The sequence below is a fragment of the Ceratotherium simum genome, chromosome 3 (assembly GCF_057802395.1).
Source record: "Ceratotherium simum simum isolate JZ-2026a chromosome 3, ASM5780239v1, whole genome shotgun sequence".
NCBI lineage: Eukaryota > Metazoa > Chordata > Mammalia > Perissodactyla > Rhinocerotidae > Ceratotherium > Ceratotherium simum.
Window position 1 is genome coordinate 76,746,443 of NC_141902.1, and position 130,591 is coordinate 76,877,033.

The 130,591-nt window shown below is 39.2% G+C and overlaps 1 pseudogene; it reads left to right on the top strand.

The window, feature by feature from the left end:
• The first annotated feature begins 4,679 nt into the window (after positions 1-4,679).
• LOC101397511 (NEDD4-binding protein 2-like) lies at positions 4,680-121,547 on the top strand (annotated as a pseudogene).
• Positions 121,548-130,591: the final 9,044 nt, after the last annotated feature.

Here is a 130,591-nt window from a genome sequence, read left to right on the forward strand (position 1 = left end):
TTACTACTATATGCCTTGGATAGGGTCTTTTCATGCTGATATATTTCGGAGATCTATTTATTTCATTCACTGGTATTTCCAGCTCCTTCCCCAGGTTTGGGAAGTTCTCAGATATTATTTCTTTGAATAAGTTCTCTGCTCCTTTTTCACTCTCTTCTCCCTCTGGGATACCTAAATCCTTATGTTGGATTTCCTAATTGAGTCAGATACTTCTCGGAGAGTTTCTTCATTTCTTTTCAGTCTTAATTCTCTTTCCTCCTCCATCTGGAGCATTTCTGCGTTGCAGTCCTCAATATCGCTAATTCTTTCCTCCATATTGTTGGCTCTGATGCTTAAGGCTTCCAGATTTGTCTTTATCTCTGCTATTATGTTTTTCATCTCTAATATTTCTGATTGTTTTTTTTTTTTTACAGTTTCAATCTCGTTTGTGAAGAAACTCCTGATTTCATTGAGTTGTCTGTCTGTGTTTTCTTGTATTTCATTAAGCTTTTTTATGATGGCTCTTTTGAATTCTCTGTCGTTAAGTTTATACATTTCCGTGCTTTCCAGGTTGACTTCTGGGTGCTTGTCATTTTCCTTTTGGTCTGGAGATTTAATATATTTTTGCATGGTGCCTGTTGGTGTTGGCTTACCTTTCCTCATAGTGAAAATATATGGTTGCAGTTTCCTCTTGCTGCTGCTGGGTTAGGGTCAAGGGCTGTGTATTCTGGCCTGCCTCAATCTGCGGGAACTCTTGTCAGCCCCTGGCTGATCTGTGGCATGGCTGAGTGGATACTGCTGGGGGGAAGCATGGGAACAGCTGGAGCTGGAGCATGGGAACAGCTGAGGCTGGAGCGCAGCTAGGCCGATGCAGCTGGGGCTTGGGTGCACATGGGTTGAAGCAGCTGCAGCTGAAGTGCCACTGGGCAAAAGAAGCAGGGGCTGGAGTGCTGCTGGGCTGAAGAAGCTGGGACTGGTGTGCTCTGGGCCAAAGGAGCTAGAAGTGGAGTGTGCTGGGCCAAAGAAGCTGGAACTGGAGTGGGGTGGGCCGAAGTCACTGGCATCAAGTCAGCTAGAGCCTGAGCACAGGCCAAGCCGAAGCTGCTGGAGCCAGGGATGGGGGGGGGTCGGTCAAGCTGAGAGAGCTGGGGCTGTGGCATGGGGAAGCCAGGGAAGCTGGGACCGTGGCGTGGTCCAGCCAGAGCAGCTGGAGCTGTGGTGTGGTGAGGCCAGGGCTTCCACTGCCTCTGGTGTGGGAGTGCAAGCTTGCCCCATTGCTGGTTGGTCCTGGGCACCTGAGGGCCACTGCCTGTGGGGGTGGGGCACAGTCACACTGCCCTTGCTGGTGGGCCCTGGGTGCCCGGGGGCCGCTGCCTCTGGGGAGGGGGCTGAGCTGAAGCACCTCTGTGCTGAAGTGCCAGTGCGGTGGGCCGGGTCGGGGCAGAGTGCTTACTTTCGCCTCCCCCATCTCAGAGGTTTCTTGCCTCGCTGTTGCTCTCTGCTCTCCTGAGGGACTAGCTTGTTGAAACTACCCTCGCAACAGTTCTGCTCCCTCCATGGGGGGATCCCCTTGGGCTGTGAGGAGTCTTGGAGAGTGCCGATTTTCATGCAGCGAGCCACCCCTTCCCTTTCTCTGAGAGCCGCCTGGTCTCAGTCTCTGGGTCGCAGTCCTTGGGGAAGGAAAGGAGCTCCTCTTACCTCCTTCCACTTCCTCTGGGGATTCCAGTACCTCTGTCCTCAGGTATATGGCTGCCTGGGTGCCTCAGATGTCCCCTGTGTTGCGTGAATAGCTTCTGTTGGAATATTAATGTCCTTTATGTTGTGTCTTAGATGGAGAGAGTTCAATGGGGGAAGCTCACTCCGCCATGATGCTGACATCACTCCCTTAGTTTTATTTTATCCTGAGGAAGGAGGCCTAAAAAAATCCCTGCCCTGAATTTCAGCTTCCAACTTGGCCAAATTTCTGATCTTACATTGCTAAATTCTTTGAAATAGCTTGTCAGTTTTCATCCAAGACAGTCACTCTACCTGGTAGTACTGAGTAACTCCATTATATTTAAGGTAATGGTTTCCCAGAAAATCTCTGAGTCTCATTAACTCTGGGAGAATCTCATATTGGGCCATCCTTTGAAGGTAGATTATGGAGTGTCTGTAAAGCCATGACTTAATAGACTTTTCTTTTAGGTACATTTTATTACTTTACTTTCTGTTATGTTTTTGCTATGAAACTTCCAGTAAAGTTATTTAAAAATTTCGGAGTCTTTGCTTTTAAGTGCACTTTTAAATGATCTTATCTAATCTGCACGTTCCTTCTAATGGTCATTGTAACTTTTCTGAGTCTGGTGGCAGTTTGGTAGGACACCTAGCCACAAATGGAGTGAAACTCACGTTTCTCTCTCACCATCTCTGATCGCAAAATGGAATGCACTCACATTTTTGTCCAACCATATTTCAAGACTCCCAACCTGACAATTATCAAGCCAAGCCCTCAGGACATGAAACCAGCTTAGTGAGATTTTGCTGTCCTTTTTAAATATTTACACCTTCCAGAACCTTTAGGTTTTGAGCAATTGTGCCAGAAGATGGTGCACTTGACTCTTTAAAGATTAAAGATTTCTTTGTTTCTTGGTTTGGAATCTCAAAAAGAGCCCAGAGTGGCCAAATTTTAAATTATCCCAGGTTATCTTGCCAGCCATTTACAGTTATCTCCATGCTATGAGGTTTTTCCAAGGTGGCTGCAACAAACAATGTCTTTCTAGGGGAGAGTGTTTGGGGTCTGATAGTGAGTGCTTGCAGGAACAACTCCCCCAGAATAACCAGAGGGTCAGCTTTCTCCCTTACATGTTTTGACGCCTACAAATTTCAGACGAGTACGCCCCAGATAAGCTGCTGCCACACACTGCTTCACCATAAACAATGAAGTCCCAATAAGATATGTTCTTCAAAAGGGGGTCACTATGAGGACATTGTATGTCATGGACAGACCCTCTGACAGCTCTGTAAAATCCCCAGTCACCTGGGAATGTCACATAGGACCTGAGGAAACATTGCTTCTTTTCTTCGGAGTCAGAAGCCCCTCATAAATTTAATTCCTACAGGAAATTTGTTACTGTCACTGATAAACTCAGTCCCTTAACAGCAAATTCAATTTAGACAAACATCAACACATAGTACAATCGTATATATAAGAAAGATCAGAATGCTAGCCAGATTTCCAGAAGTAACCTAGAACCAGATTTCCAGGAGTAACCCAGAAGCAGATTGCCAGGATTTACTCAAAACCAGGAGTAACTTCATGAGCGAACCTTTTATTCTGTTTCTAATTATCTTGGGTTGTTCAGGCCCAAGTTTCAGGGCTCAGCCAGCCAGGAATCCTCAGAATACAAGTCAAACTTATATTTCCAGAGGCTCAAACCAGAGAGACAAGTTAAGGTACAGTCACTTTCTTAAAGTTACTCACCCAGTGCCAAGAAACGTCTTGATCCAGAAGCTATTTATTCTCTTAAAAGTAAAAGAAAAAAAAAATGCCGAGGGCCCTAGAGCATGGCAGAGGGAAAGAGGAATCTGACCAGCTGATTTATCCTCAAGATAAAATTGTCTAGGCAGCCACTTAGGGTCAATGAAGACACCCTGAATCCCACTGGGGGCTCCAGAGCCTCAGGAAGGTGGTCACAGGACCTAGTCCCTTCATGGCCAATAGGTATTGTTACTGAGCAAGGGCCAGCCACCTGATGTGCACAAAATCTGACAGCGTGGCATCAGCCTTTGAGAAAAGAAAAGACTTTATTGCAAGGTCGACCAGCAAGGAGACAGGAAGCAAGGCTCTCAAATCTATTTCCATGATCCAGGGCTTGGGGCAAAATTTAAGAGGTTAGGGGGAACAGACTGGTATGCAGAAGTACTGGTGGGACAGGTTTTGATTGGAGGGCTTTAAACTTTTATGGTGAGATGTGGAAGGGGTTTTAACACCAGATATTCCTAGACTACAGACCCCTTGCTTTTGAGGAGAGTCCAGCTCTCAAGTTCCTATTGTGCCCTGAGACTTTGGTTCTGTTGGGAGGCAGAATCTTTGGTCCCGGGTGCTATTTTATGTCAAGATTTCTCCTCTGCACGCGCTCTGGATACATGACTTGCATTTTTTTGGCTTGCCTCTGAAATACAACTTTAACCCTCTTTTTTGATAAGATGGGGTCAATTTGAACTGGTCCTAGAGGTCCTGTGGTTACATTTCTTCAGAATAATTTTCCAAGCCTCCAAAAATAGAATTGCTAGATCAAAGAATATCCTCATTAATTTCCAAAAGGATTGTAAAAAGTTTTGGTAACATTTAATACCGTGCAGGCACTTTTAGTGTCTGGCTCTCCTCTCCTTCCTAGGCACATGGAAGATCACAGTTCCCAGCTGCTTTGCACTTAGGGTGGCACACAGAACTAATTCTCATCAGTGGACAGTGATCTGAAGGATCACTTTGTTTTTTAGCCATAGAGTAAAAATAAATAAAGAAATAATTGGATTTGAATATATAGACTACACTTAAATACAACAACAAAAGCCTCATAGAAAAAAATGAGAAAATAACATGAAAATGTATTTAAATAACAGTATGAACATAAATGCATACTCAATTTGTTTAAACAACAACAAACACCCTTTTTTCTCCTCAGAAAATTAGCAATGGTTAAAATAAGAAGCTTTCAGAGATGAAGGCGGCAGTGCCAGGCCCCACCTCATGTGGCTGCACCCGCCCCTGCACACCTCTGAGCCAGAGCCCAGACACCCAGCTGAGGAGGCAGAGAAAGCTGAAGGACATGCAGGGCACTGTGGTGACTGTAGTCCACGAAGGTGTCACGCAGGCTCGGAGCTGGCCTAGGTCGGAGGAGTTGGAGGTGCTGTGGGCCAGAAGAGGAAGGAAAGAGTTGGCAGGGCAGGGTTGAGGCTAGGAAACGTGAGTCTTACGTGCGTATGCACAAACAGCGCACTGCACATGCTCTCGGGCCCCTTGAAAGTCATGTGACTATCTGTGCTTTGCGCTCTTTCCCCTCGAGGCTCGCCCTGGGTGCTGAGGACATGGCATATTGCTGTTGTTCAGCAGATTTTCAAAGTCTGGCATGAAGACAGAGTAAAAGGTGAAATTCAAAACAACTTTATAAGAGCTTTCCTCAGCGCAGAAGGTGAATTTCGCCGTGACACGACACGTTAGTCTTGACCTCCTAGAGGCCAGGCTGTGTCCTACTGACCTGTGTCCCTACCACAGCCTTTTCTACCCACTTCCTCTCCCTGACTCTCCTTGCACTTCTGGAGCCCCCAGCCCTCTGTAGAGCCTCAGGGGTTCTGGCAGCGGCAGAGGCTGCTAGGACCCTCCTACAAGGCTATTTGCCGGAGCCTCAGTGGACAAGGCCAGACCATTCATATCCAAGTCTGAGATCCGCCAGAGCTGTACTCTTTATTTTGTAGAGTAAGTGCTCATCATTTGGCAAGTGAAGAGAGAGTGAATTTCAGTCCTCAAAGCAAGTGTCGCCCTAAAGTAGTGTAGTCTCTGCACACACATCCCCTGTGAAAAGGGAAAATTCAGATTCTATAGAGTGGAAGAGGAGGAAGCACCCTAAGTGGCAAGAACAGATTCTGAGAGGAAACACCTCTGACGTGAGACTTCTTTTTACAAATTCAAGGGAGAACCTAGAGAGTTTGAAAAGAAAGAAGACTTTGGAACTCCTGGGTCTGCATCTTCCTGGACTTTCTGGCCCAGAAAGAGGGTGGCTTGGGAGGAGTTACCACAACCACAAAGAGGAGGACAGAGGAAGACAGCGGAGAGTGCTTAACCCAAAACGTTGAGTTAGGAGGTGACAGTTACAGAAGAGTCTGGGGTGGGGAAGGGGCCAAAGACCTTTTCAGGTGGATAAGTCAGAAAACAATGGCTCAGGTAAGGGGGCTAATGGTCTTAATGGAGTAAAATGTTCTCCTCCTTCCTGAAGCCCAGGCTGACTGACACGGGCTAGTCTGCTCACTGTGGCTTCTTTCTTCCCCACCAGCTCTGCCTTCTCTACACTTTCTCCAGAGAAGGAGACCCTGACACAGCTCCAGGTGAGTTGAATTTTTTTCTCCTGAAATTCTGTCTCATTAGTCAGAGTTAGCTGATCTTTGCTCCTTTTTAGAAAAAAGACATGAACATTTATTGAGCAAGTAATGTCTCTTAGGTACTTTTAGACGTTCTGACAATTCCTCTATTTATGTCTCAGAGGAACTGCAAAAATAGATGATTATTTCCATTTTGAGGGTGAGGAAAATCTCTCAGAGATAATAAGAGAAGTATTCATGGTCACAAGGTGTTAATTTATAATGAGTAATCATTTTATGGGAAAATATTTTGTGTAAATCTCTTGTATATCAAAATTTCATCTAATACATATAGCATTCATTGATGATTCCTGGATGAACCACTTATTACTATGATGGCTGCAAAATGGTGACATTATAACTATTATTTTTTTTCCTTTATCATTGTTTTTTCTATAAGGAAGAGTTTCCGTTTCTACTTCATTTATTCATTTATTTGTATCAGACGGAACTCATGGATCTTTATTTTATTCAATGGGTTATAATCTGTTACTGTCATTATTGATTTTGATGCTGAAATTATCCAGATTTATGCTGTGGGAGTCCATTCAAACCAGCTTCTGTATGCTTTTGACACATATCTATCATTATTTTTTTAGTATTTCCTTATTTTTTAGCAAATAAGATGTTTTAGGCTTCTTTTATTCTTTCCTTGTCCCAGCCCTGGAATCAGCCATTTCTCCAAAAAGTCTTGGTTCCTTTAAGTGGAGAATGGTATAGTAGCAAGAAAATCTGGGTGCCATGTGTACTCATTGCTGCTAAAGCATCACTGCTCACAGGCCCTCCCACTGGACACATCTATATATAAACATGCATACACACATGTACGTATATTTACCTCCACATACATGTACACACACAGATCTATATTTGTGCATTAAAAACCGTGAATTCATACTGATACCAGTCCAGCACCATAGATCTAATTCATTCATATCTTCTTCCTTACCCTATTGTAGCTCCCTTCTCCACAACGAGAAACCTGGCTCTCATTATCCTAAATATATTTACTCATTTGTTCAATCTTAGAATAACCAGAAAGTAGTTTTCATAGCCCATGCTGCTATGAAAAGCAAACATACTAACTGTAGTTCAATATTTGTTTAAAGCTCTTATTACCTTAAGACTGAGGATATATAGTCAAAATACTGGTTCAAAAATTACTGTGGTAAGTTCTTTTTCTTCCCCTTCAGTGTGGACAGGTTATTCATTTGAAATAGAGTCATGTTCCTTTGGTTTTGTTTGTATCCCTGTTATGGGCTGAATTGTGCCCCCTCCAATTCATGTGTTGAAACAATAACCCCCAGGACCTCAGAATGTGACTTTTGGAGACAGGTTCTTTACAGAGGAGATGAAGTTAAAATGATGCTGTTAGGGTGAGCCTGAATCCAATATGACTGGTGTCCTTACAAGAAGAGGAAATTTGGACACAGAAAGAGACGCCAGGGGTGGGCATGCACAGAGGAAACACCATGTGAGGAAACAGAGAGAAAGGAGCCATCTGCAAGCTAAAGAGGGAGCCCTCAGAAGAAACACAAACCTGCCCACACCTTGATCTTGGACTTCTAGCCTCCAGAACTGTGAGAAAATAGATTTCTTCCTTTTTTATTCTGTTTTAAGATTTTTAAATTTTTTTTGGTGAGGAAGATTAGCCCTGAGCTAACATCTGTTGCCAATCCTCCTCTTTTTGATGAGGAAGATTGGCCCTGGGATAACTTCTGTGCCCACCTTCCTCTACTTTATATGTGGGATACCTGCCACATCATGGCTTGATACATGGTGCATAGGTCTGCGCCCAGGATCCGAACCTGCGAACCCCAGGCAGCCAAAGCAGAGCACATGAACTTAACCACTACGCCACTATGCTGGCCCCTAGATTCCTCTTTTTAAGCTAGCCAATATGTGGTATTTTATCATGGTGTCCCTAACAAACTAATACAATTCCATTTTAGAAATTGCCCCCATCTTTGTTATTTTTCTGTATGTAACATTAAGATGATTTCACAATTGAGAACTATACAAAAAATAATTCTCAAAGAATTGTAGTTTCCCTTTTGCATTTCTATTTCTCCCTCATCTAACCCACCCCTGGAGGTAATCATTCTCATTAGATTTGGCTTTATCCTTCTTGAATTTGTTTACTTGCAAAAATAAGCGAATACATGTCTGTTTAGTTATTCCACTTTGTTTTACATGAAAGGTGGCATACTATACATTCTTTGCATTTTGTTTGTTTCACAAACATATCATGGAAATCACCGCATATCCACGCAATGGATATCCATTGCATATCCATCCTTTCACTGCGTATCCATCCTTATTATTATTATTTGTTATAGCTGCATAGTACGCATCAAGAATTGTATTAGTTTCCTAGGGCTGCCATAATTAACTACCACACACTGGGTGGCTTATTCAACAGAAATTGATTGTCTCTTAATTCTGGAGGCTAGAAGTCATATATCAAGGTGTCAGCAAGGTTGGTTCCTTCTGAGGGTTGTGAGGGAGAATCTATTCCAGGCCTCTCTCCTGGCTTCTGGTGGTTTGCTGGCATTTTCTTAAGTTCCTTGGCTTATAGATGCATCACCCTGATCTCTGCCTTTATCTTCACGTAGCATTCTCCCTGTGTGCTTGTCTGCCTCTGTGTCCAATTTTCCCCTTTTTATAAGGACATATGGGATTAGGGCCCATCCTAATTACTTCATCTTAATGGATCATCTGCAAGGACCCTAGTTCCAAACAAGGTACTGGGATTTAGGACTTCAGCATCCTTTTGGGAGACACAGTGAACCCATAATTGTTACGTACCATACCTTACTCAAGCATTCTCTTATATAAGAGCGCTTAGGTTGTTTACAATCTCTGTGTTGTTTAGGTGTTGCAATGAGCAACTTTGTGCATGTATGTTTTCATATTATTGGATGTGTATCTTTCCACTTCTTTGAAGTGTATTCAAGTTGTTAACATATACTTTTTGTATATTTCCAATTAAGCTAATTCTTCATTTATCATTTCTGCTACTGTAATGGGATTTTCTCTACCATATTTTCTTCTAACTGATTATTAATTATGCGTATGAAGGCTATTGATTTTGTAGGTTAAATTTATATTGTGTTACCTCATTGAATTCTTTTATTATTTGACCTGTTAAAAATTTTTTATTTTTAGAATTTCCAGATACACTATCATATCACTTGCAGATAGATAGAGCGCTGCATCATCTTTGCCAATCTGCGTGCCTCTCATTGATTTATTTTACTTGATTTCTTTGGCCAATATTCATAGTAAAATAAAATAGTGTGGAGATAGTGGGCATCCTTGCTTTCTTGGTGGAACCGCCTCCCATGTTTCTTTTTTTTAATGTCCTGGCTTTGGGACTGAAGATTTTTCAGCATCTTTGAAGATATATGTATGATTTTCTATTAGAAATACTAGTCTAGTTCAGTCGATTCTCATTATTCATGGTACTTACATTCTATAAATTGTCCGTGAACACTGAGTAAATGAACACTGAACCATTTTTCCTAGGGGAAATACAAGTTTAGGTTCTGTGACCCTCTGGTCATAACATTTGCATCAACCAACCAGTGTAAGCATGTTTTATGTGTGTTCGTGTTCAAGACACCTTATTTAATAGGTATTGTTGATTCATTAACATTGAACTCATGGCTATAGCACTATTGTTCATACCTGAGCAACGCTTGTCTGACACATATTTTCTCTGTGAGGTACATCATAACCTCTTGCTTTTAGGATCACTAGGTGGCCCTTCAGCCCTACAATTGTGAGGCATCTTAAACAGCCAACTCACCAACAAAAAGCACAAAAATGTGAAAAGCATGGCACTAAACAGATCATGAAAAGGACACTTGTTTACAGTATTAGAGCTGAAAGAAGACGACCGAGTTGGGATACTCAAATTGTGTGCAGCTCTGTGCACGTCTGCAAATGAGTGTAAAAGCCCTGTGAGAATTGATTTTGGCATTACAAATAAACTTTTTTAATAATTTTATTTATTTATTTATTCTTCCCCCAAAGCCCCAGTAGATAGTTGTATGTCATAGCTGCACATCCTTCTAGTTGCTGTATGTGAGACACAGCCTCAGCATGGCCGGAGAACCGGTGCGTTGGTGCGTGCCTGGGATCCGAACCCGGGGCGCCAGCAGCGGAGCATGCCCACTTAACCGCTAAGCCACGGGGCCGGCCCATCACAAATAAATTTTAGCAAGAAGGCAGATTTGCAATATGGCTTCTGCAAATAATAAGGATCGACTATATCAAATGGACTTTCTAAAACAAATCTTGAATTTTTAGAATATATCTTGCATTTTTACCACTTTCCCTCTGACTCTCTATTTTTTCAAATTTTTACATTTTTATCATATTTTCATTTCACTATTTGTTTTCTTGCCTTTCTTATATTTCCTTTTACTCTTTTCTTTCTTGGGCCTCTTATAATTTAGTGTTCATTTCTGATATAAATTTTTCTTTCCATTTCTTACATGTTCTCTTAATTCTGGTTTAAGTTTATATAATTATCCATTTCTATTATGAATTGCTGAATTTCTGATTCAAGGTGTTTTTATATATATACAGGCATACCTTGGAGGTACTGTCAGTCTGGCTCTAGACCACTGCAATGAAGCGAATATAGTCATTCAATTTTTTTAGTTTCCCAGTGAATATAGAAGTTATATTTACACGATAATGTAGTCTACTAAGTGCGCAAAGAATTACATCTAAAAAATAGTGTACATACCTTGATTAAAAAGTACTTAATGCTAAAAAAAATGTTCACCATCATCTGAGCCTTCAACAACTCATCATCTTTTTGCTGATGGGGGTGTCTTGTGAAAAATGCAGTATCTGTGAAGTGCAATAAAGTGAAGGGCAATAAATGAGGTATGCCTGCATACTGTTTTCATTAAACCAGACACGCAGAGCTGTGATGTAGACATGTTTTCCCAATACGGTCCCAACCCACCGCCTGTGCGTCCTGGGAGGAAGCAACCTTGTTTCTATTTTCTGTCCTGGAACCCAGTGCCTGACTCAGTGGTCAACTTCAGGTGCCCTGAAATAATGCATTTGGGAAGAGGCCTATTTTTTTATAGTCTGAAATGACAAGACAATGACTTCCACTAGAAGGCACCCCGAAAACATCGAATTTTACAGAATTTATTTTAATCTTCTTGTATCCTGTGAAGATGTCTAAGTTTGAATGTGGGGTCTTGTGCTGACGGAACCAAGGAGCCCGGCAGCACTCCTGCAATTTCTCAGATGGCCACCAGAGGGCAGTGCGTGGCTGCTCATGACAATGACACTTCACGAGTTAGGAGTGAAGACAAAGACATCTAACATGGACACTTAGGGTCCTGGTGAGAGATCCAGGGGTCCAATATAAATTTTATCTGATCCAAGTCTAACTGTTGAAGATAAAAGGTATTCAATGACTCTGCCTGAAGATGGTGAGATGGACTTTATTCAGAACCATCACAACAGGTACAGGGACAATTGCAATGGGATTTTATAGTGGAGGAAATAGATTGGGCTCAGCTCTGAGTACAGCATGGACAAGTGGGAATCTACGGCCAAGGAGCAGGGTGGGGATCAGTGAATTTAAATTACTAGGAGGAAATATCAGGGGTTAGGGGGACTCTGGCTGAACTGAACTAACAGGATTCTTTGCTGAAGACAGGCCAGGGTGATCAGACATCATCTGGAGGATGGGGGAGGGTCAAGAACCCCATCAGATATTGAGGGTGCAGGTTCTGGTTAAAGTGAATTAACAGGGTTCTTGCTAAAACTGGATTTTACAAGGAAGTGCACAGATGGACCTGAGAGAAGGCTCAGGAACCTGACTCAAGTTTGAATCTTTGTTGGGCACAGCCTGTGGAAATCTCTTTCAAAATTTAATGGGTTCATTAAAGTTGGACACGTCATTGCCCATCAGAAGAAACTTTTTTCTGAGTTGGAAGGTTATTAGAACTAGCAAGCGGATATGCCAGTGTGCCTCCCTCATGTGGCCATCTGGGTCCATGAGGTGAGAGGACATGGGGGAACTACAGCAATGTAGAGATGGGGTGATCATCAACATACTCCTCTTGCACTCTATGGGGCCTCAGATGTTCACAGTTACCATTCTGTGTGCCAGCCAAAGAGACAGAATCTGCTTCCCCTGGGGAAGGCCCCTCACACAGTCGGCAAGCTGACTGCACTGGACTGCATGTCGCCCCAGGAGATTACAAATGCACCCTCATGGGAATAGACTGTTACTCTAGACTATGCTCTGCCTACCTGGCGGTAGATACAAATACTCAAAATACTATAAAACGACTAGAACAGCAGATAATGTATCAGTTTGGACTGCCGAGTTACATTTTTTCAAATGAAGGAAAAATCTTTAGAGCTCGTAATATCTAACAATGAGCAAAAACATATCACATCAAATGGACATATCATGTCTCATGTCATCCTCAAAGTAGTGGCTTGATAGAGAATTGCAATGAGCAACTGAAACGTACATTGTCTAAGGTGGGGAAAGATAAGGGCATGAAGGGCTGGCTTCTCTGCCTTCATGAATGTGTGCTCACGATCAATATGAGGAGGGGCAAGGGAGGGTTCTCACTAGACAGTTTCCTCCACTGTTCTGGGGGATGTAGGGAAGAGGGTAGCAATGCTGGTAAAACTACACAATTCTTCCCCACATCAAATCAATTTTTTTGTTTCCAATTTGGTGCAGTGGTCCTGGGATCAGGGCTCTAACTGTGGGTGCTTGAAGCAGGGCTGATCCCTAAGGAAGGTACTGTAACTATACCTTTACATCTTTATGCTTGAATTTCTAGGGGCTTGCTGGAGTGGCTTGTCCCTTCATCTCTTCTGGCAAAGTTGGGGTTGGCAGTGAATGAAACTGCATTGCCTGATGGCCAAGGAAGCCCACTAGTTCTATACGTCTGTCACCCTCCCCTCCATGAATGGGAATGGACTGAGAGGGAGGCATTTGCTAAACTAGTATTGCACCCAGCAGTCTGGACCAGCACAGAGCTGAACTTGACATCTCTTCTAAGGATGGAAAAGTTTGGGTTACAATAAATGACAAATGGAGAGAAGGAGATAGAATTACCTGTGGGCAAACGAATGAATACATGGTTTATGAAATGAGAGAATCCCAATACTACAATGGTGCCTCAAGAGAGGCTCATAGCCAATAATGATGTTGTATCATATCTCAATTATATTCGATGCCCCAAAGGACAAAGTCATATGTTTTCCAAGAACACCTCTAGTTTTGGAACCTGACAAGATCAAATGGAATCCTGCATGCCCAAGTGGCATTGCTCTGGGAGGAACTTTGTTCATACATATGATGATGAACTGGACCCATTGCTCATGACTGAGTGAAACTCTAGTTAGGTGCCAGTATCTTTTGACTCTGATTTTTCAGGTTACATTTACTACCAAACTGATATGGTGTAACACTGGCATTGTTGGTAAAATTCAACTACCTTATGCAAACAAATCATATAATAGTACTGATGATAATTAATGGTCACATGTTTTGGGAGATTGAGTTAAAATCTCATCAGGATGCAATGCCAATGGAAAGTGACTGGGCTAAACAAGAGCTCTAATTATCTAACCATTATCCAATCTGTGCTAAATAGTTCAGCACAAGTTTATCATAAGATATAATTAGCAGTAGATTGATGAGGGAATGGGTAACAAATTAGCACAGAAATATGAAAAGTGTGTGTCATCGGTTTGTAGGATGGTGAGATGGTTAACATATGTCATCTTTTTTTTGTATGTGTGTGAGGAAGATCAGCCCTGTGCTAACATCTGCCAATCCTCCTCTTTTTTTGCTCAAGAAGACTGGCGCTGGGTTAACATCTGTGCCCATCTTCCTCCACTTTATATGGGACACCGCCACAGCATGGTTTGCCAAGCGGTGCGTCAGTGCGCACCCGGGATCCCGGGCCGCCGCAGTGGAGCATGCACACTTAACCACTTGCGCCACCGGGCTGGCCCCGATTTATGTCATCTTGATTGGGCCATGGGGTGCCCATTATGTTTGGTCAGACATTATTCTAGGCATTGCTGGGAGGGTGATTTTGGATGAGATTAACATTTAAATCAGTAGACTGAGTAAAGCAGATTGCCCTCCATAATGTTGGCCTGCTCAATTCAATCAGTTGTAAAAAGCAAAACGCTGACCATCCCCTTAGTAGGAGAGACTTTTTCTTGCCACTTGTCCTTTGAACTGAGACATCAGCTGTTTTCCTGCTTTCAGACTTGAAATGTCAGCTCTTCCCAGGTTTCAAGCCTGCTGGCCTTCAGACTTCAGCTGCACCATCATCTCTCGCGAGTCTCCAGATTACATCTCACCCTGAAGAACTTGAGACTGGCCACTCTCCTTAATAGTGTGAACCAATTCCTTATAATAAATCTGTGTGTGTGTGTGTGTGTGTGTGTGTGTCTATATAGAAATCTTATTTATTCTGTTTCCCTAGAGAGCGCTGACAAATGCAGATGGATTAGTTGTTTCTTCATATCTATTGCTAAACCACTCTGGCTCCTCCAAATGTTAAGCATATTCATATTGCTACTATTGGAGTATATGTTATGTAAATGCTGTCCTATACGTAGCTGCTCAGACAAATACAATGGTTTTGCTGTAAGAGAGCCAAGAGTCTAGTTCAACTGCAAGGAGGTGACCTGCACAGAAAAAGTTAACTAGGCAGGTTGGGGGTGTTCAATCCCTGCACATTATGAACACACTGATCCTTGACCTACTCTTGGGAGGTAACCTCTAAGCCCTTGGAATATCCTGCCTGATAAGACTGTCTTATCAGTACCTGTTTACCAAGGTACTTGGACCACACTCCTGAAATTTCTCACTTGGCCACAAGAGGGCAGTGCGTGATTGCTCATGACAATGACTCTGCCCCACATCAACAGTTTATAAGGTAATTGTTTTCAGAACGTTTTATAACGTTAGAGAATTTCTTTAAGAATTATTTATTTGCTTTACTGCTTCAATTTCATTGGAATCTAATTAAAATTTCCTAGAAGTAACAACTACAGGTAATGCACTGACTGGAAGTCATCCCTCATTTCACATAAAGGCAAGTCAAAATTGAATGAATGAAGGTGGACTCTTACTTAAAATAACGTGTAAATTAACCCCAAATAGATTAAAGACATAAATTTAAGAAGTACAAATATAAAATTCATAGAAGAAAACTTAGGAGCAAATCTGGATGACCTTGTCTTTGGCATCTGTTTTTTTAAGGATGACACAAAAATCAGCACAAGAAAAAGCAGATGCACTGGATAAACGGCCACCAACAGGACTTCTTTTCCATTTGGCTCTTACTGCACTGCAGGAACCAGGCAAGAATTGCACAAGGCATTTCCCAAGTTATTCTCCCAACAACGCATTAAACAGCTCCATTTTCTTTCTCCATTTAGAGATGGGGTCACAGAGGCTCAGAGCCTTGCCTGGCGTCACCCAGGTAGAACGAGACTGAGCAGGGACTAGAACCTCAGTCTCTGTCTTTGGACTCTGTGCTCCATCCACACTGCTTCTCCCTGGAACTCAGGGGTCCAGAATCCTAGAGATCCAATCTCCCAGGCCTTGAGACCTCACTGAACTCAGGGGGCAGTCTCACCCCATATGGCTGAGGCTTGGCATGTCTAGAAAGACCTGGGAAGGCTGGGGAGACTGGACCCTGAGCACTGTGGGCTCTCCCCAGTACCAGGAACAGCCAATCTCTGGGCAGGAGGAGGTTTCCCTCTGGGCACCAGGAACAAAGGTTCATGTGAGGTGAGAGGTGAGAGGTCCCTGCTGCAGCATCTGGATGCAGCCTCTTCATCAGGCGGAGCCCACAGGGGTTTACACGTACTGGGTTGCAATCCTGTCTCTGCCTCACTGTAGGGCATAGAAGGAGCAGTTTCTTTAAGCCTCCGGTTCCTCATAAGTCCCACAGGGACAGCATTTCTACTTCCCTCATGGAATTGTTATGGGGATTCAGTGAGATGATTCATGTCCAGAAGAGAGAGACTGGTAAGGACACAGTAATCCTTAGCTGTACCTGCTGATGTTACCCCCCTGCAAGCCCACTGCTGCCATGGGCTCCCTGGCTCTGCCCCCTCAGTTCCCTCTGCCTCGGAGGCCTGACTCTCTCTGACTCAGTTGTTCCTCCAGAAGCCTTTTTTCACGATCTAGTTTGGGCAGATGTCCCTCATTTGGGCTCCCACAGGCAGCAGTGGGGCTCACTGTGTCAGACCCAAGCTAGCCCTGGGACTGGACATGACCCACAGCTCATGTCGTGGTGCCTGAGGACACCGACTGTCCTGAGTGTTGACACATGTACCCTGGAGATTTCTGAATTGCATCGTCTGCTCCTTCAGCTTAATGATGGGGTGTCCAGTGAAGGGGCTCCCTCCTCCCAAGGCAGCCAAATTGAGCTGCCCTGAGCTTCCTGGAACCTGCCCTCCCCACCCCACTTGTGCAATCATCAGTACAGGACATCTTACGCTTCCATGGCCACGAGGTGTCCAAGTGTCCTATTAGTGATTGGTATTGAAAGCATTTCCTGGAAGAGAATTTTATTTTTTCAACATCAGTGGGTTGAATCCCGGCTACTTGCTACAAACCAACACAGAACTTGTGCTCCTAACCAGTAGGACACTGCCCCAGCCCATGGTAGTCCTTGCGCTTAGTCCTCACTGCTCACCGCTCTCACCTGCTCCGTGTTCAGTGGAAGTTCTCTCTCTTCTTCTGGGGAGAGCCCGGAGTTTCCTCCCTCTGATGATATTTGTTCTTTGTTTGGGGAGCTCCACCTCTTGGCAAAAACAAGAGAGGCTGCTGACCGTGGCCTCCCTCACAGACTCATATAAAGTGGACTACTCAGATCTTACTTTGATGGAGATGGGAGCAACCTCCTTCTCATTTGGGGTCATTATCAAGATGCAAAGCTCCCTCCTTTGCAAAAACTGAATGTGAGGGACACCAGCGTCGGGGACTGGCAGGTATGGGGGTCGGCGTCACTACTGGAGGAGCTTGAGGGATGTTTAGGGTCTATGCCCAGTGCCAAAGCTCCTGGCTGAGGCTCTGCGCATCTCTCAGCCTCCACGAGCACCTGACGTGCTTTGTAGAGGTCTTCTTTGCTCACAAAGTTCATGTGGTTCTTGCTGGTGTTACTAAAACCTTCCATCTGGATGAACATGTGCAAGGTCAAGTCTATATGAAACTGATCTGTCCTTAGGGGTTCCTTCCTGAGAGAAATGCGCCCAGCCAAGGACTGAGGGGCAGCAGAAAGGCCTTGTCCTGTCTGCCCCTTCACTGGCCTGGAAGCAGGGCCTGGCTGCTCTATTTAGAAGCTAAGTTATGAGAAGGTGGGGCTGGGGTGGCCTGGGCCTGGGCCTGGGGTGTGTCATGGGAAGAAGCCTGGGTGAGGTGAGTTCCAGGACACAGAGCAGGAGATACTGTGGGGGAGGAACATGGACAAGAGGGGCTTGAGCAGTCCCTTCCCTGCTCCTTGGGTCACTCTCAGGTACCCTTATGGCCTCACTCCTGGCTTGTCTACCTCCCTCCTTCAGGTGTCACCTTGTGTCTCTGGAGTCCCTGCTCTTCCAAAGAAGGCTCAAACTTCATAAAGAGACCGTACATATTGAAAACTGCAGCCAACACCTTAAAAATGTGTATAAATTGTGTTCCAGAAGTTCCAATTTTAGAGATGAGTTCTAAACAAATAGAGATTTATGGACACAAGTGTACTCACAGTATAATTATGAGAGTGAAAAATTGGCAGTGGTCCAGTTGTTGAACAGCTGGGGCTTCTGTGTAAATTGTGGTGTGTGACCACTGAGAATGCACAAGGGGACAGGACTGACTGTGCGTGTCCACCTGCGGGACATCAGGTAATAGGAGAGAACAGCCGTGGGCTCCACCCCTACACACCCTCACACACACACACACGCACATACACCAATGCACTTGAAGAGAAAGGACTTCAAAAATGGTATCCACTTGTCATGGGCAATTATTTCTTGGTACAAGGAATGCATCTGTCTTTAAATTCATATTTCAATCATTATTTCACTAAATATACATTAATTATCAGTCTAGAACCTTAAACTATGTAATATATTTTATTACATAATATATTAGTAATAAATTGAATATTTAATATGTGATTTTAATAATTTAGTAATATGCACATTACAAAATTTAAACATCAACTATCCAAGAAAATGAAAGCTTTGAAAGGTATCTCAGTGCACCAGACATTTCCCTTATGGTTTCCAGCTCTCATGTCACACTTATGAGTTTGGTCCCTGCCCCAAGATGAAAATATTTAATATTGGGGATTCATCTTTTATACATAATCTTTGATCTACTGGAGACATTCCTTCTTAATAAAAACTGATAATTTTATTAAAAAAATTATTACTCACTCTCTTCCTACCTTATGTAGACAGACACAAAGGCCATATATTATAGGATTCCACTTATAGGAAAAATCCAGAAGAGGTAAATCCATGGAGTGAGAAAGAAGATCAGTGTTTGCCAGGGACTGGGGTGAGAGGAAGGAGGACTGACGGATTCATAGGTACATTCAGAGATACATCATTCTCTGTGATGAAAATGTTCTTGAAGTAGATCGTGGGGATGGTTGTGCATCATCGTGAGTGTACTTCATGCCAGTGAAGTGTACAATTGAAATGGATCAAAGACTTAAATTTTATTTTAAGTGACTATTAGGAGATAAAATATAAGAAAACATTAAGTATATGTAAGATAACAAAAAGTTAAAAACATGCAATTATAGGGGATGGGAAGGAATTCTATGGGGATACAGCTGACACTCCCTGCAGCTTGGGAGCTGACGCTAGTTGCTGACAAGATGTAGGTGGTTGTTCTAGGTCTTAAAGTTCAGTGAGAGCTGTGTCTTGAGCCTGCTCGGGATCCGAATCTGAATCTCTGGCTCTGAGTTGTAGCAGCCACTAGAGTTGGAGCTGGCGCTAGTTCTTGAGGTAGTTCAGGATCTTGCTCTGGAGGCCCTGCTGCAGCTCCAAGAAAAGAAAACATCAACATGACTGCCTTTGCATGTCCCTCTCAAACAAAGGAAAGCTCTCAAACCAATTAATGATGTCTCAGTCCAAGAACCAACCCCCAGGAAGTCTTCCCAGACTGTAGTCCATGGGGAGAGTGATCTGAGCCACCTCATTGCTCCTGGTCCAAGCCCGGGCTCTGGAGGCTCTGCTCTGTGTGGCCCAGCCCCATCCCCTCCACACACATCCACATCACCCACCCCAAGTCCTCCTCCCCCTCAGACTCCGCCTCAGTGGCCTCAAGGTGCTCCAGCTGTGAGAGGAGAAGGAGGGCATGGCGCTCCAGGTCTGAGCCTGGTATATTGAGACCTCTGTAAGACAATAGCACCTTCAGGCAAGGAAATTCTGGGGGCTGGAAAAAGCACTCAGAGTACTGGCCCAGCCAGGTACCTAGAATGGAGGAGATGGCCCTGGGGATAGACAAGTGGACAGCATGTCAGAAGACTGGCCTTTCCTTCCACACTGCACTCCCAGGGCTCCCCTGTGGGGCCTGGGCTCCTGTGCCTCCTGCTCCTGGCTGTCAAGAGGCTAGTCCTACTCTTTGTCCGCCTCCAGCCTGGCTGTCCTGGCAGAAACGGTCCTGATCGCCAAGGAGGGGCTGGCAAAAAAGCCTTTGTAGTGAGAGGCCTTGGTCAATGGTGAGATTTCCTCTCCTCCTCCTGAGGGAAGCCTGACACACTCCTCTGTCTGTGTCTCTGCCCCCCACCCACTGGAATGTCAACTCCATGAGAGCAGGGAGTGCTGGAGTGGGCCCTGTTCATTGCCCTCACTGGCACCTGTAGGTGCTCCATGAATATCTGACCAATAAGGGAAAAAAGGGAGTGTCTTGCCCAGGCTTCCCAGGGCCCTCCTAAAACCTCAACCTTTAGCTCCTGTGCCTGCATGCTGCCTGATTCATAGGTGTCCCATGTGGGTCTCCCCTCCCACTGACACTAGTCTCTCACAAAGCAGGGTTTATCAGGCCCCGGAGCACTCAGTCAGTCCCTTGAGCACCAGCTGTGCACCCAATGTTGAGGTTCTACCAGAGTAGTCAGCAGGATTCTCCCCACACCTCCTGTTCTGGGTCCCAGGATGGGGGTCGAGGCAGGGCTGAAATGGGGAGGGGACGGGTATGTCTTCTTGTAGGGGCTGACTCTGTCCTCCAGCCCCCACCCTGTTCTCCTACAGCACCCATAGCCCCATCCACAGCTCTCTCTGACAGCTTTCTTCTTTTCTCCCAGAATCCCTCAGACCTCTGCCCTCCCACAGGAGTCACAGGATGTGTGGGATGCCAGGTTCTGCCAGCACCTCTGGTTCACAGGCCCCAACTCCCCTCACAGTTCTGTGCGGAGGGGAGGCCCTCCTCGGTCAAAGCCCACTCACTTTTTCAGTTGGTGCACGGGTCTGCCAACCTCATCAGATGAAGAGAGGATGAATCCATATCTAGAGGAGACCAGCAAGGTGTCATGCTGACTGTACTGTGGACAGTACCTGCTTGTGAAGTCTAGTGTGACTGTCTGACTCCTGAATAGAGTGGAGACCTGCAGGGCAGGGCTGTTGTCTGCTCTGTGCGTTGGATTATCGTCAGTGCCTAGAAAAGTGCCTGAATCTGGTGGGGCTTCCTATGGATTCAATGAATGAATGAGCTCCAACCAGCCCCATCACATATATTTGAGGGGGCCTGGGGCCCCCTCACTCACCAGAGGAATCCCAGATCTGGCTTCACCTAAGACATGGACCCTTGGATGGAATCTCCAGTTTCATTTTCAAGTGGAAAAACAGCTGAGCCCAAGGCAGTGCCCTGAAAGCACTTGAGTCCTTACAACAACTCTATGTGGTTGATCCTCAATTCACCTCACTGTTCCAAGGAGGAAACTGAGACTCAGGTCGGTGTAGTGATATTCCCAAGACGCACATCTTGTAGGCGGCCGAATCACCACTGTGCTGTGGTGGGATAAGGTGCTCAATTTTTAAACAGCAGGTCTAGCGCCTGTTGTGTGGTAGCAAATGCTCTGTAGGTGCACAGGAATGTGGGGACATAGGTAGGGTCGCTGCCCAGGAAGGCAGGCACCAGATGTTCCACTAGCTTCTCTAGCTTGCTGGCCTAGACAGTCCACAGCCTGTGGGTCTCTTTCTTGTTCACTGTTGATGAATTTTCACCCTGGGGTGGGACAGAGGAGGGTCATACAGTCAGCGGCAGCACCATGGACCACCAGGAGGGTTGGGGCTGGAGCTCACACTGAACCCCGAAGCCCACAGTGACTTGTGGCAAGAGGCGGGACATGAGTGCCCATGACAGGAAAAAGGTTCTTGACATTACAAGTAGAATTCGGGGTGAGGAATGACAAATCCCATGAGTCTCTTAGGTCAGTTTGTTAGCTAAGTGTTGACAGCACCTCTCTGCACTAATAGTATCATCCTTGTGATTTCTGACATAACAGCCCATTGTAGAGTTGAGAACACAGAGTATTTTCCTGGTATGGGAGTGATGAGGGTAATAGGAGATGTAGGAGGTTCATAGCAGCACTGTTGAAATCACCACAGAACATTCCACAAAGTGAAGGACTGAATCGCTGTGCTAACCGGTCTTTCTTCTGGAATGTTGTGCAGATCAGTGAGGCCCCCGCTGATGACCTGGATGAGCCAGAGGGATATGTTCTTCGGGACAGCAAATTACAGACCAACAGACATAATAGCATGAGCCCCATGTCCTTTTGGGTAAAGGCATCTCTGCTATTCATGATGATGTGTAAGATTTGGGGAAGGTGTGGAAGGACTGTCAGGCCAACATGGACATTAGGGGATGGGAGTTGAAACAGAAAAATCTGCAGAAAATGCAAAAAATCTCTTGCCTGAACATGAGGTGAAATGATATAAAAGTCTCTTTTCTGCTATTTCTAAAATATGTGGACAGTGACTTCGCATTTGGCCAAGGCAGGGGCTAGGCAGTGAGGGTTGGTTGCGTGAGGAGAGGGGGATCCAGATTCCTTTGGGAGCAGGGCTCTAGGAGGGAGCCCAGGGGACGATCAGGGCTTTCTGGGAGGTGGGCCCTCTTTGGCTGTCCTAGGGCCCTGTGAGTTGTGTCTCCTCAGCTGCTGCACTCACCCTAGTGAGCACTGGACTCTGTTGGTGCTGTGGGGCATGTTTATCTCCTGCAGGGACATGGAGTAGAGGACCCTGTTGATCAGCTCCTCTCCCATCTCCTGTGGGGACCTCTGTAAAGACAGTGCCTGGCAGTGAGGGGGAAACATTCAGAGCCTTGTCTGGATGTCTTTTCTGGCTCTCACACCCATGTGACTCTCTCCACTCCAGACACACACACACTACAGTCTGCATGGTCCTCCACCAAGGAGTGAAAACAGATGACAGCCTGGATTAATGTTGGTACAGGTAAGAGGCACCTCAGGAATCCCTTTTCCACTATTCCAGCCCTATCCTGGGGTGTGAACATGACATGTCCACCAGGTTGTCAACTGCCCAACAACCTGTTTATCCCAAGGCCAGATCCTCTCTACATGTCCCTCTTCCACCCACACTGATGAGTGAGGGTGGGGTCTGACCAGGGAGGGTCTAGGGCAGTGACCTGGCCTAGATTGGTCTGACCTAGGCCACCTTGAATTACCTTAGGGGACCTCTTGGCAAATGGCCAGAGGAGTCAGGGATGAGGGTTGAGCCGTTGACTGCAGCATCTGAAAAAGCTCTGACTCCTTGGTGCCCAAAAGCCAGAACTCTAGTTAATGGGATAAAAGCAGGAGAACATCTTTCATTATTGAGTGTCTCCAGCCAAGTGAGCTGTGCATGAGGCTGTCCCTAGAATGTGGGTGCCCGGTTATGAGGGTTCCAGGTTCTGTTGGGGTCTATTGTCAAGGGATTGACTTCACTTCCTGGAGTCCTCTTCCTGAGTCCCCTTCTCAGATAACGCATATCCAAGTAGTCCTCTGGGATGCTGACTGCTCAGATCTCTTCTCCATGCAATACCATATCTGTACACAGTTACTCCAACACACCATCTTCACAGACCCCTGGGAAGGTCTGGGTGCAGCCAGGGTACCAGATTTGAGACAGACCTGGCTTCAGACACAACTCCTCATTCCTACCTGTTCTTGATCTTCAATAATCCTTTGTGCCTCTCAGGGCCTTCTGTCTCCTATCTGCAATACTGGGATTATTCTAGCATGTACTTCCTAGGGATGTCCTCAGGCGTATGTGGGATAACACCTGTAGAATCGGAGGAGTGTTGTCACCTGTAGGTAATGCCTCCAACCTCTCTTTTCTTTCTCCTGTCACCTCCTCTGTGTCTCTTTCTCATATGATCACACTCTACAGTCCTTATATTTAATGTCACTGTGTGTATGACATTAAATATGTGTGTGTGTGTGTGTGTGTGTGTGGTGTGAGTCTGGCAGTGCTCATGTTCTTAATGCCCAGACAAAAATGACCCCCACATACAGAAGGATGGGCAAAAGTTTCCCAAAATCTTAGGGTTTCTAATTTCCAAAGCAAACCCTATTGAAGGGGTTGGAGCCATGTCCTAGAAGCTTGGAATATACCCTCACCTCTGGACTCTGCCTGCAGTGTGCTGTGGGTCAGTCCCTGCCTCTCTGTGGGCCCCAGGTTCCCAATTATATGATGAAGGATTAAATTCAGGACTGCATATGCATGAGATCAGCAAAAAGGGAGGACCCAGCTCCCTTCACCATAGGTGTAATGTAGACAGGGGTTCCCCTGACCTGTGCTCCGTCTCAGAGAAAAACTTGCCAAATATCCATCTAGGCTTCTGAATGTTCACCATCACCCATATGCCAGCTCCTGTCCCATAACTGTATGCAGACCTTTCCAGAGCTCCCTGAGAAAGCCTGGGAGCATCCAAGGCTCCGACTTTGAGGACACACAGCTGGGTTCATACTTGGCTCCACCTTGTTACCAACTGTGATTCTGGTCAAGACACTGAAGCTGTTGGGGTCTTCACCTTCACCTCACAATCACTCCCTATGATCATGACCTCCTGATCTACACATCCTTATAGAGTGTGAACTGCACTTTGAGTGTGGACTGGACTTAGTGATTCACTTCTATTCCATCGAAGATGGCAAAGTGATGCAATGTCTCTTCCAAGATTTTGGTATAAAACCTCAGTGCTTAACTTTTTGTTCACTCTGACCTGTGTTCTCTCTCTTTTTCTCTCTCTCAAATCCCTCAGCTTGGGGAACAAGCCTCTGTGTTATGAGATGCAATCTAGAGAGCCCCATGTGGCCTAGCCCTGAGGGAGACCAAGAGACAGAGATGCACAGAGGCCTTCAGTCTGAACAAGATCCTGCCAGTACCCCTGAGTAAGCTCAGACCCTGAATGAAGCAGATTCTGCCTCAGTTGAGACCACAGCCCAGACCTCCTGAGAGACTCTGGCAGAAGCACCCAGCTGAGCGCTGCTGGATTCCTGTTCCACTGACACTGTAAGAGTATAAATGTTTGTTGGTTAAGCCACTCAGGTTGGGAAAATGTTGTCAGAGTGCAATAGCAATAGATCACTACTACTGTCCTCCTGCCCCAGGCCTTAGCCTTCTCCCTCCTTCCCCTACTATCCTCCCAAGCTCCCTCCAGCCACACCAACCTCCAGTCTAACCTCCTCCCTGTCCAAAATCACTTCTGCCTCCAAGAGTCACACTGTTGTGCCTTCTGCCAGGCTAACGATACCTGGATTTATGCAGGGTTGGCTCCTTCCTGTCATGCTACTAGAAATATAAATGTCACCTCTGTGCAGCCTTTTCAGAGCTCTCACGTAGTGGAACCAGGCACCCTATTGTAGCACCTATTTTTTTTTCTATATAACATTTGCTCTTTTCATTCACTGGCTTTTGTTTTTGCACTTTTTACATCTTCCCCTCCAGACCGTGAGCTCCTAGAGGGCAAGGACCTTGTTGGGTCTTTCCGGCACTGGCACTATTTGAGTGCTCAGAGCACAGTTGCTGAACGAATAGAAGAGAAAATCTGTCCCACCACTGACATGCTCAATTATTAGAGCTAGATTCACTTCCGTCCTTTCAAATGGACTAGGGTGATAGCTAAGTTAATCCTGTGATTTAAACTTTTTATAGGTATATTATTTTATGATGATTTACCAGATAACTCCCCCCAAATTGGTAGCACATGACTATATATTTTCCCACCCAACAGTGCTGGGTGTGTTCAGGTTGGAGAGACCACACTCTTTCATGTGGTCCTTCAGGAACCCACTGTTCTTCTGTCATGTGCCTTCTCCATCCCTAGGACATCATCCACATCTGCATCCATGAGCATCAGGGGAAATAACATAAAGAAATGCAGCAGAAGATTTTTATCAGCCAGGTCTCGAATGGCACACATCAGTTCCTCTGCTCTTCCATTGGCAAAGACATGGTCACATGGCCGTGTGGGAGGCTGGAATATGGAGTCCAGCTGTGTGCCCCAAGAAGGGGAGAATGGATTTGATGGACAATGAAATTTCTCTGCAATAATGACTAATTCATTTAGATTTGTTATGTGTTTCAAATCTTTATTGATTTTTACCATATGCTAAGCACTGTGCTAAGAGCTTGATGGAGAATTCATTGAGCAGTATCTTGCCCTGGGAGAAGTTCCCAATCTACAAAGGGAGACTGGACATAGTGTGAAGTGCCTGCCATCCTCAGAGAAAAGGATAAAGTGAAGGTGGTCTGGAAGTTCAGTGAGTAATTCTAGACTTGGAAGTTACCACGAGCTCATATCAATTGAGCTCCCCTTTCAGACATAATCAAGATATGGTTGGTGAAGGAGGATGACAGCAGGAACTATAGACACAATTAATTATGTCCGAGATATAATTAGGAATACCAGGCAGCCATTAAAATCATATATTCAAAAATTTGAAAGGGCAGGGATAACTATTCATATTAAATAAAAAATGACAGGATATTAGGTGATCCCATTTTTGGGAAAACTATGTAACGAAATTTAGATGAAAGTATAAAAGTATGTAGAGTGATAGTTTTCCAATTTTCTAAAATGTTTTTTGTTAATTTAATGAAAGGATTCCATAAATATGTGCTTTATTGTGATATGTATAAAAAACATTGATAAACACATAGATACATACACACATGCGTGCATATATAGACAGGTAGATAAAGGGATATATAGATGCATAGAGTCTATAGAGCTCTTGTCCTGATTGTCAGTTGAACATATCTCACTGGATGTCCTTTGTCATTCCAAATTCAAAACGTACAAAACTAATTTTTAAAAGATTGTCTCGCCCCAAACCATTTTCTTTTGTTTTTTTTCCTTTGAGGTAACAATGGTTTATAACATTATGTAAATATCAGATATACATTATTATATTTCGACTTACGTATATGCTACATCGTGCTCACCACCAAAAGTCTAGTTGCTATCTGTCATCATAGAAACATCCCCTTTTACCCTTTTTGCCCTCCTTCTCCTCACCCTCCCCCACTCCATTTCTGTATCTATGCGTCTGCTGTTGTTTGTTGTTGTCTTTGTTTCCCTATATGAGTGAAATCATATGGTATTTGTCTTTCTTCATCTGACTAATTTGGCTCAGGATAATAGTTTCAAGTTCCATCCATGTGTTCACAAATGGCAAGATTTCATCTTCTTTATGGTTGAGAGTATATGTATATGTATATGTATATGTATATATACAACATCTTCTTTATCCATTCATCTGTTGATGGGCACTTAGGTTGTTTCTAAGTCTTGACTATTGTAAATAATAGTGCAATGAACATAGGGGTGCATGTGTCTTTTCAAATTACTGTTTTCATGTTCTCTGGATAAATACTCAGAAGTAGAAAAGAAGGATCATATGGTAGTTCTATTTTTAATTTTGGGGGGAATCTCCATACTGTTTTCCATAGTGGCTGCACCAATTTACATTCCCACCACTAGTGTATGAGAGTTCCCTTTTCTCCACGTCCTATCCAGCACTTATTTCCTGTCTTTTTAATAATAGCCACTCTGATGGGTGTGAGGTGATATCTCATTGTAGTTTTGATTTGCACTTCCCTAATAATTAGTGATATTAACTATCTTTTTGTGTACCTGTTGGCCTTCTGTATATCTTCTTTGAAAAATTTTGTGTTCAAACTGTCTGCCCATCTTTTAATCGAATTGTTTGTTTTTTGTTGTTGAGTTGTATGAGTTATTTATATATTTCGGATATTAAACCCTTATCAAATATATGATTTGCAAATATATTCTCCCAATTGGTAGCTTATCTTTTTGTTTTACTGATGGTTTATTTTCTGTGGAGAAGCTTTTTTATTGTTTTTTTGTGAGGAAGGTTAGTCCTGAGCTAACATCCTTTGCCAATCTTCCTCTTTTTGCTTAGGAAGATTGGCCATTGGCTAACATCTGTGCCCACCTTTATCTACTTTATATGGGAATGTGGGACACTGCCACAGCATGACTTCACAAGTGGTGTGTCAGTCCGCACCTGGGATCCGAACCTGCGAACTCTGGCCTCCAAAGTAGAGCGTGCCAACTTAACCGCTATGCCACTGGGCCAGGCCCCTGGAGAAGCTTTTTCTTTTGATGTAGTCCCATTTGTTTTTTTTTCTGTTTGTTTCCTTAGATAATTGTCTGGAAATGTCCTTATCCCTTTCTTTTTGAATCTCCGGTAATTGATCCCCTATTAATTCTATTTTGAATGTATTTACTGACACATTATATTTTGATATGCTCAAAATATCCCATCTTACTATTCTCAAGAGTAACAGATGAGAGAGAGAGAGAGAGAGCAATCCTCATGATTCGTAACTAACACTCTCTCAAACCATCATGTTTTTCAACGCACCTTTTATGCAAATAAATATTGTTTCTTTTTTTATTGACTTAATGAATAACTTTAATAAAATATTAACTGCCGAAAAGGTATCATAATTTTATTTTTATTGCGGTAATATTGGTTTATAACATTACATAAATTTCAGGTATACATCATTATATTTTGATTTCTGTATAGATTACATCATGGTCACCACCCAAAGATTAATTATAGTCCATCACCACACACATATGCCTAATCACCTTTTTCGCCCTCCTCCCTCTCTCCTTCCCCTCTAGTAACTACCGATCCGATCTCTGACTCTATGTCCTTGCTTGTTGTTGTTTTTGTCTTCTACTTATGAATGAGATGATACAGTATTTGACTTTCTCCCCCTGACTTATTTTGCTTAGCATAATATCCTCAAGGTCCATCCATGTTGTCACAAATGGCTGGTTTTCATCATTTCATATGGCTGAGTAGTATTCCATTGTGTATATACACCACATCTTCTTTATCCATTCGTCCATTGATGGGCACTTAGGTTGCTTCCAAGTCTTGGCTATTGTGAATAGTGCTGCAGTGAACAAAGGGGTACATGTATCTTTATACATTTGTATTTTCATGTTCTTTGGATAAATACCCAGCAGTGGAATATCTGGATCATATGGTAGTTCTACTCTTAACTTATTGAGGTATCTCCATACTGTTTTCCACAGGGCTGTATCAGTTTACACTCCCACCAGCAGTGTATGTGAGTTCCCTTCTCTCCACATCATCTCTAACACTTGCTGTTTCCTGTCTTGTTAATTATAGCCATTCTGATGCGAGTGAGGTGATATCTCATTGTAGTTTTGATTTGCATTTCCCTGATAGTTAATGCTGTTGAACATGTTGCATGTACCTGTTGGACATCTGTATATCTTCTTTGGAGAAATATCTGTTCAGATCTTTTGCCCATTTTTAATTGAGTTGTTAGTTTTTTTGTTGTTGAGTGTTTGACTTCTTTATATATTTTGGAGATTAACCTCTTATCAGCTATATGTTTTGCAAATACATTCTCCAAATGGTTAGTTTGTCTTTTAGTTTTTTTGATGGTTTCCTTTGCTGTGAAGATGCTTTTTAATTTGATGTAGTCCCATTTGTTTATTTTTTCTAGTGTTTCTCTTGCCCAGTCAGACATGGTACTTGGAAATATGTTGCTAAGACCAATGTCGAACAGCATACTGCCTATGTTTTCTTCTAGAAGTTTCATGGTTTCAGGTTTTACATTTAAGTCTTTAATCCGTTTTGAGTTAACTTTTGTGTGTGGTCTAAGATAATGGTCTATTTTCATTCTTTTGCACGTGGCTGTCCAGTTTTCCCAACACCATTTATTGAAGAGACTTTCCTTTCTGCATTGCGTGTTCTTGGCTCCCTTCAAAAATGAGCTGTCCAGAGATGTGTGGGTTTATTTCTGGGCTCTTCATTCTGTTCCACTGATCTGTGTGTCTCTTTTTGTGCCAGTACCATGCTGTTTTGGTTACTATAGCTGTGTAGTATATTTTGAAATCAGGAAGTGTGATATCTCCAGCTTTGTTCTTTTTTCTCAGGATTCCTTTGGCTATTTGGGGTCTTTTGTTGTTCCGTATAAATTTTAGGATTTTTTGTTCTATTTCTGTGAAAAATGTTGTTGGAACTTTGGTAGAGATTGCATTGAATCTGTAGATTGCTTTAGGAAGTATGGACAGTTTATCTATCTAATTCTTCCAATCCAAGAGCACGGAATATCTTTCCATTTCTTTGTGTCTTCTTCAATTTCTTTCAACAGTGTTTTATTGTTTTCAGTGTACAGATCTTTCACCTCTTTGGTTAAGTTTATTCCTAGGTATTTTATTCTTTTTGTTGCAGTTGTAAATGGGATTGTATTCTTAATTACTATTTCTGCTACTTCATTGTTAGTGTATAGAAATGCAACTGATTTTTGTATATTGATTTTGCATCCTGAAGCTTTACTGTATTCATTTATTATTTCTAAAAGTTTTTTGGTGGATTCTTTAGGGTTTTCTACGTATAAAATTATGTCATTTGCAAATAGTGACTATTTCACTTCTTCCTTTCCAATTTGGATCCATTTTGTTTCTTTTTCTTGCCTGATTGCTCTGGCTGGGACTTCCAATACTATGTTAAATAGGAGTGGTGACAGTGGGCATCCTTGTCTGGTTCCTGTTCTTAGAGGGATAGCTTTCATTTTCTCACCATTGAGGATGATATTAGCTGTGGGTTTGTCATGTATGGCCTTTGTTATATTGAGGTACTTTCCTTCTATACCCATTTTATTCAGTTTTTATCATAAAAGGGTGATACATCTTATAAATTTTCTCCATAATTGATTGAGATGATCACGTGGTTATTTTTAATTTTGTTATGTTTAATGTAGTATATAACATTGATTGATTTGTGGATGTTGAACCATCCTGTATCCCTGGAATAAATCCCACTTGATCATGGTGTATGATCTTTTTAATGTATTGTTGTATTCAATTTGCTAGTATTTTGTTGAGATGATGTTCATCGATGTTCATCAGTGATACTGGCCTGTAGTTTTCTTTTTTTGTGTTGTCCTTGTCTGGTTTTGGTATGAGGGCAATGTTGGCTTCATAGAATGAGTTAGGAAGTCACGCTCCTCTTCTTCAATTTTTTGGAACAGTGTGGGAAGGATAGGTATTAAGTCTTCTTTGAACATTTGGTAGAATTCACCAGGGAAGCCATCTGGTCCTAGAGTTTTATTTTCTGGGAGTTTTTTGATTACTGTTTCAATCTCCTGACGTGATTGGTCTATTCAAATTCTCTATTTCTTCTTGATTGGGTTTTGGAAGGTTGTATGATTCTAAGAATTTATCCATTTCTTTTAGATTATCCAATTTGTTGGCATATAGCTTTTTGTAGTAATCTCTTATAATCTTTTGTATTTGTGAGGTGTCCGTTTTGTAATTTCTCCTCTTTAATTTCTGATTTTATTTATTTGAGCTCTCTCTCTTTTTTTCTTGGTGATTCTAGGTAAAGGTTTATCAATTTTGTTTATCTTTTCAAAGAACCCACTCTTGGTTTCATTGATTTTTTCCAAATCTCTATTTCATTTACTTCTGCTCTGATTTTTATTATTTCCTTCCCTCTACTGATTTTGGGCTTTGTTAGTTCTTCTTTTTCCAGTTGTTTTAGGTGTACAGTTAGTTAGTTTGTTTATTTGAGACTTTGCTTAAGGTAGGCCTGTATTGCTACAAACTTTCCTCTTAGAACCACTTTTGCTGTATCCCATAAATTTTGGCATGTCTTGTTTTCATTTTTATTTATCTGCACGTATTTTTTGATCTCTCCTTTGATTTCTTCATTGACACAATCATTGTTCAGTAGCATTTTGTTTAATTGCCACATGTTTGTGGCTTTTCTGATTTTCTTCCTGTAGTTGATTTCTAGTTTCACACTATTGTGGTCAGAAAAGATGCCTGTTATTATTTTAATCTTCTTAAATTTATTGAAACTTGTTTTGTGGCCTAATATGTGATCAATCCTGGAGAATTTTTCATGTGCATTTGAAAAGAATGTGTATTCTGTGGTTTTTGGATGGAATGTTCTGTATATATCTGCGAAGTCCATCTGTTCTAATGTGTCATTTAAGGCCAGTGTTTCCTTATTGATCTGTTTGGATGATCTATCCATTGGTGTAAGTAGAGTGTTAAGTCCCCTACTATTGCTGTGTTGCTATTTCTCCTTTTATGTCTGTTAATAATTGCTTTATATACTTAGGTGCTCCTATTTTGGGTGCATAAAATATTACAAGATATTACAATCCAACACTTGTCAGATTATTCCTTTCTCATTATGTAGTCTCCTTCTTTGTCTCTTATTACAGTTTTTGTTTTAAAGTCTATTTTGACTGATATAAGTATTGCTCTCCCTGCTTTCTTTTCATTGCCGTTTTCATGGAGTATATTTTTCCATCCTGTCACTTTCAATTTGTGGGTGTCTTTAGGTCTGAAGAATGTCTCTTGTATCCAGAATATATACGGGTCTTGTTTTTTTATCCAATCAGCCACCCTATTCCTTTTGATTGTAACATTTAGTCCATTGACATTTAAAGTAGCTATTGATAACTATGTACTCATTGCCATTTTGTTACTTTTTTTCTGGATGTTTTAGTAGTTCTTCTCTGTTCCCTCCTTTTCACCTGCTCTCCCCCTTGCAGTTTGATGGCTTTCTTTAGTATTACGTTTGGTTTCCTTTCTCATAATTTTTTGTGTATTTATTATAGGTTTCTGGTTTGTGATTACCGTGAGTTTCATATATAATAAGCTGTGTATATAGCAATCTATATTAAGTTGATGGTCTCTTTAGTTTAAGCTCTTTCTAAAAGCTCTACTCTTTTACTCCCCTTCTCCCATATTTTACGTTTTTGGTATCATATCTAACCTCTTTGTGTGTGTGTGTGTGTGTGTGTATCCATTACACTATTATCATGGAAATAGGTGGCTTTAGTACTTCTGTCTTTTGACTTTCATATTATCTTCATAGATGGTTGATCTGCTACTTTTACTGTATTTTTGCCTTCACCAGCGATTTTATTGCTTTTTTTTTTTATAGTTTTCTTATTCCTATTTGTGGTCTTCTGTTTCCCACTTAAAGAAGTCCCTTTAGCATTTCTTGTAAGACTGGTTTCTTGGTGATAAACTCCTTTAGTTTTTGCTTGTCTGGGAAAATCTTTTATCTCTCCTTCCATTCTGAATGATAACCTTGCTGAGTAGAGTGTTCTACGCTGTAGGTTTTTTCCTTTCAGCACTTTATATATATCATACTACTCCCTTCTATCCTGTAAAATTTATGCTGAGAAGTCGGTTGATAGGCTTATGAGGTTTCCTTTGTATATAACTTGTTGTCTTTCTCTTGTGGCTTTTAGGATTCTCTCTTTATCTTTAGTTCTTGACATTTAAGTATGATGTGTCTTGGTGTGGGCCTCTTTGGGTTTGTCTTGTTTGGTGCGCTCTGTGCTTCCTGTACCTGGATGTCTGTTTCCTTCCTTAGGTTAGGAAAGTTTTCAGCTATTACTTCTTCAAATAGATTCTCTGCCCCTTTGTCTCTCTCTTCTTTGGGGACACCGATAATACAAATGTTTGTGTGCTTGATGTTGCCCCAGAAGTCCCTTAGACTGTTCTCATTCTTTGTAATTCTTTTTTTCTTTTATCTCTTCAGCTTGGGTGATTTCCTCTAGTCTTTCGTTCAGCTTAGTGGTCTGTTCTTCTGTATCATCTACTCTGCTATTGAGTCCCTTTAGTGAATTTTTCATTTCTAGTATCATGTTCTTCATATCTGATTGGTTCTTTTTATATTTTCCAATTCTTTATTGACGCTCTCACTGAGTTCATCCATTATTCTCCCAAGATAAGTGAGTATCCTTATGACCTTTTGTTTGAACTCTTTGTCAGTGAGGTTGTTTATTTCTGTTTCATTTAGGTCTTTTTATGGGGTTTTGTCCTGTTCCCTCACTTGGAAAGTATTCCTTTGCCTCCTCATTTTGCCTCTTTCTCTGTACTTATATTAATGTATTAGGTAGGTCCGCTACATCTCCTGATCTTGGAGTGGTGGTGTTATGTAAGAGATGCCTTATGATGCCCATCAGTGTGCTTCCCTCTTGTCACTAGTTCCAAATGTTTCAGGAGTGACCCCTCTGTAGGCTACATGTGTCCTTCTGTTGTAGCAGGGTTGCTCTTGCTACAGCTGCCCAGGTAGGCTAGGCTTTCCCCTTGGTTGGCTAGTTATAATGCTCTGCTTTGTGTGGCTGCTATGGACCCTTCAGTCACTTTATCGGGTGTGGGGGAACCGCAGCACAGTTGCCTGCAAGGTTTAATGGCACATTCTTGTTGCACTGTTTCTGTTAAGTGAGTAGACCCCATGTGTGGCTGGTTGCTGGGCTCACAGGCTTACAATTGCTGTAGGCCTTGGACCTACAAGGCTCTTTTCAGCTCTCTCTCTGAAGATTGCTGGTAAGTGGGACTGGCCCCAGGTATGGTAGCACGCAATTGTTTCAGGCTTCCGAAGGTGGAGCCGATCCCCTATGTGGCTGTTTGAGAAACACAAGTCTTCTGCAGCTGAGAAGCCCCACCGCCCACAGGGCCACACACACTGTCAACACAGCCCTGCCCCGTGCTCATGCCCCCACCCCCTGAAGCAGACCCAGTTTCCCCACTGTGGAGACCCCACACACTCCACCCACTCCTCACACACAGCCTGCTATGCAGAGGCAGACCCACTTGCTGGGCTGCAGAGGATCCAGGCACCCAGCCCATCAGGCCTACAAGTTGCCCAAGGGCTTGCTGTTGTGAGGGGCCACTTCCTAGGCAGGCTGCCTGCCCTGACTCAGCTGGATTAAATCAGGGCTCTAGTGGGTGGGGCAGACCCTGGGCTGAGGCAGGGGAAGAACTCCAATGGCATCTGCCAGCATCTGTGTCAGCATGCCTGTACTAGGTCACAGTAATGGCTGCCACCAATATCTGAGTCCCTGGAGAGGTCGCATCTCTCACAGAGATACACCCAGAGCCTGTCAGGTGAGTCTCTTTTCACCAAAGGACTGCACACCTTTCTTTCTGGTGATTTTAGGTTGCTTTCTGAAATGGGTGGATTTGTGGGCCTTTTAAGAGCCAGTTTTTTCCCCTTATGTCCTATAGCTTTTCTGGAGGTATTCCCCATTGTTAGTAGCCAGAAAAGCCAGATATTATGACACTTGTCTCAGTTGTGCTGAGTCCAAAGGATGCTTATAGCTGTAACTCTCTCCTACTCAGATCCCCCACTCCTCCAGGGAATGCTTTGAACCTTAGGATTACTCCTGGCTGGCCATGAAGTGCTGAGGCTTGAAAAGGTGACTTTTGTTTTCTCCAGAAAGGAATCTTTGCCTCTTCCACCTCACTCAGGAGTGTCCCTTATTGCAGGGGTTGTTTTTATCCAATTTTCAGTTCTCTGTCAGGGCTAATTGTTCCAAGAGTAGTTGTAAATTTGTTGTGTCCATGGGAGGAGGTGAGTTAAGAGTCTGCCTATGCTGCCGTCTTGAGGCCAACATCCTTATGTTTCTAAAACATAGATTTAATTGTCATTTCCCTGCCCCAAATATTTACATGGCTCCATTCAACCTACATGATAAGATTCAAGTTATTAGCATGAAATTAAATATCCTTCATGGTCTGATTTTCTCAAACATTATTTCCAGCCTTAATTGCCTAACTCTGCCTTACATTCTTTCCTTAACTCCATGTAGGATCTGCAGTACTTGCTCTCTATAAACACCCTGGACATCCATCTCTGTGAATTGCTCATGTTGTGCTCTCTGCTCAGAATGGTCCTTTCTGTACTTCTTTCCATTTTTGTGCTTCAGTCCTCCAAGGTCACTTTCAGGGTCAATTCCTGGATGATACTCTTCCTTAATTACCCAGATTGATCTCATTTCTTTCCTTGAAATCCTGAGAGTTTTATCTTTGTTTTTGTTTTAATGAAATGGGACATTTTCTTTTTGTGATATAGTTATATGAATGTTTGATTTCCTCTAAAAGACTTTAAATAACAAGAGGACATGATGCATACTTGACAAATTGTGTTGTTGTTGTTTTGCTATTTTCTATTCTGTCCCATTTCCTTTCAATGGAATTGCTTGCCCTTGCGTGTCCTGGGAATATATAACTCCATTATTGTGTTCAGTACCTCCTATTTTCGTTTACTGAGATATTCTATTTAGTCAGTTCAACTTTTTATACTGCCCTTTTTCTTCTCTAATTCTCTGATATGTAGCTGGCTCTTTAGATGGACTTTTGATACATCACTTATATGTCTGGGCTTTGAGGACCTGTGTTAAACATGCTACCTCAACATGTCCTTTATACTTCCATCTGACACTGTACTAGTCACTACAAACGCTGACACTGTACTAGTCAAGCCTCTGAAGACAAACAAAAAATCCAAATTTACCCACACTAGGGAATTTCTATTAAGAATTTAGGTAGCTTACAGAATTGATGTTAAGTTTTCAGTAAAAGTCAGAAAATGGGCAGAAACCAAAAGAAGCATAGCAGTCAGAATAATAGACAAAATTATGCCACAGAAAAAGCCAGCTGCTATAGGACATTGCTCTCTCTCTTATATAGTGGACCCCACGGCTGCTATCCATTTCTCAGTGTCCCTGTTGCTTGTCATGACTTATTTGAGACTGAAAATATTGTACAGAGACCTCTGATTGGTTGGCTTATGATTCAGGCATAAGTAGCAGCTGCCATGGTTGCAGAGAGATTGTATCTGGACATTTTTCTGCTTGTAATGATATCCATAGAGATTGCACAGTGAGTATTTGGGCACCTTGAAGAATTTCCAGATGTTCTCGGGTTTGAAAAATTACAAATGTCCAAAACTCCATCCCTTTGGTTGTGCAACATCCTTACACACCCTTCCTATCCTAAAAATATACCTAAACAGAAATTTACTTCATAAAATGGAAAATGTGCCCTTACTCTCTCCCCCAAAAGAAACATCAGGAAATCTCATCAGTGCTACATGCAGCAACCAATTTACATATCTAGTAGCTATTCCTTTCCTAGTTTCATCAAAATATTCTTGGAATATCTCTCACACAACAATATGCAGAAATAACAGCAACAAACACACTTTTAATTCTGGCAATGATTAGCTTTTTTTAGAATAAGCATTCCGCCAAGAGAGCTACTTTTTATTTAAAAAGAAACAAACGATAACAATCCACAACTGTTTGAAGGCCCTGGAGAGGTTCAAGGTGCCTGGGACTTGAGCAGCCAGGATACTGGCGAAAAGGAAAACATATGGAGGTGAGTTAGACATTACCCTCCATGTTTTCCCCTTGGTACATTTGTTTATTTTCAGCACTAGGCATTGAGGCTGTCTCAGGGCCACCTAGGCAGTCAGATCTTGATGAACCAAGATCCCAGAGAAAAAGGACCACAGACAACTGAGCCCTGTATTCTGTGTAACTTTTACTGACATGTCAAATTCTAAGCTATGGAAGGGTGAGAAGCTGAGAAATTCAACAAGCAGATACTAAGAAGATAAATACCTAAGCAGAACCTTCATTACTCTCATGGTGCTGGGGAGAAGAAATTTGAGTTCAAGCTTCACCAATGAGGGGGAATGTTTGGTAAATATGTTACAACTTGGGCTGAAAACCCTGAAAGTTTATTTCATAGGAACAAAGTCACTCCAGAAATGGACCAGTCTTTAAACAGCCTGAAACTGAGACTCCCAACTACTTACTCTTGATTGAATCACGTTGCCTTTCTCCTGACATATATGTCTGAAAGAAAAGCATAAAACCCTATATGAAGGAAAATGATATTCCCTAGAGCCTCCACAAAGTTTTATACACAATGACAAGCACTTAATACAAAATTGTAAGGTACAAAGACATAAGAATATATGACTAAATCTAAGAAAAGGGACAATAGGAATAGATTAACTGGTTATCTAGAAATTAGTATTATCAGAAATGGTCTTTAATGTAATTTTAATTAATGTATTCAAAACAGAGGACACAATGAAGAGTTTTAACAGAGAACTGTACAAAAAATAAATCAAATGGAAACTTTTGCAAAGGAAAATACTACTAAAATTAATAACTTAGATAAGTATAACAGTATATTGGACAGGGAAGAAAAAAGTATTAATGAACCGGTAAACATGTCGGAAAAACATATCCAGATGGAACATCAAAGAGAATAAAAGCTGACAAATACAGAAATAAATGCCAGAGGTGAATGGAGTATGGTGAAAAACTCTAATATATATATAACTGTAATCCTAGGCAGAGAGAAAAGAGATAGCAAAATAGACATAACAAATGAAGTAATACTGGCCACAATTTCCTAAAATAGATGAAATTATTGAGTCACATAATCAATAAATTCTCTGAAACCCATGCAGGTTGAAAAACAAAAAATAATAAAACAAAAACCCAAAAAAACCTAAATCACATCATAGTAAAACTGCTGAAAATCAACAAAAGAATGGATGGAATTCAGTGGAAAAATGATGATGGTCATTTCAGTAAATAATGCTGTGTCAGTTGAATAACCATATATAATAATAATAAATCTTTATGCCTACCTAATACCAAAGGCAAAATTTCATTTGGAATCGATTGTCGACCTAAAAGTAAAAGGTAAAAACAATGAGATTTCTAGAAGAAACCACTGGAAACTATGTTTATAACTTTAGAGCAAGAAGATTTCTTAAGCAGGACAGAAAACCACCAACTATGAAAAAAATATATAAACTTGACTTTATCAAATCAAAAATTTGTATTTAGTAAGGTACAATATTATGAGAATGAAAAAGGCAAGATGCATACAGGGAGAAGATATTTACCATAAAATTAATTCAACAAATCACTCATATCTAAATCATATCAAGAACTTTTACAAATATTTACGAAAAATATTAATAATCCAATATAAAATAAGCCAAAGGTAAAATGAGTAAAATAATTGAACAGATATTTCACTATCCATTCACCGTAATGGCTAAAATTCATATATTGCTGGTGGGAGGGTAAATGCAGACACCAATTCTGTAATAGGTACACAGTACTGACTACATATACCAACTACATATGAACAATATAGTAGGCAGTACATGATAGATGATAGATAGACAGACAGGTAGATAGATAGATGATAGGTAACATGGCCCAGCAATTTTTGGGTGTATACCTAAGAGTAGAAAGTGCTTATTTTTACCAAAAGACATGTACGTTAATTTTTATAGCATAATTATTTATAATAATTCCAAACTGGAAACAATACAAATGTCCATTATAGAATGGATAAATAGGTATATTAACAACATGAAATGTAACACAATAATAATAAGTATTAAAATTTGCAACACACAACAATTTGAGTGAATAGTACAGATATAAAGTTGATTGAAAAAGGCCATACTCAAAAGGGTGTATTCTATGTGCTTCCATTTGTATGAAATTCAAAAACAATGCTATCTCTGGTGAAAGAGGTCAGAACAGTAGTTACATTTTGGAGGATATCTACCAGGAGAGAGCACAAAGGTGTCTGCTGTGGTGCTGAAAATATACTATAGGTTGCTCTAAATGATGGTTAAACATGTACAAGCATATCTAAACACTAATCAGGTTGTACACTTCAGATTTGTGAACTCTACTCTATGTTAGTTATACTTTAATAAAACTGAAAAAAGAAAGAGAAGAAAGGTATGTAAGAAAACTATACAGAGAGCTCAAAAATATTACTGAAAAATATTAAAGAAAGCCTAAATCATTACAGGAATATACCATGATCTGGAATTGGATGACACAATGTTGTAAAGATGTCAGTTCTCTCTAAATTGATCTATAGATTCAATTAAATCATGAAAATCCTAGGTGACCTTTTGTGGAAATTTATAAGCTGAATCTTGTAAAAGCATAAGAAAAAACAAGAACATCTTCAACAGACTTGGAGGATTTACTCCATTGGATATTGTCATTTTTTTATTATTTTTTTCATTTTTTTAAAATTTTTTTGTGAGGAAGATCAGCCCTGAGCTAACATCCATGCCAATCCTCCTGTTTTTGCTGAGGAAGACCGGCTCTGAGCTAATCTATTGCCAATCCTCCTCCTTTTTGTCCCCAAAGCCCCAGTAGATAGTTGCATGTCATAGTTGCACATCCTTCTAGTTGCTGTATGTGGGACGCCGCCTCAGCATGACAGGACAAGCGGTGCATCGGTGCACGCCCGGATCCAAACCCAGGCCGCCAGTAGTGGAGCACGCACACTTAACCACTAAGCCGCGGGGCCGGCCCCTCAAGTCTTATTTTAAAGCTACTATAGTTAACAAAGTATGATAATGCCACAGGAAGAAACAAAAAGACTGATGTAACAAAAAAGAATTTTAAAAATGACACGCAAATCTATCTATCTATCTATCTACCTATCTATCTATCTATCTATCTATCTATCTATCTATCTATCTATCCGTCATATGTCTATCGTCTCTGTCACCATAGTTCAACAGGGGAAAGTTGGCCTTTCCAATAAGTTGCACTGGATCCATTGGGTAACCTCATGGGACAAAAGGGGTCTTGAACCTAACCACATGCTATACACAGAAATCAATTCCAGATGGATTATAAAGCTAAACATGAAAGATAAAAAATAGTTTATAGAAGGTAACTTAGAATAGCATCTTCATACATAACAAGCAGTACACAAAAAGCATTAAACTGAAAGGAAAGGGTTAATCATTTGACTTCATGAAAATTAAGAAATTCTGTAACAAAAGACACGTCTACATGCCTGCAGGGAATACCATGAGGAAAATTGAATTCAAAACTCCGTTTATCACTTGGCTTCCAAGAGTGCTCACTCTGACCAGTAGAGACAAATGGTATTCCGAGACCCCAGGGAGTACCATTAACTCAGCGTCACTATCTAATTATTGTAAGATGTCTGTATTCCTGTTTCAGTACATCAGCCACAGGATGTGACTTCTTTGGAGATTGACAGTAGGAATATTCACAAGAAGAACTTGTGCTACTGCAGAGTCATTCCTCAAATATACTTGGATTCTCCTTCATTATATAATCTCTGTATCTGTTGGACTGAAACTAATCTAGGAAATGGATGAGACACTATCACTGTCAGATATCTATTTACCAGACCAAGAGATTTTATTCTCATTTTAAAAATTAAATAGAGATCTCAAGACTTCAGCTTGACAAGATGGCATTGACTCTTCTCTGTCTCTGCTCCTCCCCACTAAGTAAACAGTCATAAACACTAGAAGTAATAAAAGGAACAACTAAAGGAGATCTTCAAAAGTTGGTACAGGGGCTGGCCCAGTGGCACAAGCAGTTAAGTGTGTGCACTCCACTGAGGCAGCCTGGGGTTCGCAGGTTTGGATCCCAGGTGCGCACCGAGGCACTGCTTGTCAAGCCACTCTATGGCGGCGTCCCATATAAAGTAGAGGAAGATGGGCATGGATGTTAGCTCAGGGCCAATCTTCCTCAGGAAAAAAAAAAAGAGGAGAATTGGCATCAGATGTTAGCTCAGGGCTGATCTCTCTCAAACACACACACAAAAATGTAAAAAAAAAAAAAAAAAAGTAGGTACAAGGAAGGTGAGTTGGACAGGCGCCCCAAGTCTGGAAGAACAAACCTCAACCACCATCCAACAGGATAGGTGATCCTGGCCCAGCATTTCCCCACCCCCCAATATGGCAAGAGAAGGTGGCCAAGGTAAGCTCATTCCTCCTCAAAATTAAATGCGAGTCTTTCCCATAAAACTAGGTGAGCCCAGGGGCACCATCAAGTGAGATCAATTGATTAGCTCTATTAACAGCAAGCAGCCTGGGAAAGGTGTATCTTTTTCCAGCAAGCCTGAGCTTCCCCCTGCTCCCCACCACTCCACCTCTCTCTGCCTTCCCCCAACACATGGTCCAGGAGGACTACCAAGGGGAATTGCCATGAAAAGCAGCCCAGCCTGTAAGGTGCACTTCTTTACACCAAGGTCTGAGCCTCCCCTCCCCACTAGAGAAACTGTGCAGTCAGTGACACAGGGAAGAAGGTTCAGACTACTCTCAGCACCCAGCCAGGGAAGTGCTCTGTATCCCTACAGGCCAGAGACTTCCTCTACCCACTTAAAGACACCAGGCAACCCAGCTCAGGGAAGCTCCTTCCTCCCCTTCAAGCAGCACCATGAGGGACCAGTGGGAGCTCCAGTGGCATGAGATAACTAAACAAACCAAAACAGCACTGAGAAACTGAAAATTGGATTGTTGTTGGAACCAATCCCCAAACTTAGTTCAGGACTGGCACACTAAACCTAAAAAGGTAAATTCGCATTAAAATAAAATAAAAAATTAAATAGCATCCAGATCTTCTCATACAATGCCAAAAAATGTGCCAGATACAGGAAAATGGGAACCTAAATGACAAAAAAATAAACTGATGCCAACACTGAAATGAATCAGATGTTGGAATTATCTGACACTTATTTCAAAGCAACCAGCATAAAAATGATTCAACAAGCAACAAAAAGTTATATTGAGGGGCCCGCCTGATGGCATAGTGGTTAAGTTCGTGCACTGCACTTCAGTGGTCCGGGGTTCACTGGTTTCGATCCTGGGCATGCATGGACCTACAAACCGCTCATCAAGCTGTACTGAGGTGGCATCCCACATAGAGCAACTAGAAGGATGTACAACTGTGACATACAACTATATACTGGGGCTTTGGGGAGAAAAAAAAAGGGAAAAAAGAAGGAATATTGGCAACAGATGTTAGCTCAGGGCCAATCTTCCTAAAAATATATATATATATTGAAACAAGCAAAATATTAGAGAATCCCAGAAAGGGAATAGAAGTTATGAAGAAAGTGTGAATGGACACCAAAATGAAAATACAAATACAGAAATAAAAAGCTTGCTGGATGGGCTCAATATTAGAGTGAAGATGACAAAGTCTGTAATCAATTAACTTGAGAACATACAATAGAATTTGTCTAATCTAAGCAATGAAGAAAATAAATTGAAAATAATGGGGCCGGCCCTGTGGCTTAGCGGTTAAGTGCATGCGCTCCGCTACTGGCGACCCAGGTTCGGATCCCAGGCGCGCACGGACGCACCGCTTCTCTGGCCATGCTGAGGCCGTGTCCCACATACAGCAACTAGAAGGATGTGCAGCTATGACATACAGCTATCTACTGGGGCTATGGGGGAAAAAATTAAAATAAATAAAATTAAAAAAATAATTATCTTCAAAAAAAAAAGAAAAGAAAATAATGAACAGAACCTCAGGGACGTGTGGGGCAATAACGTCATCCAACATTCATATCATCAACGTCTCAGAGGAAGAGGAGAAAGAGAGTGGGACTGAAAGAGTATTTGAAGAAATTATGGCTAAAATTTTCCCAAATTTGGTGAAAGAAATAAACCAACAGTTTCAAGAAGCTCATTATGTACTATAAAGGGAAAGTTTTTAAAAATCCACACCAGGACACATCATAATTAAACTTCTGAAAACCAAAGACAAAAAAAAAAAATCTCAAAAGCAGGCAGAGAGAAATGACATATTACCAGTAGGGGAACACCAATGTAAATGACAGTGGAATTCTCATTTGAAGCCATGAAGGCAGGAAGGAAGTGACACAACATTTTTAAACTCATAGAGAGAAGACTTGTTAACTATGAACGTTATATCTGGTGAAACTATCCTTCAGAAAATTAACACCACTTATCAATATGAAGGAACAAACTATCGATTCACACAACAACTTGGATAGATCTTAAAGAATCATGCTAGTTGAAGAAGATCGTCTCAAATGGTTCTATACAAAAGAATAGTGATGTAGAACAGATCAGTGGTCATCGAAGTGGGAGGATTTGACTGTAAAGGGATAACATGAGTTATTTGGGGATGATGAAACTGTTCTTTATCCTGATTTTGTGGGAGTTACACAAATCTATACATTTGTTAAAATTCTCAGGCTTAATAGAACAGTTCTTCAAAAAGAATATTCAGACTTACTTTGCATAATTTACAAAACAAATTTTGAAAGGTCACATTTGCACATTTGACAATCTATGATTGCAAAGTTAAATTGAGATCTTAAAATAAAATACTGACATAGCAAATGTAGATTTACATAAGGCCAGTTACATTTTAATGTAGATAATTTTACATGAGCTGTCTAGGTATTCTTTTTTCTTTTTTTCTTTTTGAGTTTATTTCTTAGAGGAATTTTAGGTTTACAACAAAACTGAGAAGAAAGTACAGAGATTTCGCATATAATCCCTTCCCCCCAACATACATATTCTCCAGTATTATCAGCATCAATCACCAAAGTGGTACTTTTATTTTTAACCAAGATTGAACCTACATTAACACATCATAATCACCCAAAGCCCATAGTTTACTTTAGGGTTCACTCTTGGTGTTGCACATTCTATAGGTTTGAACAATGTATAATGACATGTATTTATTGTTATAATATCATACAGAGCATTTTTACTGCCCTAAAAATACTCTATGCTATGCCTATTCATCTCTCCCCCCTACCCCCCTGGAAACCACTGATCTTTTTATTGTCTCCGTAGTTTTGCCTTTTCCGGAAAGTCATTTGTTGGAATTGTATAGTATATAGCCTTTTCAGATTGTATTTTTTTAATTTAGTAATATTTATTTAAGATTCCTTCATGTCTTTTCATGGTTTGAGAGTTTATTTCTTTTTAGCAGTGAATATTTCATTGTCTGGAAGTACCACAGTTTTTTACCCCTTCACCTACTGAAGGACATCTTGGTTGTGTCCAAGTTTTGATCCTCCTAAATAAAGCTGCTCTAGACATCCATGTGCAGGTTTTTGTGAGAACATAAGTTTTCAGCTCCTTTTAATAAATACCAATGAGCATGGATCCTATGATAAGAGTATGTGTAGTTTTGTAAGAAACCACTGAACTCTTTTCCAAAATGGCTGTATCATTTTGTGAAGTTCCTATTGTTCCACATCCTTGCCAGCTTTGATGTTGTCAGTGTTCTGGATTTTGGCCATCTAATAGGTATGTAGTGGTATCTCATTGTTGTTTTAGTTTGTATTTCTCTGATGACATATTATGTGGATTTTTTAATATGCATATTTGACATCTGAATGTCTTCTTTGGTGAGGTGTCTGTTAAGATCTCCGGCCCATTTTTAATTTGGCTTTTAATTGGGTTGTTTTCTTATCACTGAGTTTTAAGAGTCTATGTATTTGGATTATCAAGCAAGAAAACTTACCTAAGCATCAATGTCCTGAGTTTTTATTGGCCTTTGATTGCATGACTGATTCAATCTTTGCCCATATTATTGAGCTCAATCTCCACATCCGTTAGCTGGAGCTCCCAGGAGTTCAGGCTGATAGCACATGCTTCAGATCCCCAGCCCTCTAATATCACTGTTTATCTTTCTGGCATGAGCATTGCCACAAGAGAGCTCATGGCATTGTGTGGTGACCTTGCTAGGAGCACTGGTCACTTTACAGTGTCATTTTTTTCTGTCTCTATGTTCATCTGTCTCACAATTCTGTGGATTTTTCATCTTTGCACCCCTGATTCCTGACCAAGTAAGTGTTAGCCACGTAGTTCCTGGAATAAAATGATATTAAATTCTGAGTTTCTTATCTAAAACTACCTCTTCATGGAAGTGGTACCATTCTGGCTCTGCTTTGATTGCTATTAAAAGAAATATGACTGTGCTGAAGTGAAATTTCTGAGGGGCAAGGTCTCTGTCATACACTGATCTTGTAAAGTGTTGACATTTGCTATTTTGAGTCCTAGTTATTGCTGATGGGAATCATAAAGGCCTGTGGGGTAAATCTCTTCTGGGGTAAAGTGTCATTCTTTGAGGAAGGCCTTGTCAGCTGTGGAATAACCACAGCTAGGGTTATACATTTACTGTCTTTCTTGAACCCAAGTGGAGAAGTTATATTAGCCCTATGGCCTATTATTATGGAAATTTTTGCAGAGATAGTAAGGACAATCTGAAATGTGCAACAAGCAAGATAAATATCCAAAGTAGTGGTTGTGACATTGGCAGGAACACGACTTTTCTTGAAATAGAAAATATAAATAAAGCTTTTCTAAATTGTTCAGCCATTCTAGATTGGAAATTCTAGGGAATTTCCACACCAGGAATTCATTAAAAAGCATGTATGTGTCTTTTGCCTTTTGAGGGGTGTGGTAGCCAATTTTGTCCATATTGAATTCTATATTTCTAGTAAATTGCTTCATCCTTTTTGATATTCAATGCTGGGGTGCATTGGAACTATGATAGAATAGCATAGTTTAGATAGCATTGCATAGCGTTAATACAATAAAGGATCCCATTATATCAGAAAGTCAAAATATGTTTATATTTATGTAAAGGCATATATATATTTAGAACAACATATTAATTAATTAATATGCCTAAATAATGATACGAACAAACCAGAAAATGCTAACTTATTTTTTTCATCTTGGGGAAAAGCAAAATCAACTTTGGTAACATTTGGTAAATAGTGAGTGAAGTATGTAAGTTTTATTGGGTGATTATATTTATTTGAATTATTTTAATATTGTGGAGCTTGCATTGACATCTTTTTGTTTTCCATTTACTAGTTATTAGTGGCCTTGAGAAAGTTGATTAATTTTTCTGTATTTTGGTTTCTTCTTTGTAATCTAGAAATGTATCATCTATTCAAAGAGTTACTGCAAGGGTTAAAAATGAAAACCAGTTAGCATGGTTCCTGGCAGATTATACTAATTGTGTAATGAGTGGTAGTTTTAAAAAGTACTTTTAAAAAGGATATTTTCACCTAATCTATGCAGAAATAGAAGTACAATGATGTACACCTGAAATTTTTACAATGTTATAAACCAATGTTACTGCAATAAACAAAAAATTAAAAATAAATAAATAAATAAATAAATAAATAAATAAATAAATAAATAAATAAAATAAAAAGGATATTTTGAGGACTTGGTCAAAGTCAAGATGGTGGCATAGGCAGACTCTGAATTCACCTCCTCTGATGGACACAGCCAACTTACAACTACTCTTGGAAGAATTACCCCTGAGAGAGAACTGAAAACTGGATAAGAGGAACCCCTGAAACAAAAGATAATCTTGACTGAGGTGGAAGAGGCAGAAATTCCCTTCTAGAGGGAAAAATGGCCACCTTCACAAGCTGCAATTCTTCATGGCTCCCCAGGAGCAATCCAAAGGCACGCAGCCTTGCCTGGAGGATTGGGAGACCTGAGTGAAGAGTGTTGCCACTATGAGAATTTTTGGACCCAGCACAACTGAGATGAGTGTCATAATATCTGGCTTTGCTGGCTACAAACAACAATTGGGAGTACCCCCAGAAAAGCTGGAACATAAAGAAATTAAAGCCGGCTCTTGAAGGGCCCATGCACAAATTCACCAGTTTTGGAAAGCAACCTAAAATCACAAGAAATAAAGATGCACAGTCCTTTGGTGAAGAGAGACTCATCTGATAGTCTCTGGGTGCATCTCGGTGAGAGGTGAGACTTCTCTAGGGACTGGGACATTGGCAGTGGCCATTGTTGTGACCTGGTGTGGGTGTGCTGACACAGATGCTGGCAAACACCATTGTGGTTCTCTCTGTGTCCTGCTAACCCAGGGTCTGCCCCACCCACTAGAGCACTGATTTAATCCAGCTCAGCCAAGGGAGGCAGCCTTCCCTAGGGACTGGCCCCACCGAATAACAGGCTGTCGGGCAACTTGTGGGCCTGCATAGGCTGTGTGCCTGGACTCTCTGCAGCCTGGTGAGTGAGTCCACCTCTGTGGGGAAGGGCATGTGCGAGGAGTGGGTTGAGTGTGTGGGGCATTGGTGGAGTGTGCAGGGCCTCTACCGTGGGCTGACTGGGTTGGCTTTGGGGATCAGGGCGCATGCATGGGGCAGGACTGTATTGACTGTGAGTGTGGCCCTGTGGGTAGGGCATGTCAGATGCAGAAGACTTGTGCTTCTTGAACAGCCACATAGAGGATCGGTTCCACCTTCCAAAGCCTGAAACAATGGGGTGCTCCCAAATGTGGTGCCAGCCCCACCCAGCAGCAATTCTCAGAGAGCTGACAAGAGCCTTATAAGCCAGAGGTCTATAGCAATTGCAAGCCCCTGAACCTAACAACCTCCCATGCTGGGGGCCTACTCACTTAAATAGAAAAACTGCAACAGGAATGCACTGTTAGACTTTGCAGCCAACTGTGCTGGGGCTCCCCACACCCAATAAAGAGACCAAAGGGTCAACAACAACCACATGCAGCTGAGCATTACAAACAGCTGATGAGAGGACAGCTCAGCCTCCCTGGGCACCTCCAGCAAGAGCAACCCTGCCACAACAGAAGGACACATGTAGCCTACACAGGGGACACTCCTGGAACATTTGGAACTGGTGCAGAGAGGGAAGAACACTGCTGGGCCTCATAAGGCATCACTTACATAAGGTCCAGAGACATAGCTGACCTACCTAATACATAGAGAGAAGCACGGAGAAAGAGGCAAAATGAGGAGACAAAGGAATATGTTCCAAGTAAGGGAACAGAACAAAACCCCAGAAAAAGACCTAAATGAAACAGAAACAAAGAATCTCAGTGACAAAGTGTTCAAACAAAAAGTCACAAGGATTCTCACTGATCTTGAGAGAAGAATGGAATAACTCAGTGACAATGTCAGCAAAGAATGGGAAAATATAAAAAAGAACCAATCAGAAATGAAGAATACAATATTGGAAAGGAAAAATTCACTAGAGGGACTAAAAAGCACAGTAGAGGATACAGAAGAATGGATCAGCAAGGTGGACAAAAGACTAGAGGAAATCACCCCAGCTGAAGAGATAAAAGAAAAAAGAATTAAAAAGAGTGAGGACAGTCTAAGGGACCTCTGGGACAACATCAAGCACACTAACATCTGTGTTATAGGTATCACAGAAGGACAAGAGATAAAGGGGCAGAGAATCTATTTGAATAAATAATAGCTGAAAACTTTCCTAAGCTAAGGAAGGAAACGGATATCCAGGTGCAGGAAGCACAGAGCACACCAAAAAATATATCCCCAAAGAGACCCATACCAAGGCACATCATAATTAAAATGTCCAGTATTAAAGTTAAAGAGAGAATCCTAAAAGCCGCAAGAGAAAGGCAACAAGTTACATACAAAGGAAACCCCATAAGGCTATGAGCTGACTTCTCAGCAGAAACCTTACAAGCTAGAAGAGAGTGGCATGATATATTTAAAGTGCTGAAAAGAAAAAACCTACAGCCAAGAATACTCTAACCAGCAAGGTTATCATTCATAATAGAAGGTAAGATAAAGAGTTTCCCAGACAAGCAAAAATTAAAGGAGTTTATCACCAAGAAACCAGTCCTACAAGAAATGCTAAAAGGTCTTATTTAAGGGGGAAAGAGAAGACCACACATAAGAAAAAATTGTCTATTTCCATCACAACAGGGTAATGGATACAAACGCACAAAAAAGAGGTCAGATATGATATCAAAAACATAAAATGTGGGAGGAGGAGTGTAAAAGAGTACATCTTTTAGAGAGAGGTCAAACTGAAGAGACCATCAACTTAATATACATTGCTATATATGTAGGATATTATATATGAACTTCATGGTAACCACAAACCAGAAACCTATAATAAATACACAAAAGACTAAGAGAAAGGAACCCAAACGTAATATTAAAGTCGCCAAACCACAAAGGAAGAGAGCAAGAGAACAGGAAAGGAACAGAGAAGAACTACTAAAAAACCCAGAAAAAAGTAAAAAATTGGTAGTAAGCACGTATTCATCAGTAGCTACCTTAAATGTCAATGGACTAAATGTTCCAATCAAAAGGCATATGGTGGCTGATTGGATGAAAAAACAAGACCCATATATATGCTGCATACAAGAAACACACATCAGGCCTAAAGACACTCACAAACTGAAACTGAAGGGATAGAAAAAGATACTCCATGCAAATGGCAATGAAAAGAAAGCTGAAGTAGCAATATTCATATCAGACAAAATAGACTTGAGAACAAAACCTGTAACAAAAGACAAAGTAGGGCACTACATAATGAACAAGGGAACGATCCAACAAGATGACATAACACACGTAAATATCTATGCACCCAAGGTAGGAGCACCTAAATATATAAAGCAATTATTAACAGACATAAAAGGAGAAATAGACAATAACACAATAAGAGTAGGGGACTTTAACACTCTACTTACACCAATAGATAGATCATCCAAACAGAAGATATATAATGAAACATTGGCCATACATGACACAATAGACTAGATGGACTTAGTAGATATATACAGAACATTCCATCCAAAAACTGAAGAATACACATTCTTTTCAAATGCACATGGAACATTCTCCAGGACTGATAACATATTAGACCACAAAACAAGTCTCCATAAATTTAAGAAGATTGAAATAATACCAAGTATGTTTTCTGACCACAATGGTATGAAACTAGAAATCAACAATAGAAAGCAAATCAGAAAAGCCACAAATATGTGGAGATCCAACAAAATGCTACTGAACAATGATTAGTCAATGAGGAAATCAAAGGAGAAATAACAAAATACATGGAGGCAAATGAAAATTAAAATACGACATGCCAGAATTTATGGGATACAGCAAAAGCGGTTCTAAGAGGAAAGTTTATAGCAATACAGGCCGATCTCAACAAACAAGAAAAATCTCAAATAAACAATCTAATAGTGCCCCTAAAGGAATTGGAAGAAGAAGAAAAAACAAAGGCCAAAATCACTAGAAGGAGGGAAATAATAAAAAATCATAGCAGAAATAAGTGAAATAGAGACTAAAAAAAAAAAAAAAAGAAAGAAAGAAAAATCAATGAAACCAAGAGCTGGTTCTTTGAAAAGATAGACAAAATTGACAAACCTATAGCTAGTCTCACCAAGAAAAAAAAGAGAGAAGGCTCAAATAAGTAAAATCAGAAATGAAAGAGAAATTACAACGGACACCTCAGAAATATAGATTATAAGAGAATACTAGGAAAAGCTATATGCTAACAAATTGGATAATCTAGGAGAAATGGATAAATTCTTAGAATAAACAACCTTCCAAAACTGAATCAAGAAGAAATAGAGAATCTGAATGGACCATTCACCAGTAAGGAGATCAAAAAGTAATCAAAAATTTCCCAAAAAAATGAGTCCAGGACCAGATGGCTTCCTTGGTGAATTCTACCAGACATTCAAAGAAGACTTAATACCTATCCTTTTCAAACTCTTCCGAAAATTTGAAGAGGAGGGGCAACTTCCTAACTCATTCTACGAAACCAGCATTACCCTGATACCAAAACCAGACAAGGACAACACAAATAAAAGAAAATTACAGGCCAATATCACTGATTAACATCAATGCAACAACCCTCAAGAAAATACTAGCAAACCTAATACAACAATACATTAAAAAGACCATAGACCATGATCAGGTGGGATTTATTCCAGGGATGCAAGGATGATTCAACATCTGCAAATCAATCAATGTGATACACCACATTAACAAAATGAAGAATAAAAATCACATCATCATATCGATAGATACAGAGAAAACATTTGACAAGATACAGCATCCATTTATGATAAAAACTCTGAATAAAATGGGTATAGAAGGAAAGTACTTCAACATAATAAAGGCCATATATGACAAACCCCCAGCTAATATCATCCTCAATGGTGAAAAACTGAAAGCTACCCCTCTAAGAGCAGGAACAGACAAGGATGCCCACTTTCACCACTCCCATTTAACATAGTATTGGAAGTCATAGCCAGAGAGATCAAGCAAGAAAAAGAAATAAACAGGATCCAAATTGGAAAGGAAGATGTGAAACAGTCACTGTTTGCAGATGACAAGATTTTATATACAGAAGACCCTAAAAAATCCACCAAAAATCTTTTAGAAATAATTAATGAATATGGAAAAGTGGCAGGGTACAAAATCAACATACAAAAATCAGTTGGGTTTCTACACAGTGACAACGAAGTAGCAGAAAGAGAAATTAAGAATACAATCCCATTTACAATTGCAACAAAAAGAGTAAAATACCTAGGAATAAACTAAACCAAAGAGATGAAAGATCTGTACACTGAGAACTATAAAACACTGTTGAAAGAAATTGAAGAAGACAAAAAGAAATGGAAAGATATTCTGTGCTCTTGGATTGGAAGAATTAACATAGTTAAAATGTCCATACTTCGTAAAGCTATCTAGAGATTCAATGCAATCGCTATTAAAGTTGCAACAACATTTTTCACAGAAATAGAACAAACAATTCTAAAATTTATATGGAACAACAAAAGACCCCACATAGCCAAAGCAATCCTGAGAAAAACAAACATAGCTGGAGGTATCATACTCCTTGATTTCAAAATATACTACAAAGCTATAGTAACCAAAACAGCATGGTACTGGCACAAAAACTGACACACAGATCAATGGAATAGAATCAAGAGCCCAGAAATAAACCACATCTATGGAGAGCTTATTTTAAACAAGGGGGCCAAGAACATGCAATGGAGAAAGGAAAGTCACTTCAGTAAATGGTGTTGGGAAAACTGGACAGCCACATGCAAAAGAATGAAAATAGACCATTATCTTACACCTTACACAAAAATTCACTAAAAATAGATTAAAGCCTTGAATATAAGACCTGAAACTGTGAGACTTCTAGAAGAAAACATAAGCAATATGCTCTTCGACATAGGTTTGGGCAGCATATTTTCAAGTACCATGTCTGACCAGGCAAGGAAAACAATAGAAAAAATTAAAAAATGGGACTACATCAAACTAAAAATCTTCTGCAAAGCAAGGGAAATCATCAATAAAATGAAAAGACAAGCTAAAAATTGGGAGAATGTATTTGCAAACCATGTATCTGATAAGGGGTTAATCTCCAAAATATATAAAGAACTCATACATCTCAGCAATAAAAAAAAACTAACAACACGATTGAAAATGGGCAAAAGAAGACCATAACAGACATCTCACCAAAGAAGATATACAGATGGTGAACAGGCACATGAAAAGATGTTCATCATTAACTATCAGGGAAATACAAATCAAAACTACAATGAGATATCACCTGACGCCCGTCAGAGTGGCTATAGTTAACAAGACAGGAAACAACAAGCGTTGGAGAGGATGTGGAGAGGAGGGAACTCTCATACACTGCTGGTGGGAATGTAAACTGGTGCAGCCACTATGGAAAACAGTATGGAGATTCCTCAATAACTTAAGAGTAGAACTACTATACAATCCAGCTATTCCACTGCTGGGTATTTATCCAAAGAACATGACAACACCAATGTGTAAAGATACATGCACCCCTGTGTTCATTGCAGCATTATTCACAATAGCCAAGAGTTGGAAGCAACCTAAGTGCCCATCAAGGGACGAACGGATAAAGAAAATGTGGCATATATACACAACGGAATACCACTCCGCCATAAGAAATGATGAAATCCAGTCATTTGTGACAACATGGATGGACATTGAGGGTATTAAGCTAAGCAAAATAAGTGAGAGAGAGAAAGTCAAATACCATATGATCTCACTCATAAGTAGAAGATAAAAACAGCAAAAACAAACATACAGAGACAGAGATTGGATTGATGGTTGCCAGAGGGGACAGGGGGAGGGAGGAGGGCGGAAGGGATGATAAGGCACATGTGTGTGGTGATGGATTGTAATTAGTCTTTGGGTGGTGAACATGATGTAATCCATACAGAAATTGAAATATAATGATGTACACCTGAAATTTATATAATGTTATAAACCAATGTTACTGCAACAATAATAATTATAAAAAGGGTATTTTGTTTCTAGGTGTCAGAGCACTCATCTTGCTTTATAAAATTGGAGCTCCAAAAGAATAGCTGAAGAACAGTTATAAATTAGACATGAGAAAAATTTTGACCTATGAACTTTCAGCAGTTGTCAACTGAATTCTCCTGAAGTTCCCATTGTTAGTATAGGTGATGTGTGGTGTGGCTGTGTGTGTGCACATGGGTCTTATTGCCAGAGAAAAAAGTCTGATGAGGTGTAAGGCATCAAGACTCTAGATGCTAGATCTATCTATCAGGATTTTTTTCTTTTTTTCATCAAGGAACGCAAAAGGATATGCTGGCTCACATCCTGGGATAGTTGAGAATATACTTGACTCCAGGTACAAATAGATCCAGAGACAGAAAAATTAAACAATATTGGCTCATTGGCTCCCTCTTTGCCTTCTCTCTTAATTCTGCTTCTCTCTGCACATTAGCTTCCTTTTTTCCCCCCTGGAGCTTGTGAAGGAATTGAAGACATCAGAGGGATGAGTCTTATTATAGATAAGCTAGTCATAGAGTCTGAAATCTATTGTTAATGATTCTGAGATATGCTTTCAATCTTTTAGCTGATGACCTCATTTAGGGCCACCATGGATGACAGGACAAGTTGTGTACTACAAAACACCAGGAAATGGTTGTCACATGGACCTCCTCTGTAGCTGTGCAGTGCACAACTGGCACAACCATATACACACACATATACATACATACCTCCTATTTCATTGAGATACTGCAGTAGTGAAACTCACCCTTTCTTATCTTCCCTCCAATACCTAACACCCTACCTATATTTGACTTGTGTTCTTTCTAACATTAAGATGGAGCAATATTGCACTTGTATTGAAGGCCGTACACTCCACATATGTCCTAGTGCATTGTCCTCATATGCTGGTGCATTGTCAAGGCCTTCCCTCTCATTTATCCACTTATCTTCTGTGTTTTCCATTTAAAAACCAACAGTAGCCCCCCAAATCCCAAAACCTTTACCATCCATCACTTTCCAGCTACTATCCCATTTTTCTGCTTTCCATTCATTTCCCATGAAGAATGATTGTCATTTTCCTAGCTTCCATTTACTCTTTGATCACTGCAATCTGGCGTCCATGCCACCATACCTCTCAATATGCTCTGGTCTAGGTCATCAACAACCTCCACATAGCCAGATGTAAAGGACCCTTCTGTCCTTATCTTACTTGATAACACAGCAGTATTTGATACAGTCAACCACTCTTTAAGTGTTGAAACACTTTTCTCTGTTGTCTTCCATCACCCAGCCCTCTTCTGGTTTCCCCAACCAACACAGGCCATTCTTTCTCAGTTTTCTTTACTCTTCCATCTCTACCTGACCATAAATTCATGGATTCCTCTGGACTTGGTGCTATGCCTTCTTATATTTCTTTCTTCATAGATCAACATGGAGTATTCAACATTTTTTTAAGTTTGATATTCCTCATTTTATAACTCTGGCCATACCTCTTTTCTAAGCTTCAATCTAGCATCGCTAATGTCACATTAATAGTTTTACAGTCCTCAAATTTGATGCATACTAAAGTGATCTCTTGGTTTCTCCTCTTTCGTGGATCTTCTCCATCTCAGTACATGGTATGACCATCTACCTAGTTGTTCATGCCAGAGATATAGGAGACATCTTTCACTTCTCTTCAATTTTACCCATCAGTAAACACTATCTATTTGATCTCCAAAATTTCCATCAATTCTTTTGCCACCTCAACCCAGCAGCATCTCTGCCAAGATCACTACAATAGTCTTCCAATTTACCTCTTTCTGCAGGTACTCTAAAATCCATTCTTTCATATTATAAGCACAATAATCTTTCTACAATATAAATCTGGTGTTACTTTACATTATGCTTCAAATCCTCTAATAGTTTCTAGTTACATTTTTAAAAAATTATGGTTTATTATTGTCTCTGAGAAGATCTTGAATGATCTGTCCCGTGTTCCTAACTTTTACTTCCTTTCATACAATTCACTCTTTTAATTACTGTCCTATGCTTGCTCATAGGTCTAGTGTTTAAAAAAAGAAGTTCATAAAGAGTTTGATTTATTTTATGACAGAGTAGAAGAATGTATTTCCAAATTAATATATTTTGTGTTATATGTGATTTTTACACATACTTATCTGTGGAAAACTATTAAATTCAATATTACATTTAGACATTTAATTTTTCCGTCTGGTAGAAAAAAATACCTTTTCCTTAATTATTTGTTTTCAATGTTACATTATGCATATTTCTACATTTTCAACTCCCTATGATTTTTAGACTCACTTATCAATTTGATAGTGCTTGCAATTAAGGTTATAGGTAGACCCTTGGGTAGATGACTTTTGACAATTGAGTCTTTCCATCTAGGAATATGGCTTTTCTCTGAACTGCCAGGCTTTTTATCATTTCTTGCAGATTCACTTCCCGTTTCCTCTTTGCAAGATTTTTGAATTATCTTTTGTTGTGAAATTATGTGTAGATGACCCTCAAAGTGGATCTCTTTTTTTAATCCTTCTAATTTGGTGAGGCCTTTCCTGAAAACTCTTGTCTTTCTTTACCATTGAGACAAATGTATCCATTGTTTTAGGAAATTTGTTCTTATGCATTTTCTTTGTTCTCTCTTTTTGAAACTCCTTTTAGTTAAACTGTAGATTCCCTCTTTTGATCTTTAATCCTTATTCTTGTGTTTGTTCAGTGTCTGAAGTACATTTTAAGGTTATCCATCTGGATGTGCTGTGGAGAATGGATTGGGGTATGATCTGGGTTTATGTTTCACGTAGTTGTATGACAGAATCAGCATTAGTTAAATGGTCAAGCTGCATCTTCCATGATGGGGACACCAATTTTTCACCTAGAAAAGGGATGCATATAAAGGAGCAAAAGGAGCAGCCTGTGCTGGCTGCTTTCTGTCTGCTCCTCCATATCTATACTTCACCAATTTGGTGAATTGGATCTGTCCTTCCTGAGGCTGACCACATGGATGGCTCCCTTGCCTTCTGGCTTCCTATGGCTCCCAGGAAGGAGAGGGGTCTGAGGCTGCAATATTGATTCCTCTGACTCTCTCACTCCATGGACAGCCCAGACCAACTGCATCCTGACTGAAGGACAAAACTCCACTCAAGCATCCTTCTCCATCAGACCTCTGACCTTGGCTCCCTGTAGTAGCTCCCTCTCTTGCCTTTTTAGGCCTGGAGATAGTAACCATAACCTCAACATTACCTCCCAAGATATCACACTATCTATCCCTTGTGGTGTCCCCACCTCAGCCCACACCTGCATAAAAGTCCCTTTATTAAAGTATTCTCAAATTATTCCAATTTTCATGTTCCATTTATTTCCTGCTTGTACTCTGAAAGATACAAGCAAAAATTAATGAAACAAAAAGCCAGCTGTTGACACAAAATAACCAATAACCATTCTATAGATAAGAGAAATAAGATGAGTTTTACTTGAACTAGAGTGAAGATTATAACCCAGGAAGGCCTTAGAAAACGTGTGAAGAAGCATGGTTTTCAGTACAGTCTTATATCTTTTTAGAACAAAGAACATACATTAAACATGGTACTGAACCTCTTAACCTCAAGTTCATGTGCCTGATGTCCACCAAACCAAACACTGAGACATCAGTGCTTGGAGATGGAGGAGGATTTATTCAAATTGGCCAAAATGAGTAGGTAAGACCCTGGGTTTGCTCAAATACAACTCCCCAAGAACAGAAAGTATAGAGGTTTTATGGAGCTAAGGGGCTTTGCAGGAGGAGCATCAGGGAAACAAAGTGGTCACTCCTGATAAGCCCGTGGGCAATCTGACTTCTGGGTTTCAATGGCTGCAGAGGGCCAGCCATCTGGTGATTGCAACCTCCCTGAAGGCATTCTCTTTCTTCTGCAAAACAAGTTCACAAATCCTCTGGAAAATAAAACAAGCTCACAACTCCTCGAGACCCCTGAGTCACCCCTCAAGTTAAACAGGAAAACAGCAAATTGGTTTAATATCTACAGTAACCCTCAGGTACCCAGCTTCAAACACACCCAGGATATATTTTCATTAAAGTTTCAAAGAGGTATTTAGTTGCAAATTAGCAGGTCAACATGACCCTGAGGTTGGGAAAGAGATTAATCTGGGCATTACCAATAGGGCATTACCAACAGGACATAGGAGGGGAAGTATGTATTCTTATCTTAAGAGAGTGCATTCTTTACTTTAACGGTTAAGTGGATGTACAGTATATGTTTGATAGTCCATAATTCATGCTTTTTAGTTCAAGTCAAATCAGTTTTGAACCCAAATAGTTACCACACACCTGAATATGTGAAAATCTCTTGTCAAAGCACACAATAGAGAGGTTCAATAAGGCCCAAAGTGGGTTTCTTTCAAAATTTTATTGTGACATAATAGCACTGACATAAAAAGAAATAAAACAGTTAATAATTCAAAGTCTATTAAGAAAATACATCATGTAATTAAAAAGAATACTTTAGCAAATTCTCCAGCCCCAGATGACTTCACTAGCAAATTCTATCAAATATGTAAGGAAGAATAAGGCCAATTCTATTACCAACAAAATTGATAAATACCCTGTAAGCATGATTGAGAGAAAAGGGGCAAAGACATAAATAACCAATACAAAAATTTAAAAATGAGAATTTCATTACAGTTTTTAAAAACATTGAAATTATAAAATGTGTTGATGTAAATAATCCATAACCAATCCATAAATCAAAATTGGGGCGAATTTAGTATGAGCCAGATCTGAGGACCATATAGCCCAGGAGAGTCCTTTCACAGAGGAATGGAGCACTCCAAACAAGTAGGGATATACAGAGTGGTTATATACTGTCAAAGAACATGTATCACATACAAGTGGATTGCCCCTTTTACAATAGTCATGAGATTGCTTTGTCAGCACGGCATTTCCACAATTCCATGAACACAGCAGGTCAGTAGTCTCAGTGTGGATGGTCACAAGGTGAGTACAGTAGGTCAGCAATCAATTCCTAGCCTAGGGAGAGATGCTTATCCTTAAGGAAATTCTGATGTGGGAGAAGTTATGTTCTTATATTTAAGGGCATTATTCTTGTCTTTGGGACTAGTAAATGCTTAAAGCAGATATACAATGCATGCTCAATGGCCTCATCAGGCCTTTTTGGAAAAAAATAAGGTCAGGCTGAACTAGTTTTAACCAAATGGCTTCCTCATATACTCCAATATACCCTATTGCTTGTCATTTATTTATCAGATGATATTATATACAACTTTATATGTTACATTTGAAAATGTAGATGAAAAAGACCAATTCCTAGAAAAATGAAGTCTGCCAAAACCCACACAATAAAAAAATCTGAGTAACTCAATAAATAGCAATAAGATTGCATATTTTTCTAGTTCCAATGAATATCAAATACTCAGGAACAAATATACCAAAAAATGTGCATGACCTCTAAGAGAGGTCATTCAGAGAGATTAGAGAAGATGTAAACAAATGGAGGGATATGTTCTGTTTACTATTGTAAAAATGTCAATTTTCCCCAGACTAACCTATAGATTCACTGCAATCTCAATAGGGTTTTTGGTGGAACTTGAGAAGCTGAGCCTAAAATTCACCCGGAAATGAAAAGGACCAAGAGTAGACAAGACAGTTTTGAAAAAGATCAACACAGTGGAAAGATTTGTTCAATGGGTTATTGAGACATTTTCAAGCTATAGCAATTGACACAGCGAGATCCAAGGATTGACACATAGATGAACGGGATGGAGTGGAGGGCCCAGAACAGACTCGCCCATAGAAGGACAAGGTCTGTGACAGATGGTGATAGAACAGAGGCGAATGCCACTTTTTCAATAAATGGTACTTTCCAATTCGACATATATATGGAAAATCAGCACTTCATCTGTGCCTCGCTCCACACACACAATCTGTGATAGGTGGATTTAGATGTAAATGTGAAGCAAAACAATAAACCTTCTCGAAGATAATACAGAAGAATATTTTAATGATATCAGGGTTCTTCTCAAAGAAGACCCTAAAAACATTAACTTCAAGGAAAATATAGATTTTTTTGTCATTACAGAAAGTGCCATATATATTCAAAAGAAGAAAAAATAATAAAATTAATTTTCATATACTCTAGACCCAGCTTCAGGAATGATCAGTTCATCACAGTCATATTTAATCTGTGTCTTCCTTTCTCTGCTTCCTTGGATTATTTTGAAGCTAATTCTAGATACCATATAATGCCACTTGTAGATATTTCATTATGAATCTCTATCTTCTAGAGATTCTTTTATTAAAAACATAAGCACATCAATAAATCAGTTAATAATTCCTGAATGTCATCAGATATCCAGTCTGTGTTTACAACCCATAACTCTCAAAACACTTCTTATTACATAGTTTGTTTGAATCCAGATCCAAATACAGTCTATACATTGTGATTGGTTTTAGTTTAAGGGTTCTTCCTCTCTCTCTCTTTTTTTCTTTTTCCCTTTATGAGACATCTGGACATGCCCACCCATGATTCAAAGCTGGCCCTGCTGCCTTCTCCTGCTGTTCCAGGCCCATGTCGGAAAAAATGATATTCTTTCCCTACTGATTTCACACACTGTTCCATGGATCCCAAACAATGATATCCAATGTCTTGTACAAATTTAGTGACATAGCTCTTCCCACTCTCAACTCATGCCAAGAATCTCAGATTTCGGTCAAGAAAATGCCATGGGATGTGTGCCCTTCATGTAGATGTAGAGAATTCTCTGCTTTACTTTCAATAAAGCAAAAGATACACACTCTTCCTACAATTATACAAGTCCTGGCCAAAGGTTTTGCCAGTGTTTGAGACAGTGACTCCTATGTCCCCTGGGAGTAAAGCCACAGTCACACCAAGGGCTGCAGGATCTGCCCTCCTCCCCTGCGCCTCCCTGACTTCATTTCCTCTTAGTGCCCTCCCTCCTCAGCATAGCCATGCCTGCACCTCGTAGTTCCTGGAACTCAGTACCTCCTCTCCAGCCTCAGGAGCTTTGGACTTGCTGCTCCCTGTTCCTGGACCGTCCTTCCACCAGGTAACCTCCACCCACACCCCTGACTTTCTGCAAGTCTTGACTTGATGTCACCTTCTCAGGGAGGCCCATGCTGGCCACTGTTTTACACTCACCCCTCACACTACTCTATTCTGCCTTTTCTTTCTTCCCTTCTTTCTTTTCGGTAGCATTCATTACCTTCTTACATGCTCTATTTTAGGTGTCTTGGTTCTTCTCTGACTACACTGTACCTCTATGGTCAGCTAGAATGTCAGGTGCATGAGAACAGGAGCCTTGGCCTTTTTGGCCCTGAGATGGAAACCATGAACTGTAACAGTGCCTGCAAAGGGTCAGGCTCTCCATAGTCATTTACTGAGTGAATGAGCGAAGGAGTATAGACAATTAGTTCAAGGTAGAACCACAAATGAATAAAACAACATTTAAAAACATAGAAAAGAAGAAAGAAATAGAAAAGGAGAAGGAGAAGCTATCATTTATTAATACTGCCTACAGTGTAAGTAAATGATGGACACAGTTTATTCACATATAATCTACTGAAAAACGAATTAAAAGTAATTTATGATCAAGTCATCTTCCAGTGGGCTGTCAGTGGTGAGTGGGCAGGGCTTAATGTCCTTATTTCTACCTCCTTTTGACCTGAAGCACCAGGAAGCCATAATCATGGGGAAGGGAGGGTCTGACCACGAACTTTGCTGGCATATTACTTTTCTCGCTTCACGATAATAGTGATTATGAGTGACATGATATTCTGTTATGTTTAAAATCAAAAGGATCAAGTTGACAAATGAAACAAATATTTTAATAAATATAAATTAGGTCATGAATTTATTTTCATCAAAAGGAAGTCTGAACATTATTTAAGTTTGTGAGACACAGCCAAGGGGCCATGGCCAGCCTTAGAGTGGGATCTGATCCTGCTGTCTCTTGCTGGGACTCCTCTCCCTCCCAGAGCTCAGTGTGCACGTGGCCCCCTCATCCCACAGGTGACTGCCGCAGGGTATCTACCTGGTCTATGCATCCCCAAATAAGTCAGTCTTCCACCAGGAGTTGGACAGGGATGAGAAAGAAAGGGAGAGAAAGAGTCACGTAATTCATCCTGGTCTCCTTTTATCTACCAGGTAGCTTGAGTAGTTGGTCTGAAAATCAGGGAAAATATGCTACCATGAGAGAGGAACTGAACAAAGAGGGGGAGAGAGAGAGAGAGACGGGAAAGTATTTCTTGTTTCTCAGTGGCTGTCTCTGTCTTGAGTCCAGTCTCTCCTGACCTTGGGAAGGAGGATGGAGGAAGGAAGGAAAATGTTGTAGTCAGGACTCTGCAGAGAAACAGAACCAATAGGATGTGTACATATATATAATAGATTTATTTAAGGAATTAGCTCACACTACTGTATAGGCTGGAAAGTCCAAAATCTATAGCACAGGCTGGCAGGCTGGAGACCCAGAGAACAGTTGCAGCTCAAGTCCAAAACTATTCTGGAGGCAGAATTCCCTCTTTCCCAAGGAAATCACAGTGTTTTCTCTTAAGGCCTTTGACTGATTGGATGAGGCCCACCCACATTATGAAGGGTAATCTGCCTTACTTAGAGTCTACTGATTTAAATGTTAATCTTGTCAAAAAAATACCTGCAAAGCAACATCCAGACTGGTGTTTCACCAAGTGTCTGGGTGGCATGGCCTCACCAATTTGACACATAAAATTAACCATCACAGAAACAAAAAGATCAATAAATGTGCAAGGATGGTGGGATGTTTCCGAATGAACTTGTCTACATTTATATTTCTCATTAAAGTTCAGATTCACTTTTTATATGGACAACTAAATCCTGTGGGCATCAACTTCTGATTTAATTCAAGATCCTAACAGATAAGATACATTTCTGTATCTAATCATGTATCTAACATGATTACATGTTAGAAGGGTTTTAACTAGGAAAGGGTCATTTACCATGACAAGATGGCCTCACTTATGTTCACTTACATTAAGATCAAAAGATGTACAGATGCCTAACTCTGAGATCTGATAGTTCTCTGATGGTTCTAACAAGGAGGAGACCGTGTAAATAAAAACACTGCAGACATGGCTGAAGTTACATTGCCTTTGTCTAATCATTTACTCTAGCAAGAAAAGCAAAGTAATCACAAGAGACCACAGATAAAAGACAACAAGTGTTGGTGAGGATGCTGAGAAAAGGGAAACCTTGCATACTATTGGCGGGAATGCAAAATGATGCAGCTGCTATGGAACACAGTATGGGGGTTCCTCAAAAATATTAAAAATAGAGCTACCATGTGATACTGCAATCCCACTTCTGGTTATTTATACAACAGAATTGAAATCAGGATCTGAAGAGATATTATCACTCCTATGTTCGTTGCAGCATTATTCACAACAGCCGAGATATGGAAACAACCTAAATGTCCATCAGTAAATGAATGGATAAATAAAATGCTATGTATACATACAATGAAATATTATTCAGCCTTTAAAAAGAAGGAAACCCTGCCATATGTGGCAACTTAGATGAGATTGGAGGACATTATGTTAAGTGAAATAAGCCAGTCACAGAAGGACAAATACTGTAAGACTTCACTTATGTAAGATATCTATAATAGTTAAACTCATATTTAGCTCATACTCAAGTAGAGTAGAATGATGGATAACAGGGGCTGGGGGGAGGGGAAATGGGAAGTTGCTAACAATCGGGCATAAAATTTCAACTTTGCAAAATGATTGAGTTCTAGAGATCTACTACACAACATTGTGCCTATAGTTAACAATACTGGATCGTACCCTTAAATAATTAAGAGGGCAGATCTCATCTTAAGTGCTCTCAGCACAATAAAATTTTTGAAAAAGAAATGACAGGTAATTGATTACGGCATGGATATAGCTCTCTGGAACACACCCACATCCAGAGGCCTCAGCAGCCCACAGAGAGTGAAAGCCCACCAGGGCAGAGGTTCCCCGGACCAGAGGCCTGCAGTGCATATGTGCGTGGGATGGGGTAAAGGACGACCAGGCGACATGGGGTGGAGGAACTGGGTTTATACTCGGTGGCTGCACCAAAGACACTAGTTTCTTTAGTGCATGATTTCTTGCTTTGTCTTTGGGCCTCAAAGGAGTTTCTGTGTGGCTTACTAGGCCACGATCTTTATAACATTCTACAAATATTCAGAAAAGCAGCCTTAAGTCTTGTAGACTGTTTCCACTTTATTCTCAGCAGGATTAATGCCCCTTATTGAATTCCCATCTCCTCAAAGTTTAGCAAAATTGGAATTGATTGTGGGGTAGCTAGAAATACGTCTATCTAAATTTCAAATCCCAATAAACCTTAGTAACGGAATTGCATGCTTTCTTATTGACAGTTCAAATAACTTAGTAATGGTTTGGAATAGTCTCCTACTGGCTTTCTGATTTAGTACACTGAATGCTCTTTGAAATCATTGCTCTTCTTTAGACTCAGGAAGTCACAGTAATACATGTTTTATTTCCTCAGGATGAACTATTCCAATAGCCTCCTAATGACTCACCTCCATCCTCCTTTCACCCATTCTGTACTGTGCACAGTGTCCAATTAATTTTTACGATGTTTGGCTCAATTCCATTCATCTCACAACCCTGCTGCAACCATTATAATGTCTTATTGTCCTTCAATATATTTTTAAATTCCCATTCTCAATCTAAAATCTGCTATTTTCCAACATGGCAACATTATTCACACTGCTGCTAAAATCTATCCCATCAGCTGTGACTACCCACAGTTCTTTTATCCTAAAACTCCATGATAATAGGTAAAAGAATGGTCTTGGAAGAACTTATTAACCTCATGATGTTCCAAATTTCTCCTGGGAATCAAACACACACCTCCCCAAATTTAACTGAAAGAAACAGCATTCATTATGAATTTAATGATCTCCAAATGACAATATCTTCTTCAGTCTGATAATTCCAAAGCCCTTCCTGTTACCATGACAGCCCACACTGCAAAGAAGTGAATTTACTTAAAGGCCAGGAAGAAAACCTCCGGTATTTTTCTCATCTTTTGCTGCCCCATACGTTAGGGCCACAGGAAGACCCATCTTTGCTTCATAGTATGCATAAAATTCTGAAGTTATATTGATTTTATATAAAAAGCTACTGAAAACATGTATTCTTTAGCTACTACTGATGTGTCCCCTAAATTACAGGGAATAAAACCAGCCATAAAGGAAATTCCTTTAGACCTTCTCCTAGAGACAAATATTATTCATTATAAAAAGCTTCCAATTGCAAGAACAATTATGTAAACAAAACTATTTGGCCCTGGAAGCTTCCTAGTTTGAACACAAAGTAGGAGAAGGTACAATGTTTACTTACATGTAACCTTTAGGCTGTGTACCTGACACATTTCACTCCAGTGTTGTTGAGAACCTCCCTTTACACTGCCACCTACCATGTCCACTGTGCTTCAAGGCACATCACAAATGTCCGTCTGAACTGCCTTCAAGAGTAAACAGATACTCAAAACTGGGAAACCAGCTGGGGCTGCCTTGAGAAATGTGGCCCACATGTCCCACAGGGACTAAGACCAACCCCATATATAGGGAATAAAATATGATCAGGCCCAAAGGACAGGGGAGTCAGTACTTCATATGCAAAGGAAGATTTTGGCCAGATGGCTGAAAAGGAACCCTGAGGCCAACTCACTGTACTGAGTGTCAGCTGGAGAAGAGACACGGCCTCAGGAGAGCCATCCCCTAAGGTAGTGGATCCCTTTCACCTGAGGCTGCAGAGCCATTCATTGGTGGAGAAGGAGCTCACAAGTGTTCTGAGCTGTTGTGGGTGATATCATCAAGATATCTTCCTTGATCCTCTCAACTAGCTCAGAAGTTTCTCTGGTTTCAAATCTCATGTCACCTTACTGGTATCACTCTGTGGCTTTGACATCTTCTGCTTTGTATTAGAGGCATTTGTGTAGTGTCTTCTCATCCATAATTTATTGCCACTTACCCAAGCACTGAGACTAGACAACTCCATCATTTGCCTCTATGAATATCAGGAATAGTGCCTTGTACTTGACAGGTGCTCGTAGATGTTTTTTGACTTAAGTTCAGGTGATGAGGGTCTATTATAGGTATCACTAAGAAGAACAAATTCAAATAACTGTTTAGAAAAATCTTGATGATCTTACTCGATTAGATGTTTGAAAGGAATGATGGCGGAGGATCCATGCTAAGCCCAAAATTTCAAGTTAGAGACTTAGGAGGATAGTGATGCCTGTCATGATTTTGATATTTTATAACATTGCATTTGCAAGCTCAACATTCAATGTTTCTTCATTTAGAGTCCACTGCAATCTTTGGGCATGGCACCAGGGTGTTGGCAATGAAACGTGAACACTATTGTAAACATATTTTGCCTCATATTGAAATAAGCACAGCTCCTGTTAAGCATCAAAAGTAAATACATTATTTTAAAGAAATAGCAAAACAAATTGTTGTCAAACTGGTTTTTAACTTTCTCACTAACCAGAACTTGCTTCCTCCTGCTCTTAAATCCAGAAGTAGAGGTTAGATTAATTCTAACTTAGCTTGTATATTAGTTATCTATTGCTTCATGAAAATCATCTCCAAACTTAGTGACTTAAAATAGCTGTTATTGCACAGTTTCTGTGTGTCATGAATCTGGACAACACTTGGAAGCATTTTCCAACTCAGTCTCTTAAATGCTACCATCAAAGTGTCAGCTGCGATTACAGTCTGGTCAAAAGGCTTGACTGAGCAAGGATCCACTTCCATCCTCACTCATGTAGCTGTTGGCAGGATCCAGTTCCTTTCAGGTTTTGGGCTGAGGGGCTGAGGTCCTTGCTGGACATTGGCCACGGCCACCCATGTGGGCCTGTCCATAGGGAAACTCACAACATAGCAAACAGTTTCCCTCAGACAGAGTGAGAGAGAAGGAGAAAGAGACAGAAGCCACTGTCTTTTTGTACCTTAATCTCAGAAATGACATCTCCTCACTATTGCTGTGTTCTATATGTTAGAAATGAGTCACTAGGTCCAGTTCATACTCAGGGGAGAGGATTACACATGGACATGAAGGAGGTAGTAAGTAACAAGAGCCATCTGACAGGGTGCCTACCACCATCTGCTCTTGGGTGCCTGGGATTCACGTCTCTCTCACATGAGGAATATACTCATCTCTTCTCAAAGTCTCCCAAAGTCTCATGCTCTTACCGCATCAGCTCAAAGCCTAAGGTCTCATCATCTAAATCTCTCCCATGTGTGGATAAGGATCCTTGGGTGTAATTCCTCAAATACAGCTAGCTGCTCCAGTACAATTTTTCTGAATCTGCAGATCTGTGAAAGTAAAGAAACAAGTTTTCTCCACACATACACTCAACAGACAATTGTGGGACAGGATAGGATAATGGCTCTAGACACTCCTGCTCGAAAAGGGGGACACTGGGAGGCACAAAAAAGACACTAGTCCCTAGCAATTCTGAATACCTTTTCTAGAGATAGGAAATATGAGTGCCAGAGGTCAAGCACCTTGCCTACGAGTAAGTGCTTAGTGTATGGTCAAGTTTTGATTCTTATCAACAACTGATTGTGTCAAAGTAATAACAAAAATCTAAAATTTATACCAGAATAATAAAATTTAACTAATAAATATTAATTTAAGACATTTAAAATTTGTTCTAGGAGAATAATACTAAAATGTTCAAAGAAGGCATTAAGAGGAAAGTATTTTAGGGACAACTTTGTTGTGGAGATGCAGAATTAGAAGTGAGGGCAGGATGAATTACAAAATGTTAGAAGCCAGATCTCAAACTTGGGTGAAAAGTTGCAGCTAGAGAAATGTGTCAGCCTGTAGCTCCTATTGGAAACCAGGAGGAGAGGTGAACCCAGAGGATCCACGTTGAGAGGGAGGTTTCAAAGATGGAAGGGTTGGAGGGATCCTCTTTTATCTGGTGGTGGTGGGGGAGGCAGTCTGAATATGTAAGAAAGATGAACTTTCCTCAGAGGCCGAGGGTGTGCCAAGATAGCAGAGTGAGAAGAGGATCTCCAGGAGGGATCAGGGTAAAGAGGGGTCATTGAGTAGCTTCACTTTCATGGAAGAAATAATAGTAACCATTGGGTTAGAGATATCTGTGAAATCCAGATTCCAGAGACTAAGGGGGAAAAAAGAAACAGTTAGAAAAATGACATGTGAAGGGAGCTAGACCAGGTCTAGAGAGTGGGAGTATGTGTCTGAATACCAAGAGGGAATAGCCTGTGTGACCAGAGGCAGGAGGGGACAGAACATAGGAATAGGTTCTTATGCTGTTCTGTCATCCAGAGGAGACATGGGGGAGTAAAGGAAAGAATAGGACCAGAGTGTGGATTTGCCAAAGCAACAGTAGGCACAGACCCACAAACTCCTGATGGAGAGTTTCGCCCCTCCAATTTCAGGTTAACTTATGGTTTGTGTTTTATTTTTGCATTTCTGTATTCCTTTTCCTAAAATTCAGTAGATTCTGCCAGAGAAAAAGCCTTGATCCAGCCTGTATTATAGAGTGCTATGGCAAAAATCAAGTCAATCTGGTAAATTCAAGGTGATTTTAAAGTTTATAAATAATGGACATTATTCCTAGGATTACCGACATTGCCAAGATCAGATTTTTAAATGCTGATTTAGGCTGTTTGTGTTCAATAGAAATCAACTGTGTGCTCATAGGTGATGCTTAATCTCCATCCAAAGATTGAGGGAAATTCAAATAACTGGTGGGTGATATGAAATAAAACCTTTCCAGGATATCAGTTATGGGGTAATCCATCTACGGACCACAGGGGCACTGACCTCGCATGTAGATTATAGGCTTTCTGACTTGGAATATTGAAAAGAACATCAAACCAAATCATCTGCTTTGGTCCTGAGCAATTCCCTACACAATGCCCCAGAAACCTCTATTTCAAATTAGTTTATTTTTGATAGAAAGTTATATTTCCAAGTGTCACCTTAGCATTCAGAAGGAAACTGTTATCAGATCAAGGCATTATCAGCCAGGAACAATTTAGCATGAAGCACAGGACAGGGCAGGTATATCTTAATGGAAGGAAAAAAAAGAGGGATTATGTTGGTAGAATTGGGCTAAGGATAGAGAAAAGTGAGGGATGGCCCTGGTTTCAAATAAACCAAGTTTTCCTCCTCAAAAGCCCATTCTTTCCCATCTGTTACAATGTCAATATTCATATAAAGTGGGAATTTCTCTTCAATGACCTCAAAGGATTCTTCCAGTTTGATGGATTCTTCCACTTCCCTGCTAATCTTCTTCATTGAAGGACTGATGGAGAGGACTCTGCATCACTCCTTAAAAGAAAGTGGAAGTTTAATTTTTAAAATATGAGCCTGTCATCTTAAAGGAGCCCACCTGCATCTGGACTAAGCATTTACATTTACTCCAATACAATTCTTTATTGCAAAACAATATTTTAGTGCAAAACAAAATTCTTTAGTGCGAAGATGCTCTTCAGCTAGCAGAGAAAGATATTCATTATGCAGTGCAGTAATTCAGGGGAACATTACTTTCCAGCCTTTTCAAAGTCAAAGAAAAATATCCTAGAGTCCACTTGAGAAGCGTCACTCAGTATGAGCTGGAAGGTCATTATACACGGAGGATGTCCTGGAGAGTTCTGGACTAGGTCAGAGCAGCCACTTCTGTGTTGCTCCAAGGCTCAGCCAGAAACAAGTCTGAAGTGTGATGCTCTCCTGTTTGCAAGTGCTGAAGTTCCTCTACTGGTCACAGTGAAGCTGTCAGCTGACAACCCCGATGGTGACTACAGTGCTGTTACTCCCCTATATGGTAGGAAAACCATATGTAACATAGTCACTTTTATTTCAACAAACTTAGTAACGTCTATCTTCTCTTCACTCTTTGGAAGAAAGTACAGAAGGAGGAAAATCACTTTTTAAATCTATTCATCAAAATATATATGTTGACCCCTCATGGGCTCCAGGCCCTGAGCCAGGTTCTAGAGTTATAGGGGGAAAAAAAGATGTAAACATACAGTCTAGTGAGACTTCCTTAATCTAATGAACCCAAGGACCTGATTTCTTTAGTAGATAACATGTTCAGCTAAACAGATCTCTTTGAAATGGGCATATTAGAAACTCCACAAGGGTGTCTCTGCATTTGGAAGAGTTTCCATGGCTACAAGGCTTGAGAGTTTATGCTTTTCAGGATTGGACCCTCAATGCTGCAGTTCGTACAAAGCTAGACCTCATAAAGGGTGATTCTTGCAAACCAAATTCACTAAAAAACAGTGTATAAACAAATGCTTATATCATTTACAATTAGAAGATGTACAGTCAGAACAATAGGATAGAGCAGATAATTTAATATCTCCCTAGTGCAAAACATTTACAAATGCTGAATATTACTTTCAAACGGACATCTGAGCTCTAAGCAAAAGAAGTAAATTCCTAAGACCAAATTTTAAGATGAAACTGCAAACCAGAACTGTAAGCACCTGAGTGGACCCTACTGATGCCTTCATCTTATGGCAGGAGGTGGTGCTTTGGGCTGCATCACGCAGAAATTAGAGCTGTTAAGTGTGGTCTAATATGCTGACCACCCCTGTATACAGGATAGAAAAACAGTCAACCTCCCATGGGTTTGGAGAAACAACAGAAAGCTTGTCTGTCTGATCCCAGGCTCTAGGTGATAAAACAAGGTCTCCTCTAAGAATATTTAAGAAAAGCCTGGTACTTCCAGAGTATTGGTGCCTGAATTTCTTTATGGTCTGGGAGTTCACAGGCTAAGATACTGATAGAAATTTCTCCCTTGCTGGTAATTTCACTAGTGCATTCTCATAGGAAACAGACTCTGAGACAGAAATTAGCATGCAAGAGGTTTATTAGAGAGTGCTCTTGGAATCTTCACCTGGAAGTGAGAGGAAGAAGGCAAAACTCAGCAGAACGAAAGTTCAAACCTCAGCCAATTCTATAGGGAGTTAAAAAGATTGGCTGGCTCTTAAAAATTATTCTGAGTAGGGCAAGAAGTGAAGACTTTAAAATACCAGGATGACCAGTCTCTGCGTGCTCTGAAGAGTGTGACCTTGCGGGGTGGGGAGATGTCAGAAGGGAGCTGAGAGCTGAGGGCTGTCTTCTGGTGGCACTGTCAGTCTCAGGGACAATAAGACCTTTATTCCTGAAGGGATATCAGGGTAGGCATTACTGTGTCCTCCATAGGCATCCAGCAGACGCATACACAAAGCAGCCGTAATGGGGAAGATCCTCCATCCAGGACTGCAATAGATCCATCCTAGCAGGATGAAGATATAAAATAATGGTAGTTATCATAAGAATAGCAATAACTAATTTGGGGATATAAAAACCAGATGGAGCTAAAACAGCAGATATGAAAAAACATAGGCACTGGAAAGGGGCTGATCAGAGGTCATGGGTTCTAAGGTCCTTGAATTGCTCTGGTTAACTGATTGATTTAAGACTATATAGTTAGTTATGTCTATTAAAATATAAATGGGATTTTTAAAAATAGACAAATAGAATCTATAGCTATCTGGCAAAAGACATTAAAAAACAAAAACAGAAAAGCTAGGGGACCAAATAGCATACAATAAAATGATTGAAATAAACCTAAATATATTGGTAAATATCATAAATGTAAACAAACAAAAGATGTTTGGTGTAAGACCTGAAATTAATAATATGAGTCATCTTAACATCTAAAATCTGCAGGTTTTCGATTAGCCTAATTGCAAGTCCCTCTATGCACTCTGCCCTGGTGGAAGACTCTCTAGAAAAATAACCCTCCTTATTCTGGTACCAGGCACAAGAAGCAGGTGCCACCTCACCCTGTTGTTACTACATAGTCTGCCTCCCACAGCCCCTGCTTGTTCCTGAATGAAGCCATCATGTGTCTGCCTTTTTCCATAACCTAGTGCAGGAATTGCTCCCTCACTGATGAGGGTAAAGAAAGTGCACAAAACACTTGATAATAAAAAGATAGAGATATTCAGATTAGAATATCAATGGCAGAAAAAAATGTTGCCAAGTGTAAACATCCATATAATATAAAGAAACAAAAATATTAAAGGAAAAAGATGGAAAATATATGGCAGGTATTTCTAACCAAAAGAAAACCCCTGTGGTAATGTTAACATCAAGCAAAATAAACCATAAGGTAAAAAGCATTTTTAGGAATAAAAAAATTTATTACTTGAAAGATAAGTATAGAATTCATCAGAAATAGACAACAATATTTTTATATTCTCAGGATAGAGACAGATTTATTAAAGTAGACAATAATAAAAGAAAACATTTATGAATCTGACAATATTAAAATTAAACACATCTGTATAACAAAAGGCACCATAAATCTACAGAGATTAGATATATGTGATATAACTGACAAGGGCTTAGTATATTCAGATTAGTATATCCAGACTATACATCCATCTACCACAAATAAATTAGTTAACTCATCAAATCCTTATTGAATGTCAGTTATGTGCCAGGCATTGTTCTAGTCACTGGGAAACTGTAGGACACTAAACATATGATGGCCTTCTTTCACAGAAGGGATGGCCAATAATAAATAAATGAGTAAATATATTAATAAACCTCAGAATTTAGTAAGTGTGAAGAGATAAATAAAGCAAGTAAGGGAATACAGAGCTTAGAAGGAGATGAGAGATGTTATATGAAATAGGCTGTTCAGGGAGGGCCAATATAAAAAAAAATATCTTTGAATTTAATAGGCTACAAGTTAGCATGGGAAGGAAATAACCCAATAGAAAAAAATACTCTCAGTTGAATTAATTGAGTGGCCAAAATATCTCTGCAGTTTATTTAAAAATAATTTTGCATGTGCATTCACATTAAAAGGAAATATTATGAACTAGTAAACATTATGAACAAATTTATGTCAAAATTTTGAAAAATAGACAAACTCTTAGAAAATATGATTTATTAAAACTAAGCCAAAAAGAAACATAAAATTGGAGGATTGGTGTCAAGATGGTAGTATAGGCGGACTCTGAACTCACCTCCTCCCCTGAAGACAACAGACTTACAACTACTCTTGGAACAATTACTCCTGAGAGAGAACTGAAAACTGGATAAGAGGAACCCCTGCAACAAGCAACAGTCCTGACTGAGGTGGAAGAGACAGAAATTTCCCGCTGAAGAGACAAAAAGCCACTTTCCCAAGCAGCAGCACTTCCCGGCCACCGGAAGCAATCCAAAGGTACACAGCCTTTCCTCGAGGAGTGGAGGAACTGAGCTGGGGAGCATTGCTGCTATAAGCATTTTTTGGACCCAGCACAACTGATACAAATGTCATAACATCTGGCTTTGCTGATTACTAACAACAATGGGGAATACCCCTAGAAAAGCTATCAGACATAAAAAAAAAAAAACACCTCTGGAAGGACCCACACACAAATTCAACCATTTTGGAAAGCAACTTAAAATCACCAGAAAGGTGCACGGTCCTTTGATGAAAAGATACTCACCTGATAGGCCCTGGGTTCATCTTGGTGAGAGATGAGACCTCTCCAGGGACTGAGACATTGGCAGCAGCCATTGTTGTGACCTGGTGTAGGAATGCTGACATAGTCACTGGCAGATGTCATTGGAGTTCTTCCCCTGGGTTCTCTGGACAGGGTCTGCCTGACCCACTAGAGCACTGATTTAATCCAGCTCAGCCAGGACAAGCAGCCTGCCCTAGGGACTCGCCCCACCTAACAACAAGCCCTCAGACGACATGTGGGTCTGCACAGGTGAAGTGTCTGGAAACTGCAGCAGGGTGAGTAGGTCCACCTCTGTGGGGCAGGGCGTGCACAAGGAGCGGGTGGAGTGTGTGGGGCATAGGTTGACTGTGTCGGGCCTCTGCTGTGGGATGACTAGGACCACTGCAGGGTGTCAGGGCATGCACATGGGGCAGGACTGTGCTGACAGTGTGTGTGGCCCTGAGGGCTGTGGGGCTTGTCAGCTGCATAAGACTTGTGCTTCTCAAACAGCCACATAGGGGATCGGCCCCACATTCCAAAGCCTGAAACAATTGGGTGCTCCCCTGCCTGGATCCAGTCCCACATCACTGCAATCCTGAGACAGCTGACAACAGCCTTATAGGCCAGAGGCCTACAGCAATGATAAGCCCCTGAGCCAAACCACCAACCATGCTGGGGGCCTACTCACTTACCAGAAAAACTGCAACAGGAATGTTCTATTAGACCTTGCAGCCAACTTTGAAGGGGCTTGCTACACCTGATAGAGAGACTGAAGGGTTCATAACAGCCACAAGCATCTGAGCTTTAAAACCAGCTGGCCAGGAGGACAGCCTAGCCTCTCTGGGCACCTGTGGCAAAAGCAACCCTGCCAGAACAGAAGGACACATGTAGCCCACATGGGGGTCACTCCTGGAACATTTAGAACTGGTGTCGAGAGGGAAGCACACTGCAGGGCCTCGTGAGGCATCTCTTATATAAGGTCACCTCTCTAAGATCAGGAGATGTAGCTGACCTACCTAATACATAGATACAAGCACAGAGAAAGAGGCAAAATGAGGAGGCAAAAAATACATTCCAAGTAAGGGAACAGGACAGAAAAAGAACTAAATGAAACAGAAATGAGCAATCTATTTGACAAAGAGTTCAAACTAACAGTCATAATGATGCTCACCAATCTTGGGAGAAGAACGGATGAACTCAGTGAGAACATCAACAAAGAAATGGAAAATATAAAAAAGAACCAATTGGAAATGAAGAATACAATACTGGAAATGAAAAGTTCACTAGAGGGACTCAAAAGCAGAGTAGATGATACAGAAGAATGGACTAGAGAACTGGATGAAAGGCTAGAGGAAATCACCCAAGCTGAACATATAAAAGAAAAAAGAATTAAAAAGAGTGAGGACAGTCTAAGAAACCTCCGGGTTTCCCAGAAGGAAAAGAGACAGACAAAGGGGCAGAGAATCTATTTGAAGAAATAATAGCTGAGAACTTACCTAACCTAAGGTAGGAAACAGATATCCAGGTACAGGAAGCACAGAGAGCACCAAACAAGATAAACCTAAAGAGGCCCACACCAAGACACATCATAATTAAATGTCAAGAATTAAAGATAAAGAGAGAATCCTAAAAGCTGCAAGAGAAGGGCAACAAGTTACATACAAAGGAAACCCCATAAGGCTATCAGCTGACTTCTCAGCAGAAACCTTACAGGTTAGAAGAGAGTGGCACAATATATTTAAAGTACTGAAAGGAAAAACCTACAGCCAAGAATACTCTACCTGGCAAGGTTATCATTCAAAATGGAAGGAGAGATAAAGAGTTTCCCAGATAAGCAAAATTTAAAGGAGCTTATCACCAAGAAACCAGTCTTACGAGGAATGCTACAGGGACTTAATTAAGGGGAAAGAGAAGACCACAAATAGGAAAAGATTATCTACTTCCATGATAAGAGGGTAATGGATACAAATGCATAAAAAGGAGGTTAGATATGATATCAAAAACATAAAATATGGAAGGAGGGGAGAGAAAGGAACCCAATCATAGCGCTAAAGAGAGCCATCAAAACACAAGGAAGGAAAGTAAGAGAAGAAGAAAGGAACAGAGAAGAACTACTAAAACACCCAGAAAAAAAGTTTAAAAATTGTAATAAATACATACTTATCAAAAGCTACTTTAAATGTCATTAGACTAAATGCTCCCATCAAAAGGCATAGGGTGGCTGATTGGATTAAAAAAAAAAAAAAGAGCCATATCTATTCTGTATACAAGAGACACACTTCAGACCAAAAGACACTCACAAACTGAAAGTGAAGTGATGGAAAAAGATACTCCATGCAAATGGCAATGAAAAGAAAGCTGGGGTAGCAATACTTATATCAGACAAGATAGATTTTTAAACAAAAACTGTAACAAGAGACAAAGAAGGGCAGTATATAATGATCAAGGGAACAATGCAACAAGAGGATATAGCACTTGTAAATATTTAGCATCCAAGATAGGAGCACCTAAATATATAAAGCAATTATTAACAGACATAAAAGGAGAAATAGACAGTAATAAATAATAGTATGGGACTTTAATACTCCACTTACACCAATGGATAGATCATCCAAAAAGAAGATTAGTAAGGAAAGATTGGTCTTAAATGCCACACTAGATTAGATGGACTTAGTAGATATATATAGAACATTCTATCAGTAAACTGAAGAAAACACATTCTTTTCAAATTCACATGGAACATTCTTGAGGATTGATTACCTTTTAGGCTACAAAACAAGTCTCAATAAATTTAAGAAGATTGAAATAATACTAAGCATCTTTTCTGACCACAATGGCATGAAACTAGAAATAAACTACAGGAAGAAAATCTGAAAAGCCACAAATATGTGGAGATTAAACGAAATCCTACTGAACAAAGATTGGGTCAATGAAGAAATCAAGGGAGAAATCAAAAAATACCTGCAGACAAATGAAAATGAAAATACGACATGCCAGAATGGCATACAGCAAAAGCACTTCTAAGAGGGAAGTTTATAGCAATACGGGCTTACCTCAACAAACAAGAATAATCTCAAATAAACAATCTAACAATGCACCTAAGGAACTGGCGAAAAGAACAAAGCCCAAAATTAGTAGAAGGAGGGAAATAATAAAAACTATAGCAGAAAAAATGAAATAGAGACTAAAAAAAAAAAAAATAGAAAAAAATCAAAGAAACCAAGTGATAGTTCTTTGAAAAGATAAACAAAATTGACAATCTTTAGCTAAACTGAAAAAAAAAAACCAAAAAAAGAGAGAGAAGCCTCAAATAAATAAAATCAGAAATTAAAGAGGAGAAATTACAACGGAAACCTCAGAAATACAAAAGATAATAAGAGAATACTATGAAAAGCTATATGCCAACAAATTAGATAATCTAGAAGAAATGGATAAATTCTTAGAATCACACAGCCTTCCAAAACTGAGTCAAGAATAAACAGAGAATTTGATGGAACAATTACTAGTCAGGAGACTTAAACAGTAATCAAAAACCTCCTGAAAAACAGAAGTCCAGGACCAGACAGCCTGGTGACTTCTACCAAGCATTCAAAGAAGACTTAATACCTACCCTTCTCAAACTCTTCCAAAAAATTAAAGAAGATGGGAAGCTTCCTAACTCATTCTACTAAGCCAACATTATCCTGCTACCAAAACCAGACAAGGACAACACAAAAAAAGAAAATTACAGGCCAATATCACTGATGAACATCAATGTAAAATTTCTCAACAAAATACTAGCAAATCGAATACAACAATACATTAAAATGATCATAAACCATGATTAAGTGAGATTTATTCCAGGGATGCAGGATGGCTCAACATCCACTAATCAATCAACGTGATACAGCACATTAAAAAAATGAAGAATAAAAATCACACCATCATCTCAATAGATGCAAAGAAAGCATTTGACAAGACAGTGCATCCATTTATGATAAAAATTCTGAATACAATGAGTTTAGAAGGAAAGTACCTCAATGTAATAAAGGCAATATATGACAAACCCACAGCTAATATCATCCTTAATGGTAAAAAACTGAAAGCTATCCCTCTAAGAACAGGAACCAGACAAGGATGCCCACTCTCACCATTCCTACTTACCATGGTATTGGAAGTCCTAGCCAGAGCACTCAGGCAAGAAAAGGAAATAAAAGGGAACCAAATTGTAAAACAAGAAGTGAGACTGTCACTATATGCAGATGACATGATTTTATATATAGAAAACCCTAAAGAATCCACCAAAAAACTTTCAGAAATAATAAATGAATATGGTAAAGTTTCAGGATACAAAATCAACACACAAAAATCAGTTGTGTTTGTATACACTAACAACGATGTAGAGAAAGAGAAATTAAGAATACAATCCCATTTACAGTTGCAACAAAAAAGAATAAAATACCTAGGAATAAACTTAACCTAAGAGGTGAAAGATCTGTACACTGAAAACTATAAAACACTGTTGAAAGAAATTGAAGAAGACACAAAGAAATGGAAATATATTCTGTGCTATTGGATTGGAAGAATTAACATAGTTAAAATGTCATTACTTCATAAAGCAATCCACAGATTCAATGGAATCCCTATCAAAGTTCCAACAACATTTTTCACAGAAATAGAACAAAGAACCCTAAAATTTATATGGAACAACAAAAGACCCCAAATAGTCAAAGGAATCCTGAGAAAAAAGAACAAAGCTGGAGGCATCACACTCCCTGATTTCAAAATATACTACAAAGCTATAGTAACCAAAACAGCATGGTACTCGCACAAAAACAGACACACAGACCAACAGAAAAGAATCGAGAGCCCAGAAATAAACCCATACATCTGTGAACAGCTAATTTTCAATGAGGGAGCCAAGAACATGCAATGGAGAAGGAAAAGTCTCTTCAATAAATGGTGTTGGGAAAACTGGTCAGCCACATGCAAAAAATGAAAGTAGACCATTATCTTACACCATACAAAAAAATTAACTAAAAATTGATTAAAGACTTGAATGTAAGATCTGAAACCATGAATCTTCTAGAAGAAAACATAGCCAGTACACTTTTCGACATTGGTCTTAGCAACATGTTTCCAAGTACCATGTCTGACCAGGCAAGGGAAACAATAGAAAAAATAAACAAATGGGACTACATCAAACTAAAAAGCTTCTGCACAGCAAAGGAAACCATCAACAAAACGAAAAGACAACCTAACAATTGGGAGAAGATATTGCAAACCATCATCTGATAAAGGATTAATCTCCAAAATATATAAAGAATTCATGCATCTCAACAACAAAACAACTAACAACCCAACTAAAAAATGGGCAAAAGATATGAGCAGACATTTCTCCAAAGAAGATATACAGATGACCAACAGGCACATGGAAAGACGTTCAACATCGTTAACTATCAGGGAAATGCAAATCAAAACTACAATCATACGGTATTTGGCCTTCTCCCTCTGACTTATTTCACTTTGCATTATACCCTCAATGTCCATCCATGTTGTCACAAATGGCTGGATTTCATCGTTTCTTATGGCTGAGTAGTATTCCATTGTGTATATATACCACAGCTTCTTTATCCATTCGTCCCTTGATGGGCACTTAGGTTGCTTCCAAGTCTTGGCTATCGTGAATAAGGCTGCAATGAACACAGGGGTGCATGTACCTTTGCAAATTGGTGTTTTCAAGTTCTTTGGATAAATACCCAACAGTGGAATAGCTGGATCATATGGTAGTTCTATCCTTGATTTTTTGAGGAATCTCCATACTGTTTTCCATAGTGGCTGCACCAGTTTGCACTCCCACCAGCAGTGTGTGAGAGTTCCCTTCTCTCCACATCCTCTCCAACACATGTTGTTTCCTGTCTTGTTAATTATAGCCATTCTGACGGATGTGAGGTGATATCTCATTGTAGTTTTGATTTGCATTTCCCTGATAGTATGATTTCCTTCATTAAGTAGTAGATAATAACAACAATAAACAAACACATAGGAACAGAGATTGGATTGGTGGTTACCAGAGGGGAAGGGGGGAGGGAGGAGGGTGAAAGGGATAATTTGGTACATGTGTGTGGTGATGGGTTGTAATTAGTATTTTGGTGGTGAACATGATGTAGTCCATGCAGAAATAGAAGTGCAATGATGTACACCTGAAATTTTTGCAATGTTATAAACCAATGTTACTGCAATAAACAAAAAATTAAAAAAAAAAAAAAAAAAAAAAAACTACAATCAGATATCACCTCACTCCTGTCATAATGGCTATAATTAACAAGACAGGAAACTACAAGTGTTGGAGAGGATGTGGAGAGAAGGGAACTCTCACACGCTGCTGGTGGGAGTGCAAACTGGTGCAGCCACTATGGAAAACAGTATGGAGATTCCTGAAAAAATTAAGAATAGAACTACCATACAATCCAGCTATTCCACTGCTGAGTGTTTATCCAAAGAACATGAAAACATGAATGTGTAAAGATACATGTACCCCTAGGTTCATTTCAGCATTATCACAATAGCCAAGATTTGGAAACAACCTAGGTGCCCATCAAGGGACGAATGGATAAAGATGTGGCATATATACACAATGCAATACTACTCAGTCATAAGAAACAATGAAATCCTGCCATTTGTGACAACATGGATGGACCTTGTGGGTACTACCCTAAGCAAATAACTCAGAGGGAGAAAGTCAAATACCATATGATCTCACTCATAAGTAGAAGATAAAAACAACAACAGTCACATAGAGACAGAGATTGGATTGGCGGTTACCAGATGGGAAGAGGAGAGGGAGGAGGGTGAAAGGGATGATTGGGCACAAGTGTTTGGTAGTGGATTGTAATTAGTCTTTTTGTAGTGAACATGATGCAGTCTATACAGAAATCGAAATATGAGGATGTACACCTGAAATTTATATAATGTTATAAACCAATGTTACTCCAATAAAAAAAAAAGAAAGAAACATAAAATCTTCAAAGTGCTGTAATCATCAATGCAATTGAGTCTGTAAATATTTTGTCACAAAGAAAGTCCAGGTCCAAATTAAATCACCAATAAATTTTACCAAACTTAAAAGTTACTCTGAACTCTTGAAAGAAAAAATTCCTCTCTTGAATAGGATTTAAAAATAAATCAAAATGAAGAAACTGGCAAATGGAATCTAGCGATGTATACACAGAGGAAAATATATGACTACTTTGGATTTCTTTTGGAATTCAGGTTCAATTTATCAAGTGAAAATCAACATAATTGCACATGTTAAGAGAAACTTATTAATATCATTTTTAAAATATGAACCATCTAGTCATGATAAAAAAGCAACTATCAACAAAGTAGAAATAGAGGAAACTTTCTTAATCTGATAAAAGCTATTTCATTTTGAATAGCAAAATATTTTAAGAGCCTCTTCTGAGATTAAGAATAAAAGCTCACTATTATCACTGATATTCAGCATCATGCCTCAGGTCCTAGCCTGTGCACTGAAGTGAAAGGTAACCATGAAAGATTTAAGGATTGCATGAAGCATCTGGTAGTGCTAGAAAGCAAGGAAATGCTCAAAAAATAAAGGATGCAGGTATGCCAAAGAGACATAAATGCCAATCTAAAATAAAAGTAATAGCACAGTGTTGGATTACAACCCAAAGTATACAACAGATATACATGAGTCTACACTGTTATAAATAAATGATTAAATAAATAAGTAAATAAATGAGGGAGAAGGGATAAATCTTTACAGAAGTGTTTCCAATAATGTAAATAGTTACTGTCTCCTCCAGGAAGTGGATCTTAATGGCCATCCCCACCATCCACCTTGAGTGTGGAGTGGACTTGGTGACTCATGTCCAAAGAATGAATATTGAAGAGTGAGAAAGATAACTTTACAGTTGAGAAACCTAGCAAACACCTTAACCAAATATTAAGGCTATCATTACCAGCAGTAGGTCATGCTGATATTATGTGCCCTTGACATAATGTGATGAGAAGGGATCTTAACTTCTGTGGAATTCTTTCCAAAAACTCATATCCCCAATACAAGAAGAAATATGATCAGATGTAAAGTGATATCCTGGATTAGATCTGGGAACAGAAAAAGAACAGGTGTAAAAACTGGTGGAATCTGAATAAACTCTCGATTTTAGTCAACAATGTTCTATTGGTTTCTTAGTTTTGACAAATGCTTATGAAAGTTTTGCAAATGGTTATGAAAGATGGTAACTTAAGGGGAAGCTAGATAGCAAATATCTATATTATGTTTGCAACTTTTCTGTAAATCTAAAATCATTTCAAAAGTAAAATGTTTATTATATATACACATTGGAAAGAAGTATTAACAGAGCTCTTATTTTTACCAGAGAACATGATTTCACATATAAAAAACCCAAAGACTCTACAGATAAAAAATTTAACAAGATCACTAAAAGCAAAGTCAATATATAAAACTCAATTATATTTCTTTTCATTAGCAATAACTAGAAAATGAAATTTAAAAAAGATTCCATTAAAAAACAATATCAAAACCTATCAAATATCAAGTCAATAAAAACAAATATGCAAAACCTCCACACTTAAAATTATAAAACATAAAATGTGTATGTTCATGGATCAAGATAATTAATGACTCAATTTTGTAAAGAAATCAGTTCTTCCCTAACTGATACGTTGATTTAATGCAATCAAAACAAACTGCCTCTTTGCTTGCTAGTTTTGTGAAAATGGGTAAACTGAATTTAAAACTTATATGGAAATTTAAATGGCCATGACTAAACATGTCAATACTAAACATGAAGAGTTAGAATAACAATATGTTAAGCAGGATAGTACGGTAGGGACAAAAGTATAGACAAACAGACCAACAGAACATAAAGGTGTATAAAAATAGTCACACATAGACTTGATTGGGACAAAGGTGGCATTGCAGAGCAGTGAAGGAAGAGCTGTTGTTTTTTGTTTTTGTTTTTATTGAAGTATAATTGACACACAGCATTATATTAGTTTCAGGTGTACAAAGTAGTGATTCAATATTTTTATATATTGAGAAATCACCACCACGATGTCTAATTAACATCCATAATCAGACATAGTTGCAGAATTTTTTTTTCTTGTGATGAGAACTAAGATTTACTCTCAGCAACTTTCAAAAATGTAATACAATGTTATTAACTGTAGTCATCATGTTGTAAATTATATCCCCATGACTTATTTAATTTATAACTGGAATTTTGTACATTTGACTTCATTAACCCATTTTACCCACCCCCTACCTTGGTTTTTGGAAGCCACCGATCATTTCTCTATATCTGTGAGCTTGTTTTTTTTGTTAGATACCACATATAAGTGAGATCATACAATATTTGTCTTTCTCTGTCTGACAATTCATTTAGCATAATGCCCTCAAGGTCCACCCATGTTGATGTAAATGGCAAGATTTCATTCTTTTTTTGGCCAGATAATATTCCATTGTATATATACCACATTTTCTTTACCCGTTCATCCATCGCTGGACACTTAGGTTGTTTCTATATTCGACTATTGTAAATAATGCTGCAATGGATATGGGAGTGCGTATATCTTTTTGAGGTAATGTTTTCATTTTTTTGGATAAATACGCAGAAGTAGACTTGCTGAATCTTTTGGTAGTTCTATTTTCAATTTTTTGAGGAACCTCCATAATGTTTTTCATAGTGGCTGCTCCAATTCACATTCCTGTTAACAGTGCACAAGGGTTCCCTTTTCTCCACATCCTCACCAAAACTTGTTATTTCTTGTCTTTTTGATAATAGTCATTCCAACAAGTGTGAGGTGATATCTCATTGTGGTTTTCCTTTGCATTTACTTTGTGATTAGTGATGTTGAGCATCTTTTCATGTGCCTGTCGACCATCTGCATGTCTTTAGAAAAATGTCTATTCAGATCTTCTACCTGTTTCTTTAATTAGATTGTTTGTTTTTTTGCCATGGAGTTGTTTGAGTTCTTTATATATTTTGGCTATTAACCCCTTATCAGATATATAATTTGAAAATATTCTCTCCCATTCAGTAGGTTGCCTTTTTATTTTGTTGATGATTATCTTGGCTGTGAAGAAGCCTTTTAGTTTGATGTAGTCCCACTTGTTTATTTTTGCTTTTGTTGCTTTTTCTTTTGGAGTCAGATCCAAAAAACTCATCACCAAGACAATGGCAAGGAGCTTACTGCCTATGTTTTCTTATAGGAGTTTTATGGTTTCAGGTCTTATATTCAAGTCTTTAATTAAATTTGAGTTAATTTTTGTGTATGGTATAAGATAGTGTCCCAGTTTCATTCTTTTGCCTGTGGTTGTCCAGTTTTCCCAATACCGTTTATTGAAGAGACTGTCCTTTCTTCATTGTATATTCTTGGCTCCTTTGTTATAAGCTAATTGACCATTTATGCATGGATTTATTTCTGGGCTATCTGTTCTGTTCCATTGATTTATGTGTTTGTTTTTATGCCAGTACTTTACTGTTTTGATTACTATAGCTTTGTAACATAGTTTGAAATCAGAGATTTTGCTGCTTTATCTTTATTCTCCTGTCTCAAGATTGCTTGGCTATTTGGGGTCTTCTATGGTTCCATACAAATTTTAGGATTGTTTATTCTATTTCTGTGAAAAATGCCATTGGAATTTTGATAGGGATTGCATTGAATCTGTAGATTGCTTTGGGTAGTACGGACATTTTAACAGTATTAATTCTTTCAATCTATGAGCAAGGAATGTCTTTCCATTTATGTGTGTCTTCTTCAATTGCTTTCATCAATGTCTTACTGTTTTCAGTGTACAGGTCTTTAACCTCCTTGGTTAAATTTATTCCTAGGTATTTTATTCTTTTTGATGCAATTGTAAATGGGATTGTTTTCTTAATTTCTCTTTCTGATACTTTATTATTATTGTATATGAATACAGAAAGAACATTTATTAAAACATATTGTTTTAATATAATGATGAGTCTCTTGACCCTTATTTGACACCTTATCCACACACACACAAAACGATGTCCACGTGGATTTTAAATCCAAGTGTGAAGGGGAAATAGTAAACATTTTATAATATATTCTTATTGAGTATATTAATGTCATTGGTTTAGGAAAAGATTTCTTAAATACTATACAAAAAGCTTCAAATATAAAAAAGAAACATTGACAAATCAGACTACGTTAAAATTGTGAACTTATCTTCACTGAAATATAATATTAAAATAATGAAATTGTAAGTCACAGAGTGGGAGAGATTATTTTAATCACACAACAGACAAAGGCCCCAGTCTAGATTATATAATGTTCTCTACAAATCAATACAAAAAAGATGAATTAAAAATTTGGGAAAACATTTGAACCAGCACTTCACAAAAGGGGGGGTACTTAAATGATCAATGTTCATATCAAAGTTGATCAACATCATTAGTCATCAGGGAAATGCAAATTGAAACCACCAAGAGATAACACTGTAGTTTAGTGCACATCCTTAGGGGCACTATACACATAACTGCTATCATAGAATTGCATGTATTTTACAAGGAGTCTCTAGCAGAGGGCTGTAGAGGGTCTTATTCTAACAAGAGCAGTGCGTTATCACAGTATTTCAAGAGATAGAAGTAAGGTGTCTTGTGGAAGGAGTAACTTTTTCTAATCCTCATGGTGGTGTCTCAGGGGCTGGTGGTTGCCTTATGTCCAATCTCTTCTTTTTACTTTTCTTTCTATAGTACTCTTTTAAAATAATTTATTCTTTTTTAAAACAAGGTATGCATTACCAAAAAAATCCCCTTTTTAATAACCAAGTTGCTCTAGTCAAGTTTCTCAAATTTAATTACACACTGCTATTTATTTTTTCCCAATACCTTGGTCTTAAATCTTAGAGTTTGGAAAAATTTTAGTTGCTATCAGTGGACATCCATATGTGGCACATGCACTGAACATGAAAAAAAAATTTTCAAATGTTATTTATATCATGTACCTTTTTAAGTGAATTATTTATATATTCTCAAGATAAAAATGTGCTTTTTACGACAATTTTTAGTTGGTCTACGTTATCAGTAATAGTCTACTTTGTTTCTTTAAAACCAGATGAGAATAGCATTTTTAAAATCTCTCTAAAAAGTAAAAAAAATTAATTAAAAAAAAAGCCAGATAGCCGATCATGCTTTGTAATTCCATCATAGTAAAACCGGTTCTCTTTCTTGAAAGAAGTATGACAGTATATATCACAACTTCTAAGACTTTTCACCCATTTCAATCTCTCCTTTCTTTGTTCCTTCCAGAAAGCCTACTGCTCTCAAATGTCACTGCCCGCCAGGAGCCAACATGAGAGATGTTTAAATCTCACGTATCTTGTGTAGTGTAGGCACTTAATTAATGTTTACTGAATTCAGGGCAATGCTAAGTCTCTCAGGGATTTCACAAGGCAAAAACAAAGAACACAGGCTTTGTGGTCACACAAGTTAAGGTTCTAATTTTGACCACTGCTTATGAGAGTGGAATAAGTTACCTATCTTCATTGTCCTCATGGTGAGGGTCATGGGCCTCATTGGTGAAACGTGATGAATAAAACCTGCACGTTTTCGAGGAGTAATGGATATAAATCATGTAAATGTTGAGTGCAGTGTCTAGTACATGGTTGGTGCTCAGTCAGCCATAGCTAGAGAGACAGAAATGTGTGATGGTAAAGACGGCAGACTGGAGTCAAGCCCAAGCTCTATCGATGCTAGCTATGTGTGACCTGTGACACGTCCCTCCAGCTCTGGGTGCCTCATTTTATCTCTGCAGAATAGTCATTTGGGAGTTGATGGTCACCATGCATGCATGGTCATCATTGCTGCTGCCGCCTAATATTTCTGATCCCGCCTTCAGGGAGAGCCTGCTCCCCTTGAAATTAGGCATGGCCTTGTGATTGTGCTTTGGCCGTGGCTCCTGGTCTTGTGTGACTTCCAGGTGAACGCTTTAAGAGACAGCTTGAGGTTTGACATGCTCTTCCCCTCCCTCTGCCAGGCAGTAAAAATGACATAGATCCCAGTCTCCGGCCAACCAAAACTGGACACATATGTGTAAGAAATAAGCCTTCATTGCTTTCCATCACTGAAAATTTTAGTGATGTTTTCTTATTGCAGCTAGCGTACCCAATCCTAGCTGAAGCCTCATATAAAGTGCCTGCACTAGTGCCTGGCACATAATCAGTGCTCTGTATATGTTTATTATTATTATTGTTCTTGCTATCATCATTGATATTGATCTTTATATTTGAAACAGCCCCAGCTCAGCCTAGCCATATCTAGGCTGGCATGGAACTACATGATTTTAAGATCTCCAGATTCTGGTAGAGGAAAGAGTTTAACATTTGGCATAAGAAAGGTACAGAAAAATCTCCTTCAAACACCTATTGACTGACTGTGTAAGCATCTAAAAGTATCTTGTCTCTGAGCCTTTATTTCCTTATCTATAAAATGAAGACAAATGATAATGACTGACAAGATTGTGTCTGAAGCATTGAGTGCAGTGCCTGGACGGGTTCAACACCTAACAATTCCTGCTGCCCTCCCTTTCCTCCAGCCTGTGATTCCACTTTTGTAGCACCAACTCCAACTCCTCCTGCCTTCACATCTTCTGTCACTCACCAGGTATACAGACTTCTCTTTCTCCTAGTCATTGGCTGCTCCATGAGGAGACAGAGGAGAAATTACTAATTTGTTAATTTTGCTATTGGCAACTTTAAGAAAAATTACGTCCAGTGGGAAAATGTCACCAAAATATTCTATGGATCTAGTTAGCTCCATTGACCCTAGTCCACAGAGGTAGCTATGAAACAAATGGAAAATTAGAACATTTATGATTTTAAAGTAACCAAATGCATCCAGTGTGTTTGTCTGTATGTAGTGAAACTGCATTTTAGCCTATATTTTCAGATGTAGCTATGCCAAGTGATCATTTTTCCATTGTCTTGGCTTTGTTCTGGATAGATCTGATAGATGATGCTCTGGGCATATGAAGGTGAACAAGTCATGACCTGGGCTTCTCCACTCACAACCAAACATTAAGTGTAATCGTGTCCAACATCCTAATGAAAGTAGCTTTTGAAATAACTGGAAGAAAAACTGATTAAACATGTAAAACTTGAATCATTTCTGGAAGATAACCAAACCCAAGCAGATATGCCAGTTGGTCTTAATCATAACTCTCTAATTTAATAGTAATTTTTGTAGCAAATTATAATATAATGTGAGGTGGGCCTGGCAAGCTTTTCATCAGGATCCAGATGGGAAGCTTAATTGATCTGCTCAGATTTGTTCACAAAACTCTAAGGCGTGGAACAAGACCCAGGGCCCTGCCTTTCCACCTGGTCTCTGAGTCCTGCCCTGTCCAAGGACCAGCAGAGGAAATAGACCCTGATTCATGGTGAAGTTTTAAAAAAAGTTAATGCATTTTGTTAAAGATTTTAGAAATGTAGAGGATGTGGTGGCAGACATCTTCTTCCCCTTCCTCCTCCCTCTGTTTTCTCTCTCTGTTATTATAGTTCACATAGGCTGGCACATGCATGTTACATTGCAAGGGAGGTGTTGAAAACTTGATGCGGTAAAAAAGAGAAAAAGATTATCACCTTTCCATGCTAATTAGTGTGAAACATGATATATTTTAAAGCTTTCATTGTATGATTATGTAAGTGGGTCAATGTCAGGCGTGTGAGTTTGTGTGAGCTGGTCATTTGAAGTGGGAATGATAACTTGTGGAGCAGATTAGTGACATGGTGTGGAAAAAAAAAGGGTCAGGATGCCATATTAGTGTTTATTATCAACAAAGTAGATTGCCAAAAAACTAATCAATTTGGCAATATGTGTAAAATGTGTCTTGATTCAGCAATTCAATTTATAAGAATTTATTCTAAATAAATAAGGATCTATATAGATAGATATAAAGATGATTTTTATAGTTTCTTTAGGAAAATCAAATAATGGCGCACCCAAACTGAATCACTGCATTTATTAAAATGACACTGTAGAGATTTATTCACTTATATGAATGTGGAAAATCCATTTAAGTCCAAAGCAGGTTGCAGAGTAGCATGGGTGTCAGTATTCCACCTTTGAGACAATGCAGGTGGAGAGACAGCGCCGTGGTCAGAAGTATATATTCCCAAATATCAGTCATTTGATGATTTTTATTTTCTTCTTTCTGTTTACCTGTATCTCAAAATTGTTCTGCATTTAACATGGGTTATTCGTGAAATAAAAATGTCTTTTTTTAAAAGTAATGTGCAAAAGTAAATAGTAACAATTGCTTTCCTTTCTTGGATTAACTTTGCTTACAACTTTGTTGTAAAGATTAAGACAAAAGCATTTAGTGTCATTTTGCACCTGGCTCACTCTGTGGCAGTTTTGGGGCCAGTGAGTTCTGAGAGGATGAAGTGCACATCTTACCGTAGCAGCATCCCTACAAGTGGGCTCTTTATTGGCCTGAAATGGGTACTTTTATTTAGAACTAAAGAAAGCGCATCGCATTTCACAACTGTGGGCTCCTTGAGAATGGAGCATGTCTTTCTTCACTACTGGGTTTCTATCTTCCTTCCCACATGCACATGAGCCAGTAGCTGCCTCATAGCAGTCACTCAACACAAAATTGTTCAGTTGATCCAAATCTCCTTACAGGTGAGGACACTGAGGAGCATAATGATTATGTAGCTTGCTCATTACCACATGGCACCTGCCCCTTGCTCCACTCAGGCAGTGGGCATCCTGGGCTGACAGAGGAACCTCCTGGAGAAGAGGAGCACTCTGAACACCTCTCTGAAGAGAAATCCTTTCTTTCATAACACACACATAAACAACAACAACAAATATTGTTTGTGGTTTCTCTTTGGGGTTCAGGAAGACACAAACCTCCAAGCAGAACGGGCAATGAAGCCTCAATGGAACCAGGAGACTCTGAGATTGCCAATATTGTTTAACAGAGAGTGATTCCTGGAATGTTATCCTGTGGCCTGCATAGAGGAACAGCTCCATTGACGTCTGTTAAACATGTGCCAAGAACTTTGTGGTTGATGGCCTGGATGCTGATCAGGTATCTTCCTCTAGTGTTGGAGCCACACAGATAGTGTGCCACAGGGCTAAGATGTGACCTTTACTGTCACTTTGATGGACATCTCTTTTAGGTGAGTGTGAGGATTCGAGCCAACCAGAGATGGACCTTGCCTTGATTCTCATGGTGGATTGTGTCCAGTTCATGCCTTCTTTACAATTACTAGAGAGTTCTTCTATTTTCTCCATGCTTTTTTACATGTTGCTTCCCAAGAATATGGCTTGTTTGGTCTGAAAATCTTTAAAACCTGATCCTTTTTATGATTTTCTCCCTATTAACATAAATGTGGCTTTGTGTTTGTCATTGGCTGTGATGCAAATCTCATTTTGTAGTCCTCATCTTTGGAGATGATCTGCCAACAAGTCACCTCTCTCAAAGAGAAAGAAAGAGGAAGAAGGCTGAGTCATAGGATGTTGGTAAGTAACTACTGTAAAGGTAAACTTTAGGGACCAGAATTCAAGTTCCATCCTGTGCACTTACACAGGCCCCAGAATTGGACCACACATTACACGTGGCAACGACTAGAGAGATCAGGATGAAGATAGAATTCAAAGAACTAGGAAACTGCAACATGAGATACACGAAGCTATGTTCCACATCGGTGATCAAATCACAGCCTAGGGCACCCACCAGACCAGGCACCCACCAGACCGGGCACCCACCAGGTGGTTCCTACAGGGCTGTGCAACTTCATAACTAATGTGGTCTGTGAGCTGGGCCTCAAAAGATAGTGCATTTTAAGCAGAAGATGAAGACATTTCAGGGAGAAATAACAGGATTTACAAAGACACAAAAAGCGACAGAAAGTCAATTTTGATTGTGTGGGCACATAGAGTCATTGTGGAGGAGACTGGACATTAGTACATGGACTACAACATCTTCTTAGGGGACTCTGGCCTCAGGCCACACCACCAGCATGGATACAAGTGCTACACAGTGTTGATAAGGCAGATAAAATGCACATGTACCCAGATATGTCAAGGGTATTTTTTACAAAATTATCCCATCACCTGATATTCAAGCCCTTCCAAAGCCCTCTTGCTTGGGGAGCACTATCATATACTTTAAACAACAGAGTGCTGTCTGGGGAAAATATATTAGCTAAAAATGACTTAAGTAATGATTGTTTCGCATGCTTCTAAAAGCCACTGAACAGAACAACAATAACAACAAAAAAAAGATGAGAGAAGTAGGAGACAACGATGCAAAAATATTTACCCCAGATTTAGTCATTATTACTGGAAATGTGACCTGATAATTGCAAGTGTTGGAATCATTATAAATAAACACTTGAAGACAACTGTGTTCACTGTACTGGTCATCCGACATCATGGGCAGCACCTGTGCATGAGGCCAGTGAGATGCTGAAGAGGACTGAGGAGGCCCTGACTCCGTCTTGGAGGATTCAGTGATTAACACCCAAGGTCTCCAGACAAGATGTGTGTCATAAAGCCCTTCTGAGTCCAAGGATCCTGGATCTGCTGCTCTCCCTACCAAGGATCTTCCACTCCAGGGTGGAGGAACAGTAATGTGTGTTGGGCAAACGGGCCCTGATCTAACTAGAGCTCCTGCTCATTTTCTCTTAATTTATGAGGGAGGTTATGATTAAACTTTGGCCTCCCTTTAGCCATCAGCCCTTGTGGAGTTTTGCTGACTTCTTTTTCCATAAAACTCCCTTCCTCATCAATTGGGGCAGAGCAACAGACATCCTCTAATTTCTACTAGTGATTTACATTTCTGGGGCCCTCCAGACTCATGATACTCACATGACGAGATACCTGGAAAATGACTCTGCTGAGACCGTTCTGTAGAGAGTTTTATCAAGAGGCCTACATTTTCCTCAAAGATCTCACAGTCTAGTTGCTGAAATAAGATGTAAGTATATAAAAAATCAAACTAAAATAAAGAAGGTAACGAGCAATTCAAAGCAATAATGCAAAAAGCATCACAATTCAGAGACTGCCAGTTGCAGTCACAATAATGACTAGTTAAAGGAGTTCTGTGGACAATGAGCTGAGCCTGCTCAGCAGAAAGTGCTGCGCTGGGAGAGGAGAAGATGTAAGAAAGACACTTTCACCAGGTGAAACTGCAGCCTCAGAGCACCAGGGGTGTGGGCATTGACATTGGTTCTCAGACTGCATGTGCCCACTGCAGCAATTTCTCGGAGGACACTGTTCTCATGCTGGTGGCAGAGACAAGACCCGGATGGCCTGTCTGAGCACATTTAAATGCAGTTCCTCTCTCTGGGTTCTAAGAGTGAATGACTCTCAGGCCTTAGACTTGTATTATTATGGCTGACTTTGGGCTCCTTTCAGCTAACGCTCTCAGGGTATAATTAAGGGTTTCTAACATTATAGAACTACAAGCTAACCTAGTGTATGAGCAAAATGCACAGAGAACTCTGTTTCAGGGGTCTTTGCAGCCATTTGGTTGTCTTGCGATGTTCGGGAACAAAATATTATACTGTGCATGGTCTATGCAGATGATGATAACTGAGGGTAAAAGCACATTGTTCTCAGAATGGCAAGGTTACCTTTATCTGATCACAGTGTTCACATGCTGTCTAATGTTAATTTCTGCTATTCTGTTTGTTTAGCATCGTTGTCATCAGTTTAGTTTGCTGCATGGGGTATAGTTTTACCTGTTGTGAGAAGTGACTCATTTTTGCATTGATGATGCTTGGAGTAACAATTTTCCAGCAACTAGAATTTCTGGGTATGACAGTACAAATAAAACTCATCCAAACTCCTAGACCTAGTCTGAGAGCCACTAGACTCGACAGTAGGATGCAAACAATGCCACATGTACCAGGCCATGGAGGTTGCAGCAATGAATAAAACTCAATTTCTGCCTTTCTGAACCTCAGAAAAACCAGCATTAAAACCAATTGCTGTGATTTAAAAAATAATCTTTGAGAATATGGGGAGAGAAGAGACTAGGCGATTCTCCAAATGTTATGGGAAAAGATTAAATATGTACTAGAGAAAAAGAGCAAAATGAGAGAAAAGGCAATGCAAAGACAAGTAGGACTACCAAGGAGTCCCAAGAAGAACAAATTGATATTGGGCTAAAATTATATTGAGGATATTGGGTTCAGGGTACCTCCTCTGGTATAATCTATGCTAGGAGGTATATGGAGAAAATGGCGAAACAAAGATCATATCTCGGGAGTGTTGCTCTTACTTTATAGTAATTAATTTAAGATGTTTTTATGTTAAAGCACATATGGTTAATTCTGGAATAGTATGTAAAACATACATGCATTTTTTTTGAAACTGTAGTCTATGCTCCTCCACTTTCTAGATGACCAAGTCAGCTAACTGCTTGATGTCTCACTTTCCTGGACAGTAAAATGGGGATAATAATATTTAATCTGCTTACTCCACAGAGTTGTAGTGAAGACAAAATGAAATAATATACAAGTGCTTTGTACATTGTCAAATCCTATGCAGGTGATTATTGCTGTGAAAACAGCATAATTATATCCAATTAATTTTGTAATACAAGGCCAAGTCACTCCAAATAGCCAGGAATTAAACTTTTTTATTCCTGTAACTTATATTTTATCAGAAAAGCATAGGGACTCCCAGAAACATAGACATTTTATAAATAAAATGTTTATATGAGAAACAAACCATCCTTCTTCTCCTCCCTGCCCCATCACTTCCTGTTTACCCCTGTCCTTCAAACCAAAACAAGTTGGGTTTCTGGGTTGGATCCCACTGGATGCTAAAGAACAGGAAATACACTTGAACCACTTGTGCGCCCTTCCCATAAGGTTGTTTTGAAAATATGACAGTTATCAAAGGTAAAGGTTAAATAGGGATCACCCTTGGATGCCAGTCATTGTTGTGATTTTGTCTTAGAAATATGATGTCCTTTGCACTCATTAATCCTGTCTTTCTCTTCCTGCACAAGGCAGCCAGTACAGGATATAAAGAGCTCTTAGTCTGAACAGGTAGACTCTCATTACCCTTCAGGGCTGTGCTATAAGACAGCTGGTAGAGTATTCTGAGATTCTTCAAAATTGGTGCACCTTTTGTAATATTGTTTATATGAGAAAAATGTGTATCAAACATAGAATCTCAGGATGGCTAAGGATCTTAAAATTCTTCTAGAGCTAACACTTAGCTGATGTGTGAAGACTTTTAACAATATCCCTGACAAGTGGTTCTTTAGTTTCAGTCAAATCCTTTTGTGACAAGAAATTTATTCTCTCTCATAATGCATGTGCTCAATATGTACTTGATATATACATCTATTTTTTAAAAAGTTAGACTTCCACTGGAACCATATCACACATAAATAGGCTAAGACCTGAATTCTGAACCTAAATATGGTGTTCAAAATTCACCATTCTGAACCCAGAAACTCCTAACATAACAGGCAAAATGTAAAGAACATGAAAAAAATCACTCACCACCCAAAACCAAAAAATATACAACTTGAATGAGAAAAAAAAAATTACCTGACACCAGCAAGGATTTTAAATGCATCTCATAAGTATGCTTTAAAAATAAATTATAGATTCCCTTGAAACAAATGAGAAACACAAAATCTTAGCAAAGAAATAGAAGTTATAGAAAGTGGAAATTATAAAACTGAAAAATAAAAAGAAATAGAAAACTTGCTGTATGGGCTCAGTAGTAGAATGGAGATGACAGAGGATAGAATCAGTGTATTCGAGGATTGATCAATAAAATTCACTCAATTTGAACAAGAGAGAGTAAAATTTTCTCTGAAAAGACTGAAAAATATTTAACAGAGCCTCATGAACTTGTGGTAAATGCAAAAGATCCAATATTCATGTAATCAGATTCCCAAAGGGAGAGGAAAGAGAGAGAAAGTGGGGCAAAAAAGAAAAGAGAGAAAATAACGGCTGAAAACTTCCCAAATTTGGCAAAAGATACAAGCCTATAAATCCAAGAAACTTAATGAAATCCAAATATGGTAAACTTGAAGAAATCCACATGAAGAAATATCATAATTAAACTTTGGAAAACTAAGGAAAAATAAAAAATTTTGAAAGCGGCCAGAGAGAAATGATGTATTACCTTTGGTAAAACACAAATTTAAATAACAGCTGATTTCTCATATGAAACGAAGAAGGAAGTAGCACAATATTTTTCAAGTGCTGATAAAAAAGCATTATCAACCAGGTAGTCTATATATGGCAAAATATTTTTAAGAATTAAAGAAGGAAAAAAGGCATCCTCAGTAAAGGAAAAGGAAGAGTTTGTTACTAGCAGGACTCCCCTTAAAGATTGGCTAATAATCTTCTTCAAATAGAAAGGAAGTGATAAAAGAAGAAATCTTGACTATAAGAAAGGGAGAAAAAAACAACAAAAAGGGCAGAAAATGGGTACATACAAGAAACTATCCATTTCCTCATGAGTTTTATAAATCGTACTTGATGACTAAAACATAAATTATAATATCATCTGATACTCAAGAAATTATACTTAAAAGTAGGAAGGTAAAGGGACTTAAATGGACGTGAAGTTTCTATACTTCCCTGGAAGACGTCCATGGTAAAATCTTGATACCATAGGCTGTGATAAGTCACATATCTATATTGTAATACTCAGAGCAACCATTAAGGAATGTACCAACTGTATACAAGGAGATACATTCAAACATACTATAAATAAATCATGATGAAATGCTGACAAGAACTCAAATAACTCTCGCAAGAGGCGAGAAAAAGAGGAATAAGAACCAGAGAAACAAACTGAAAACAAAGAATAAAATGGAAAACTTAAAAATTAACACATCAGTAATTACCTTAAATGTAAATGGTCTGATAAACCAACCAAAAGACAGAAATTGGAGGGATATCAACAAAAATGGTGGAATAGGACTTCTAAAAATTCTCTCCTTCACAAAAACAAAGAGAAAACTGATGAAACTTGTCAGCGTCAATTTTTTCAGAACTCTGGAAATTTAACAAAGGCTTGCACCAATCTGGGGAGTGTCTATTCAAGAAAAACAGATGAATATCAGTAAGAACCTGATGAGTTTTGTAGTGTTTTAATTTACACTATTCCATTCTGCCCCCATCTAGCTTTGTGGTAGCCTTGAAAATGAATGGCCCATAATCACAATAAAAAGTGACAGCATGGATGCACCAGAGGGGATAGAAAGTAGTTGGAGTTCATTCAAATCCCTGTACCCAGAGAATTTGTCATTATGTGACTTATTGGGTGGATTGCTGCAAGACCACAACCACAACGCTGTTTTTTTTTTTTTTTTGACCTGACCTGGAGCTCACCAAGTCTGAAAAGCATTTTCCCCAAGGGAATTTGTCAAAAATAATTAGAGGTCATGGTTTCACTTCATGAATGCCTGAGGCAGTGGATAACAGTTGAGGCAAACAATATTCTAATTAAAAAACTTGAAAAGAAAAGCTAAAGAATGATATTAGTATACTGACTTTGAAGAGCTCTGACATATCCCTAGGAATCTAGATGACCACAGGCATGTATAGAACTCTGTGCACGCCTGGGGTTGTGCACATGCTCAGGAAAGACCAGAGAGGTCCTAAAGTCTCACCTCTGGCTGACCTTGAGGTTGTGTACAAGCAGGAAGGAAAAGCTTAAGCAGAGTTGTCAACTTGCCTGGCTGAGTGTTGAAGTCATGCCCCGACCTTCACATACAGTCTCTTGGTAAAGTCTAAGAGACTTACAGGTTTCAGGCATTTAAGGAAATCTCTATCCAATCATTAGCAGACCACTAAGCTAACTGAGAAGAGACTTCAGTGTCCAAAGATGACAAAGAATCAGACTTTACAGAATTAGGTCAGAAAAATTATTAATCAAACAAACAATAACAACAAACAGCAAAAACAATAAATCTTTGGTAAGCGTAAGATTATGATTTCTAGAGTTGCCACATTATGTTACGTAAAATGTCCAATTTTCAACAATAAACATGAGACATTCGACAAAAGTGTGGCCCACACAAAAGAAAAAAAAAACAATCAATAGAAACAGCCCTGAGGAAGACTAGAAGGTAAACTTACCAGACTAACACTTTAAATCAGCCATATTAGTATGTTAGAAGAATTAACAAAACCATCTTAAGATCTAAGGAAATTAAAAGAATAATGTCTCACCAAATAGAGAATATCAATAAGGAGCTAGAAATTGTGAAAAAGAACCAAATAGCAAATTTAGAGTTGAGAAGTACAAAAATGGAAATGAAAAATTCACTAGAGTGGCTCAACAGCAGATTTAGGTAAAAAGAAAAAAGACTCAGATGGGAAGATAGGTCCATAGAGATTATCCAGTTTGATGAACAGAGAGGAAAAAAGAATGAAGAAAATTGAACTGAGCATCAGAGACTTGTGGAACACCATCAAGCATATCAATTTACAGATAATGAGAGTCCTAGAAGAAGAGGAGAGAGAAAAAGGGGGAGAAAGAATATTTGAAAAAATATTTGTTGAAAAAATAATCTACACATCCAAGAAACTCAACACACTCCAAGGAGTATAAACTCAAAGAAATCTACACATAGACACAGCATACTAAAATTGTCAAAAGCAACAAGAGAGAAGTGGCTCTCACATACAGGAGAACCTCAGTAAGAAACAGCTCATTTTTCTCACAAACCATGGTGGCCAGATGACATATTCAAGGTGCTGAAAGGAAATGAATATCAATCAAGAATTCTATATCTAACAGAACTATGCTTTAATAAATGAAGAAGAAATAAAAACATCCTCAGATAAACAAAAACAGAGAGAAATCATCACAGGCAGACCTGCCTTACAAGAAAAACTAAAAGGAGCCCTTCAGGTAGAAAAGGAAGGACACTAGACAGTAAGTTTAATTGACAGAAAAAATAAAGAACATTGGTAAAAGGTAAATACATAGATAAATTATTAGAGATGGTATGAATAAGTTTTTGTTTATAACACATTTATTCTCCTGTATAATGTAAAAGACAAAAGCACAAAACAATTATTAATGTCTATGTTGATGGGCAAACAATGTATAAAAATGTAATATTTATGAAAGTTACAGCAACAAAAAAATAGAGGAGAAGGAATGGTACTATCTAGGAAGAAAGTTTTTGATTACAATTGAAATTAAGCCAGTACCAACTCAAACTAGAAAATAGTTAGTTAAGATGATAACTGCAATCCCTAGGATAACCACTATGACTATAATTCAAAAAATGTAGCAAAATAAACAACAAAGGAATTAAAGCGGTACACTAAATAACATCTATTTAACAAAAAAAGGCAATAACATGGGAATAGAGGAACAAAAAACACGTAAGACAAACACATAAGAGAAAACAAATAGCAAAATGACTGATGTAAATGCTGTCTTATCAGTAATTAGATTAATGTAAATAGATTAAGCACTCCAATTAAAAAAGCAGAGCTAGTTAGAATGGATTTATAAAAAAACAGATCCAGCTATATGCTATCTACAAGAGACACATATTTCCAATTAAAAAATCAAATAGGTTGAAAGTAAAAAGATGTAAAATATATACCAGGCAAACAGTACCCGAAAACAACTTAGAGCAGCGAACTAATAACAGAAAAAAAAATAGACTCTAATACAAAAATTGTGACTAGAAACATAGGACATTTTATAATGAGAAAAGACCACATATTGTATGATTCCATTTATATGTCCATGAGTAGCCCACACAATAGTCTGTACCTGACATGTCCAAATAGTCAAATCCATAGAGACAGAACATAGATTAGTGACTGTCAGGGACTGGGTAAGAGGCCTCTTTTGAGAATTAAGAAACCCAAAAATAGAGAGTGTTCTGGAATTACATGGTGGTAGTGGATGCAAAACCTCCTAAGTTTATTTTAAAAACTGATTGCACCTTCAAACAGAGTGAATTTTACGGTATGTGAATTATGTCTCAAATTTTAAAAAGTCAGAGATTGGCAGAGTGGATTTAAAAAAACATTCAATCCAACTATGTGCTGCTTACAAGAAACTCCGAATTCAATCACATAGACAGTCACAAAGTAAAAGGTTGGCAAAAGTGTACCAGGAAAACATTAATGAATAAAAGCATGAATGCAAATATTAATATCTGATTCCAGAGCAAAGAAAATTAATAGATTCAAAAGAAGGATATTATATAATGATAAAAGGGTCTATCTACCAGGAAGCCATAGTGATCCTCAATGTATATGCACCAAATAACAGAAGCACAAAATAAATAAATAAAAATTCATATGGCTTAAAAAAGAGAAATAGATAACTCCATAATTATTATTGGAGACATTAACAACTCAGTCTCAGAATCTCAGAACTACAAGACATAAAATCAGCAGGGATATTGAAAATTGAAACAATGCAATCAATCAATGAGATCTAATTGACATATATAAAACACTCCACCAAACAGAAGAAGAATACACCTTTTTTTCCAAGTGATCATGGAACATCCACCAAGATAAACCATATCCTGGGCCAAAAAACAAACCTGAAAAAATGTAAATGAATTAAAATTATATGGAATATAATCCTCTCTAAACCAATATAAAGTGTGTTCTTTGATCATGATGGAATCAAACTAAAAAATCAATAACAGAAAGACCAGAACATCTCTAAACACATGGAAATTAGATAATAGACTTCCATAGAATCTGGGGGTTAAAGAGAAAGTCTCAAAGGAAATTAAAAATTACATATAACTAAATGGATATGAAATATGTGGAATTCAGCTAATGAGTTGCTGGAAGGGACATTTATAGCACTAAATACTTATATATTAGAAAAGAGTGAAGGTTTCAAATCATTAATCCATCTTTCTTCCATAAGAAATTAGAGAAAGAAAACCAAAATACATTAGAAGCAAGCATAAGAAAAAATAGTAAAAACAGAGGAGAAATCAAAGTTAAAACAATAGGAAAAAAATAAGTGGAAAAAAAGTTGGTACTTCAAAAAAACTTTTACAAATGATAAACCTATAGCAAGACTGAAAAAATAAAAAGAGAAAAGATACAACATCAATATCAGAAGGAATAGAGACATTACCATAGATCCTGAAGCCAATGAAAGAATAATAACTAAATAATAAGGGAATACTATTAATAGTTTTATGCTCATATATTCAACACCTTCAAAGAAATGGTCTAACTCCTAAAAAGCCAAGACTACCAAAACTCAGCCAAGATGAAATAGAAAATCTGAAGAACCCTATAATCATATAGAAATTAATTTTATAGTTTAAAACCTCCTAAGTAAGAAATCTCTAAGCCCAGATGTTTTCACTGACGAATTCTACCAAACATTTAAAGAATTAACACCAGTTTTCCACAACCTGTTTCAGAAATCTATTTCTGAAAATAGATTTCCAAAAGTTGAAACTACTCCCTAAAACTCTTTCTGTGGCCAGTATTACCCTAATACCAAAACCTTACAAGAAGATAAAACCAGAAAACTAAACACCAATATCTCTCATGAAATTAGACATAAAAATCCATAACAAAATATTAATGAACTGAATCCAACAATATGTAAAATGAATTATGTACCATGACCAGGTGGGATTAGTTCCAGGTGTGCAAGACGTTTTCAACATTTGAAAATCAATTAATATAATTCACCACGTCATCAAGCTAAAGAAGAAAAATCACATGATCATATCAATTGATGCAGAATAAGCATTTGACAAAATATAACACTCATTTATGATAAAAAGTTTCCGTAAGTTGAGTAGAGGGGAATTACCTCAAATTGATAAAGATCATTAACCAAGAGATCTTTCTAAGTTAGTATGCAGCATTTATATCATGGATCCCAAGAGTGCTGAGTGGTAAATGACAGGCAGTTAGCTTTTGTATTATTCACTTATGACTTTGCAAGCATAAATCTTAATTGAGCCATATAATAACACTGTAAGTTAAGCTATTTGAACCCCATGTTATGAGAAACCAAGAGTGAATGTAGCAAAATGCCTGGCCTGTGCCCACAGATAGTGAACAGCAGACAGAGCCAAATGCACTTCTTTGTTCCTGCACGCCCGCTACTGTCTTGGCCCTATTCTTAACGAGAGGTTCTATTGCCCAGACTTGACGTGTTAATGTTGGCCTTCTTTCTTCTGTAGAAAAAAAAAAAATTCACGATAGTGGTGAATGTCAGAAAGTTTCTTTTCCGTCACCAGAATCTTTATCCTTGCCACCAGCTTTTGTTACTGATGCTGTAAGCACAAGTCATAGAGTTGTGTGTCCTCTAAGTGACCCCTCCTCCTGAGATAGGACTCATCAACTACAGAGACCTCCTTGTCCAGGTTTGGAAAATTCCAAGCTCAGAGTTCCATTTATGTGGAGCTGAACGTTTCCTCCTAGTAATTTTGACCTGTGGGTCCTAGCCCCAGCCTCTGGAGACGCCAGAAGAAATAGGATTATCTTTCCTCTGATGGCTCTTCCAACACTTGCAGACAGCATCCTGGGAGAAGTAGCTGGTACTGCAGGGGAAGCTGTGGGCAGAGGGCTATGGGAGTCACTCGTCCTGGTGTACTGGGAAATGGAGGTGATAGCCTGAGGGTGTCTGGGCTCCGCTAGCAGCTGTCACATGCTGGTCCTCAACCTGACAAGGTGGTAAGAGTTACATTTGGGGAAGGTGGCGGAATCACATAAATGACATTCTAGAAATCCTGTTTCTTCATATTTGGGAAAATGACTTACACCTGCAAAATTATCTACACTGGAATTAATACAAGTTTATATTGATAAAGCACTTTGTTTTGAAGAAACTTTTCTCTACATCTCTCGTGTGTTCCTGCCCACAGCCATGTGACACGAGCAAGGCAAAGTTCACACACCTAGTCAGTGGCAGAAAAGAAAATGAGTCCTCAGATTCATTGCTTTTTTTCTTGCTCTTGATTCAGCTCCCTAACTTAATTTGTTCTTTCAAAATGCTGGATAGCCTTGTGGTGTCCCAGACACAGAGACCAATTTAGGGCTTTCTACCTGATGGAGCATTTACTATGTCATAAAAATTATCATTCTAGTTTTAAGGTTTCCCCTTAGAACTCCTCCCTCCCCACCTCCCCACCCAGTCCGTCATTTACACATCATCCCGCTTCCTTCCTTCCGGTTTTAGCTCTTGTTCTCTTCGCCCTCATCCTTATTCCAGAAGGGGATGTCTTGGGTCCCTTCACCTAGAATCTGTTTTCCTTTCTTGTCACTGTCCTTTCTCCTATTCCTCTTTTCCTTTCCTCTCCTCCTCCTAGCAGCTTGCTCTCCACTGTGGGAGATGGAGACCTATGCACAACAGATGCTGACAGGATCACTCAACACAGCCCAGCAGAGAGCACGTTTCCTGCACATCTGGGTGTCTCCAGGTTCTTCCCACACTTGCACTGTCCGGTGCTGTTCAGGCAGGGACTCCTTGTCTACCTGGGGAGCTACCTGGAAGGAGGCTCATAATCCATCCTACAGATGGTTTAATGAGAACCTGCTGTGTGCCAGGTGACTTAGAGGCATTTAGATAGACCCACTCCCAATGTGGAATATAACATAGACAAGTGGGACAGACGGATGTGTCCCCAGTCAGATATTGTCTGGAGAATGTCCGGAGCAGGGGTCTCCACTGACCTCCACTGTAAGTGGCTGCAAGCATAGGCTGCCACCACAGACTTAGCCCAGGTCTCGAACAACTCAATCTGGGGAGCTTTCAACCCTTTTTACTTCTCTATCCCATCCCTTTTTGAGTGTAAATGTTCCTGTCCTCCCATCTTCACCTCCTCCTCTTCAATTTGTCCAAACACCAGCTCTCCCAAGGACTCACATCCCAAGTCCTTAACCATGTGAGACAAGCACCAACCTCAACACTAACCAAGCAACCAGGTCCCCAGAGACCCCTTCTGGACCACTGGGGTGGAGGTGAATCAGGCAGGGTCTTGAGGCAAGCCAGTTTGACCAGAGGGTCCTGCGGAATCTCAGTCTTTTAATAATTAGGCCACAGTAGTGCCTCCTGAGTGTGAGATATGCTTATTGGTGCTATTATTATACCTCTCTTACTTTTGTCCTTGAAAGGAGAAGGTTGCAGGAAGGAGTTTCTAGGCTCCTTTGATCAATTTTCCAATCCACCCAACCTCAGAATCATCTGTAGCTGCCACCTGAGGGCGCCCCCACTGCAGCTCCAGTCTGCAAAGCTTAACCCCAACCAAGCCCTTTGTTCCTAAAACCTCTGTCTACTCTCTCTAACCTAACTAAGAGGGCAGTTGTCTTCTCTCTGGTGGGAGGAGGTTCTCAGAACTGCTAAAGGGACAAAACATCAAAAAGGGAATGGATTTCATCATGAGAGTGTGGTTTCTGTGGTTTTACCCCATTGGTTTGTCTAGTTATTTTACCTAAAAATATCATCTGTTGGAGAAAATAACCTCAAATATTTAATTATGTTTACTTCAATTTTTTTAAAATAATTTTTTATGCTTAAGGGCTAACTTGGACAGAGGTGCCTCCATCTCTAACCTCCTTCCTTTGTTCAATAAGGAGCTTAGCTCTAGTCACCGTGGGATCATGCTTGCTTTTTTTCAATCAGTACATTCTCCTTTTACAATATATTTAGGGTCAAAATATCCTCCAAATGGCATTCCTTTAAAAATCCCATACGATTCTTAGTATTCTTGTCATCATAGCGACAATAAACTTATCCACAATCCATCAAAGGCACAAGATTTGCCAAAAATGCAAGATCAGAATCTTAAAAACCAAGTGGCATTTGATTAGTTGGTGTTGAAAGACCTGTGGCTGACAGGAAAGTGAGAACGGACATTTGAAGTTCTATACGGATTTTAAAAAGTCAAATTTAAGATCTGTATCTATGACTAGCGTATGAGACCTCTTTCCTATTCTTCCATTTTGAATTTGGTTAATTTGCTATGAGGTTGATTAAGAAGATTTAGAAACTCACTCACAATGTCTCACTCTTTCATTCCTATCTATTCTGGATTGAGTGAACATTTCCAGGGGTTTGATGAAGAAAATTGCTGCTGACTTTACAACCTGTTTTGGCCAAATTGCAAGCCCCAAAGGGTGAGCCAAGTTCCTACTTGGGATCATCAATCATTACATTTCAGGAAGGGAAGGGTGGAGCATGCTCATCTAAGAAAATGTGGGCCTTCAGCCTCACGTGCACTGTGATTCTTGAAAATTAGTTATTTCCTTGCTCAAGGTCTGTCAGTGTTCAGCAATCTGGCAAGTGTGCTGCGCTGCTATTCTCCAAGGTCACACATAGAATTTTCAAGGTTTTGTCTCCACTTTCTCTCTGAGAGCTTTTCGTCTCTTATGGCTTAAACCTCACCTCTCTCTGCATATGACCTTCAAATCAATTTTTCTGCTTCATACAGGTCTCTCCTAAGCCAATTCAATGACCTTATTGGAACTTTCTGCTTGCAGAATGTTCTGCATGAGAACAGTAATCAATTCTGCATACAAATGGGAGGTCTGCTTAGAGTTCCATAGTGAAAGTCTATGCAGCCTCCCAGCCCATTCCCTTCATAATTTTATTATGGTAGATATCTAAAATGAGGCTATGGTGGTGTTTACTATGACACCCCAGCATCTACCCAGCACAGCAGGGGGCCGGTGGCCCATCCCAGCTGCTGCTTCTGTTCAGGCCCCAGGGATCCATCTGACTTGTCATGGAAGTGCTGGCACACTGGGTCTCCATTGATATTTGTCAAATTATTTCCCAGGTTAGAGCTGGATCTCAAAGGTAATTTTCACTAAATTACAAAACAGCTCTTCTGACATATCCCTGGAAACTGCATTTTCTGCTGCCCACATGGAGGATGTGACAGGAGACATCTGCAGATGTCACTGGGAAGGCAGACAGACTCAGCTTTGTTGGGCCAGCCTGTATCCCCCCTTTCCTATTGCCATAATCATTAGCAATCCCAACAAGCTGTCACCTTGAGATTCAAAGATCATCTTCCCCCAGACGTTCTGATGACCTCTCTTCCTGCGTCTGTGCAGGTGCTGGGCCTGCAGCCGAGGAGAAGAGCAGGTCCTTTGTGAAAACCTGCCATCAAGTTTCACTTCTTCCTGTACCAAACATTGATTGAGCACTTACTTGATGGCAGGCATTTGATGAGTCATTGCGGGTATAGGGGCCTACAGCCAGGCTCATTTTCCCTGTCTTTAGTCTACCTGCGTGTACAGAACATTCAACAAACAGTTCCATAAATCATTAATAATTATACTTGTGACAGGCACCAGAAAAGAAAAGTGTGTGCTGTCATAAAATATGAAACCAGATCCTTTCCTGGACTGGGGTGGAGGTAGGATGTCCAGAAAGGCTGTGTCAAGGAAGTGAGATTTTAGATGACACTGGGAGATAGTGGACCTGAGCCAGCCGGAGACCATAGGCCCTACACACTGGGCCCTGGAGTGGGGCAACCCGGAACCTGCTGGAAAATGGAGGCTGGAGTGGCAGGAACAGAGGTTATGCGGAGTGGGCAGGTATCTGTGCAAGACACAGGTAAGGCTTTGGAGGAGGCACAAATGGTTTTGATTTTTTATTGTCCCAGTGACACTGAGAATAGCAGGTGATGGGAAAGGTAAGAGAGAGGCTTTGGGGAAAAGGAGGAGAGTGTAAACGTGGGCTGAGTGGGAGCCACAGCTGCAAGGACTACCTCAGAGGGGGTGCAGGTTGCCTGGGCCTGGGGTGGATGAGAGGAGGGAAGCATGGTGTAGCTGAGCCCTGGGATTAGGAGCACACAGCACTGGGCAGATGAGAAGGGGAAAGGCCCACAGGAGGAAGGTTTCCCAAAGGGGCCAGTGAGGAAGGTGAGCAAGCGGGTTGGAGAGTAAGGATCGAGTTTTCCAGAATTCCATGGGCCAGGGTCTGAGTTCATCCTCAACTTTTTGAAATATATATTGTTACTGAAGTAAGATGTACATTTACACACAAAAATCAAACACAACATAAAGGAATGAAGTGAAAATAAACGCCTGCTCCACATCTACCCAACTTCTGGGATACCTGCTCAAAGGCAGCCATTATTTTCTGCTTCTGATTTACTCCTCTGAAGGATCTGGTTATCCCACATTTCTTGATTTAGACCCTTTCTGTTACTCCTCACCTATTCTCTCCCTCACTTGCTCCCAACTTTTCATAGTTATGTTATGGTTTTGTTTCTCCTACTGGTTACCTTTATAACTTTTTATAAGTTATGTGAGCCTGTTTTTCTGGTTGCACCAATTTGATGATCTCTCTTGTCTCCCTTTTATCTGAGATGAGGAAATATTCATCCCTGCACTTTCCTCCCACCTCTAGCTTCTGCTGCTGTACATGACTTTCACATGTACGACTCCTTGACACTTACACTCCTGTTCCTTAATTCTGAGTCTGTGTTTGCTCTAGATGTTGACTGAAAACTAAGAAGCAGATTTCACAATATTAGGATGATCTTAATGACTGTCACTGCAAACACAAGTAGTGCAGTTGGATGCAGAGAGAAGGAACTAGGATTCCTGAATTGATAAATCTGGGAAGTAAATTCCAAAATTCAAGGTCAAATGAAGTCACAAGATTTTCTAACCTATTCAATGCTCTAAAGCAGAGGTTAGCAAACATTTTCTGTAAATGGCCAAATAATAAATATTTGGGCTTTGCAGGCCATATGGTCTCTGAAAGAGCTACTACGCTGTGCTGTTGCAAAGTAGAAGGAGCCAGAGAAACTACAGAATAAAATGGACACGCTGCATCCAATAAAACTGTAAACAAAAACAGGTCACAGCTAACCCCTGCTCTAAAGGAGTGGTCCTCAAACTTTAATAAGCATCCGAATCCCCTGGAAGGTTTGTTAAAGCCAGACAGCTGAGCGCCACCCCTAGAATTTCTGATTCAGCAGGCCTGGGGTGGATCTGAGGAGCTGGATTTCTAACAAGTTCCCAAGTGGTAATCATTGATGACACTCGTCCATGCCACACGGTTGTAGCTTTGCGCTAGAGCATAACCCTCTAATACATATTTGTGATTTTCCTGGAGTTCCTGATGGTCTTTTTTTTTTTTTTCTGGTATTTGGCACCTGACTGCAACTTATCCATCTGAGATTTCCCATCATCATCATGCTTTTTCTTTCATGAATCTGCTTTCTTCTTAAAACATTTCTCCCCAGCACTCCCAAACTTGCACTTTGGTAGACCAGTTGCTTTCTAAGCCTGTGGCCCAGCAGTCTTCTGAGACTGTCCTGTATTGTCTCCAGGATAAGGCTACTCTCTCTCAGGTTCTGTGCTTTCTTTCGTCCTCAATTTATATGGGTTATACTGCAGTATACCATCAAGGATTAATTTTTTTACAGAAGATACATGATAGGTAAACATTCTGAGATCTAGGATGCCTAAAATGCCCAGGATGTGTTTAATTTGTCATCACGCTCAATAAAAATTTTGACCAGTTACAGAATTCAAAGATGAAAATAATTTTCCTTCTGGATTTTGAAGTTGCCACTTCATTATATTCTAGCATCCAGTGCTACTAATGAGAAACCTGATGCCAGTTTGATTATTTCTTTACAGAAGTCCTGTTTTGTTTCCTTTCTGTTCTAAAACATCTGGGAGTGGATGCTTCCTTATTTCTTCTGTTGAACTATTAGAATCTTTTTAAGTCTAGAAGCACTTATCCACCTCTCCCAGGCTCTTGGAAATGTTCTCCTGATAAGATATCCTTTGATACTTTCTTTTCCATCATTTTCTCTGTTCTCTCTTTCTGGAACTCCTTGGACTCTTGGATTCAAATTCTGTTATTGAGCTTATCTTCTTCTATCTCTCTTCACTTCTTCTTTTTGATCTACATGCTGAGTGTTTTGCTTAAATTTTTATTTTGGACATCATAACTTTTTTATTCTAACATATTTCTAATACCTAAGAACACTTTCTTGTCTAATGTCTCCTTTTCATTGTCATTTGCCCTTATTTTATGGGTACAATACTGTCCTGATTCTCTCTGAGGACACAAGTTTGGATATTCAAAAATATATTGTATTTCATAAGTTTTGCCTTCTTCCTCCTGAATCAGCTTTTCTATATCTTGTGTCCCTTCTCTTGTAGGTAGTTAGGTTTATTTAACACAATGTGTACTTTGTTGACCCACAGGTTTATTCCTCCACACCTGTGTGATAGATTGTCCCACTGCAAACATGAGGGTGGCTTTATTTGTAGGAGTCAAAGCCATGCACGGAGCCCTAACAGTCTGCCTGTAGTCTACGCAGTGACAATTATATTAACTGCCAGTGAATGTCCAAGTCAATGTGTGCTCAGTACAACAGCATCTGACATTTGCCTGCTGAATGGATGTGGCATCATGGCTGTGGGTCGGGGGCCTCAGGATGGAAATGTGCCCTGAAAGGCTTAGTTCTCCCACCATTCAGGATACCGTGACACTGTGATTCACTGTGAGGTCATGCAGCTCTCACTTGACATATATAGATATAATATGGGACACAAATCCACTGTGCTTATATCATTACATAAAATTTTCATTTAAATGAAAATACAAAGTGAAAAGCTTTTATAGAGAGCACAAGAATTTTTGTCTGTGCTCCCAGGTGTCTTTGGGCCATAGTTTCTGCACAAAATCTTGGATTGATTCACCTGGAGCATGACTCAAGAGCATCATTTCCAAACAGATATTTCAAGATGGGCAAGATGCTACCCCTCGTCAAAGAGAAACAGCACTAGACCCTTGTTAAAGACAGCAAGACAGGTTTTATTCAGATTACTGCTGTAGGGGCAAGATATGCCAGTATCAGCTTAGCTCAACACCAATCAAGACCTAAAGGTGATTGAAGTTTTTAAAGAGGGAACAAAAAACAGCTATGAGGAAGCAAAAAGGGGAAACAAAAAAGGGACTGGGTGGCTCTGGGTAACTGGAAATTACAGAAGAGAAGTAAGTAGAGAAGTACTGAAAATGGTTCAGTAATGTGGGTTGGGAAGATACACAAGTTGCAGTTAGATAGCATTGTGTTTTCCTGAACAAAAGCTCAACAAGCAGGCTGTGGCCACCTTTAGAGACATGACCCATTGCAGGCGGAAGCCAGGTTAAGGTTTGGTCAAGTCTCTTAACACAGTATTGGAGTAAGTCCTTTGTGCTGGGTGGCAGTTCACTGAAAGGGTTTTGCAAACAAAAACATTTGGAAAACTATGCAAGGTATATCTCCAATCCATCCTCACCTTTAGAGACATAAGGCTATAAGATGTTCTGCGTTAAAGAAATTTTGTTTTGTTTAATTCAACATTTCTCAGATGTTCTTGGTTTCCTACATAAAATTTATTTTATATCCTACGAAACTAATATTCTGTGGAACATCTTTATTAAAAAGGATTTTAGTATTGTTTGTGATGAGTCACATGAAGAAGGCTAAGGGACTCAAAGCTCATATTGTGAAAGGTCAAGCATGCAGACAGGTCCAAGTGGAATCAGGTGTCAGAAGGCACATAGATTTACCTGGAAACTGGAAACAACTACCAAGTGGGATCTAGAGACAGGAGAATAATCCAACATTGGCCTATTTGAGAATAACCCAAAGTATGGCTATGGGTGCAAATTAGACAGAGGGTACGCTTGGTGGACAATCATAAATTTCAGATGTGGAGCACCAGACTGGAAATGACCACTACCCCCAGGCCCACTGCATGGACAACACAAGGAATGGGCACCTCTAAGGACTGAGGAAGGATGTAAGGCCCATCCTGGGGTTATTGGATGAATTATTTAATTGGATGAATTAAACCAAAAAACATTGACTTAAATCTCACAGCTTATACAAAAACTAACTCAAAGTGGATCATGGACATAAATGCAATTATAAAACTTTAAAAAAAAAAAAACAACATAGGAGAATATCAGGATATATGCTAAGCAAAGACTTCTTAGATTTGGCACCAAAATCATGCCATAAAAAGAAAAATTGATAAATTGGAGCTCATCAAAACCATTCTTATGTGAAAGCCCATGTGAAGAGGATGAAAAGGTGGGAGAAAATATTTGCAAACCACATATCCAACAAATGACTTGTATCTAGATATATGAAGAACACTCAAAACTTAATAGCAAAAATACCAATCTAATGAAAAAATGGGCAAACGACATTTTACTGAAGAAGATATCCAGATGACAAATAAGCATCTTAAAAGATGTTAACATTATTAGCTATTAGGGAAATGTAAATGAAAATCACAATTAAATATCGCTACACACCTATCAGAATGGCTGAAACAAAACCAAAAACTAACAAGTAAAATCAGTGATGACATCAAATTCTGGCAAGAATGTAGAGTAACTGGATCACTGATACATTGTTGGTGGAAATGTAAAGTGGTACAATGGCACAGTCACTCTGGAAAAGAGTATGGAAGTTTCTTGCAATACACAACACAATTATTATACAACCCAGCAATTACACTCTTTGGAACTTATCCCAGAGAAATAAAAACTTATGTTCACACAAGAACCTGTATATGAATGTTCATAGTAACTTTATTAACAATCATTGGAAACAGCTCAAACATCCCTCAGTAGATGAATATTTAAATTATGGTATATCTATACCATGGAATACTCCCAGCAATGAAGAGGAACAAACTATTGCTATACCAAAAAACTTGAATGGATCTCAAGGAAATTGTACTAAGTGAAAAAAAAGCCCATCTCAAAAAGTTATATACTGTATGATTCCATTAATATAGCATTCTGGAAATGCCAAAATTATTGAGATGAAGAACAGATCAGTGGTTGCCATGGGTTAGCAGTGGAGAGAGAGGGCTGTGGCTACAAAGACCAGTAAAGAATCCTTATGATGGATCTGTTTTGTATCTTGACTGTGGTGGTAGTCACATGAATCCATAAATAAAGTACAATTGCAGAGAACTAAATATCCACACACAGACAAGTAAGTGCATGCAAAATAAATGAAAATCTGAATAAGGTTGATGGATTGCATCAATGTCAATCTCCTGCTTGCAATATTGTAACTATAGTTATGTAAGACAGTTACCATTGAGGGGAATAGGGTGAAAGACATATGGGATCTCAATTATTTATTAGGCCTGGACGTAAGACTACAATTACCTCAAACTAAAAAGTTAAAAAAATGTATAAATGCCTCATAGTCTGGCTCCAATTCTACCACTAAAATTTGGGGATGACTCAGTAGTTGTCTCTGAAACAAGGACTTAGGAGCATAGCCAGTTCCTCTGTGAACTGAGCCATGCTCATGGGGATGGATTACCTCACAAGCTCATGCTTAGGATGCAGCAAAGCAAACCTGGGGGAAAGTGCAGGGTTGACAGATTTTGATAGTTATTATTTTAATAGACTCATTTCTGTAGTCATTATGGGGAGAAAAAATGAGAGAAAATATAAATAAATGTAAAAGGAATGAACAAATTAGAAAAATCACCATTTTTTAAGCTTCAGTAAAATAAGTGGTTCAGACAAGGATCATCAAACAATGTTGAAAAGCACTGGAGGAAATGTGGTGTGGAACAACATATTCCTACAGTTCCATAATATCACCCTGTAGAGTGCTTGCTAATTATAAAGGGAAAAACATACCATTGTGAGGGAGCACGCAGGCTGTTACACTTAGCTATGCAATCAAATTAGCATCACTTAGAGAGACTTCCTAACATTATGTGCCTCCTGATGTGATGTGATATGAAATACACAGAAGCTGTACTCTTGCCAAAAATCTTTAGTCTAAATCTAAACAAGTTTTTGAATCTAGTTTCCAAGTTGCATGAAACATGGAAAATAGAAAATCAAGCATACAAATCCAGAACATGGAATATTCCATAAGTTCAGTTCCTTCAATAAGTCAAATCATAAAAAAAGAAAAAAAGGAGGAGGAGAGTGACATCAGCAAAACAACAGAATAGGCGTTCTCTGCCATCATCCCCCCACAGAACGTCAATTTTGACAGTCCCCATGGACAAGAATACCTTTGCACGAGTCTGAGTGTCCGGGGAGAAGTTCTGGCATACTTTTGGAGCCAAAAAAATCCAACAAGACGCATCAATAAGGTAAGAGGAACAGTTTCACTCTGCCTGCATCACCCCTGCCCCAAGGTAGCACAGCTCAGTGCCAAGAGAGGCCCCCTCAGCCAGTGATTTCTCCCACAGAGGAAAGTGAGAACAAGTGAGTGAGTGACAAGCTTCCCCAGTCATGCAGGCTGCTTCTCAAGAGAGTCACTTTTTTCTTGTCTCAGTCAGATTACTGAGGTGATCTACAAGGCTGAAAGGTTGGAAGAGGATAGGAGCACAATAGGCATGTTTTGGAACTCATCAAAGGGATGCTACTAACCACTTCATGGTTCTTTCAATTTGTGGACTCCATCACGAAGCCCATCCAGGATGCTGGGGATGCATTGCCTGCAGAACACCCCCCCCCACCAACTGGCTCACAGAAACCACCGACACTCCACACACCTCACCCACACTTCCTACCTCCCCATTGCCAGCTCCCAGCATGTGCTCCTGTGTATGGCAAGTACAAGCCTACTGCAGATGGCTTTCAAGCAAGCATAGAAAGCCAGCCTGACTCTAAGGAATTGGGAAAAGACTCACAAACTTGAGCATTTCAAGACACTGCCCTAGGAAAAACAAATGGGAGACTCTCAGTACCTAGCATAGCTTTGGGGATTAAGAGAAGGCAAACAATCTCAAGAATTCCCCCTTCAAGATGGAATAAGAAGTGTGAAGTGACCATATCTATAGAAAATTTCTGAGAAAGCCTCAAAATCCTTAGGTCCACTGACTGGTGAAGGCACCTCTTCAAGCCAATCAGTAAAGCCTGGAGGAGGTGACTATTTCTTTTAGTGCAAAAACAGCAATGCAAGACTTGAAAGAACATGAAAAGTCAAGGAAACATAATACGTCAAAGGGACACAATAATTTTCACGTAGCCAACTGGAAAGTAATGGAGATCTACAAATTTTCAGACAAAAAATTCAAAATAATTTTTTTAGGGATGCTCAGTGGGCTATGGGAGAACATAGACAACTTAATGAAATCAGAAAAATCAATACATAAACAAAACCAGAAGTTCAGCAGAAAGATAGAAATCATTTAAAAACCATAGAAAATCTGGGGCTTAAGAACACAATGAATGAAATTAAAAATGCAATAGAGAGCATCAACAACAGACTTGATCAAGCAGAAGAAAGAATTTGTGAACTCAAAGATAGATCATTTGAAATTATCCAATCAGAGAGGAAAAAAATGAAAAAGAGTGAAGAGAGTCTATAGGAATTACGGGACACTATCAAAAGAAACAATACTTGCATTTTAGAAGTCTCAAGAGAAAAGAAAGAGAAAGGAGCAGAAAGCTTATGTAAAGAAATAATGGCTGGGGGCTGGCCCAGTGCTGTAGTGGTTAAGTGCATGCACTCCACTTCGGCGGCCCAGGGTTCGCAGGTTCAGATCCCAGGCATGCACCAACTCACCGCTTGTCAAGCCATGCTGTGGCAGCATCTCATATAAAGTAGAGGAAGATGGGCACAGATGTTATTCCAGGGCCAATCTTCCTCAGCAAAAAGAGGAGGATTGGCATCGGATGTTAGCTCAGGGCTAATTTTCCTCACAAAAAAGAAAAAAAAAAGATATAATATCAGAAAACTCCCCAATCTGAGGCGATATGGACATTCAGGTACACAAAGCTTATAGGTCCCTAAATAGATGCAACCCAAAGAGGACTTTACCAAGACACATTATAATCAAATTGTCAAAAATCAAAGACAAAGAAGGAATTTTGAAAACAGCAAGAGAATAGAAACCCATCTCATACAAGGGAACCTCCCCGTAAGGCCATAAGTGGATTTCACAGCAGAAATCTTGTAGGACAAGAGAAAATGGAATGATATATTCAAAGTGCTGAAAGGAAAAAAAAAAAAAAAGTACTGCCAACCAAGAATACTTGACAAAGCTGTCCTTTAGAAATGAAGGAGAGAAAGAATTCTCCAGACAAACAGAAAGTTGAGGGAGTTCATCACCACTAGACTTGCTGTATAAGAAATGCTAAAGGAAGTTCTTCAAACTGAAATGAAAGGATGCCAATTAGTAATATGAAACATACAAAATTATAAAATTCACTGGTTAAGGCAAGTATATTGTCAAATTCAGAATACTCATATACTATAATGGTGGAATGTAAATCTCTTAACTATAACATAAGCAAAGTCTATAGTAGATACACAATAGATAAAAGAAGAGATTCAAGCATATCATTACAGCAAATCATCAAATCACAAAGGAAGACAGTAAGAGATGAATAAAAGAACAAATGAACTACATATCAGCTAGAAAATAGTTAACAAGATGACAATAGCAAGTCTTTACCTACCAATAATTACTTCAAATGTACATGGATCAAATCCCAATCAAAAGACATACAGTGGCTGACTGGATAAAAAACATAATCCAATTATATGCTGCCTACAAGAAAATCACTTCAGCTTTAAGAACATACATAGACTGAAAGCAAAGTGATGGAAAAAGAGATTCCATACAAGTGGAAACCAGAGGAAAGTAGGGGTAGCTGTACTTACATCAGACAAAATAGACTTTAAGTCAAAAACTGTAACAAGAGGCATAGAAGGTCATTATATAATGATAAAGGGGTCAATTCATCAAGAGATTTTAACAGTTTAAAAATATGTGCATCCAAGATTGGAGTGCCTAAATATCTTAAGCAAATATTAACAGAACTAAAGACAGCAATAGACAACAATGGAATAATAGTAGGGAACTTCAATACCCCACTTTCAACAATGGACAGATCACTCTGACAGAAAATCAACAAGGAAATACTGAACTTGAACAACACTCTAGACCAAATGGACTTAACAGATACAGAACATTCCATCCAATAGCAGCAGAACACACGTTTTTCTCAAGCTCACTTGGAACATTCTCCAAAATACACCATATGTTAGATCACAAAACAAGTTTTAACAAATTTAAGAAGACTGAAATCATATCAAGCATCTTTTCCAACCACAATGGTATAAAACAAGAAATCAGTAACAAGAGGAAAGCTGAAAAATTCACAAATATGTGCAAATCAACCAACACATTCCTGAATAAAAAATGTATCTGAGAAGAAATCGAAATGAAAATCAAAAAATATCTTGAGACAAATGAAAAAGGGAACACAACTTACCAAAATTTATGGGATGCAGCAAAAGCAGTTCTAAGAGGGAGGTTTATAGTGACAAATGCCTACATTAAGAAAAAAGAAAGATCATAAATAAACAACCTAATTTGACACCTCTGGGAACTAGAAAAAGAAGAACAAACTAAGTTCAAAGTTAGGAAAGAAGGAAATAACAAAGATCAGAGTGGAAATAAATGAAATAGAGACTAAACCAACAATATAAAAGATCATTGAAACTAAAAGTTGTTTTTTTAAATAGGTAAACAAAATTGACAAATTGTTAGCTAGACTAAGAAAAAAAAGAAGACTCAAATAAATAAAGTCAGAACTGAAAAACGAGACATTACAACTGATACCGCAGAAAAACAATGGATTATAAGAGGCTACTGTGAACAACTATATGCCAACAAACTGGATAACCTAGAAGAAATGGATAAATTCCTATAAACATACAATAAGGACTGAATAATAAAGAAATACAAAATCTGAGTAGATCTATAATTAGTAAGGAGATTGAATCAGTAATCAAAAATCTCCCAACAAAAGAAACCCGAGGACCAGGCTTCACTGGTGAATTCTACCACACATTGAATGAAGAATTAATATCAATCTTTCTCAAACTCTTCCAAAAAATTGAAGAGAACACTCCAAACTCATTTTACAAAACCGGTATTATTCTGAGAGCAAGCCAGACAGGGACACTACAAGAAAAGGAAATTGCAGGCCAATATCCCTAATGAACGTAAATGTAAAAATTCTCAAAAACTTTTAGCAAAGTGAATTAAACAGCATATGAAAAGGATCATATACCATGATCAAGTGGGATTTAATCCTAGGATGCAAGGATTTCAACATATGCAAATCAATAAACGTGATACACCACATTAACAGAATGAAGGATAAAAATCATATGGTCATCTCAATAGATGCAGAAGTATTTGACAAAATTCTACATTCTTTCATGATAAAACCTCTCATCAAATTAGTATAGAAGGAATGTTCCTCAACATAATAGAGGCCATATATGACAAACCCTCAGCTAGCATCGTACTCAATGGTGAAAACCTGAAAACATTTCATCTAAGACTAGGAACAAGACAAGGGTGCTCACTCTCACCACGTCTATTCAGTATGGTGCTGGAAGCCCTAGACAGAGCTATTAGGTGTGAAGAAAAAAAAAGCACCCAAACTGGAAAGAAAGAAATGAAATTATTTCTGTTCGCTGACGGCATGATATTATATAAAGAAAATCCTAAAGACTCCACCAAAAACCTGTTAGAACTAAAAAACAAATTCAGTAAAGTTGCAGGATACAAAATCAACACACAAAAATTAGCTGTGCTACTATACACTAACAACAGACTATCTGAAAGAGGGATTAAGAAAACAATCCAATTTACAATAGCATCAAAAATAATAAAATACCTTGGAATAAATTTAACCAAGGAGGTGAAAAATCTGTACACTTAAAACTACAAGGCACTGATGAAAGAAATTGAAGACGACAAAAATAAATGAAAGATATCTTACGTTTATGGACTGGAAAAATAATACTGTTAAAATGTCCATTCTACCCAAAAAGACCTACAATTTCAATGCAAGCAATCCCTATCAAAATTCCAATGGCATTTTTCATGTAAATAGAAAAAACAATTCTAAAATTCATATAGAACCACAAAAAAAAAACCTGAATAGCCAAAGCTATCTTGAGAAGAAGAATAACACTGGATGCATCACACTTTCTTTTTCAAACTATATTACAGAGTTATAGTAATCAAAATAATATGGCATAAAAGCAGACACGTAGACCTATGGAACAGAATAGAGAGCTCAGAAATAATCCCATGCATATACAATTAACTGGTCTTTGACAACAGGTAAAGGATAGTCTCTTCAATTAATATTGTTGTGAAAACAGGATATCCACATGCAAACAAGTGAAACTGGACACCTATCTTAGACCTGAAACCATAAAACTCCTAGAAGTTTTAGTGAAAAAGCTCTTTGACACTGGTCTTGGCAATATTTTCTTCTGAAATAAGCACATGAAATGGTGCTTAACAGCACTAACCATCAAGGAAATACAAATCAAAACCCCAATGAGATATCACCTCACATGTGTTAAAATGACTATTATCAAAAGAACAAGAAATAACAAGTATTGGTGAGCACGTGGAGAAATGGACACTCTTGTACACTGTTGGCGGGAATGTAAATTGGTGCAGCCACTATGGAAAATAGTATGGAGGTTCCTCAAGAACCAAAAATAGAACTATCATATGATCCAGCAATCTCCCTTCTGGCTATACATCTGAAAGAAACGAAATCAGTACCTCAAAGAGATATCTTCCCTCTCATGTTCATTGAAGGATTATTCACAATAGTCAAGATATGGAAAAAGAAAATATAATATATATATATAAATATACACACATATGTACATATATACACATGGATGAACTTAGAGGTCATTATGCTAAATGAAATAAGCCAGTCAGAGAACGATAAATACTATATAGTATCAGTTTATGTAGAATCTAAAAAAAAAATTCAAACTGATAGAAACAGTGTTGAATGTCAGTTCCCAGAGACTGGGTGGTAGGGGAGATGGTGGGATATTGGTCAAGGGGTACAAACTTTCAGAATAAGCTCGGAAGATCTAATGTACAGTATGGTGACTATAGTTAATAATACAGAATTGTATTCTTTAAATTTGATAAGAGAATAAATATTAAGCATTCTCACCACACACACACACACACACACACACACACACAAAGTAACTGTGAGGTGATGGATGAGTAACTTGATGGCTGTAACCATTTCACAATGTATACATAGATCAAATCACGAAAGTGTACACTTTATGTACTATTTCATTTGTCAATTATACCTCAATAAAGCTAGAAAAAATCTTTTTAAAGGAAAAAGGGAGGACTTTAAAGAGATGTAATAACAAATTGTAATACATGAATGTAGATTGATTTCTGGCTTTAATAAAAGTCGTAAAAATCGTTTTTGAGGCAACTGAAAAATTTGAATATAGACTACGTAATAAATGGTATTAGGGAATTACCTTAAATTTTCTTAGCTTCGATTAGATTTGAGGTTGTGGTTTTGTGGAATGTTCTTATTTTTGGGAGACACCTGCAGATGTAACCATATGTACAATTTACTTTCTAACAGTTCGGCAAGATAAAAATACAAGACAATACAACAAAGTGTTTACAATTGTTCAGTCTAGTGTTTATCTAGTATGTGGAAGGTCAATGTACTCTTCTTCCAACTTTTCTGCATGTTTGAAAGTTTCATAATATGAAAGTTGGAAAGTGGAAGAACCATATAAAGGTGAAAGAGGCACTTTGTGAAGTGTGACCTCTCTGTCACTGAAGCAGGGATTCCACGTATGAATGTACATCTGAGAGTGGACATCAGAGAAGTCACAAGGGAACTCCTCCACTGACTATGAAAACTGACATTGGTGCTAAGGTCCCGTCCATCTCTAGGGGTCCATGATTCTATGATACTATATCATGTTACTACAAAACAGTTTAGTTTAAGGGCAGATTAAATGAGATAATGTCTGTATGTGGCATGTGGTACTTCATCTTTGGGAAAAAGTTGCCCTATATTATGGAGCTGAGTGTTCCAGGTACAGAAAGATATTATTTGGAGTAACAGAATCATAGCATTTACAGATATCCACTGTGGTCTTACTAAGCATGTTTATAGTGTCTACGCCAGACAAAAGGTAGAATTTTATTATTTTCTGAATATTTTTCCATAAAGGCACATGTGGCTGTTGGTTCATATTGGACAGTGCATTTCTAGAAGGTAGAGAGAGATGTGACACAGTCCATTTAATTATAAAGTCCTAACGCTACTGGATTATAAAGAAATCTAACCCTATTTTCTTTCAGGTATGACTTTAATATCAAACATTATAAGTAAGAAGGGAGAAGCATTTTAGTTTTTGGAACTCAGAATGTCAAAGAGAAGGAAAATCTTGGGGGAAGTCCTTGTTAGAAGACGGCCAACTCCAAGGAGGTTGTCATGCCCAGTGTTGCTAGCTATGAGGAGGCAAACACCACTCGTCCTTCTGAAAGAAAGAAGGAAGAGACAAAATCAATCAGCTAGAACTCTTCACCAATTTCAGAGATGTTTTCTGACCTGGATCTGGACGTAGTGCACTTGATGCTTTCTGAATGTGAGTTCACAGAGAACAGAGTTGGGTGCTTATTAAGTGCCAGGCCACGCACACAGCACTTTTTCATGCATTATCTCATTTAATCCTCACGACAACCCTCTGAGTTGAAAATGCAGTGGATTTTCTATTAGGATTACCTGAAAGAAGAATTATCTCAGAGAGCTTAGCTGCTTCTGAGAACCAAGAAATTGTAGCAGGAGTGAAATAATAGAAAAATGTCTTTCTTAAGAAGAGAGTGAACATTCAAAAATGGATTCCTTTTCAGGCACGTAACTAACTGAAGATTTGGAATCCTTAATGCAGAATGCTTTTAAGAAATTGAACTCTTCTGACGACCACATATACTAATTTTTGCCTTAATAGGATGTTAGTAGTTTAATGTGACCCCAATGAGTTTGTAAGTATTATGACTCCCTTTCTTTCTACACAAAATATGGATTTGAACAATGAAAGTTTAGAAAATTCTGCCTCTACATCAAGTTTAAACTCCTTAACTTGACATTCAGTTTTAAATGAGTAACACTAATATGTGCACAGCCTACCTGTAATGCAGAAAGGGAAAACTCAGAGCAGGCAGATACAAGAGCTATAACTCTTGAAAAACCTGAGTTAGTAACAAGTGTATTTCCTCCTAAAGTAGTAGATTTGGAATACTGTTGTAGATAAAGAATTGCTTCCTAAAATAAATCAGAACACTCAGGTTTTCTAGCATCAAACAATCCTTCCTAGGTATCTAAAAGCTACAGTCCTTAAAGATATGAATGAAATTGAGAAGAATCTAGTAGCTACAGACATTGGAGAGAATATACCTTTTTCTTTTAATGTTTCTGGCATTTTAAACTCTGTATTGAGGACTATACATCTTGAATTACATGAGGAAATTAATTTTACTGATCCTTTTGAAATAAAGAAAACTGAAAATCTTCCAAATGTTTATGTGAGATTTCAGATAAAACATAGAAGAATTTATGAATGAAGATGAACAGGAAATGGAGAAAATTCTAATAGCCTGGAGTACTTCATCAGCTGGAGGCAGTGAAAAATATAAAACCATGATGTTGAATCTCATGCCAGGGATGGCCAAATCTCCTATCAGTGATTGTCTGGAATTGCCATTACGCACTGAACTGGCTTTTCAGCTCAATGAATTATTTGCCCCTGTGGGTATTGATTCAGGATCTCTAACAGTTGAGGATAATGTGGTTCATATAGATCTGAGTCTGGGAAAAGTGACTCATATAAAGTTAAAAGAACCTTCAATTGGTCAACAGGCTTCTTTTTATAAAGAACTCCTTTTGTATTCATTTTGTTACCGTACTTTTCAACAAAATCTACCATGTTAGATGAAATAATTCTATTGAATTTACATTTGGAGAGAGAATTAACTTTTACCAGTTAACAGGTTGCTGATTTTTTTTTCGCCTCTTTCCAGCCTTTTAGATTATTTCCAGACTGACCAAATTATATAATTAGTGACAGAACTCAATGTGATTATTGATATTTTTTAGGATAAAAACAAAAATGGTGAATTTTCTACTCCCTAAGTTAAAGACTGCAATGCTGATTAAGTTTTAAAAGCAGTTGTTAAAAAATGCACCAGGGGCCGGCCCCATGGCTTAGTGGTTAAGCACGCATGCTCCGCTACTGGTGGCCTGGATTCAGATCCCGGATGCACACCAACTCACCACTTGTCCAGTCACACTGAGGCCACGTCCTACATACAGCAACTAGAAGGATGTGCAGCTATGACATACAACTTTCTACTGGGGCTTTGGGGAGAAAAAGGGGGAAAAAAGGAGGAGGATTGGCAATATATGTTAGCTCAGGGCTGGTCTTCCTCAGCAAACAGAGGAGGATTGGCATGGATGTTAGCTCAGGGCTGATCTTCCTCACACACACACACAAAAAGTACAGCAGAAGAACTTTATAAATGAAGAAATTATATAGGTATGGTGATGCTTCATAATTTTATTTACCTAGGTTTATTTATTTACTTAGATTTATAAAAATAATTAGCCTATAATTATACAAGGGGAAATAATTTCTGGACAAAAATAATATTAACGTGTTTACCAATGCACTCGTGCTTTGCCAATTTCCTGCTCTGTATTTGTGTTTAGGAGCAACAAGAACAAAAAGTGTCCTGTGACAAGCTCATGCAAGACTCCCCTGGTTGGGCACGCTGATCTTGATAATCCTGAACAAACATCATCTCAGAGAACAGAGAACAGAAAATTACTGAAGACTTTAGCATCCCCTGATATGCTGCTCTTTTTGGATCATTGGAATACTCAAACTTAAAAAGTGTCACTCAGAGAAATAATGTCAGAGAGATTGCCTTGCAGGAAAAAACATGATTTGTAAAGGGAGCCACTTAATATTTGTAAAATATTGTGTCATCACTCTAAGAAGCAGCAGCTTTCAAATACAGTCCTAGCCATTATCCAAAATTTCCAGGGAGCACGACTATGTCTTCGGACACACAGTGCAATTTTTTAAACTGCGTTCTTAAATGAGACCCTGTAAAACCCTTTGTAGCCCAAGAGTTTTTCCCCAAAATGCAAGCATAACTTCCATTACATAGAAGGCCTAAAGAGAAAAAAGGAAAGAAAGAAAGAGACTGAAGATACACCAAGTGGACCATTTGCCTGAGTAGGATGGCTACAGGCAGAGGTGTCTCTGCACCTCTGAAGAAAATAGAATACTACAGCAAGACAAAAGAAGCTCATAGAGTTGGGGGGTGGGGGGAGTGCTGCCATGTTTTTGCCCGCCAGGGAAGTCTCCATGAGCAGATGAGTGAAGCCAAGAGTCTTGCTGCTGCAGAGGTCTTTGAGTAAATCAATGCCTCCTTGCTGCCATAGAGTGTTTCAGACCTCCATGGGCTGTGTGGGGACAAAGCGAAAGAACACTGGCTGACAGTGTTACAGCAAAAAACTGAAGAATCCAAGCAGAATGGTGGTATGTCCTACCTCTCTGTGATTAAGGGCCGAGGAAAGCACGGGCAGGGAGTAGTCACTGGCATGAAACCCAGCACTGTTAAACACTTCACAACCACAGCCTCAGGCTCTCCAAAATTAGACCAGGCTGCTCCAAAGTCATACCAGAATAGAAGAAACATCCTTAACTTAGAAGTGTGAAGAATTTAATAGAGAAACAAGACCAGAGTATATCTGCATCCCAAAAAGAGTTTTATGACTTCATGTTACATATGACAAATTTTATCATCATTCTCCTTAAAATTGAGCAATTGATCCTTATGGTTCAAATAATGAAGCTGTTTTTAATAAATGACTGAATTAACTGTAAGACTACTCATTAAAATGCAATATTGCAGCTATCAGTGGAGAATATATTATAAAACTTTCAGCCAGTATATGAGAAACAAGATGATTTTATTTGTACTATAAAGACACAGTATTTTTTTTGCTGTCAACCCTGTACTTTGTTACTGAAAACATTTTATAACTTTACTTTTAAAATGTATTATAAAACCAATTGTAAATTGCATACTTAGTTTAATAAAATACTTTACCTCCCTCCCCCTCAAAAATAATGGGTTATTTACTTGTATGCCGAACAGGTGTTAAAAATTGTCCTTGAAGACCATAAGTTTGCTTGGCCAGTCAATATGCTTCCTTAGGTTCTGCTGACTTGGAGGTTTCTTTGAGCACTTTTCCGTCATCATCTCTAAAAGGTTTAGAGGTGTATATTAGTTTCCTAGGGCCATTATAACTAAGTACCACAGAATAGGGGGCTTAACCAACAAAACCGTATTGTCTCACAGTATTGGAGGCCAGAAGTTCAAAATCAAGGTGCCAGCAGTGTTGGTTCCTTCTGAGGGCTATCAGAAAAAGGACTGTTCCAGGTCCCTCTCCTTGGCTTGTAGATGGCCATCTTCTCTCTGTGTCTCCTCATATTGTCTTCCTTCTATGTATGTGTATTTGTATGTCTCAATTTCCCCTTTTTATAAAGACAACAGTCATATTGGATTAGGGTGCATCCTAATGACCTTATTTTTCACTCCTGTCTCCAAACAAGGTCATGTTCTGAGGTATCGGGAGTTAGGACTTTAACACGTAAATTTTGGAGTGGGGCACAATTCAACCATAACAAGGGGGATTCCCCTTCTGGGGTTTGTGCTTCCATACCATCCCAAGGAGGGTACCAAGGTCAGAGTTGCTGAGGAATCATGGGCCTTGTTTGCCAGGCTTGGGGTTTCTCTCCTGCAATACAATCCCCCTGAAAACCTACTGGCTGCCAGTTGAATTCACTGGGGACCTCCACTACCTAGTGACAAAGGCCAATCTTTTTGCATCAAGATCTTTAATTGTGCACGTGTCTTATATTTCTGACTGTGGTCATGTGTCTCTGTCCATTCCCCATGCCCCAGATGAATGAGTTCTGCCTTGCCCTCTGCCTCTAACCAAAAGGAAGGAAGTAATAGCCTCCACTTGCTGGGCTGTCACCATGTGACAGGCTGTTTGCTGAGCTCTTCACGACCATTGTCTGCTTTTATCCTCCTCAGAAGCTTAGGAGCTAAGTAAAGGCATTTTTGTTTTATTCTTTTCTTTTCTTTTTTTTTCAGGGAAAGATTTTCCTTGAGCTAACATCTTTTGCCAATGTTTCCCTTTTTTTTCCCTCCCCAAAGCCCTAGTGCATCATTGTATATCCTAGTTGTTAAGTGCTTCTAATTCTTCTGTGTGAGCCACCACCACAGCACGGCAACTGACAGATAGGTGGCGTGGTTCCACGACTGGGAAATGAACCTGGGCTTCCAAAGCAGTGAGAGTGCCGAACTTTAACCACTAGGCCATCAGGAGTGGCTCAACATTTCTGTTTTATAGATGATAACACTAAAGTGTAAAGAAATTAAGTGATTTGCCAAGGTTTGTTTATCCTTTAATTAAATGAAATATCATATCCATGATACTTTCTCATTTAGCAGAAACAAAATACCACTTCTGGTACGAACAGAGAAAGGAAGGAGTTCTAGAAGAACAAAAGTAAGAGAGGAATTTCATGAGTCTCCAGGATGAGGACCAACACTCAAGTTTAAAAAGAAAGGGTACTCCGCCTTCGTAGCATCATGATTCACCATAGCCAAAAAAAGGAAGCAACCCAAGTATCCACCTATGGATGAACGGATAAAGTGTGGTCTATCCACACAATGGGAAAGGAAATTTTGACTCTAGCTACAATGTGGATGAGCCTTGAGGATATTATGCTAAGTGAAGTAAGCCAGTCACAAAAGGACAGATACTGTCTACTTATATGAGGTTCCTGGGTAGTAAAATTCACAGAGACAGAAAGTAGAATGGTGAACCCCAGGGGTTAGTGGAAGGGGAATTACAATTTAATGAGCCCAGAGTTTCAGTTTGAGATGAACGGGTTTTAGAGATGGATGACGGTAATGGCTGCTCAACAATGTGAATGTACAAAATGCTACTGAACTTTACACTTACAAATGGTTAAGATGGTAAATTTTATGTTATATGTATTTTACCACATTTAGAAATAATTTTAAAAAAGAAAAGGCACTGATTCCAACCCATACATTTAAAACAATTCTGAATCCAGGTTTCCCCACAATGATATAAAAAGGTCTTTTGATCAATCTCTCAGAAAGCTCTAGAGGAATTTCTGAATTTTTATAGGAAAGAATAGCCTTGAGACAGAAGTAGTTTATGTGCCATCTGTGTATGTCTTCAGTAAACGCTTGGGTAATAAATCATTGTTGCACTTAAAGGAAGTTCTCAAGGATCCAATGGTAGGTGTTGGGTTGGCGCCAGAGTGCATAAGCTTGAAGAGCAGCTTTAAGGTGTGGGCTCTGGGACTTCTCACTAAGGATAAGTTCAGTCTCTGCACAGGTGAATCTAAGCAAGGCAGGTGGTGATAGGGAAGGTAATGGAAATGGCCTATGGAGCACCCACTGACACAGCCCTGATTGCAAAATGAAGGGTGCCCGAGTTGAGGAGATGGCTAGTCCTTGATGGGCTCACTGTCGCTGACCAAGGATGGAGTGCAGAGGGATGACCTAGGCACACCGAAAGAAAGGATCTCCATCAACTACCTCTTTCTTGCCCAGCTCCTCTGCTATGACCACTGAAGTTTTGCCCTCATAATGTTTTGTCTGTCTTACTCCTCATAGTTCTCCTGCTTTCAGTCTTAAAGTATTTTAACCTTCTACAAATTGAAGTCAGGGTGATTGTTATAAAATGTAAATCAAATTACACTATTCCTCCACTTAAATTCCTCCCTATCTCTCTATTCCCTGTGGGACGTCATTGAAACCCGAAGAATGCATGAAACGGAATGCTCCCTGCCCATTCCTCCAGCTTCCTCTCTTACCAGCTGTCACTCTGACACAGACTCATACACGACTTATAGTCTGCAGCTGACTCTCCAGCCTCAGCTAATGGAGCTCTGCCAGCCTGCACCCCAGAAACTCCATTCTCACTCACCTGCCACTTTCAGCTCAGCCTCAAATCCCTCCCCAACTATGAGCCTCTAGGAAGGGCTCCAGTAAGTTTCACTACTTACCTTGGTCCTAGAAGTTTGCTTGTTGGTTATGGCTCCCATTGCCCAGCTCTGGAAGGAGAGCCCTGGGAGGGTTGGTCAAAACCTTTCTTTCTGAATTTCCTATCCCTGGAATGGTGCCTGCTTCTTCATGGGATTCAGTAAACATTGCATGTGAAAAGCATTGTGCCTCTTCTCCAAAGAAGACATACAGATGGCCAATAGGCACATGAAAAGATGTTCAACATCACTAATCATCAGGGAAATGCAAATCAAAACAACACTAAGATATCACCTCATGCCCGTTAGAATGGCTATAATCACCAAGACAAAAAACAACAAATATTCGAGAGGATATGGAGAAACAGGAACACTCATACACGGCTGGTGGGAATGAAAACTGGTGCAGCCTCTACGGAAAACAGTATGGAGAGTCTTCAAAGAATTAAAAATAGAAATACTCTATGATCCAGCTATCCCATTACTGGGAATCTATCCAACGAACCTGAAATCAACAATCCAAAGAGGCTTATGCACCCCTATGTTCATTGCAGCATTATTCACTGTAGCCAAGAAGTGGAAGCAACCTAAATGTTCCTCGATTGATGATTGGATCAAGAAGATGTGGTATATATATACAATGGAATACTACTCAGCCATAAAAAAAGACAAAATCGTCCCATTTGCAACAACATAGATGAGCCTGCAGGGTATTATGTTAAGCAAAATAAGCCAGAAAGAGAAAGACAAACACTTTATGATCTCACTCATATGTGGAATGTAAACCAACACATGGACAGAGAAAACTGTTTTGTGGTTACCAGGGGCAATGGGGGTGGGGGGTGGGCACAAGGGGTGAAGGGAGACATATATATGGTGATGGACAAACAAAAATGTACAACCCAAAATTTCACAATGTTATAAACTATTAAAACATCAGTTAAAAAAAAAACATTGTGCCTAGTGTTTTTGCCTCTCATTTAACCCTCACAAAGCCCTGTTGGTTTTCAGTGCATAGCAGTGTTAAATCCATCCTTCTGGGTATCCTTACAAGATGCTACCATGGTGCAGTACACAGACATGCACGTGGGCACCTCTCATTGGTTCTAGGCCTCAGCTTTCTTCTCTGTAAGATGAACTGCCTTTACTCAATGAAGTGAGAAAAAAATATAAGCCCTGTTACTCACTTTTAGAATGATTCTCAAAATACAAAGAAAAAAATCTCAATTTCTGTAACAGTTATTTTGGCTTTCCTTTCCATAGAATAACTGAATCTTAAAAATCAAGCTCTTCAGGGAGAAATAAAACCAAATTCAGGTTCATGTCTATGAGACTCATAGCACAATACAGAGTTTAGTTGGTGTCTAACAATTGAGAATCTGTCCTAGAAGTTCCCGGGTCCATCCTTGTTGCAGAAGACCTTGAGAGCCCACAGCAAATGGGTGAGCATATAATATTAATTTTTTTATTGGGCTGTCAGCCTTGTGTATCTCCTCCAAAAACGTGTAGCCCATAAAAACATACTTCAGTTCTCTTCAGCTGATTTGATGCAATCTCCTTCAAAGCTGCTTAGTTATATTTAATGCCCTTTTTACACTTATGTCCAAAAGATAGGAAAAGTAATGCAAATCAGGCCATATTCTAAAATAGAAAGCAGTAAAGGGTAAAGTAATTGAGGTCCTGGGTCCCCAAAAAAAGAGCAAAGCAGAGTGGAATGCAGTTATATAGCATCTATCTAAAGTATTTTATTTCTAAACTTTACAAAGCTATAGGAAACTTGTTAACTTTTATAGCCAGACAAAAAGATAATAGCATTTGTAGCTATGGAGACGTAATTGGGATTTTATTTAAATGTGGCAGGGAGTTTGTGCTCATTATAGGAAACAAATGAACAACAACAAATCTTCCGTTGGATTCATCATCCATGAGGTGTTGGTTCTGGTGGACCAGGGAACTCACCCAGTTCCATCCCTCATGTTGTAATTGAACTACAGAGCCAGGGCTTGATGGAAACCAGCCCTCTGCAAATTTGAATAGTGGTAGTAATTATATAAATAATAATCATCATGACAAAATATTCCCTGACCCCATTGTTATGTTTAAATAGAAAAAGTAAAGAAAGATTGCAGATCATAAATGCAAGTCTTAACTTTGTCAGGGGAAAACACCGAGTTTGATCATCCTCTTTTCTCTGCTATACCTAAGTTCCTTTCCTGACCTCTAATTCCTGTTTCTTTCCCAATATGGCAATATACTTCTTTCTTTATTATCTCACTGCCAAATTAGATAGCCTCCAAAGAACATGGGGTAAAACCTATTGGAAAAGTCTCCCAGAGGGTTCATTCAGATTCCTAAGGGTTCTTAACATGGCCCATGTTCTTCCAAAAACAGATGATGTTTTTAAAAATAAACTTTAAGTCCTTTGTTAAAAGTGGGTAAGACTAGTTGTGTGTCTCTGATTTTTTCCAATCTTATTCCTCCTCCATTTCATGAAAGGGAAACTCAAGGATGAGGGTAGGAATTTACTCATTAAAAAGCATAAATTAACTTCTGTTCAAAGATGACTTTCCTTGCTCTCACTCACCCTAAAACCCACCAAAAAATAAACAACAAAAAAGAAAAAATGGCGAAACATATATGTCTATCTTAAATAGGGTAAAAGATGCATTCAGCCTATAAAAGAGGAAAATGGCCACAACCTCAAAGGAAAATCTGTGGCATCTTGTCTAGAACTAGGGATCACATAAACCATTAGCCTTTGCCTCCTGAGACATCAGGCCAGCCCAGAGGTGCTCCTAAAAGGGAGGGTCCATTGTCCATGGTCCACCTGTGTGTTCCAGCCCCAGCTGTTTTCACCAATGGAAGAGGGTCAGAGGTAAACAGGACACAAATGTTGGGCAACAGCAATCCAGTGTCAAGTTGGAGAGCCTGGGAAGGGCTTGAGAAGGTATGCTTGCAGGGAGGAAGATCCTCAGAGCAAAGAAATGGCAGATTTTATCAGAGGACGTTCAAGGACAACAATAAATGCAAGTTAAACAGTGGATCGAATCCCTAACCTACTTCCTGCCGTATTCCCATTCCCACCCTGCCCTTAGTGCTAGCTGAATGGAGCTACCTACTATCTTCTTCAAAGACGATTCATATAGGGATAAACAGCCTGGGCCTATGTATAAACACTGCCATCAAGCATTCAATCAGCTGCATCCATTGATGGAGGGAGAAAAGGCAAGACAAGGGCATATCAAGGACAAATATCACAAGAAGCATTAGTCAAGGTACCAGAGAGGACCACATATTAAGCCACAAAGTAAAACCTCAATAAATTCCAAAAAGGAAAAGGAAAATAGAAGAAACATTTTCTAATCTCATTCCTGTAAAACTAAAATTTTACAGCAAAAATACAAAAATCAAAAACTAGAAATCAAAAACACTTGGGTTAAACAGTAAATTAAAACCAATATTATATAACATAAAGAAAACAAGGATAATGAAAATATACATATCAGATCAATGGGATACAGCTAAAGCAATGCTGAGCGTAAAATTCACAAAGTTCAAAATAAATTGAAGCAGAAAGAAGACAGTAGTAAGCATAAAAGATAAAAAAGTAATGAACTAGAAATAGAAAAATTGTAGAATCAATAATTCTAGAATCAGATTCTTAAAAATAAAATTCAAAACCATTAGCTAATATAAAGGAGGAACAAGTTTTTAAATACCAAAAAGGAGAACATTAACAAACAAGACTAATGTGCTCAATTTTATGAAAACACGTGGAAGAACCTGAATGAACTGTACAATTTCCTAGGAACTCCTTGGGAAAAAAATATCAAAAATTATGTCAGGGAAAATTGAAAATTCAAACAGAGCAATTTCCCCAGAAAATTCATAAAAATTTGCCAGCAAGCAAGTTATTCAAAAACCAGGCCCACATACTTTCACACATAAAAGTTTCCCAAATCTTCAAAGACTGCATAAATGCTCTATTTAAGCCATTTAGAGCATAGTGAAAGAAGGGAATTTTTCAAATTCTTTTAATGAAACGAAATTTATAGTAATCCCAACCAAGATAGCACAAAAAGATACAGATTCATCTTTGTTACGGATATTAATCTAAATGTTCTAAATAAAATATTACAAACAGAAGTCAGGGGTCGGCCCCGTGGCTTAGCGGTTAAGTCCGTGAGCTTCGCTACTGGCAGCCCGAGTTCGGATCCCAGGCGTGCAACCAAGCACCGCTTCTCCGGCCATGTTGAGGTGGCGTCCCACATACAGCAACTAGAAGGATGTGCAACTATGACGTTCAACTATCTACTGGGGCTTTGGGGAAAAAAAGGAGGAGGACTGGCAATAGATGTTAGCTCAGAGCCAGTCTTTCTCAGCAAAAAGAGGAGGATTGGCTGGATGTTAGTTCAGAGCTGATCTTCCTCACAAAAAAAAAAAAAAAAAGAAACAGAAGCCAGCAGGATAGTATTATTCCACTAATACTAGGATGGTTTGATATTGCAAAGCCTATTTATCTAGTTCATTATATATTCATATGGAGCATTTATTAAATTAAAAAATGAAAAAAAAATAGAATCATCTCTACAAATGCCAAAAATATATTTTAATAGCCTTTAACATCCATTCTTGCTTTTAAAAATGGACTTATTAAAATTGTGACTGATGGAATACATATATCTCAACCCCAGATCCATTATTATGCTTGATAGGAGAACACCAGAAGCATTTGAAACATCAAAGGCAGGGACCAGGCTAGGATATCAATCATCATTATTACTATCGAACATTGCTATGGTGGTAACTGGATGAAAAATTTAGGAAGAAATGAGACATGTGGAAACTGGAATGGAAGAGATAAAATTATCTTTGATTGCAGTTAATATGATTGTATACCTGAATAACCCAAGAGAATCAACTGATACAAGACAAGTAAAAGAATTCAGTAAAGAGACTGGGTTAAAAAAAAAATAAGCAAAAAGCCATCAACCCACATACAACAATCAGAAGTGATAGCAACAAAGACAAAAGAAAGAATTACTTTGGATTTAAATAAGAAATCTGTAAGACTTTATGAGGAAAACTATAAAATGCTACTGAGAGACTTTTATTAAAAGAAGTCTTAAACAAATGGAAAACTATACAATGTTCTTAGATTGAAAGAGATAGTAATTAGACATCAATTACATTAACCTGTATTTGAGATCCAGTAAAAATACCAAGAGGATTTTTCTTTTCTTTTCTTTTGGAACCAGATAAGTTAATTTTAGATTTTAAAGAGAAAAACATAGGAAAGTAGTTAGAATAGTTCTGATTATGAAGAATAATGATAGTGAAAAGCCCATTCAGATATTATACTATAATATAAATATACATTGAATAAAAGATTGTGGTACTGGTATGTAAATCAAGAAATCAATGAAATAGAATGAAAAGTCTATAAGTAGAACACAATATATAAAGATATTTAATCATGTTAAAAACAAAAGCAAATGGAGACCAGACTTGAACATTCCCTGAGCAAATAAAATGAGTTTAGTCATACAAGCAAAGCTTAATTTAGCTTATTTTGCAACATCAACTTGACCCACATCATTTCTTGTTTATGCTTCTGGAAATCATAAACAAAACTTA